Below are 144,179 nucleotides of genomic sequence, written 5' to 3'. Positions count from 1 at the left end.
TATCGCATTGCTTAAAGTCAATTGTGGTGCTCAAGTCACACTCTTATGATCACGAAAGAATATTTCTCCTATAGAAAGACCTTCTGCATTGTCCCTGCGACAGAAACTGAATACATGTACATCTTTTTAGAATGTCCTTTTCATCAAAGCTTAAGGGAATATATTCTCCAATGTTACTTCTATGAGAATCCATAACAAAACAAATTTATAAGACTATGTACAGCATCAAATACAATTGAAATCAACTTTCCGGCTAAAAAAATATTTTATCATTTGAAAAACGACAAAAGTACCTCGACTCTCACGTTTGACCAATCTGCTTAAAAGTATGCTACCATGTACTGTTACGGGGCTACCATGTACTGTTACGGGGCTACCATGTACTGTTACGGGGCTACCATGAACTGTTACGGGGCTACCATGTACTGTTACGGGGCTACCATGTACTGTTGCGGTGCTACCATGTAATGTTACGGGGCTACCATGTACTGTTACGGGGCTACCATGTACTGTTACGGGGCTACCATGTACTGTTACGGGGCTACCATGTACTGTTACGGGGCTACCATGTACTGTTGCGGTGCTACCATGTACTGTTACGGTGTTACCATGTACTGTTACGGGGCTACCATGTACTGTTGCGGGGCTACCATGTAATGTTACGGGGCTACCATGTACTGTTGCGGTGCTACCATGTACTGTTACGGTGTTACCATGTACTGTTACGGGGCTACCATGTACTGTTACGGGGCTACCATGTACTGTTACGGGGCTACCATGTACTGTTGCGGTGCTACCATTTACTGTTACGGTGTTACCATGTACTGTTACGGGGCTACCATGTACTGTTGCGGTGCTACCATGTACTGTTACGGGGCTACCATGTACTGTTGCGGTGCTACCATGTACTGTTACGGTGTTACCATGTACTGTTACGGGGCTACCATGTACTGTTACGCGCCACCATGTAATGTTACGGGGCTACCATGTACTGTTGCGGTGCTACCATGTACTGTTACGGGGCTACCATGTACTGTTACGGGGCTATCATGTACTGTTACGCGCCACCATGTAATGTTACGGGGCTACCATGTACTGTTACGGTGCTCCAATGCATTTCAATGTAGTACGATGGGCTGTACAGTCAAATCACCCACACTAGCTCTCAGACTTAGCCCCCAGTGACTTTTTCCTGTTCCGGCAAATGAAATCTGCCCTACGTGGAAGACGCTTCCAGGATGAAGAGGACATAAAGGCAGCCACAGAGGCGTGGTTAGAGGGCCAATCTGCGGATTTCTATAAAAGTGGTATTAAAAGCTTAAGGGACAAATGGAAGAGTTTATTGAGGTAAATGGAGATTATATTGAAAAATAAAAGTGCAAAAGATATTCTGCGACTTGGTCTTATATTAAAGTTGCAAAACTTACTGAACGCCCTTCGTATGTGCTTTGGAAAAAGGGCCGGTGGCCCCTTGCTGAAGCAACTCATCTCATAAGAAACATTTTGTATATTGATCAGCATTACAAACACCTGCTACATATATGAACCATGTGTTCTTAAAGTTACATGTCGGATGTCAGCAGCACTATTGAGACACCCATGTAGGAATGTGCTTGGTATCACGTTCTGAAGTGAAAACTAGAAACTTTGAACTCAAAATCATAAAATTGATCATTTGTAATCCATTGGTGATAAAACTGTTATTCATAGTTAATGCCTCCACGGACGTCATTCTTTGTCTCAAACATTTCCTAAAACGGGTTTCAGATTTAAAGATTCTTCCTAGCTGAACGAACACAAATTTCCTACGTTTTGAATCATGACGTCGTTTCGACATGCGCTACACTGCATGGCCAATTGTCGTCCATACTGTATTGTAAGCCTGACTGGTTTGTTTGTTTGTTATTTTGTTGTTTAACGCCACACTCATATATTCCTGCTATATGACGGCGGACTGTAAATAATCGAGTCTGAACCAGACAATCCAGTGATTGACATCATGAGCATCGATCTACGCAATTGGGATCGATGACATGCATCAACCAAGTCAGGGCCTGACCACCCGATCCCGTTAGTCGCCTCTTATAACAAGCATGGAAGCATTTTACGACAAGCAAGTGTTGTTGAAGACCTATTCTACCCCGGATCTTCACGAGTCCTGAACTAGTGCCAATGCGACGTTAAGTCAGTCTGAACTTAGTGTATCAGTGTCTGCTGCCTCTATACCTGTTAAACATATGTATCTTAATGGCTTGGTGCAGTCTTGGTTCTCGATCCGAACTGTGTTTCTTCGTCTCCTCACCGACAGACATCGATAGGGCAGTGAAGCGTTCGTAGTATCCTTTCCCACCGGTTTCCCTGCAAGGACAGTAAACAGTTATGAACTGGTTGTGTAGATAGTGAGAGAGTGAGTTTGGTTTTAGCTATATTCAAGCATCATCACGGCGAGGGACATCACACATTGTACCCATGCGGGGAATCAAACCCGGGCCTTCAGCTCGACGAGCAAACGTTTTAACCACTCGGCTACCCAGTCGCCCCTTGTGTAGAGAGATACAAAGTATATATAAAGTTGATTTAATTCTGGTATGAACAACTAACACCGTTAATCATTCGTAACGTGACTCTGAAATTTTTTGTAAAAGAAAAATTTGGACCCTAACATGAAGCATGTTGACTGGAAACGGTTTAGTAATGCTCTGACACAACAAGTTATAACATTTCAATTTTTCATATTTTCTCATTTTCTAAATTCCACTTGAAACAAAGAGCATTTTAACGTTTGACGTTGCATATAAGACCAAAACAAAATATATCATATTTAATCCTTCCCACCTCATTACCCACACCCCCTCACACCATGTCAATGTCCCCAAGCATCTACGAAACAATTCCCAACGCAGGTTTCCTTGTTTATATACATGTACTTGATGAGGTGAGGTGAAAGTGTCTTTAACGTCGCGTCCAATATCATTGCACTTGTATAACGACGTGCATGCACGTGTGTGTGTGAGTAGATGCTTGTACTTGTCCGGACTGATGCCGATTTATAGTGCTAACTCACTGAGATACCTTGCCACAGTTTAACATGAATACCCCACTCAGACACACTATACTGACTCCGAGCCGACCAGTCCTTGTTTTAGCCCCTTATACTTGATGAACTACCCCATACACGTAGACTAACCAACCAGTCATACTTCCTGTGAACCAAATCCGCCGACAGTTACTGGACACAGAAGTCCACAGCTTGCATGAACATCTAATAAATGATTAATTGTTATTAAACATTTGATTAAAAAGATTGTTCAACTATCTTCCACTGCGATCAAACAAAGTTTCACAATTTCACTATTCGAGGTTTTATGCATGTAGAAGGACATGCATTATTGAGGTATTGGTGTTGAAATACTGCAAAGCGCTTCTTTGAGGTGCGCCCCTTTGTCGTGCCAGGATCCGCGGCAATAATGCTGCTGATTTATCAGGATCATACACATACTCATGGGTCTCAACGTCTACTACCTGCGTTACCTTCAGTTTTCATTCAACATTAGACCCATACTGAAATAATGTTCAAGGTGGCGTTAAAGCCAACCCACTTAGTTTGACAATGAAAACGGCTTGAAAGGTTACATAACAATACACAGTACCAGTGATCCATATCCAAGGTTAAATAACGATCAACAGTACCTGTGACCCATATCGAAAGTTACATAACAATACACAGTACCGGTGATCCATATCCAAGGTTACATAACGATCAACAGTACCTGTGACCAATATCCAAAGTTACATAACAATACACAGTACCTGTGATCAATATCCAAGGTTACATAACAATACACAGTACCTGTGACCCATATCCAAGGTTACATAACAATACAAAGTACCTGTGATCCATATCCAAGGTAACATAACAATACACAGTACCTGTGATCCATATCCAAGGTTACATAACGATCCACAGTACCTGTGATCCATATCCAGGGTACAATAACAATACACAGTACCTGTGATCCATATCCAGGGTGACATAGTAATACACAGTACCTGTGATACATATCCAAGGTTACATAACAATACACAGTACCTGTGATCAATATCCAAGGTTACATAACAATACAAAGTACCTGTGATCCATATCCAAGGTTAAATAACAATACACAGTACCTGTGATCCATATCCAAGGTTACATAACGATCAACAGTACCTTTGATCCATATCCAGGGTTACATAACGATCCACAGTACCTGTGATCCATATCCAAGGTTACATAACAATACACAGTCCCTGTGATCCATATCCAGGCTAACATAATAATACACAGTACCTGTGATCCATATCCAAGGTTACATAACAAAACACAGTACCTGTGATCCATATCCAAGGTTACATAACAATACACATTACCTCTGATCAACCTCCAAGGTTACATAACAATACAAAGTACCTGTGATCCATATCCAAGGTTACATAACAATACACAGTACCTGTGATCCATATCCAAGGTTACATAACAATACACAGTACCTGTGATCCATATCCAAGGTAACATAACAATACACAGTACCTGTGATCCATATCCAAGGTTACATAACGATCCACAGTACCTGTGATCCATATCCAGGGTACAATAACAATACACAGTACCTGTGATCCATATCCAGGGTTACATAGCAATACACAGTACCTGTGATCCATATCCAAGGTTACATAACAATACACAGTACCTGTGATCCATATCCAAGGTTAAATAACAATCCACAGTACCTGTGATCCATATCCAAGGTTACATAACAATCCACAGTACCTGTGATCCATATCCAAGGTTACATAACGATCCACAGTACCTTTGATCCATATCCAGGGTTACATAACGATCCACAGTACCTGTGATCCATATCCAAGGATACATAACAATACAAAGTCCCCGTGATCCATATCCAGGGTAACATAATAATACACAGTACCTGTGATACATATCCAAGGTTACATAGCAATACACAGTACCTGTGATCCATATCCAAGGTTACATAACAATACACATTACCTGTGATCAACCTCCAAGGTTACATAACAATACAAAGTACCTGTGATCCATATCCAAGGTTACATAACAATACACAGTACCTGTGATCCATATCCAAGGTTACCTAACAATACACAGTACCTGTGATCAACCTCCAAGGTAACATAACAATACACAGTACCTGTGATCAACCTACATAACAATACACAGGACCTGTGATAAAACCTCCAAGGTAACATAACAATACACAGTACCTGTGATCAACCTACATAACAATACACAGTACCTGTGATCAACCTCCAAGGTTACATAACAATACACAGTACCTGTGATCAACCTCCAAGGTTACATAACAATACACAGTACCTGTGATCAACCTCCAAGGTTACATAACAATACACAGTACCTTTGATCAACCTCCAAGGTTACATAACAATACACAGTACCTGTGATCAACCTCCAAGGTTACATAACAATACACAGTACCTGTGATCAACCTCCAAGGTTACATAACAATACAGAGTACCTGTGATCAACCTCCAAGGTTACATAACAATACACAGTACCTTTGATCAACCTCCAAGGTTACATAACAATACACAGTACCTGTGATCAACCTCCAAGGTTACATAACAATATACAGTACCTGTGATCAACCTACATAACAATACACAGTACCTGTGATAAACCTCCAAGGTTACATAACAATACACAGTACCTGTGATCAACCTACATAACAATACGCAGTACCTGTGATCAACCTACATAACAATACACAGTACCTGTGATCAACCTAGATAACAATACGCAGTACCTGTGATCAACCTACATAACAATACACAGTACCTGTGATCAACCTACATAACAATACCCAGTACCTGTGATCAACCTACATAACAATACACAGTACCTGTGATCAACCTACATAACAATACACAGTACCTGTGATCAACCTCCAAGGTTACATAACAATACACAGTACCTGTGATCAACCTACATAACAATACACAGTACCTGTGATCAACCTACATAACAATACACAGTACCTGTGATCAACCTCCAAGGTTACATAACAATACACAGTACCTGTGATCAACCTCCAAGGTTACATAACAATACACAGTACCTGTGATCAACCTCCAAGGTTACATAACAATACAGAGTACCTGTGATCAACCTCCAAGGTTACATAACAATACACAGTACCTTTGATCAACCTCCAAGGTTACATAACAATACACAGTACCTGTGATCAACCTCCAAGGTTACATAACAATACACAGTACCTGTGATCAACCTACATAACAATACACAGTACCTGTGATAAACCTCCAAGGTTACATAACAATACACAGTACCTGTGAACAACCTACATAACAATACGCAGTACCTGTGATCAACCTACATAACAATACACAGTACCTGTGATCAACCTAGATAACAATACGCAGTACCTGTGATTAACCTACATAACAATACACAGTACCTGTGATCAACCTACATAACAATACACAGTACCTGTGATCAACCTACATAACAATACACAGTACCTGTGATCAACCTACATAACAATACACAGTACCTGTGATCAACCTCCAAGGTTACATAACAATACACAGTACCTGTGATCAACCTACATAACAATACACAGTACCTGTGATCCATACCCAGGAAAAGCTTCGCCGAAGTCCTATCCAATAACGTCCAGTTTGCAGGTTATTAATTGTCCCATTCACTTGAAGAAGTGACCCCTGTCTGTTCTCACACGTTGTTCTGGCTTCCTGACGCGTAGATCGGGTGGTGATGGGATCTATACATGAGAGGTAAATAAACGTGGTTAGCGTCCCTGCATTGCCTAACTATGTACACTGTATGACACCTATACCCTAAACTTGTTAAAGACATTTATGTATTTCGTGGCAATCATGCTTATTCACAAAGCATTAAGGAAGAATGCATCCCACGGTATATCCCACCACATCCTCCGTATCTTTAGGGCTCGCATTTCGGTAAACCTACACTCATTCCCGAGGTTCTCGCGATCTCAAATTACCCGCCCTTGATTTTCATAAACATTTTACCGACCAATCAAACGTTGAGATCAGGAAAAAGGAAATGGGTAAGGGCGGTGGACATGAAGACATCCTTTCCACAAAAGATTTTTTAGGGTTTTCTTTCGCTTCTTTTCATGTCAGTTAGTATTTCTATGTTGAATTTCTCGTAAACACTATCGTAATGAATGGGAATGGCCGCCATGTTGTCGTTATCGCTAAGGCAACATTGACACTGTAACTCGCATTCTGATTGGTCCGTTAGACTGAGTACCGTAGCAAATCAAACTGCAGCAATATAAACTAAGTGTTTTAGTCTACTACTCCTTATATTGATACCATATAACAAAATCCCTGGCAAATCTCTACTAGTCTTTATGATACCTTAACTATTGGGCAGTATGGCAAGGACTGTAGGACTAGTGCCAATTTCTAAAGCTGAATTGGCTAATGAAAATCAAGGGCGGGTAATTTGAAATCGCGGGAAACCACGGGAATGAATCCAGGGGTTAGGTGTACCTATATGCGAGCCCTGAACATATAGGGGATGGTCCCACAATGCAGGACAGGACCTTTCGCTAAACCCTCTTGTTATCGCTTACAATTTGACGTTTAGCTCTGCATCGCTTCCGGCTTCAATCTTAATTTTCCACGGACACGCCCTAGTATATCTAAAACACTATTCAAATCGGCGTTAAATTCTCTTACACAATCACTTACTGATAAGTGGAAGCCATCTCAATATTCTAAACAAATTGTTCATGCCCCCTGTTGCCAATAGCTCTCTTAAATTATAATTATTATATTAACGTCAACAGCCCACAGACGATCATTGAACGTTAACGTCCAACGTGTCTTCGTTATACCCGTAATCCCTTTGAAATATGAGATATGTTCTTTGATTACATAAAAATGATTTCTTAAGGTCAAAAGTTCAGGTAGCTTACCACCAACATCGTGCGATGGGGTGCTACACAAAGCCATCAACATCTCTGTCTGACTGTCTGATGTTGCCACCGTGTTGCTGCCGGTACTGATCTCCAGGACCCCCCAGACGTACCGGAAGTCGTTCATTCTAGCTTTACGGAACTTTGCCAGCCGTTGTAATTCTAAACAAGCATAACTCATATCATGTTTACTTCAGAGTTTAGACTAACAAAATAGGATAAAGTGTCACCAACACAAGGATGGCGTGTCATCGTCACAGAACTTATAATAGTGCCATCTGTTCAAAGATGTATGCATCCAAGTGTTCTTATGTTAAATGGCTGTATTAGTTACAAAAATATACCCTTAAAAAAGTAGGGGATCATGAAATAAAAATATTAGTTCCAAGTATAAGAACAAAAAAAGTCTTGTCGACTAACATCCGTAGCGCCATACACATGCGTAGAGTGTCATTTCTGATTTTGACGCTTTCAAAGAAGGTCGATTAATCTCTGTGGGTCACATTTCTGTCAATCTTATTTATTCTGCTCATCATACAGTTGTGATATATTTGATTTCATTCATTTTTTGTATATGAACTAGCGATGCGGCAACGCACGGAACGTCTGCGAGCTACTAACATGCTGGAAACTGAAAAGTCAGTGGCCAATACGTTCACTGTTAAACAGTCTGTGATTGGCAGACTATGGAACAGGTACCATCAAACCCAAAATGTTGACGGCAGACCCCGTTGAGGGCGTCCTAGCTCAACAAGGGCACAAGATCAATTGACCTGAAACCAGGCTCTACAAAATTGAGGTCGAACGGCGAAATCAAATTGCTGCACACTCAACAGGCACCTGGAGTACGAGTTACGGTTCACGCGATTTGAAATCGTCAACATGCACCTCATCACCATGTTCGACGGCAACGTGTTCTGCCGCCCCTTACAAATCATCATAGTGGCAACAGACGTCAATGGTGTACACAACGTCGAAACTGGGGGATGTATTCGCTAGTCACGCGGCATGTTTTCGGATGAGTCCCGATTCACTTTGTTCTTCCTTGATAGGCGTGGTCGTGTCTGGCGACGTCAAAATGAACGTCAAGCCAAAGTCAACCTGAGACCTCCAGACAAATTTGGCGGTGAATCGGTTATGGTGTTGGACAGCATCACTATGAGTGAGTGAACCCCTCTCTATATTGTGCAAGGAAAGGTCACTGGACAGTACTATCGAGACAAAATACTGACACTATTTCTTGTTCCGTTTGTAAGGCGTGTGGGTCGACGCTTTGTCTTACAGGACGGCGACGCCCTTGCACACCGTGCACAAATCGTCACTTCTCTCCTCTAGCAGCACAACATGCATAGAATGCCAGGGTCAGCAATGAGCTCAGGCCTTTCCCCCATTGAGCACATGATAGGGAGACAGCCTCAACGTCATATGCCGCCGACCACGTTTGCTCTGTGCAACTTAAAACAACACTCTCTCCTTATTTTGGTTTTTGGTGTGAAGTTTGAAACAACATTGACTCCTGTGTACAGCTTGAAAGAACATTCTCCCCTTATTTAAATGTGAAGTTTGAAAAAAACATTGTCTCCGTATTTGCTTGTGCCTTTTGAAACAACATTCCCTTCTTATTGCTGTGTGCAGCTTAAAAAAACACATTCACTCCTCAATGGCGCTGTGACTTGCAACAACATTCACTCTTTATTGTCGCCTGCGGCTATAAAGTACATTCACTCCCTCACTGTACATGCAGGGTACCTACTGTCGCTGTACACAGAGTACCCCCCGGCGTCCCCACAGCTCTCCTCTCTGTTGCCCGGACAGAGTACGCTCGATGTGCTGCTGTTCCCAGGTGTTGGGTCATTTATCAGACAAACACATTCAGTTTCCTGAAAACAAGGAATATAATGGCAATGGAGCTATGAAAGCTACATATTAGAAAACTCTGCAGAAGACATTGAAACAAGGAAAATATTTATGGTCATGTAGATGACTAAGCAGTTGTCGGCATAGGAGATGAACCGTTTGGTATTCGAGTAAGCTGGGGTTTCTGTGAAAATAAAATTTGTTCCAGAAAAGATTGTGGTAAAAAAATATTTTGGCTCAGGGTTTATAACAACAGCAACAACATTTCCGCTGGACATTGCCTGGTGTCCAGACAACAGTTGAACTGTGCCAATCGGCTATCATGTTTATCAGAGAAACATGTAATTAAATTTGAAGCAGAGAAAATATATCATGTCTCTGAAATGAAAAACACAAATGGCTCCAAAAAGTAATAGATATTTGGCCCCTGATATGTGTTTGAGAAGCTCGCATGCACAGTTTACCTTGAGTGCTATGTAGTTGGTGTTACAGAACGTGAAGCAGGTGAAGGCTTGGTTGTCTTCATAGTGCGTGGTCCTGTTCTCCCCAGTGGTGGAGGCGGGGATGTAGCCTCGGTAAGTGTACAGGCGATCTGGCCGGAGTACAGAAAGCGTTGGGTACACACAGGGTTTAAGACGGAGGATTGGATGGGGGCTAGATTCAATTCAATTAAAAAGAGCTCGTATTTATCAGTGTTTACATAATCAGTCTAAATAACTGTTAAAAGAGACTGTGAAACAAACAACAATGTTGTTCACACTTGCTGTTTGGATCCCTCTTTTAAATACACTCCAATACCAGGAAGTGTGACAATCCTGACCTACCCTGTGTTTCCTTTGAATACCAGGAGGTCTGACAAACCTAATCTACCCTGTGTTTCCTCCTCAGTGCCTTGAAGTGTGACAACCCTCACCCAACCTGTGTTCCCTCCCACTACCAGGAAGAGTGACTACCCTGACCTACCATGTGTTCCATCCCACTACCAGGAAGTGTGACAACCCTGACCTACCCTGTGTTTCCTCCCAATAACAGGAAGTGTGACTACCCTGACCTACCATGTGTTCCCTCCCACTACCAGGAAGTGTGACTACCCTGACCTACCCTGTGTTCCCTCCCACTACCAGGAAGTGTGACAACACTGACCTACCCTGTGTTTCCTCCCAATAACAGGAAGTGTGACTACCCTGACCTACCATGTGTTCCATCCCACTACCAGGAAGTGTGACAACCCTGACCTACCCTGTGTTTCCTCCCAATAACAGGAAGTGTGACTACCCTGACCTACCATGTGTTCCCTCCCACTACCAGGAAGTGTGACTACCCTGACCTACCCTGTGTTCCCTCCCACTACCAGGAAGTGTGACAACACTGACCTACCCTGTGTTCCATCCCACTACCAGGACTGTGTGACGACCCTGACCTACTCTGTGTTCCCTCCCACTACCAGGACTGTGCGACAACCCTGACCTACCCTGTGTTCCCTCCCACTACCAGGAAGTGTGACAACCCTGACCTACCCTGTGTTCTCTCCCAATTCCAGGAAGTGTGACAACCCTGACATACCCTGTGTTCCCTCCCACTACCAGGACTGTGCGACAACCCTGACCTACCCTGTGTTCCCTCCCACTACCAGGAAGTGTGACAACCCTGACCTACCCTGTGTTTCCTCCCAATTCCAGGACTGTGTGACAACACTGACCTACCCTGTGTTCCCTCCCAATTCCAGGAAGTGTGACAACCCTGACCTACCCTGTGTTCCCTCCCAATACCAGGACTGTGTGACAACCCTGGCCTACCCTGTGTTCCCTCCCAATTCCAGGAAGTGTGACAACCCTGACCTTCCCTGTGTTCCCTCCCACTACCAGGAAGTGTGACAACCCTGACCTACCCTGTGTTCCCTCCCACTACCAGGAAGTGTGACAACCCTGACCTACCCTGTGTTCCCTCCCACTACCAGGAAGTGTGATAACCCTAACCTACCCTGTGTTCCCTCCCACTACCAGGAAGTGTGACAACCCTGACCTACCCTGTGTTCCCTTCCAATACCAGGAAGTGTGACAACCCTGACCTACCCTGCCTTCCCTCCCAGTACCAGGAAGTGTGACAACCCTGACCTAATCTGTGTTTCCTCCAAATACCAGGACTCTGCGACAACACTGACCTACCCTGTGTTCCCTCCCAATACCAGGACTGTGTGACAACCGTTCCACCGACCCAATAGAGTGTATCTTCCTCCAGTCTGCGCGCTAAACTCTCAACAGTGTTGTCTGACGTCTCCACGTACAAGTGACCACCACGTCTCCGGCACGAGGATGCGGACGACGTCCAGTTAAGCGTCTGGTTCATCTCAGACACCTGCACTTCTGCACCGATGTCTTTCTCAGTCACCCAGAAGCCTTCAACAAAAACCACTATATTTTCAATTTCTTTATCTTAATCACATGCTTCATACTTCCGCCGGGGCGGTGGGGTAGCCTAGTAGTTAAAGCGTTCGCTCGTCACGCCGAAGACCCGGGTTCGATTCCACACATGGGTACAATGTGTGAAGCTCATTTCTGATAATGCTGGGATATCACTCACTCACTCACTCACTCATTCACTCACTCACTCACTCACTCATACTTCCGCCATAAGTACTAGTCATATGCGAAACGTATCAAAGTACTTACTGCACTATTACTCAAAGTTATAAAATGACAGTCATCATGAATCAATCAATCGGGAATGCAGGCCACAATGACAAGTATTTATTTTTTGTATAATATCCGATGCACGGGTACACTGGTAACAATCTTTTGCGCAGATCTGTACTTTGTATCGTCCACATTGAACTCAATCATGTGTGGTATGTACGTAAATGATGGCACTAAGCAAGTTATAGTTTAGAATTTCAGTTAAAGATCAAAATACGTAGCGTGTATTTAGGAAGGGATCACCACACAGTGAAGTGAGTGAGTGAGTGAGTGAGTGAGTGAGTGAGTGAGCGGTCGTAGTCATCAATATTACATCGATATTTCTTGATTCCTCTTTGTCGGGCACTATAGTAACTAACCAATTTAATCCACGCGATACCCATTTTAATCCTCCTGTGACACACGACTGATGGGAATTTGTTGTGTCCTTTGCGAGTTGGTAGACAGAATCTCGATGCGTAGGATACAAAAACGTGTTCTCACAAGCTGAGAAGTGTTTACATTATCAAAATAACAAAACTGATGGCATATCGAGTAACATGATGCACGTACAGTTAGTATTTGAAAAATATAAATCGGTTACTCCGTACCTTTTCCATGAACTGACGAGAGCAGCAGAACAGCTAGCGTCCCTTGTGTGAGGCCAGCCATGGCAGGACGCATCAGAGAAGACAACACACCCTTACAAGCATCCTCGTTGGGGAAGCAGCGTGGGAAGAACTGTTCGGGGGTTAGGAGCCTCCATCATCACGCGAATCAAAACAATGTCCGTGTTGACTGTGTGTGTGCGAAACACTAATTGACGAGTTATTTTTATTGGCTGCACATTGACACATTAAACATGGTGTGATAATAATGAGCGACCTGACACTGCTTCTGGTCGTCATATCCGACTGCTATGTTTATGTATGTGTGAATCATTGGCGGTGATACAGTGAACCTTGTCAATCTGGACACCAGACACCGTTCCAATTGAAATGGGTACGGAGTAATGGCTTTTTGTAGACACGTTTACAAGTGTTCCTGTGGTAATCGAAGGTTGGTTGTCCGGATTAACATTGTCCGGTATATACAGGTTTCGCTGTATTGTAATGGGAGAGATGTTATACTTGAAATAAATGTGTACATGCGTATTTATCACAAGCACATGACGGATCCTCCTGTCTTTAGCGCACTTGGGTCATGGCGACAGTTGTTTGTGGCGGAAATGCAGGCAAGGTGTTGTCTCAAGCCGGATACACGCACGTTGTAGCCTCCCCTCACCGCTCTGCTTCTGGTATATGAAACTGTCCACTTAGAGGACTTGTGAGTGAGTGAGTTAAACGCAGTATTTGAACAGTATTTCAGTTATAGGACGGTTATATATCAGTTTGATATGGGAGGAAAACCCGAAATGATCTTCTTCCATCTTAGATGTTTACTTTAATGAAACTCACGAGCACGGACAGGGTGCTGACAAACCTAGAAACACAGGCGAATCTGGGGTTCGAACCCACGACCAAGGTGTCAGACACGCCCATGGGACGCAGGTCGGCATAAGGCCACCCACGAACTCTCCAGAGCTTGTGACAAGACGTTTTTCTGTTTAACGGCGCACTCAGCAATATTCCAGCTATATGACGGCGGTCTGTAAATAATCGAGTCTGACCAGACAATCCAGTGATTGACATCATGATTGACAATCGGGATACGATGACATGCATCAACTAAGTCGGCGAGCCTGATCACTCAATCCCGTTAGACGCTCCTTGCGACAAGCAAAGTCGCCTTTTACGGCAAACATGGGTTGCTGATGACCTATAATAACCGGATCTTCACTCGTCTGACAACACTAGGAAGCTAAAAGTAAAATGGGGTTTAACGACGTGCATGCACTAATTTTATAAAGCTAGCCCTCTGAGATAGGAATGTGTTTAAATCCAAAAAAGGAATGCACGGAATAAACATGTTTAGGGCCTGAGGAAATGAGTTATCGTCTCACAGCCTAAACACCACCTTGACACTATCCCGATAACCTAAACATGTTTCGATTTTAATCACGTTTACATAAAGTACATATCATTGGGCAATAAGTCAAATATGGATAAGATGTATAATATATATTGAAATCAGACGTGAAAATACATGAACAAGGACGCACAACGAACCTGGAGTGAGTGAGTGAGTGAGTTGGGTTTAACGCCGCTTTTAACAGTATTACAGTTATATCGCGGCGTGTCAGCTTAATGTGGGAGGAAAGCCCGACGTTTACCACTTCGGTAAAACCCACGATCACGGGTATGGTGCTGACAAACCCAGAAACATAATCGGGGCGAACCGGGATTCGAACCCACAATCATAGGTTCCTGGCGTGCCGAAGGGACACAACTCTGCACAGCGAATCGCGGCGCCTTAGACGACTGGACCACCCGTGCCCCTAAACGAACCTGGAACAAAATTCACATAAAACTGTACAAATAAACCACTCTAAGTTCCTAGTGGCAAGGTGTGAAGCCCATTTCTGGTGTCCCCCGTCGTGATATTGCTGGAATATTGCTAAAAGCGGCGTAAAACCAAACTCACTCACTCACTCCTAGTGGCAAGTAGGTAGCCTGAAGGACTACAAATTAAGTAGTAAAAGTGTATAAATATGATGTATTGTTGATGTATAACGAATAGTATTTGTCATACAGGAAACGGAAGCTGACAATGAAAGTATATCTGATTACTACTTTTTAAAGTTGTCCCGCATATTTATATATCCCCATTAAACGCTAAAAATCATATAGAAAGCGACCCTTTTTTTTATTACCTACAATAAATTTTAAGAGTGGGATACGGGTCTTTCCCACATTTAGACCCTATTATCTATAAAACACGATCCTAAACATGTTTAGGTTCTAATCATGTTAAGACCCTAAACGCGTCAAATTAAGACAAGGGGTGTGTTTAGGTGTCTGTTTAGGATCTAAACACGTTTGTAATGTTCTTCAAGGTGTTTCAGTTTGCATTATTAAATACCAACAATGAAGTGTCTCCTCCCTCCCAAGTCTCTTTACACCCTTGAAGCCTAAATTAAACCTTAAGTTCTGAAATAAAGAGGAAGGGTCCGCGGAGTGTGACAGGACCTCATTTTAGTCGTCTTGACAACCGTGGTGCAAGTGATGGAGATGCAGAGTTGGGTTCCTTGGCCATGCCCAGCCATAATGGTGCAGGTTCGAACCCGACAATCGCCACATGACCCATAGTTTGTTATCGCCATACCCTTCCCTGTACATTTCATCTCTTTGTGTTTCCGCCGATACAGATGACACGTGATATTATGATGTCGTCTCTGACGAAAAGTGACCATACGACTTCCGCTACGTCTGCCGCAGTCCCTACGTATCAACGTTCGTGTCCGCAAGTCATAGCCTCCGAATACTGGAAGGATGAGCAGATGTAAAGGAGATTGTCTCAGGGATGTGTCAGATAAAGTGTCTAGTGCATGGTTAATGCGCTCACGTCACTCTGAAACTCCCCACACATTCCCCGCACACCAGGAAGTCCCATGTTTAAGCCCTCCCCTTTCAGCCCTTTAGCTTCAAACATATTGGGTTTGAATTGAATAAAAACATGTTTGATGGCCGTATTATTCAAAAACGGATAATAGTAAGTGAAATCAAGGCACATTTTAGCCAGTATGGCACTTTAATCGTTGATAGAGGCTTCAGGTGGCCGGTTACGTGACTTAGATGTACCGGAGGATCTGTGCGACTATTTTTGTTTGTTTGTTTGTTGTTTAACGCCGTGCTCAGCAATATTCCAGTTACATGACGGCGGTCTGTAAATAATCGAGTCTGGACCAGACAATCCAGTGATTGACATCACGACATGCATCAACCAAGTCAACGAGCCTGACCACCCAATCCTGTTAGTCGCCTCTTACAACAAGCATGGGTTGCTGAATACCTATTCTTACCCGGATCTTAACGGGTCGTGCGACTATTTAAATTCATGAGACAGGCATGTTGTCTTGGTGGTGAATCACACGTCTTTTTGGACCATTCTGAACATGGATCGCAACAAGGAGACAAGCATGGGATGCGACCCGTTCTTTATCAGTGTTTACTTGAATCCAACAAGGAGACAAGCATGGGATGCGACCCGTTCTTTATCAGTGCTTACTTGAATCCAACATGGAGACAAGCATGGGATGCGACCCGTTCTTTATCAGTGCTTACTTGAATCCAACAAGGAGACAAGCATGGGATGCGACCCGTTCTTTATCAGTGTTTACTTGAATCCAACAAGGAGACAAGCATAGGATGCGACCCGTTCTTTATCAGTGTTTACTTGAATCCAACAAGGAGACAAGCATGGGATGTGACCCGTTCTTTATCAGTGTTTACTTGAATCCAACAAGGAGACAAGCATGGGATGTGACCCGTTCTTTATCAGTATTTACTGGAATCTAACAAGGAGACAAGCATGGGATGCGACCCGTTCTTTATCAGTGTTTACTTGAATCCAACAAGGAGAAAAGCTTGGGATGTGACCCGTTCTTTATCAGTGTTTACTTGAATCCAACAAGGAGACAAGCTTGGGATGTGACCCGTTCTTTATCAGTATTTACTGGAATCTAACAAGGAGACAAGCATGGGATGCGACCCGTTCTTTATCAGTGTTTACTTGAATCCAACAAGGAGAAAAGCTTGGGATGTGACCCGTTCTTTATCAGTGTTTACTTGAATCCAACAAGGAGAAAAGCTTGGGATGTGACCCGTTCTTTATCAGTATTTACTGGAATCTAACAAGGAGACAAGCATGGGATGCGACCCGTTCTTTATCAGTGTTTACTTGAATCCAACAAGGAGAAAAGCTTGGGATGTGACCCGTTCTTTATCAGTGTTTACTTGAATCCAACAAGGAGACAAGCATGGGATGCGACCCGTTCTTTATCAGTGTTTACTTGAATCCAACAAGGAGACAAGCATGGGATGTGACCGGTTCTTTATCAGTGTTTACTTGAATCCAACAAGGAGACAAGCATGGGATGTGACCCGTTCTTTATCAGTGCTTACTTGAATCCAACAAGGAGAAAAGCTTGGGATGTGACCCGTTCTTTATCAGTGTTTACTTGAATCCAACAAGGAGACAAGCATGGGATGTGACCGGTTCTTTATCAGTGTTTACTTGAATCCAACAAGGAGACAAGCATGGGATGCGACCCGTTCTTTATCAGTGTTTACTTGAATCCAACAAGGAGACAAGCATGGGATGTGACCCGTTCTTTATCAGTGTTTACTTGAATCCAACAAGGAGACAAGCATAGGATGCGACCCGTTCTTTATCAGTGTTTACTTGAATCCAACAAGGAGACAAGCATGGGATGTGACCCGTTCTTTATCAGTGTTTACTTGAATCCAACAAGGAGACAAGCATGGGATGCGACCCGTTCTTTATCAGTGTTTACTTGAATCCAACAAGGAGACAAGCATGGGATGCGACCCGTTCTTTATCAGTGTTTACTTGAATCCAACAAGGAGACAAGCATGGGATGTGACCCGTTCTTTATCAGTGTTTACTTGAATCCAACAAGGAGACAAGCATAGGATGCGACCCGTTCTTTATCAGTGTTTACTTGAATCCAACAAGGAGACAAGCATGGGATGTGACCCGTTCTTTATCAGTGTTTACTTGAATCCAACAAGGAGACAAGCATGGGATGTGACCCGTTCTTTATCAGTATTTACTGGAATCTAACAAGGAGACAAGCATGGGATGCGACCCGTTCTTTATCAGTGTTTACTTGAATCCAACAAGGAGAAAAGCTTGGGATGTGACCCGTTCTTTATCAGTGTTTACTTGAATCCAACAAGGAGACAAGCTTGGGATGTGACCCGTTCTTTATCAGTATTTACTGGAATCTAACAAGGAGACAAGCATGGGATGCGACCCGTTCTTTATCAGTGTTTACTTGAATCCAACAAGGAGAAAAGCTTGGGATGTGACCCGTTCTTTATCAGTGTTTACTTGAATCCAACAAGGAGAAAAGCTTGGGATGTGACCCGTTCTTTATCAGTATTTACTGGAATCTAACAAGGAGACAAGCATGGGATGCGACCCGTTCTTTATCAGTGTTTACTTGAATCCAACAAGGAGACAAGCATGGGATGCGACCCGTTCTTTATCAGTGTTTACTTGAATCCAACAAGGAGACAAGCATGGGATGCGACCCGTTCTTTATCAGTGTTTACTTGAATCCAACAAGGAGAAAAGCTTGGGATGTGACCCGTTCTTTATCAGTGTTTACTTGAATCCAACAAGGAGAAAAGCATGGGATGCGACCCGTTCTTTATCAGTGTTTACTTGAATCCAACAAGGAGACAAGCATGGGATGTGACCCGTTCTTTATCAGTGTTTACTTGAATCCAACAAGGAGACAAGCATGGGATGTGACCCGTTCTTTATCAGTGTTTACTTGAATCCAACATTGAGACAAGCATGGGATGCGACCCGTTCTTTATCAGTGTTTACTTGAATCCAACATTGAGACAAGCATGGGATGTGACCCGTTCTTTATCAGTGTTTACTTGAATCCAACAAGGAGAAAAGCATGGGATGTGACCCGTTCTTTATCAGTGTTTACTTGAATCCAACATGGAGACAAGCATGGGATGTGACCCGTTCTTTATCAGTGTTTACTTGAATCCAACATGGAGACAAGCATGGGATGTGACCCGTTCTTTATCAGTGTTTACTTGAATCCAACATTGAGACAAGCATGGGATGTGACCCGTTCTTTATCAGTGTTTACTGGAATCCAACATGGAGACAAGCATGGGATGTGACCTGTTCTTTATCAGTGTTTACTGGAATCCAACTTTTGAGACCAAAAAGCGATGTGACCCGTTCTTTATCAGTGTTTACTGGAATCCAACATGGAGACAAGCATCTGATGTGACCTGTTCTTTATAAGTGTTTACTGGAATCTGCTATTATAATGAGGGCTTAGCATAAGTACATTTCCCTTAGTTACAACATAGCGCATACAGTGAGAATAGATCTTTATTCAGAAACAATAACATAAATCTTCACCATGTCCATACATTTGGATGCAAGGCAACAGTGGACTTGTCATCACTCAATTCATTACTGTACATCAGCTACCCCATTAGAAGTCCTCAACACAATGGGCAGCTCACAGTTGGAACAAATCAGTTTTATTTCATATTTATATTCTACTGTCAACTACTATTTCCTGCAATAATGTTACGTATCAAGTTTCTCTTTAGCTAACCATGTGTTTCTGGTTAGAGAATCAGGGGACCCAGGAAACAAAATTAATGCCAGCGGTGATAAAACTATCTTAGTATATCACAGACTTTTTGTTGCAAAGCAGCAATTGGTAATAGTTGGCAGACGTTTGTTCTTCAAAGTCAAACACAATCAAAAACTCTGCAAATACAATATTGTAGATCAAAGACAGTGATGTTCTCCATATTGGGTAGTGAGTGAGTTTGGTTTAAATCTGCCTTTAACAGTATTCGAGTTACATCATAGTGTGTCAGCATAAAGTGGGAAAGACCGAAGTGATGCAGGTCTCAGACATTTGCCACTTTGGTGAAACCCAGGAGCATCGGTATGGTGCTGATGGGACAAACAGGAATTTAAACCTACAATCATAGTTTTCTGGCATACCAAAGGGATGCAACTCTGCACAGCGAATTGCGGCACCTTAGATAACTGGGTCTCCCAAGCCCTCATTTGGGTAAAGACCATTTAATACTCTGAGGGGTTTGAGATTTCTTACCTTCCCGAGGCAAGCGTGTCCACAAGCCTATATCAAGGCCTAGTGGAAACAAGACTGTGATAAAAAGGGCTAAAGGGCGCTCTTGCCTCGGGAAGATGGGGATTTGTGTTAGAAACAGAACATTTTTTGTCAAATAATCAGGATATCCAGTGAACATGTTTTTCATATTAAACCATATACATATTTAGTTTCAATTTTTCCAGTATTATCTGGGATATTTTTTTCTTAAATATCCGGGGTCACCCTCTCTATGCTCAGTCCCTTGTTCCAGGGGAATGATACCATCACCATAACATGAAAATATTCATTTTGTAAAAAAGGCACATACGGGATGAGATAAGATAGGGAAAATTGCAATAATCACTCATGAATGATAGGTTACAAATATTTGCACTTAAGCGTTCATGAATTGAAAAACCTGAAAAAATAACTGCATACTGAGCGATTACTGAATCACTATCAAAGCAAATGGTCAGTCATAACTATCAGACACACCCCTCTAAAACTCAACCAATGAGAAGTGAGTACACAACCCTGTTACCTTACTGTAAGTACATGTTGACAATGACAGTCGATATGATTGAATAAAGTTGGTAATTAAAATGGCATACATCTACTACAGTTTGCCATGTTCCTGAGATCAAGTTGAAGTGACTACAACTGTTTCTATGAGTGTGTCCACATTATAACAGTACTTGCTGCTATTTCGGCAATCACTTCTCAGTATCACATACATGTAGCTGATCATATATGCTGTACACAAACAATCTGAACGTGAGCTGCATATTTGCATAAAATAAACAAAAGAAATCTCCATAACCCAATTATATTTCATTTGCTCATGCACAAATATGCAAGAAAAAATTCTGGAATCTATAATCTATTTACACTGTGCGTAATTACCCAATGTTGCCTTTTTAGCTTGTGTTCTGATTTGTCTATGATGAGCCTAATTTATTGATCGAAAGCTTTTGTTTTTTGTTTGTTGTTTAACACCGCAGTCAGCAATATTTCACTTATAAATGACAGTGGTCTGTAAATAATCAAGTCTGGACCAAACAATCCAGTGATTGACATCATGAGCATCGATCTACGCAATTGGGATATGATGACATGCATCAACTCAGTCAGTGAGCCTGACCACCCGATCCCGTTAGTTGCCTCATCACAAGCAAAGTTGCCTCTTAGGACAAGCATGGGTTGCTGAAGACCTATTCTGCCCCGGAGCCCTGTGTGTTTAAAGGGGTTTAACTCCCCTTTTAACAGTATTCCAGTTATATCATGGCGTGTCAGCTTAATGTCGGAGGAAAGCCCGAAGTGATGTAGGTCTCAGACCTTGACCACCTTGGTGAAACCCACGAGCATGGGTATTGTGCTGACAAACCTAGAAACATAATCGGGGCAAACCAGGATTCGAACCCACAATCATAAATCTGGCGTGTCCAAGGGACGCAACTCTGCACAGTGAATCGCGGCGCCTTAGACGACTGGGCCACCCGTGCCCCCTGTACATACATGACATGTATGTGGTGTACCAGACACACTGCACAGTACATGAGGCTGAGAATAAAACAAACATGGGACTCCTTAAACTATCATCTAGAAAGGTGGCCTAAAGGCTCTTGTTCTCAAGTATGCTACCATGAGGTAAAAATTGTTCATGCTTGGTCTGATATACAGTGATTTTTGCAAATGATGGTATCTGGCTGATGAAAGAAATCCGAAGGACAAGGAATACTTAATTATCACTAGAACACAAGAATCATGGATAAGTTTGTCGTGTCCGTTAGTTCCATAACCAATGTACTCTACTGTATGTAACTACTGATAGTGCAATAAAAATGAAGTGTGAAAGATCAAAATTGATAGGTATCATGATTAAATAAGTTCATTTCCTCACAGTGCATAGATTAACTTTTTAAACAGCATCTGCACACTAGCTAGTCACAGGTCACTGTACACTAGCCATGCTAGCTAGTCACAGGTCATTGCACACTAGCTAGTCACAGGGTACCTGCATACTAGCTAGTCACAGGTCACTGCACACTAGCTAGTCACAGGGCACTGAACACTAACTAGTCACAGGGCACTGAACACTAACTAGTCACAGGTCACTGAACACTAACTAGTCACAGGGCACTGAACACTAACTAGTCACAGGGCACTGAACACTAACTAGTCACGGGGCACTGAACACTAGATAGACACAGGTCACTGCACACTAACTAGTCACAGGTCACTGCACACTAGCTAGTCACAGGCCACTGCACACTAACTAGTCACAGGTCACTGCACACTAGCTAGTCACAGGTCACTGCACACTAGCTAGTCACAGGTCACTGAACACTAGCTAGTCACAGGGCACCTGCACATTAACTAGATGCATTGACAGAGCATAGAGACGCTTCTGGATTATTGTAGTCCACTTCATCCCACAAGGGAAACTTGAAGACAACATCTGATGTAAGCTTGTCTACGATTGGCTGGAGCAGAGTAAAGAGCAAGTGTGAGCCTTTCTGTGATAGGTGGAGACCATCACTCAACATGTCCTCCCATCCCTGCGAATACAGAAATATTCACAGATATAAAAAACAAAGTACCTTATTCGACGTAATAAGCGCCCTGCTCTAATAAGCGCGCATGGCAATATTTGCTAATATATTGGCAAGTGAAGAATCCTAATAAGCGCCCCTTCCAATTGATCAATGCACACAAAACTTGCTTATTCGTGTGTCATACGCACCCTTAATTATGTGCAACTAAATTCTGACTTTTCTTAAGTAATCATTTCTGTCGTATATATATATGACTGTCATGATCCGTCATCAGAAATAGAATATAAACATACCCGTACTGAATTACACAAGTTGCACTATTTCTGTTTAATACTGTTCATTTTGTATCTTGACTTATGTTTGTAATCCATTTTATTAATTTTATTCACAATTATATTCAATAACGTTTACATTATTATTTTGGTGAAATCATGTCCCTACGATACTTACAACTTAAATTCTGTTCACCCCATTCCATAGAGCCCGCTTTACCACATACCGCCACATACCAACTCAAATTTATCAATGCAAAAACGATCTATTTTCTTGTTTCACTTTTTTGGACGAGTCTACACATCAAGACAAACATTTGTCACGGTTAACTTTCAGTGAGAAAATATCTAAAAAAAACATTAAAAACTATTTCCATTTGCATAGTTTGCATTTGTTCACATTTCGAGCTGTCATCGAAGCCATTTGGAGATAGCAATATGATCACTTTGATGCATAAATGAATATTGTCGTGCACGTCACAGTCGCAGTTTTAGTAGCAAATAATTATGCAAAATAATATGTAAAGCATTAGTCTGTTCTGATTTCAGCTTTCTTTTAAAAACAAGAGAAAAGGCTGGTAATGTGATATGCAAATTAGCCTGTGGCAGTGCTGTTATGCGAAGTTATGTTACTTCTTAAAACGATGATTCATTAAAAAATAAATGTACTTTTTTGGATACTTGCATACAGTTTCTTCAGAAAATGTGTATAAATTAATCTCAGGTAGGTAGTTGTAGTATTTACATTCACAAACTCTATACATTTATTGTTGAACTGTGGCCTGTTATCACCAGCACCATAGCCGACATAATAACAAAAAACATGTTTCGAGAAAGAATATTCATGTTAATTTTACAAATAAGTACCTGAAACAAAGATGTGGTAATACACATTAAAAACATCATCATATTAACAGAAAAATAAAGGTAAGTGATATAAGGTAATATTTGAAAATCACAACCACAAAGTGGATGTTTACATAATTTTTTTTAACTTAACCTGCTGATTACCGGTACTTCTGGTTTGGAACAATGGGCGTCAAGGATCATTTTTACTCATTGTTAATTGGGAGTTGCATTATCACAAATACATAGATATTTAAGTTAATAAATGCAAGCATGCACATAGTATTATTTGTAAGAGACATATATATCTAAAGGGGTAAAGTACAGAGAGCGATCGTTTTCTGAGTTCGCCAAACCACGAAATTTACAATCTTTCAATTCTGTATTTTTTCACCAAAATTATATTCTAAAAAGCGCCCCCTATTTCTAATTTTGAGAGGGGCCTGGGCGCTTATAACGTCGAATACAGTATTTAATTTAATGAAAATAATGCAAATATTGAGACATTTATAAATGACCTTCATCAGCCATTTTAGGCTGATAAAGGATCATTTACAAGTGCATCAATATGCCAGCTGTATTGAAAATTAAATTTTAATTATAGTATTCTAAATAATTTAATCATATTAATTGTGACAGTAAATGATTTGGTTTTGTTAACTTTTGACTTTTTTTCTGGTCAGCAGAATGAAAAAACACTGCTCTTAATAATGATAAAAAAGACTCCTCCAGGACGTACTTGTGATTTCATCATGGCCTTGTAGAGATCCACACACTGCGTGCCGCAGTCACTTGCGGCTTCCACACACTCCCTGGCATACAGCTCCGTCACCTTGTTGTCCTTGCTCAGCGGTTTACCTGGCCACGAGACAGATGTCATAGCACACATGAAGAGTGAGTTAGTTGGGTTTAACGCCGCTTTTAACAGTATTCCAGTGGGAGGAGAGTCCGAAGTGATGCAGGTCTCAGACGATTGACTTCGGTGAAACCCACGAGCATGGGTATGGTGCTGACACCTAGAAACATAATCGGGGCGAACCGGGATTCGAAACCACAATCATAGGTTTCTGGCGTGCCCAAGGGACGCAACAGTGCACAGCGAATAGCGGCGCCTTAGACGACTGGGCCACCCGTGCCCCCCAGCACACATAAGGAAGGTCTTTGTTTGTTTGTTTGGTCACAGTCAGCAATATTCAGCTATACCGTCACTCATCACCGTCTGTGAATTATTGAGAATGACACACCTGCTTTTAATATAATGCAACCTACAAGTATACACACTTCACTTCAAAATGCCTCCTGACAATAACTGAGTAGTGGCAGACTTTGGATTAATGTTCCTTTGATCAGTATTTCAGTTGCATCACAGTGTGTCAGCTTAATTTGGGATGAGGGGGGTAAGGGTGGCCCAGTTGTCTAAGGCACTGTGATTCGCTGTGCAGAGTTGCATCCCTCGGGCACGCCAGAAACCTATGATTATGAGTACGAATCCCGGTTTGCCCCGATTATGTTTCTAGGTTTGTCAGCACCATACCCGTGCTCGTGGGTTTCACCGAAGTGGTAAACGTCTGAGACCTGCATCACTTCGGCTTTCCTCCCACATTAAGCTGACACGCCGGGACATTACTGGAATACTGTTAAAAGCGAGGTTAACCCCAACTCACTCACTCACTCACTAATGTGTGATGAAAGACGATGTAATGCAGGTGATGGTTTTAGGTGTATGTCACAATGATGCTGCTCCAATAATAAGCTGATATTTCTTCTTGAAACCAGGAAACCCACATTTTTCTACATTTTCATCACAAGAGACAAAGGGTAATCTGACCCTTTTGAACTAAACCCCTCACAATGTTGGGATTAAATTTAGAATTTCAGGGGACCTTTTCAAGATTTGACGCAAACAATCTGCACTAGATAAACTCAGGATGTCTGAAAATACATGGCAGACAGGGATGGGGGGAGTACCTTTCTTCTTGCATTCTTCTCCCCAGGCCTTCTCGTCACATGCTGGAGGGGTGATGAGGATGATTCGCTCCCTCTCGATGCCTATAGACTGCAGGCACAACAACAGGTTAATCAGCAAACAGGTGGATCAGCAGGATCAGGAAACAGGTGGATTAAGAAACAGGTGATGAAATATTGTCCGGTTTTCAAGATCTGCTCCGAAAAAGAGCACTACAGTCATTTTCAGTCCAGGTCAAAGTTGCTATGTAAACTCAAAAAATAATTTGTTAAAAAATCCCAATCAATCAAAAGGCACCAGTTTACCACTAGACCTATCTATGTGCCAAGTTTGGTTAAGATATCTCTCATGGTTTTTAGGTTCTGTTTCGGAAACGAAATGTGACAGACGGACTGATGGAAAGACGGAAGGACGGACAGAGAGCATCCATTCCTATATCCCCTTCCACTTTGGGGCGGGGGATAATAATACCAAAAGTCCGGAAATCATAAAAAAGGGATACAGTTTCTGCTGAGTTTTCCAAGATCAGGAGCAGCCAAACAAATACCTTCACCTTTGCTTTGTGGACACACTTATACACCATCAAAGCGGGGCGGTCGGGTAGCCTAGTGGTTAAAGCGTTCGCTCGTCACGCCGAAGACCCGGGTTCGATTCCCGACATGGGTACAATGTGTGAAGCCCATTTCTGTTGTCCCCCGCCGTGATATTGCTGGAATATTGCTAAAAGCGGCGTAAAACCATACTCACTCACTCACTCACCATCAAAGCTGCCCTTCAAAGGGAGATAACTACTGACCTGCAAATACTCCACCATCTCCATGAGGTCCTCCATGTAGTCTTCAAGGGGCACGTGCTGTCTGGGGTTCAAGACTTCATCATTGGAGTCATTAGCCCCGAGGAAGATAGTGACAGCAGCCACACCGGCGGCATCATCGCTGCTGAGGATCTGGGGCAGCACAAACTTGCACCACCTCGCATTGTAGCCAGAGAAACCACGATTTATCACGTCACATTTCCTGAAAATAGAAAATCGTTTAGTTGAGAGAAAAATCTCTTTGTACGAGATATTCTTATATCTGTTGTAGGGCTGGGAAGGGCAACTCGGGTACTCGGGTCAGGTGGGTACTGAGTAGAACCCAGGTACCCACAGGACTACCCAGACCCAAGGTTAGTCACGTGATATATTGTTTTATGACAAAAATTCCTGATATAACTACATGGTTACACGACAATTTTAAGTCTCAAATGTTCGCATTTCTTCATGACTATGAACACGTTCCTTCTGACTTATATATATGTTTGAACAAAGCTAAAACTTCAGTCAACTTCAGTATATGCATGACACATCATTTTATACGTGTATCTAGGTGCATTCTGCCAGGGCTACTGTCAAACTATTCCCAATCAGACATTTTGTACCTATCTCTTGACACCAACAGCGGGTACCCGGGTAGGGTGTGGGTACCTGGGTAGTAAATTTGGACTCGTCCCAGCCCTACTCTGCTGTAGATATTGTAAAACAAGTAAATTATTAACCATAATTCGGACAATAACAACAAAAAACTACAAGGAGTTCTGGACTCTCTGAAAAAGTTAATTAAATTTGAAAGTCTTAGAATACGCTTGGTGTGCATGGAATATTAACAAGAAACTGATAAACAGCTGGAAGGGTAAATTAGATATATTATCAAAAATGGTTTACCAGTAGGCTACCTGGCAACATATGGTATTTCTGCTGCTATCATTTACTGTAAATCTGGAAAGTTTTGCCCCATGAATTTACTGTGAGTTGCTAACAATAGCCTCAACTGTATCGAAAAGGTTTTGCGACACCTAGATTATCAAATATCAAAGATACTTTTGCAGGTGTAATATTTGATAAGTAGGAAGCAGCACGATGACACGATAACTCTGTGTTTTTATAAACTATACATGCATGTGTTGTTGTTGACAAGGGAGGTTGGAGTAGCGTGTTTATCTAACAGAATAGACTGGCTGGCACATGTGTGGACTACTCGGTGTTATGTGAACAACTTGACAAGATGTGGCATATTAGTGAACTTAGATTAATTATTGACACTGTGACTTGAAGATGAATATCACTTTTTATGTGTATGTCCAGTGTATGAAGATTTAAGAGCAAAATATCTAAATAACTATTTCTACCGCAACCCAAACGGTAACAAATTTTGTAAATTAATGACTTGTGATTGTACAGAAACTATTAGAAATCTATCAATGTTCATTTATCATGCCATGAAACTAAGAAAATGTATGAATTTGTAACACGCCCCACACATTGTACTATAGGCCTTTGGCCTCATAAGTACCATGAATAAAGATTGATTGATTGACACTGTGACAGTGTGTAATTAGGGAAACACAGGATGAGAGGAATTATTTCTTTTATCATGTACTGGCTGGCTTGACAATGTGTGGAAGTGAATCAAGAAATATGCCTCCTTACGTCTTTTGTTTGTTGTTGGTCTGAAAAAAAACTGTGTCACGAAAAAATTGCGAGTGTGTGTCACTCTCAGTTTTCGCAGCGCTTTCCTGCTTGCAAAACTTTTCAGATTTATAATATTTCAAAAAGGGGCATGGTTGGCCCAGGTGTCTAAGGTGCCACAATTCTCTGTGCAGATTTGCACCCCTTGGGTACACCAGAAACCTATGATCGTGGGTTCGAATCCCTGATTATGCTTCTAGGTTTGTCAGTGCCATACCTGCGCTTGTGATATTTCACCAAAGTAGAAAACATCTGAGACCTGCATCACTTTGGGCTGTGTTAAACCCAACTTACTCACTCACTATTTCATTAAACAAGTCAGTCCATGTTTTTTTCAAAGTTATTTCGTTTCAACTATATACACATAACAATTTCGACAACTATATTATATCAAACCACTGTCAGCATGGTTTTATTTTAGCTACAATGGAACTGATAAGTGGTAGCAGTTTGTCATTCTGGTTAAAGCATTTGGTGGCCAAAAAGCTCAGACACCACTAGCTCTAGGTTACGGGTTAATTTTATGTATTGTGTACAAGAACTGTAATCTGTTTTTCCTGGAGCGGTGTTTATATAAGCCTTGTTTTGCTTGTTTACCAATCCAGATCTCGTTTATGAAATAAATATATGTTTAAACCCAAAATGATGTTTTTATCCTTGACAATATATACAAACAGTTGCTAGGTGAGTTCATTACAGCACTTGGGCCAGAAGTCTGTGTGCCCAGTCAGTGTCGGTGTTACCTCTGGAGATGATCTGCTAGCAAAGCGCCCCACTGGCCTTCCTGGCTCAGACTAAACTGAAAGAAAAAATACAAACAAAAGTTATGTTTCATTAACCTACGCTGATGGCTGTTTCCAGGTTTTTTTTATAGAAAGTAGACTGGATATTCTGTATTACATTTCTGACATGACTTGATGCATGTTGTATTGCTGGGATGAGTCTGAATTTACTACCCACCCCAGGTACCCACCCCCCTATCACCCGACCCTACCCGGGTACCCACTGTAGGTCATCGGTCCCAATTGTGTGGATTGATGCTCATGATGTCAATCACTGGATTGTCTTGTCCACACTCGATTATTTACAGACCCCAATCATATAGCTGGAATATTGCAGAGTGCGGCATTAAACAATAAACAAACAAACAAACTTGTGCCATGATTTTAAAAGTCTCGGCTTAGATTTGCTTATTAGAAATTCACCTGAATCTTCATACAGAGAGGTGTCATGTCAGAATAATAAAGATCAGATGTAATGAGTTTGAACACACCGGGAAATGCTACCGAGAGTCACTGTGTATTTTACTGCTAATACTACTTCAGATAATCCTGCTTAGAATCATACAGGTAGCAGAGGTACTGTAAATCCCCATGGCCCCCAGTGGGGTCATCTAGCTTTTGTTGCTGGCTACCTATTGGTCATATTTAACAAGATGATTGGAATGTTTAGTATTTGGAATTTTTAGTTTTTAATCTGCTATATGACATATTATTGCTGTCAACCTACTGTCCTTCTGACACATCATTATCTATACAACTTTTTTCGGGACAATATGACAGAAATACTGTCAACGTGACACTAAATTATACCTCGGTCCCTACTTCAGATAATGTAGGCTGATATACCAATACAGCCATATCTTGCATCATTGTTTCCACTGCTTGTTCATAAACATGTTAGGAAATGTCATGAGGGGAAGATGTAGAGCATGAATGGAGAGCTAGATCTGCCATCTAGCAGTCATTTCAATAACAGCTTGTGGGTAGGTAGCTTCCGTTACCATATCTCCTCATCCGTTCATTGTTTTCAATGTTTTTCTGTTGCTTGCCGTAAAAGGCAACTATGCTTGTGATAAAAGGCAACTAATGGGATCGGTTGGTCAGGCTCGCAGACTTGGTTGATGCATGTCATCGGTCCAAATTGCGCGTATCGATGCTCATGATAGTAATCACTGGATTGTCTGATCCAGACTCGATTATATACAGACCGCCGTCATATAGTTGGAATATTGCTGAGTGCAGCGTTAAACAACATACAAACAAAATTGGGGTTATAGATCATCCAGTAAGAAAATTCTGCATTGTACATTTTACAGCACATTTCCACCTGTGTGACAAATCATAAAATATTTTCACAATCTACCATATTTCCTCCAATAGACTCAAGGTCTTCAAATATATGCCAGCCTCTAAAGCCGAGTGATATGGTCTGTCACAAAAAATCGAATGCTGAAGGGGTCGTTGTTGGCACGGGTACTACAAAAATGTACCCTAGCCAAAATTAGAATACAGAAACATACGGTACCTGGTACCCTTAACGGCGGACAAGTCCATATTCCCCAACCCGAAACAAAAACCGGTTCATGTTGTAGTTCTGGCTCACCTGGTTACGAGTGCATGTGTGCCGTACAGAATATTGCCGGAATATTAGATTAATGTACGTACGTCACTGTGTATGGTTCTTTCCTATATGAGGCGCTGGAATGCATCTCCTGTTGAAAGTAGGCTACTCAAGTACAGCCATGTTGAATTTAACCGTTGTTTGGTATACAGGAAGTGACAAATACCTAAAGAAATGGTTATGAGCATTGTACCCTGTGGCGGAATGGACTCATCCTAGGATATGTTTCTGTAGTTTGATTTTAGCTAGGGTACATTTCTGTATACATGAACGTACCTGTAGTACATTTCTGTAGTACCTGTGCCGATAACGACCCCTTCTGCATTACTAATAGAGGCCAGGTCCATCATTTGATCAAATTAATGATTTGTTTAACAAAACCAGAAGGAAGTACAAAGTTTCCTCAATTAATTGTCACTTGTGCTGATGATATGTGCCGACAGAGAATTACATTAGGTCATGTGAAACTTGAGCCGTATTTCAGCCTTTGTTTGATTTGATGACTATGTATAATGACTTGGTGTGATGGTAATTCATTGATTTGTGTTTGATGTTAATTTTTTACGACCATATCCCTATATTTTCCTATTCAACAGCTCAATCCTGATGTTCAATACGCCTGCTGAAATTGCATATTTTTGCGTGAAAGAACCTCACAGATTCTGTTAATTTTATTCACGTTATGCAAAGATTTCTTACACCAATAGGCTACAAGGCTCGCTGAAATTTATTCATTTGAGGTCATTCAGTTGCTCATACCAATGGTTAAAAGATTAAAGAAACATCCGGTTGATTTTATCAAACTAGAACAGTAGAACAAAGCTTCAGATTTAGAACAAGAAACTAAATAGACAATTTAGGCTATTTTCACATAGGCCCGAGCAAGCTGAGCCATGCTGAAACCGAAATCTGACAGTCACGTGGTATTTACCTGTGTAATCGAGTCTCCAAAGAGGACTATCTTCGGCCATGTCAACCTGTTGTTCATCTTGCTAATTTAAATCAGAACATTTAGAATACAGCAAAATATTCACTGCACGCACGTATAGTAATTTAGAGTTACCCGCCCTTTGTCGTTGACGTAAACAATAAAGAAAGCTTTTACGGGGTCTTCTGACAACGTGTTTGCAATCGCTGACAAAACTTTTGCCACTGAAAGAAAAAAATGGTTTGCAATTATGACATTCAGCACGAACACATTCTTTGTGATAACTTCATAATATAATACCTCATAATACTTGAGGTAGTATAAACTCTAATTAAAGTGACCCCATGCGTTAAAATCGTACACATGTAGCAATACATGATTGAATCATTCGCTTAAATTTACACCGGAATCATACCTAAACACATTAACGAATTTTATCGCCGGAAACGAGTGCATTAACAGTATTTATCGTCCAAAACTGGCTCCCACAGGAGATATCGCTTGGGTTACATCACATTGCTTTGCAGACCATTGTGACGTCATTGGTTATCATGACGTCACAATCAATTATACCATGAATTTGGAATTTCCTCGATTCTGATTGGTCAATCAGAGGCTTTTAAATCACAATAAACCCCCACTGATTGAAACAGCTGGTTTGACGGCCGCATCACCGCGGAAGCTAATATTCATAGAATAGTACTATTTTCAGTCATTGTCGGTAGGCATATTTAAATAATTATGTCTACAATTACAGGTTACAAAATGAACAGATGCGGTTACTACAATATTCAAAGGGTGTGTGGCAATACATTTCGTGCAGAAAAAACGACAGAAATCAACAAAGGGAATGTATTTACGTTTTGGAGACAACAGCTAGAGAGCTTGGAATTTTGGCGCTTTTCTATATACGGCTGTGACGTCATATTTTTTGCGTCACAATGAGCGATATGACGTCATAATGGTGACGTGCGATGATGAGCGAAAGCCTTGCAAAGCTTGCTTTGTTTTCTTTAGGGATGCCCACCTCATGTTAGCTCAAGTTGCCGTGCTTATATGCATTCAATGCCTGTCATATGTTCGAGTGAAGTATTACGGTGTAAACAAACTGCTTGAGTATATACAGCACCATATTTTGTTCGGTGATTCCGTAATTCAGTTCGATAACCCACTCAGAACACTGAACACAACCCATGCCGCTTCACTCAGTATATTTGCTAACACCAAAGAGTTCGCATTTTATTTAGTCATGGTAGAATGGAGATAAACATACTGTCTTTTCAATGTAGAGCTAGGTTACCTGTAGATTTAACCGCGCTAAATTTAACATTTGAAACCTCACGCTGCGCGTTCGGTTCCAAATTCAATTTAGCGAGGTTAAATCTACACGTAACCTAGCTCTACATTGAAAACACAGTATGTTTATCTCCTAAATGACATCACTAATGGCTCTGCTACTGAAGATGTAAGCAGTACTTTTTACACTTAAGTCACTGCTAATTACTGTCTACAAACTGAAAAATTTGGAAGAATAATGTTGGATTAATAAAATCCCACCCTCGTGACTTTTGATATCAAATATACCAACACTCGTTGATAAAAGTGGGAAAAATCCTCGGCGAGCCTCGGAGTTTTCCCACTTTTATCAACTCGTGTTGATATATTTGATATAAAAAGACACTCGGGTGAGATTCTCTATATATTGAAGAAAACAATTGCATTTACCACGTTTAAAGACGCACACGCATGTTGATGGGTCCGAGCTACCTTTATTTCCTCAGTAAATTCGTGTTAGGACAATAAAGACAATAGTGTCTGTTTTATGTGAGTGAGTTGGGTTTTACGCCGCATGAACAATATTCCAGTTATACAACACGTCGTTGGAGGAAATGTTTAGCCACACATACTTTGACTAATGTAGTGAAACCTATGAGCGCAAGTATAATGCTGACAAACCAAGGATCATTATCTGGGAGAATCCTGGATTAGAGCTCACGACCTACGAATCCTGGTACGACTAAGGGACGCAACTCTGTACAGCGAACTGTAGATGTGCTGCCTTAGACCCTTAGGTACGAGATTCGCTGTGGTTGGACAGATTTGCCCCAATCAGGGCACCCAAGTCTGATCACTAATACCCAATTGTGATATGGTTGGAATAATGCTCAGTCATATGTACAAAAAAACACCATTTTTTATCAAATTCTCTGAGGAGGATATGCTATGTTGAAACATAATCACGGATCTAGAAGTCATTGCTTTCAAACTGAGTGAGTGAGTGAATGTTTTAATGTCACGATCAGCAATGTCATACTACTACACTTTTGATAGGGACAAGTTTATCTTCATTTCCGATCAGGGGCCACGGGTGGCCAAGTCGTCTAAGGCGCCGCGATTCGCTGTGCAGAGTTGCGTCCCTTGGACACGCCAGAAACCTATGATTGTGGGTTCGAATCCCGGTTCGCCTCTATTATGTTTCTAGGTTTGTCGTGCTCGTGGGTTTCACGAAAGTTGTAAACGTCTGAGACCTGTATCACTTCGGGCTTTCCTCCCACATTAAGCTGACGCGCCGCGATGTAACTGAAATACTGTTACTGTAAGCGACGGTAAACCCACCTCACTCACTCATATCCGATTATCCCGGTTCGTAAAGTGTCATGCAGATTTCGGTCGACTGCAGGATTTGCAAAACATGTGCACCGCTAACTCGTTGTCAATAGATATTTTCTATATCTTTTCATGTTTTTAATCAAGGTGCTCACGTGATTTGATGCACTTCGCGATGTAAGACTCGTTTGATCACAATATAGATCTTGATTATCGATCAGATCGTCTTGACTGGGCGCCACCGTTTTGTTTGAAGCAAATGCAAGTGATACGAGAGGTTGAATCTGATTGGTCAATAGGAGAGGCATAGAAAGGACATTACTCGTAATAGCCACTGGTGGCGCTACGATCGAGCCCAGGAATTCCAGTCTAGTTCAGCAAGGGTGGAAACTGGACTTTTAAAGTCAGTTAACTCTTTTGCCTCGGGAAGATGCCGAAGACCCGGGTTCGATTCCCGACATGGGTACCATGTGTGAAGCCCATTTCTGGTATTCCCGCCGTGATATTGCTTGAATATTGCTAAAAGCGGCGTAAAACCATACTCACTCACTCACACCCGATTCAGCAACAGACGGCAATTATGACAAGCATGGATTACAAGGATCCAAATTTACCCGGGGATTCCCACGGGAATATCTTCAGTTGAAGATGATTTTTGATAGTCTAAGGTGTATTCAAAGATTGACAGTTTCTGTTTTTGCGTTTTTACGATGTGTAAATTTTATGATTAGTTGGTTGGTTAGTTGTTTAAGGCCGCACTCAGCAATATTCCAGCTATATGACGGCGGTCTGTAAATAATCGAGTCTGGACCAGACAAGCCTGTGATTGATATCATGAGCATCGATCCACTTTATGAACAGGTGGAGATCTATGAACATGTTTTCCTCGTTACCAAGTAAAGATGCTGGGAATTCTACACAGATGATGTTAAGGGATTGTGATGTACACTGAAAAGGTACGTTGAATGTTATGCAGAATTCCCACACAAAATCAGGTGGGACAACGAGGGTAGTCAAGTCAAATATAGCGTTCACTGGTCACACAGAAGACACAGGTTCCTCACGAGGAACCCCCACCTTCTTCCCCCTCTCCTCCATACATCTTGAATATTGATAAATGTGTTGTCAAGTCCCACGAACTCTGACAGAAATAACATTAGCGATGAAATATTTAAACCAATATTATACTTCAGAACCAGTAACCATTATTACCTATGGAAACCTGCCAATGGTTGAATATCGTAGAGTCTTCAGAGTATATAAACTATGTAATTCCGAATTAATAGGAGACACATTTCATATCATTTCTATTTTTTCCTATTTTTCAGATGTAAGAAAAATACTTTAAATGGTTACTACGTAACTATACATGACCCAAATTTTTAACAATTTAAGGTTTGAACCCTTAGAAATCTATCAAAGTTCCAGCCATACATCAACAATTGGTTGTAATTGTATAATGCCCTCTTGATGTATATGTATTATGAACCGTATATTGGCACTCATGTTCCGGCCATGGTGTTTTGTGGGTTTTTTATTGTGTTTTTGTCAGTAATAAAAAGAGATGAACAAAGCCGGATCATGATGTTCGAACAAATAAAACCCTGTTTCAGAGGATTAATAACAGATATGTGTATATATATTATATTGTCCCGACAAAAATGAAACTCATATCACATCCTGACAGTGAGAAAACAGTCGATTTAGAAAACAGCCTCTAAAAATATTTGTATTTAATAATCAATGTGCCACCTGTGACAGTACTGGAACAAAATATTGAATTATACACATAGTCACAATTAATCATTCTTTGACCCACATGGTTTATATTTTGTCAACACAGCGTTTGTTCTCAAATAGTTTAGTGGGAGCTAGGTATTGTTTATACTGGATATCTATGACTGTCTATGTTGTTCATTGCGTCGTGTCAACACCTAGGAGACAAAGAGGAATATAAATAAATTGAAATAAACTGCCAGTCAAAAGAAAGTACACACTTGCAAAGTCACACTTCATTCTGTTCATTACTGTGTTCTGTGTATTGTGAAATTACAATCCCTATGTTCCTTGTGACGTCATATGCACGTCACATGATGCGAGATACTCATTGATGTGATGCATGTAATATCGCCTATGACATCCTTGTCAAATACGTCACCATCGACTGACCATTTCGTTTTTGTTTCATTTTTAGCTACCGCCAAACATGGGTGTATACTTTCTCTTGCCCGGCAGTTTATTGACTATTTCAAAACATTTTTTGTGCATACAGAATAGCATACCTACAGTTATTACAGGATAAATAGAGGTTATCACGCGATTGTGTTTTGTGACGGTAAATATCCTGTATTAGGAATAGACATTGTATTTAGCAAACCTTATTATATACTATTAATATAAAAGAAACGCAAGAGTAGTAAAATTGTAAATATCTGACAAAGTGTTGCCGAAATCCATACAAAATAAATACCAAAAATGCATTTGTCATCTCTGCATAGATTGGGATTAATTTGTGAGGTACAGCAGAAATTTGGTGAAAAGATGGAGAAATCGCAAAAGCACATGCACGTGAGAGCCTGGCGCTAACATGACATGCACGTGCAACATCAAAAAGGTTGGATTTTCATGTGCATGCCATCACAATCTTACAGCACGTGAACAGTGAAAACATGCCACGACTGACGGAAGCCCAACGCAACAACGAGCTCGGCCGACTGCATACGGGCGAATCATCTTCGGCCGGGGCCAGGTTTTTTCAACGTTGCACCAAGCACCATTATAAGACTGTGGTGCCGTTATCTGGCACACGGGAACAGACGTGAACTTCCCTGCTCTGGTCACTACTTGAGCACAGGACAGATTCATAGGGCTACGTCACTTACGTGAAAGAACCACCACGGCCACCCCTTCAACTACGGTAATACGGTAGACTATACATGTACCAGGATTGCTTAGGATATCAGCCCGGACAGTGAGGAAGCGTTTACGCGCTGAAGGCATTCGTGCTAGACGACCACTTCAAGGTGTCATTTTGACGGACATGAGCGACGTCAATGGTCAATGGTGTCAAGGTCACACAATGTGGCCACAACTGCCATGGAGACACGTTTGGTTTACTTTTGTTTTTTTGTTGTTTAACACCGCACTCAGCAGTATCCAAGCTATATGACGGCGGTCTGTAAATAATCGAGCCTGGACCAGACAATCCAGTGATTGCCATCCTGCGCATCGATCTACGCAATTGGGATACGATGACATGCATCAAAAAGGTCAGCAAGTCTGACCAACCGATCCCGTTAGTCGACCCTTACGGCAAGCATAGACGCCTTTTACGACAATCATAGACGCCTTTTACGACAATCATAGACGCCTTTTACGACAAGCATGGGTTGCTGAAGTCCTATTCTACCCCGGATCATCACGGGTCGTTTGGCTTAGTGACGAGTCACGTTTTATGCTTCGCCGTGCGGTTGGTAGACGTCGTGTTTACAATCGTCGCGGGGAACGTTATGCACGAAAATGCATACAGGAAGTGGTCCGCCAGCTAGATTAACTGTCATTTATCAAAGGGAAGCAACCCTAGCCCTAGTCTATGAGACGTTACGTTTGTTTACAGTCGGCATGGCCTTACAGCTGGTCATAACGTTACGAAGCGTACAGTCAGATATATACACGCAGCTACAAGTACAAAAGGTAACAAATCGGACATATTTCGGCAAAATCCAAATGTTTTACATTGGGGAAAAGGTCTACAAATACGCATATGGATCTGATCCAGCTAGGCTGCGTGATGTCTCAGTTACGTCCCAGTTAGATAAAGATTTTCAGTATCGTCGACTATTGTTTTGTTAATGATAACAATTATCCCTGTACTTTCTCCATATCCCCGAAGGTTAATTCTAACACGATCATCAATTGACAAGGGCGACGCCATATTTGTTTATCAACACTGAAAGTAGTTCCTACCTGACCTTTCATATTTGAATCTTTATCTGTATATGACCCAAAGTGATACCGTTTTTATCCGTTCCTTATCCTGCTGAGGAACCTACCTATTATGTGATAAACAAAGTAGGCATGATATCTATATTGTGACGTGTCTTCATTACACAAAATCCAGAAGGTGGGCGACGCCAGTGCTACAGTGGTGTTTGTACGTCGAGAACTGTATCACCCTTTGTTTTCTATAACATCCCGATATAGCCATATCGGACAGAGGCCGCTTGGCCAAAGTCCAATATGAGTCGAGGGATAATACCGGACATGATGTGGAAACAGAGTGTCGCAATATGTTTATCACTCAAAACTAACCGAACTTTGATAATAAAAAAAAATGACATATAGAGTTCAACAGTTTCAAGGTCGATTTCCAAAATGTCCCGCCCCTCGCCTTCCGTCATCAGTCAACTTGTAAACATTTTCTAAACATGTCTTTCTTTTCATGTTTTCTCAAGAATAATGGAGCTCGTCTCTTTAATAAAAAGGAAGAAGTCGCAACGATTTGAAATATGTGGACGTATATCCAAATCGCTGCGATTTCTTCATTTTTTATTAAAGAGTCGAGCTCCATTATTCTTGAGGACAAGGTGACATGTGTGCGATCACCCGACATCATGGGTCGAACGAGTCGCCGAGAACAAAACGACCTCATCGAATAAAATACCTAGGGTGCTAATCGCTAAGAGCAAGCAAATTAATCGCTCACCTGCAACAGCTCGAAGCGCTTGCGCACTCTACCAAAATGGCGGCGCAACTACCGCTCGGTTGCCTTGCCCTAATGAATAAGGTAACAGAAGAGACTCGATGACTATCCGATGCATTTATGACCACTTTGTAGACGTGGAGCAGACTGAGGATGGTGCTATGTTAGCTGCCTTTTCCCAGTTGATCCAGTCAAGAAGTTTTTCTTCCGCTGTCAAACTCACCCGCCATTTTGGTTTGAGAACGAAGCGACCTCAGCCAGCGATTGTTGCGCTTGCAAGCGGCTGAGAGTTAGCGCACCGTTGTGGGGCGAATCGCTGTACATTGCTTGCAAGCGATTGGCGCTTTGCAACACACCCCTGAGGCTTCGTTATTATCGGGGTATCTAAAAAGTACATATCAAGACTGATGTCACAACCAAATGAAACCTGAAGTTTCGCTATTATCGGGCTGGCTAAACAGTAGATATCAAGACTGATACATTGAGTATCAAGTGATAAAATGTATCATTACTAGCCCGTGAAGAGATCACCCGTTTAATAACAATAAGCTTGTATTACACAGTGTTTAATAGCAAAGCGCGTGCTTATGAACTGCGGGAACAAGTTTCACTTACAAATACTGAAAACTCTCAACATCACATTGCGTGTAGAGATGAAAGATCACTGTGAAGAGCTTATGCACACTCGATGACTCCAGCAACCCCGTTGCTAAGGCTGACGTCACATGAGATGAATGATGGCCGTGAAGAGCTCATGCACACTCGAAGACTCCAGCAACCCTGTTGCTAAGGCTGACGTCACATGAGATGAATGATGGCCGTGAAGAGCTCATGCACACTCGAAGACTCCAGCAACCCTGTTGCTAAGGCTGACGTCACATGAGAGGAAAGATGACCGTGAAGAGCTCATGCACACTCGATGACTCCAGCAACCCCGTTGCTTAGGCTGACGTCACATGGCATTGTTTCACCGGTGTTCCTTGAAACAACATTTCAAAAATTACGTCGTTATAAGTTGTAGCAGGATCACGAGGGGTACATTGGGTTTTTTATGCGTCCTGCGTTAGGTTTTATACCACTCGCCTCGCCAAAAAGACGTTTAAAACCCCAAGTACAAATCTAGATACTGCTACAACGAATTTATCTTGCCGACATGTTTTAATACGATATTGTAAACACATTGAAACATATTAAACAATGATAGAAAACATCAGTCTGTTCGATTGAGCTGAGGTTCACTTTAATGACTCGTAAAACGCGTGCGGCTTTTTGCTTCGAATCGGGTATATGGATTCATTCTCCCTCTGAGAAATCCACGTGCAGCCTGTCTTGTTCGTGGCGGCGTATAAAGGATTCATTCTCCCTCTGAGAAATCCACGTGCAGCCTGTCATGTTCGTGGCGGCGTATAAAGGATTTATTCTCCCTCTGAGAAATCCACGTGCAGCCTGTCTTGTTCGTGGCGGTGTATAAAGGATTTATTCTCCCTCTGAGAAATCCACGTGCAGCCTGTCTTGTTCGTAGCGGTGTATAAAGGATTTATTCTCCCTCTGAGAAATCCACGTGCAGCCTGTCTTGTTCGTGGCGGTGTATAAAGGATTTATTCTCCCGCTCTGAAATGTATTTCCCTCCAATGCCTTTTACCAAGAACATGTAGACCGATCAGATCTCATCATTCTGACATGGGGGTGTGAGTATTGTGTATTGTATTGTATTGAGGGTATTGAGGGTATTGTGACGTGATTGTAAACTTTGTGGTGCAGGGCCCCGCTCCACAAGAGGATGTTAAAGTGTGGGAGCTATGATATGATAGCTTTGTGGAACGAACTCCTGAATTCTGAAGGTGGGCCGTTGTATGGTATTAAAATAGCACGTGACAATGTTTGACGTGTCTCAAGTATTATTCTGGTAAACTCATTTGGATTATGCTGTGGATCGCATAGATGTCTGCCTATTCACACGCGTGGAGATATAAACGACAAATACTAAATATAATACTAAACGAGCTCCCGTGTAATACTATCATACTTTTACTATCATAAAATTGGTATTACACGGGAGCTCATTTAGTATTCTGTTTTTTATTTTATCCAAAACTGGCACCAAAGAGATATCGCTACAACGAAATTGCATTACACTACTTTGCAGACCATTGTGAAGTCATCGTTGCCATGACGCCACAAGCAAATGACAACACTAAATAAATCGCAAAGTACAGAGAAGAACGAGGCATGGTTTATTTTACGATAAAACATTTATCTATCATTATGTCATTTCTGGAGATTCGGACATACGCTCGCAACTTGATGACGACGTACATTGGACGATGCTATTTTTGAGAGGGTAGTGAGTGGGTCCTCTTAGATGTAGGTGGGTAACGAAGATAAATGCAACGGCCGCACGATGGCTGCATGTAAAAGTGATTAAGACATAGCAATCTGTAAAGGAATAAAGGTACCGATAACGGCCGTCAATTATCCACTTCGCGCATTTTCTCTGGGTACAGTTACAAATAACCCACCTGTTAAAAAAATGGACTTGTCCGACATTGCCGACATCGGATTGTTTTCCTGGAGTCATCATTATATAAATAAGGGTAATATTTTTAAAGCTTGTAAATTTTCTTAATATCCATAAAGAGGCTCCTATTTATTATATACTATTTATGTACTTGAAAATTAAATTATTTCATTACAAATGTGAAACCTTGAAACGTAAATTGTCCCTACCTACAGACAGGGACGGTTCACCACCAATTGTATTTACGAGTTAAAAAGTAGGTTCGTGTTTACAAATCTTAAACAAGATAAACAAAAGTATCAAAACGTATTGAGGGTTGGTCTCTACATACATCCTTGGGTCTGTTTACCCCAATGTAGAAGTTCAAATCACTCAAATATGTCTTCAGAGACCAACAGTGTCTTGATATTCTATGTCTAGCCATCAAACTCTAGGTGGCCATCTTGGAATGTTGGGCCACCAGGGGGCTCTGGTGACGGAATTTCTTATCTAAAAGTGTTAACTATACTTCAGTGAGTTAGTGTGCCAAGTGCATATGCATATAAGTCCTAGCACACTGTTTAAGAGATAAACGATTCAACAGTGTAAACACACATTTGGGAAACTTGGCGGCCATCTTGAACTTGGCGGCCATCTTGAATTTTTGCAGATTTGTCAATAATCGAAAACGTTCAGTTGTTGTAAATATCTTTTTAGAAACATAATATGGTTAATTTGCAATACAACATGGTGTTTTTCATTAAAGCATTGACCCTCATCTGACATATGGAAGATATATTGATAATTGGTGGCCATACTGGATTATGCAAATTAGACATATTTCCCAAACTGGGATTGCTTGGGACTTTTAGTATGTTGTTTTTGGGACCGTGTAGAAATGCATTGTGTTAAAATAAATTCTGTTGCAATTTTTTCCAAGTGAAACCTTATTTTGCCTGGACTAATACGTCCTATTGGGATGTTCCGATCGGCAGCGCTGAGTCTCGGCATTTTCGAACTTGAAAAAATGTTGACAATTGAATGACACATTATTGGCTTTTGCTTGCCTTTTTATAGCCACTACCACGAGCTACGAATGTCATAACTTGCACGTGCATTTAGCTTCACTGTTTTCCTCCATGACACTTTTGAACAAGTGTGAAAACAATGCCGTTTAAGACATTGCAAATCGACAATGGCTGCGTTTTGACGCACCGTTTGTCGAAAATCAGGCCACCAACATTTTCCAATAACATATATCCAATTATACACCAGATTTTTTGTGTAGTTAGGTTCAAAGAACTACATACTGATAGCTACCCGTGCGTTTCTTTTTTTGAAGAGTGTATACCCACCAACTTAATGTAGGAAGGCATTCAACCTTCACATATAGTTTGTTTGTTTGTTTGTTTGTTTGTTTGTTGTTTAACGCCGCACTCAGCAATATTCCAGCCAAATGACTGCGATCGGTAAATAATCAAGTCTGGACCAGACAATCCAGTGATTGCTTTCATGGGCATCAATCCACGCAATAGGTGGCATGCATCAACTAAGTCAGCGAGCCTAACCACCCGATCCCGTTTGTCGCCTCTTACAACAAGCCCGTGAAGACGCCGGGGTTGAATAGGTCTTCAGCAACCCATGCTTGCCGTAAAAGGTGACTATGCTTGTCGTAAAAGGCGACTAACGGGATCGGGTGGTCAGGCTCGCTGACTTGGTTGATACATGTCATCGATCCCAATTGCGTGGATCGATGCGAATGATATTAATCACTGGATTGTCTGGTCCAGACTCGAATTATTTACAGACCGCCGTCATATAGCTGGAATATTGCTGAGTGCGGCGTTAAACAACAAACCAACCAACTACAACAAGCATCGGTTGCTGAAGAGCAATTCTAACCCAGATCTTCACGGGTCCTTCACATGTAGGCACGATAGACACCCATTAGAGGAAAGTAGTCATGTATACTTCAAATTTAGCCATCCGTTTAAACTTTCGCCAATATGTTCAGATTTTACACAAAAGTAGGTTTTTTTCGGGACATGCTCGAAGTCCTAAAAACATTATCGTGTCTCTAAGCCACAAAACTCCATTTCCCGGCCAGTCCCAAATTAATATAGGTTTGTCATGCAATGAACATTCCATATGTTACTGTATAAAGATCAGAACAGTGTTATATTAACTATGTAATGAACGTATAGCTCGAGGACACTGTACATTTTTTAATAGGCTGGTTATATATGATATGTTTGTTTAATAGATTAATACGAGCGCGCCGCTATATCTGTCACGGTGATGTCACACTCTTGTCATAATCACATAACCTGCAGAAGCTGGGGGACGTGTGGAGTGTGAGAACTGCGGGCAGCCCAGTAGGGTACTCAGGCCTTCTCCAAGTCTCGGTGAGTTAATGACATAGCAAATGTCGCTTAATGTACCTGTTTATATTAATCCCTCAGGAAATTGGTGATTCTATGCCACAAACACTTATTTCTTGTATGACAACTGTTTTTGAGAATACACGTGTAATACCAATGTGATCACGGAAAGCATAATGCGTGCTGTATGTTGTGGTTTGTGAAAGGAGGGTACTTGCTACAGGTTGTGGTTTGTGAAAGGAGGGTACTTGCTACAGGTTGTGGTTTGTGAAAGGAGGGTACTTGCTAGAGGTTGTGGTTTGTGAAAGTAGGGTACTTGCTACAGGCTGTGGTTTGTGAAAGGAGGGTACTTGCTACAGGTTGTGGTTTGTGAAAGGAAGGTACTTGCTACAGGTTGTGGTTTGTGAAAGGAGGGTACTTGCTACAGGTTGTGGTTTGTGAAAGAAGGGTACTTGCTACAGGTTGTGATTTGTGAAAGGAGGGTACTTGCTACAGGTTGTGGTTTGTGAAAGAAGGGTACTTGCTATATGTTGTGGTTTGTGAAAGGAGGGTACTTGCTACAGGTTGTGGTTTGTGAAAGGAGGGTACTTGCTACAGGTTGTGGTTTGTGAAAGGAGGGTACTTGCTAGTAGGGTACTCAGGCCTTCTTCAAGTCTCGGTGAGTTAATGACATAGCAAATGTCGCTTAATGTACCTGTTTATATTTGATCCCTCAGGAAATTGGTGATTCGATGCCACTTATTTCTTGTATGACATCTGTTTTTGAGAATACACGTGTAATACCAATGTGATCACGGAAAGCATAATGCGTGCTGCAGGTTGTGGTTTGTGAAAGGAGGGTACTTGCTACAGGTTGTGGTTTGTGAAAGGAGGGTACTTGCTACAGGTTGTGGTTTGTGGAAGGAGGGTACTTGCTACAGGTTGTGGTTTGTGAAAGGAGGGTACTTGCTACAGGTTGTGGTTTGTGAAAGGAGGGTACTTGCTACAGGTTGTGGTTTGTGAAAGGAGGGTACTTGCTACAGGTTGTGGTTTGTGAAAGAAGGGTACTTGCTACAGGTTGTGGTTTGTGAAAGGAGGGTACTTGCTACAGGTTGTGGTTTGTGAAAGGAGGGTACTTGCTGCAGGTTGTGGTTTGTGAAAGGAGGGTACTTGCTACAGGTTGTGGTTTGTGAAAGGAGGGTACTTTCTAGAGGTTGTGGTTTGTGAAAGGAGGGTACTTGCTACAGGTTGTGGTTTGTGAAAGGAGGGTACTTACTACAGGTTGTGGTTTGTGAAAGGAGGGTACTTACTACAGGTTGTGGTTTGTGAAAGGGGGGTACTTGCTATATGATAGTAGGTATGTGCTATATGTCGCTGTTTAAGATATTACTAACCCCTTATCACTTCACCTAATACCTGGTGTGGTTACATATTATACTTTACCGAAGAATAATATTATTAATGTTTGAAAACATGACAAATGCGGCGTTAAACAACAAACAAACGTACAAACAAAGTCATGAGCGACATTCACGTTGAAACATTTACGGCAAAAACTAGACATGTTTACTGTCTTTCAATAGAAGTACAATACATTAAGGTATTTACACAAACCCATGTTCTATTTGCCACAAGACTGTATCCCGCTTACTGCGTACTATCCTTCAGACCACGTGTTCGCGACGTGTTCCGCATTTTGACACATGTAAATACGTTCAGAATTTACGAGACCCGTGAAGATCCGGGATAGAATAGGTCTGCAGCAACCCATGCTTGTCGTAAGAGGCGACTAGCGGGATCTGGTGGTCAGGCTCTGAGTTGGTTGATGCATGTCATCGCATCCCAATTGCGGGGATCGATGCTCATGATGTCAATCACTGGATTGTCTGGTCCAGACTCGATTATTTTCAGACCGCCGTCATATAGATGGAATATTACTGAGTGCGGCGTTAAACAACAAACAAACACAACAAGTATGTATCCCGTTCACTGCGGACTGTCCTTCAGATCACGTGTTCGCGACGTGTTCCGCAATTTGACACAGGCACGGTCCATCAGCGGTACATCCTACTTAACTCTACACCAGACTCTCTCCTATAGGTGTCAGGTAAGTAAACTTAGAAATATTCGGAAATCATACCGATTTGTTTGTTGTATAACGCCACACTTTAGCATTCCCGCTATATGGCGGCGGCCTGTAAATAACCGAATTTAGACCAGACAATCAGTGATTGATATTATGAATAGCTATCCACTCTGTCGGCGTACGATGTGCATGGCGATGTGAAAGATCGTTCACAACAAACAGTTGCCATCCAGTGTCCCCAGAGGAAGACGGGTGTCCCGGTTGTCTACGGCACGACAGAAACCTATGATTGTGGGTTCAAATCACAGTTCGTCTGATTTTTGTTTCTAGGTTTGTCGGTATACCCGTGCACGTTGGTTTTAACCAAAGTGGTTAACCTCTGTGACCTGGGTCACTTCGGGCTTTCCTCACACATTAAGCTGACACGCCAAACTACTGTTGAAAGCGGAGTTAACCAAACTCACTCACGCTTACTCCATTTTGGAAGTTTGATATTGACCCCAATGACAGGAACCAAAACAAAACCTTACAGGTGCGCAAATACCTGCGTGGAGTCCACAAACCTGAGTCCACTCCTGCGGCAGTGGATCTGCACACAGCGAATAAATTGAGCTGGGTCAGGTCGTAACGGCACAATGAACACACTTACCCCTGCAGAAGACACCTGCTCTTAGTAACCTGTTTACGACAATAAATCTTAAGGCGTGGAAGCTTCACTGGTTTTTCACGATCAGCAGAAGGTGTATTGCCGATCAGGGCCGTGTCACAGCCTCGTCTATGACATTGAAGACAGCCCAGGGTACGTACGTCGTAACAAACAGTGGAATGTTTACGGGATATGTTTATACTACTTATAAGCACTTTGAACATGAACAAGGCAAGTTAGTCCCTAGTTATCAAAACCAGCGTTCTCTGCGTGTTCGTGTTGTATAAGGATGACCCCGTGACCGATTGGGGTCGACTGGCTATTCTTAGTTCAGGACCCCGGCAATCTACGCTGGTCTTAAATAGCGTCTACCTGTTTCCTCGACTGAACGCCAGGTCTCTAATAAACGCCGGATCTCTAATAAACGCCGGGTCTCGTTTGAACGCCGGGTAGATTTTATGAACTTAATTCTCCATTAACCGCCGGGGTAAAGTGTGTCTGACAGAACTGAACGCCCGCGGGTTCAAACAAGGAAGCTAGGCCCTGCATAGAGGCCTCATGTATTGTGTTACGAATTTCACTACAGATACGGAGCTCAGACCAGACATGGTGACGTATAATATTGACATTGTAATGCTTACTGTCTATTTATTGGTGCTTTCTTTATATGTGAAGCCGTATGGACACCGAGAGGATAAAATATGATTTCTACACCGGTTTTCTTTCTTCTCAAGGGGCGGTCGGGTAGCCTAGTGGTTAAAGCGTTCGCTCGTCACGCCGAAGACCCGGGTTCGATTCCCGACATGGGTACAATGTGTGAAGCCCATTTCTGGTGTCCCCCCGCCGTGATATTGCTGGAATATTTCTAAAAGCGGCGTAAAACCACACTCACTCACTCACTTTCTTCTCAAGATAGTTACCGCTGTTTTACAATAAACCTGTACAGACTCACATGGCGAGAGGTATAGTGAGTGAGTATGGTTTTACGCCGCCTTTAGAAATATTCCAGCAATATCACGGCGGGGGTCACCAGAAATGGGCTTCACACATTGTACCCATGTCGGGAATCGAACCCGGGTCTTCGGCGTGACGAGCGAACGCTTTTATCACTAGGCTACCCGACCGCCCCCGAGAGGTATAGGGAATGGTGTGATAATAACATTACGTAGAATAATAAGTACCAAAATTACAGTTAATTTATCAATTAACTTGTTCTAAGAATAAGTCTATTTTTCATGAGATATTTTACAAAAGTATCAAAAATACACTCCGTTAACTTTTATTAATCTACACCGTAATGCAATCTCGAGCGTCACGTTGTCGGTAACGGGACTTAATCCATCAATTAAGCGACAGAGCAAATATAAACATGTAGTACCGTTACTTGACCCATGCTCATAAGTATTGTCGCCCCTATGCTAACACGCATATATCTGGGGAGTGACAATAATTATGATCATGGTGTATTAAGTCACGTATAACCACAAGCTTGGTGGGATATTTACTGCATGAGGAACAGCCTGCAATCTTCTGTTCGGGTTTCCTGTTACGATGGTGGGATAGCCCAGAGGTTAATCGTTATGTCGTGACCTGAAGCCCGAGTTCCATTGCCGTCATGAATGGCATTACCTGTGTTCTTATATCCAGGCTGTCCTGTTGTGCGGTGGCAGCTGAGGTGTGTTTGCACATCGCGCTGCAACCCGTGGCTATACTATCCAGCGTATTCAATGAGTGTGTGCGATACGCTCACAGTATGTATGTGCATTAATTCTTTACATAATCATGAATAACGAAGCGTCCTTATCTTATTACAGGCCAAGGTAATCTGATAAACTGTTAATCACCTGGACAGGTCACCCTCTGTCATTGGCGATACCGGAGACGCACGAGAGGTCACGACCAGACAACACTGAATCCACCTTACGCATGTCATCGACGTGCCTGTAACGACCTCACGGGGTCAGCGGAGGGTCGTGAGTCTGAATAAAGGAACTGCACTCATTACGTTAAGGTGGATCTGTAAATGTGAATATTGTCCAATACGGAGAACAATCGGCTCACTGAAATATTACCGTTACATGACTAGGTTGAGTGATGGGGCTGAGGAAGCTGTTCTCCGAGAGTAAACTGTTTGTTCATTTCCTTGTGTGTTGTTTTGGCATCGCTTCCTGGGTGGACATCAACGGGGTGTGGGTGGAGTTGCCGCTCCTGGTGACGTCCCTGCCGGAGGGATGGACCCTCCCATCCTACCTCATCATCGTCAGTCAGATTGCCAACATTGGACCAATCACATTTGCTGTTCTTGTTTACTGCTACAAAGATGCCAAATTAGAAAACCCGGTATCGGCGCTCATTATTGGTAAGTGCGAGGTCCGTGGTTCGTTACTATAGATCCGTGGTTCGTTACTATAGATCCGTGTTTCGTTACTACAGTTCCGTGGTTCGTTACTATAGGTCCGTGGTTCGTTACTACAGCTCCGTGGTTCGTTACAACAGCTCCGTGGTTCGTTACTATAGATCCGTGATTCGTTACTCTAGTTCCGTGGTTCGTTACTATAGATCCGTGGTTCGTTACTCTAGTTCCGTGTTTCGTTACTACAGTTCCGTGGTTCGTTACTCTAGTTCCGTGGTTCGTTACTCTAGTTCCGTGGTTCGTTACTATAGATCCGTGGTTCGTTACTATAGATCCGTGATTCGTTACTCTAGTTCCGTGATTCGTTACTCTAGTTCCGTGTTTTGTTACTACAGTTCCGTGGTCCGTTACTCTAGTTCCGTGGTTCGTTACTCTAGTTCCGTGGTTCGTTACTATAGATCCGTGGTTCGTTACTATAGATCCGTGATTCGTTACTCTAGTTCCGTGTTTCGTTACTCTAGTTCCGTGTTTCGTTACTATAGTTCCGTGGTTCGTTACTATAGATCCGTGGTTCGTTACTCTAGTTCCGTGTTTCGTTACTACAGTTCCGTGGTTCGTTACTATAGATCCGTGGTTTGTTACTCTAGTTCCGTGTTTCGTTACTCTAGTTGCGTGGTTCGTTACTATAGATCCGTGGTTCGTTACTCTAGTTCCATGGTTCGTTACTATAGATCCGTGGTTCGTTACTCTAGTTCCGTGGTTCGTAACTATAGATCCGTGGTTCGTTACTCTAGTTCCGTGGTTCGTAACTATAGATCCGTTGTTCGTTACTATAGATCCGTGGTTCGTTACTCTAGTTCCGTGGTTCGTTACTACAGTTCCGTGGTTCGTTACTATAGATCCGTGGTTCGTTACTCTAGTTCCGTGTTTCGTTACTCTAGTTCCGTGTTTCTTTACTATAGATCCGTGGTTCGTTACTCTAGTTCCGTGGTTCGTTACTCTAGTTCCGTGGTTCGTTACTCTAGTTCCGTGGTTCGTTACTCTAGTTCCGTGGTTCGTTACTATAGATCCGTGGTTCGTTACTATAGATCCGTGATTCGTTACTCTAGTTCCGTGTTTCGTTACTACAGTTCCGTGGTTCGTTACTATAGATCCGTGGTTCGTTACTCTAGTTCCGTGTTTCGTTACTACAGTTCCGTGGTTCGTTACTATAGATCCGTGGTTCGTTACTCTAGTTCCGTGTTTCGTTACTACAGTTCCGTGGTTCGTTACTATAGATCCGTGTTTCGTTACTACAGTTCCGTGGTTCGTTACTACAGCTCCGTGGTTCGTTACTATAGATCCGTGGTTCGTTACTACAGTCCGTGGTTCTTTACTACAGTTCCGTGGTTCGTTACTATAGATCCGTGGTTCGTTACTCTAGTTCCGTGGTTCGTTACTACAGTTCCGTGGTTCGTTACCATAGATCCCTGGTTCGTTACTCTAGTTCCGTGGTTCGTTTCTACAGTTCCGTGGTTCTTTACTATAGTTCCACGATTCGTTACTATAGTTCCGTGGTTATTTACTGTAGTTCCGTGGTTCGTTACTACAGCTCCATGGTTCGTTACTATAGATCCGTGGTTCGTTACTATAGTTCCGTGGTTCGTTACTACAGTCCGGGGGGCGGTCGGGTAGCCCAGTGGTTAAAGCGTTCACTCGTCACGCCGAAGACCCGGGTTCGAATCCCGACATGGGTACAATGTGTGAAGCCCAATTCTGGTGTCCCCCGCCGTGATATTGCTGGAATATTGCTAATGGCGGCGTAAAACCAAACTCATTGACTCACTACTACAGTCCGTGGCTCTTTTCTACAGTTCCGTGGTTCTTTACTATAGTTCCGTGGTTATATTTACTGTAGTTCCATGATTCGTTACTATAGTTCCGTGGTTATTTACTATAGTTCCATTGTTCGTTACTATAGTTCCGTGGTTATTTACTGTAGTTCCATGATTCGTTACTGCAGTCCGTGGTTCTTTACTACAGTTCCGTGGTTCGTTACTATACATCCCTGGTTCGTTACTACAGTTCCGTGGTTCGTTACTATAGTTCCGTGGTTCGTTACTATAGTTCCGTGGTTCTTTACTATAGTTCCATGGTTCGTTATTATAGTTCCGTGGTTATTTACTGTAGTTCCATGGTTCGTTACTATAGATCCGTGGTTCGTTACTATAGTTCCGTGGTTCTTTACTATAGTTCCGTGGTTCGTTACTATAGTTCCGTGGTTCGTTACTATAGTTCCGTGGTTCTTTACTATAGTTCCATGGTTCGTTACTATAGTTCCGTGGTTCTTTCGATAGTTACATGGTTCGTTACATCGGATTTCCTCCAACGAACTAGCACGCTCTGATATAACTGCAATACTGTTCAAAATTGCGTTAAAGCCACTCACTAACTCCCTTGGAAAAAACGAGTAAAACCCAACTTATGTTTTTGAAATTATTGCTCCTAATAACGACATATCTGCTTCAGTCGTAGGAATGGCCGCCTGTATGTTGCTGGCGTTCTTCTGGAAGGAGACGACGATTGTTGCAGGAGAGCCTCACTCCACAGCGCTGCTCGCCCTCAACCTGATCCTGGCTCTGGTGGACTGCACCTCGTCCCTCGCCTTCCTGGCCTTCATGGCGAGCCTGAAGCCACACTATCTACCAACGTTCTTTATCGGCGAGGGACTCAGTGGGCTGATTCCAGGACTTACAGCGCTTGGTCAAGGCGCTGGGAGTATCAGCTGCGTCAACGGAAGTCACACCTCATCCAACTTCACTAAGGGGACCTGGTACAACGAAACTGTCCCTTCTATATTTCCAACGTTTGGAACTCCCCGTTTTTCGGTCCAAGTCTTCTTTCTTATTTTATTTGGCCTCATGATCGTGTCGCTGATATCGTTCATTCTTCTGAACTACCTTCCTTACTGCAAGAGGGAACGGGTTGCGAACCACCTGCTTGAGACCGACACGGATAATGGAAACGGCCGTAAGGGCGCATACACTGTATGCAAGCCTAAATATGAATCAACAAACACGACCAACAGCGAGACGTCAAAGGAAACGGTCTTGATAAAAGACCCAGAACAAGGCAAGATCTCAACGCCGACCTTCTGGTTCCTTCTGGCTCAGACAATCGTCATCAACATGCTCATCACAAGCTTCCTGCTGTCCGTGCAGTCTTACACCAGCATCCCATATGGCCTCGACACCTACCATCTCGTGGCCATCATCACCAACATCGCCAACCCTGTAGCTTGCTTTTTCAGCCTCGTGTTGCCTGTCACATCTACCATCCCCATCTCCGCCCTCAGCATCAGCGGGACGGGCTTCGGCATCTATCTGATCGTCCTGGCTGCCATGAGTCCGTATCCTCCCCTCACCGGCATCGAGGCAGGGGGAGCCATTGTGGTAAATAATATAAGCCTTGAGTGAGAGAGAGAGAGAGAGAGAGAGAGAGAGAGAGAGAGAGAGAGAGAGAGAGAGAGAGAGAGAGAGAGAGAGAGAGAGAGAGAGTGAGTGAGTGAGTGAGTGAGTTGCATCTCTTTAAACCGCCAGGATATGCTGGCAATGGGATTGAAGCCTAGATTCACCAGGTTTGTGATCCATACCTGTTCTCATAAATAAAGGACGGTCGGGTAGCCTTGTGGTTAAAGCGTTCACTCGTCACGTCGAAGACCTGGGTTCGATTCCCGACATGGGTACAATGTGTGAAGCCCATTTCTGGTGTCCCCCGCCGTGATATTGCTAGAATATTGCTAAAAGCGGCGTAAAACCATACTCACTCTCATGAATAAATAACATGTCCTACACCAATTTGGTATTTACCCAGACAGAAATCTGACAAACCATGATATATTTTTTTAAAGCCTCGTCAAGGTGGACGAAACGTCTCATGTAGCCGAAACAAAAACAGTATCCACAAAATTCCCATTACAATAAATCTGTTTGAATCTCTACAATTTGTTTTTCAGGTGACATCCTGGGCATTAGCGTCCTTTTTTCTCACCTATGCTAAAGTGTCCATCGCTGGTCGGTTGCGACAGGGCGGTCGCAACCCCATGATATGGTACGGAGTCTTTACGCAGACTGGAGCGTTGATTGGCGCCATCACCGCCTTCCTCATCGTCAACATCTTCAAAGTACTACAGGACGCTCCTTACTGCTGACCGTAATAGGCGACTATGTTTGACGTAAGAGGCGACTAACGGGATCGGGTGGTCAGGCCCTCTGACTTGGTTGATGCATGTCATCGTATCCCAATTGCCCAGATCGATGTTTATGATGTCAATCACTTGATTCAATCATTTACTTCAGCCGTCATATACAGTAAACTACGGTTATAACGAACACGCTTATAACGAACTGACGGATATAACGAACTTACTTTGCTGGTCTCGACTATTTGCTGCAGTTACGCTGTATAAATGCTTATAACGAACTACGGTTATAACGAACTAAAATTAGTAGTCCCTTTGAGTTCGTTATAACCGTACTTTACTGTAGCTGGAATAAAGCTGAGTGCGGCGTTAAAGAACAAATCACAAACAAAACTTTATTGCTGAGATGGTATAGAGCCTTTACCCAGAATGAGGCGTTGGTAGGAGCTCTCATTGCCTTCCTCATCGTCAACATATTCACATCACAACACAACGCTTGTGAGGTGTATGTGTGTGTGCGTGTGTGTGTGTGTGTCTGTCTGTGTGTTTGCGTGTGTCTGTGTGTGTGTCTGTGTCTCTGTCTCTGCGTGTCCCCATCGACTAAGGCGCCACAATTATCTATGCAGAGTTGCGTCCCTTAGGCGTGCTTGAAACCGTCGTGGATTCGAATCCCGGCTTGTGGGTTTCACCAAAGTGGTAGGCACCTGAGACCTGCATTACTTCGGGCTTTCCTCCAACATAACACTCAAACGCCGCGATATAAATGAAATGATTTTAAAAGCGGTTTTCAAATCCAACACACACTCCTTACATCTTACACTGCAACCTATCATATAGAATGTTCCTTGCACTTACTCAGAAATACTCTACGCTGCAGTTGACTGCCTTATTTTCTTGGCGAGTAAGCCAAAATGCATTATTATATTTTCCTTCAAATATTTTTATTTTCACATTGTATTATATTTAAACAAACTGTTCGAAGCATATGTTGATATATTATTATATATATGTTGTGGGACTAGATTCACAGGAACAAAAACAAATATCTATTTCTCTCTGCCCAGGGTTCATCATAGTGTCACTTATATATATAAACATGTGATTTATGCCTTTATATGCCCTGGATATATTTGCTTATACTGTGGTTAGACCTAAATCGTATGCGTATAAGTGACGTTATGAGGACCCTGACAGCATAAATTGTTTATAATACCACTGATATCGCCGTGCTTTCTAACATCTTTTTGAGTCAACTAATAATTGTATTTTTCAATAGGCAGAATTTTTTATTTGATGCAATGTGACATAATATCATAGTTTCGAAACTCTAAATTATGATATTTCAATACCAAAGAAATAAACCGTTTCTGAATTGAGGTATGATTTTGTTTGATGTTTTGTTAGGTAACACTGCAATCAATATTCCAGCAACAAGACGGCGGCCTGTTTGGTTTGTTTGTTTGTGGTTTAGCGCTGCTCCCCGCAATATTCCAGCCATAAGATGGCGGTATGTATAATTCGGTCTGACAAACCCCTGGTTGATATTCGCGACAGGTGCAAAAGTAGTCAACTGATGCCCTGTCATTGCACCTCCATAAAAGCAAAAACAATATTGAAGTCAGTTGTTCAGTACTGGAATATTTGAGCGTAAATGTCCAGTGCACAATCGTATAAACGTGTTCCAACATTTGGAGCTTATCTGAATCCAGTAAAGATAAACAGATATTATGTGCAGAAAAGATGGTTGTGTTTTGTTTGTTTGTTTAATCAGTCTTCCAGCTATATGAAGGAGGTCCGTAAATAATCGAGACTGGACCAGATTATCCAGTGATTGTTATTGAGAGCATCGACCCGTGCACATGTATCAACTAAGTCAAAAAGTCTGACCACCCGATCCCGTTAGTTGAATTTTACAAGAAAAGTCGTCTCTAAGGACAAGCATGGGTTGCTGAAGACCTATTCTAACACGGATCTAACACTGCGCCATGTCAGTTGAACTCTCAATTTAGTTAAATATTCCCTACATGGAGACATCCTATTCTGAAATCTCTACATGGAGACGTCCTGCTCTAGAATACCCACATGGGGACACCCTTCTATGGAATACCTACATGAGGACATTCAGCCCTGGAATATCTATATGGAGACATTCAGCCCTGGAATACCCGCATGGGGACATTCAGCCCTGGAGTACCTACATGGAAACATTCAGCCCTGGAATACCTACATGGAGACATTCAGCCCTTGAATACCCACATGGGGACATTCAGCCCTGGAATACCCACTTGGAGACAGTCTCCCTGGAATACCCACATGGAGACATTCAGCCCTGGAATACCTACATGGGGACATTCTGCCCCCTGAATTCCTACATGGAGAGATTCAGCCCTGAAATACCCACATGGAGACATTCAGCCCTGGGATACCTACATGGGGACATTCTGCCCTGGAATACCTACATGGAGACATTCAGCCCTGGAATACCCACATGGGGACATTCTGCCAACGAGTACCTACATGGAGACATTCAGCCCTGGAATACCCACATGGAGAGATTCAGCCCTGGAATACCCACATGGAGACATTCAGCCTTGGAATACCCACATGGAGGGATTCAGCCCTGGAATGCCTACATGGAGAGATTCAGCCCTGGAATGCCCACATGGAGAGATTCAGCCCTTGAATACCCACATGGAGAGATTCAGCCTTGGAATACCCACATTGAGAGATTCAGCCCTGGAATACCCACATGGAGACATTCAGCCCTGGAATACCCACATGGAGAGATTCAGCCCTGGAATACCCACATGGAGACATTCAGCCTTGGAATACCTACATGGAGACATTCAGCCCTGGAATTCCCACATGGAGACATTCAGCCCACGAGTACCTACATGGAGACATTCAGCCCTGGAATACCCACATGGAGAGATTCAGCCCTGGAATACCCACATGGGGACATTCTGCCCACGAGTACCTACATGGAGACATTCAGCCCTGGAATACCCACATGGAGAGATTCAGCCCTGGAATACCCACATGGAGACATTCAGCCCTGGAATACCCACATGGGGACATTCTGCCTTGGAATACCCACATGGAGGGATTCAGCCCTGGAATGCCTACATGGAGAGATTCAGCCCTGGAATGCCCACATGGAGAGATTCAGCCCTTGAATACCCACATGGAGACATTCAGCCTTGGAATACCCACATGGAGACATTCAGCCCTGGAATACCTACATGGGGACATTCAGCCTTGGAATACCCACATGGAGACATTCAGCCCTGGAATACTTACATGGAGACATTCAGCCCTGGAATTCCCACATGGAGACATTCAGCCCTGGAATACCCACATGGAGAGATTCAGCCCTGGAATACCCACATGGAGACATTCAGCCTTGGAATACCTACATGGAGACATTCAGCCCTGGAATTCCCACATGGAGACATTCAGCCCTGGAATACCCACATGGAGACATTCAGCCCTGGAATACCCACATTGAGACATTCAGCCCTGGAATACCCACATGGAGGGATTCAGCCCTGGAATGCCTACATGGAGAGATTCAGCCCTGGAATGCCTACATGGAGAGATTCAGCCCTGGAATGCCCACATGGAGAGATTCAGCCCTTGAATACCCACATGGAGAGATTCAGCCTTGGAATACCCACATGGAGACATTCAGCCCTGGAATACCTACATGGGGACATTCAGCCTTGGAATACCCACATGGAGACATTCAGCCCTGGAATAACTACATGGAGACATTCAGCCCTGGAATTCCCACATGGAGACATTCAGCCCTGTAATACCCACATGGAGACATTCAGCCCTGGAATACCTACATGGAGACATTCAGCCCTTGAATACCCACATGGAGACATTCAGCCTTGGAATACCCACATGGAGACATTTAGCCCTGGAATACCTACATGGGGACATTCAGCCTTGGAATACCTACATGGAGACATTCAGCCCTTGAAAACCTACATGGAGACATTCTGCCCTTGAAAACCAACATGGGGACATTCAGCCCTGGAATACCCACATGGAGAGATTCAGCCCTGGAATACCCACATGGAGAGATTCAGCCCTGGAATGCCCACATGGAGACATTCAGCCCTGGAATACCCACATGGAGACATTCAGCCCTGAAATACCCACATGGAGACATTCAGCCTTGGAATACCCACATGGAGAGATTCAGCCCTGGAATACCCACATGGAGAGATTCAGCCTTGGAATACCCACATGGAGACATTTAGCCCTGGAATACCCACATGGAGAGATTCAGCCCTGGAATGCCCACATGGAGAGATTCAGCCCTGGAATACCCACATGGAGAGATTCAGCCCTGGAATACCCACATGGAGACATTCAGCCCTGGAATACCCACATGGAGAGATTCAGCCCTGGAATGCCCACATGGAGAGATTCAGCCCTGGAATACCCACATGGAGAGATTCAGCCCTGGAATACCCACATGGAGAGATTCAGCCCTGGAATACCCACATGGAGAGATTCAGCCCTGGAATACCCACATGGGGACATTCTGCCTTGGAATACCCACATGGAGACATTCAGCCCTGGAATACCCACATGGAGAGATTCAGCCCTGGAATACCCACATGGAGACATTAAGCCCTGGAATACCTACATGGAGACATTCAGCCCTTGAATACCCACATGGGGACATTCAGCCCTGGAATACCCACATGGAAAGATTCAGCCCTGGAATACCCACATGGAGACATTCAGCCCTGGAATACCCACATGGGGACATTCTGCCTTGGAATACCCACATGGAGAGATTCAGCCCTGGAATGCCTACATGGAGAGATTCAGCCCTGGAATGCCTACATGGAGACATTCAGCCCTGGAATGCCTACATGGAGACATTAAGCCCTGGAATACTCGCATGGAATAGGAGACATGCATTGGGTACTGTCGCCAGTACAAAATTCCCATGATCAGTAACACTTCATCGTCCAAAGTAAAATAAAAGATGTTGAATGCAAGCTGTGAGTGGTATTCACGGTCACATGCACGATAAACAAAACTGTGAAGACAATAACTTCAATGTTACCAAATACGAGAACAGCAAACATAACAGAAGTAACAAAATGAGATACCATACACTGCTTAAGTTTGTTTATTTGAAGCTGGCTAACTTCAATGGCCTCTTTGACCAGCTGCTCAGGTCAAGTCTATCAATCTATCAATCAAGTCCTGGAAAACTATTCCCAACTTGCTCCAAATTAAATATATAAATATATGAAACAATCACTCTCTTGCAACGCTTGTACGCATTGTACTCTCAGAGCTGGTTGTACTATGCATACAACTGCTAACGGCCTTATTTGATTCTCTGGCAAACACATCTGTTCACCTCGCTGAGGGCCATCATTTGTTCGTCTCGTACAAATATCTCTCGTCCTGGGAACACAAGGCAATTGTAGAGGACTGTCGTAAGTCCATGTTAAAGTATGGGAGTTACCATCATCTATGCGCTACTGTGGAACAGGGCCCTGGTTAAGGACCTTACTTGCTTGTCTGGTTAAAAAAGGTAACCACAGGCAAATATACAAGGGGCACGGGTGGCCCAGTCGTCTCAGGCGCTGCGATTCGCTTTGCAGAGTTGCGTCCCTTGGACACGCCAGAAACCTATGATTGTGGGTTCGAATCCCAGTTCACCACGATTATGTTTCTAGGTTTGTCGGCACCATACCCGTGCTCGTAGGTTTCACCGAAGTGGTAAACGTCGGTGACCTGCATCACTTTTCCACGTTTCCTCCCACATTAAGCTGACACACCGTTATATAACTGGAATACTGTTAAAAGCGGCATTAAACCCAACTCACTCACTCACTCAAGCAAATATACAGGCAATGTTTGTTTTTTGATTACTTGATCTACAGAGCCATTATCTCCACCAAAAGGTTCATGAGCGGAAATTATATTTTTCTTAAAAACTCATGACAATATTGTAATCAACATAAACACTCAAGCAATTTTCCTTTTCCATATTTCAACCTCTTGACAATACTCTGAAGAGATAACTTCATATTTGCTTCCCAAATGAAGTGAAAGAACATTTTCATTTACTAGAGTTCATCTGTCATGTTAAGGACCATCCAATTCTTTCATATAACTAGTATGTGAGTGAGTATGGTTTAACACCGCTTTTAGCAATATTCCAACAATATCACGGTGGGGGACACCAGAAATGGGCTTCAAACATTGTACCCATGTTGGGAATCGAACCCGTGTCTTTGCCGTGACGAGCGAACACTTTAACCACTAGGCTACCCGACCGCCCCTTTCATATAAATACAGACAACCTGTCACATGACAGACATGACACATTAACTATAGTAATATGAAAGAATCAGGTGGTCCTTAACTTCTTGTGTGTAGTACATTAACTCCATTATATCTTCAGTACACTCAAGTCCAACATCAGGTACACTCAAGTCCAACATCAGGTACACTCAAGTCCAACATCAGGTACACTCAAGTCCAACATCAAGTACACTCAAGTCCAACATCAGGTACACTCAAGTCCAACATCAGGTACACTCAAGTCCAACATCAGGTACACTCAAGTCCTACATCAAGTACACTCAAGTCCTACATCAAGGTACACTCAAGTCCAACATCAGGTACACTCAAGTCCAACATCAGGTACACTCAAGTCCTACATCAAGTACACTCAAGTCCTACATCAAGTAAACTCAAGTCCAACATCAAGTACACTCAAGTCCAACATCAGGTACACTCAAGTCCAACATCAGGTACACTCAAGTCCAACATCAGGTACACTCAAGTCCTACATCAAGTACACTCAAGTCCTACATCAAGTACACTCAAGTCCAACATCAGGTACACTCAAGTCCAACATCAGGTACACTCAAGTCCAACACCAAGATTGGATGAAATGTATAGCCTGACAACATCCACAGCAATCTGGTCTGGAACCCGAGATAAAGTCAAGATTCTGCTTTTAAAAACAACCAAAACAGGACATACACATTTACAGTTTATTTTTTCATTGGGTTTTATATGCATAAAATTATCCCACAAATATACAGTTATCCATAGTCAACATGTACATGACAAGTCATCAACACCTAGCAACAATCATTCAAAACAAACAATTTGTAATTAGCAACATGCTAAAATAACAGACATTAAAGTGCTAGCCCTGGCATGATCTGAGAACGTCTTTCATTCAATCTACATCTTAAAGTTTGCCTAGGAAAGGGATTCTAATCAAAGGACTGTAACGATTCACTTCGTTGCTATGTGATACATACCCCGATAGTGAGGACGATATGAAACATACCTTGATGGTAAGGTTGCGATATGATCTTGATAGTAAGGTTGCCATGCGGTAAATATCTCAATAGTACGGTTGCCAACTGGCCATGCGATACATATTTCAATAGTAAGGGCGGCACGATACGTATCTTGATAGTAAGGTTGCAATATCATCTTGATGGTAAGTTTGCAATGGGACACATCTTGGTGATAAGGTTGTGATGCGACACAAATCTCGATGGTAAGGTTGAGATGTCCTATCCCTACCTGATACAATGGATTTTGACACCTTTGTTACAGAGACGAATTCCATCATCACACACAATGAACATAAGCCTACGTAGATGTGAGACGTAACAGCAGCTTTGGACCTTTTGTATATGCCAGCAGAAGTATTTTACAAAAAATATCCATGCTCATTTACAAGTTAACCTTAGACACACCTGTATTGTTTCTTACTGAATACATTGATGAGTATCGGAATGCAAGAACGTTGAATCAGTGAATCGTTACATCCCTATCAGCCTCAGTTTGAGAGAGAAAGGACAGGACAGGACAGATACATGCCTAGTGACTAGAAAATGGAGCAAAGGAACTAAATCAATGTACAACTTCATCAGGAATTTAGTTATGAAAGGTTCTAAGTTTCATGAGTGAAACCAATACAGCACCCTGTCAGCACTGTAGGAACAACAATGGTGATGCTTTTGATTTTATTCGGTTGAAATGTGTCCGACCCATAGCTCTCAGCTTGAAATGGAGATCCACTCCACTCACCAAGTGGCACAGTGTGAGAAAGCAATCTTTAACAGTACTTCATTATGTAGGTACGGGCGAACTGGCTCAACGTTGGTGAAGTCAAAGCAGCATATGTCACAGGTGATCATATCCCAATTGTGTAGATTGATGATCATGATGTCAACCACTGGATTGTCTGGTGCAGACAATTATTTACAGACCACTGTCATATAGCTGGAATATTTCCCAGTGCAGAGCTAATCAGCAAACAAAGTTCCAACTTTGGTCCCACCCAGGATCATAAGCTGCTGGGCACATGAACATGACATGACATGACAAGGGACATGATGTCCATCGATTAGAGGATAATATTCCTGCAAAGACATACAATCCCAGTGATTGTCACTCAGACAACTTGGCCACTCATGTCCCTCCACTGAGAGGACACATTATCAAGAGGCCACAGCAACCCCTCAGGGGACAGTGGTTCCCTGTTTTATGGCAAGAGCTATAAGACCATGAGTGAGTGAGTGAGTGAGTTTGGTTTAACGCCGCTTTTAACAGTATTCCAGTTATATAGCGGCGTGTCGGCTTAATGTTGGAAGAAAGCCCGAAGTGATGCAGGTCTCAGACATTTACCACTTCGGTGAAACCCACGAGCACGGGTATGGTGCTGACAAACCTAGAAACATAATCGAGGCGAACCGAGATTCGAACCAACAATCATAGGTTTCTGGCGTGCCCAAGGGACAACTCTGCACAGCGAAATTGCAGCGCCTTAGACTACTGGGCCACCTGCGCCCACTTATGACACCATGAGGACTCAACACTTTTCAGGTTGTCAGGGTGTGAGCAACAACAGTATTAAAACTAGATTCCTGTATCCATGTTGATCAGGGTTTGTGCTCACCATGCGGACATAACTTGACTTTAGGAGTGCAAGTTTCAACTGAATCTACCCTGGTGAAGGATGAAGGTTCAATGAGGTTCTAAGTATGGATTTTATGGAATGATTTTTACAGAAATGAAAAAATTAAGAAACCAAATGCTTGACCATAGTTAGAAGTTGATTTCAACACACATCCCATAACTTAGTAAGTCTGATTTTAGCGGTAATAAGTCTGTTACCGATATGGTCTTGTGCTACATACACTACACAACATTTGCTAAAGATCCAAATAGTGACCCTTAGCAAATTTGAGTAGTATATAAACACAAAGAAACCACAAGGTGACTACTTCCTGTGAAACATACAGATCGAGCTTGTCCATCTATTCTGCCTATAGGACACCAACATATTGAAAAAAAGTTTTTAACACAATAAAAAAAACATTCACAAGAAAAAATCAAACTGCCTGCAGAAGAACCTATTTGCCAACCTGAGATTTGTGGCTACCATGACAAGGAGTCATAACTGACTGGATTTGGAAGAACTTTTCAATGGAGCTGGCAGACTTTAGACTGCCCAATAGGCATGTGTCTAGTAATGGTGTGATTAGTCTTCGAATGGCATTTAGAAGTGATATCCATATGGAAGAGAATTTATGGATGTCACAATAACGAAGTTGACATCCATGAATTAGGTGTAATTAGTGTCTTGGGTGAAATCAGTGCTTCAGCCAGGTACCGTAAGAAAGCCAATAAATAACACCTTGTGAGAGTAAACAGAATCCATGAACACAAACATTATTTGCTCTTCCATATTCACAATAGCTGCATTACTGTATATTGGTGTAGGTATTTCAGTTATATCATGGGGAGGCTCAACTTCCTCCTGCATGGAACACATTTCAAATTTATTTAACATGTCATAAGCATGTACGGAATGTCGCCAGTATCTAAGTTCTTACTTCCATCCAAATGCAATTTGAGATGAAATATCAGTTCAATATTTCAATGTAATTATTGCACACCAATAATGACAACAAAAACATCACCTCCTTGACAAGTACAGAGTGGAAAATGCAGGTGTAAGGCTAAAAAAAATAATAGTCTTGGTTCTCAGGTACAGCCCACATCATCAAAAAGTCCACTGCACGTTTCGTTTACATTTCCATCTTCTAAAAAAATCAAAAAATCATATCTTAAAAACAAAGAGATCCCATATAGCACACAGTTACTTCCCTTTACATGTGCAGTGCTTTACTGAGCATCTCTGTTATGGTCATGGCGGCAATGGGAGTTTGTATGCTTGTTTATGTAGTTAGGCCCTTTCCCAGTTGGAACCCCAAAAAAACACCGCACGCACCAATATATTAAGTCATTGCCTGAGAACCATTTCTTCTATATTTTTAAGCCTAAAGTTGGTAAGTTGAATGTCAACACTGTGTTCATTAGGGCTGTAACAATTCACCGATACTAAGTTACTCGCGATACTTGAATCGTCAGTTTGTGAGATCGCGATACACCATAAAGAGAACGCAGGAACTAATAGAGTTATCTCCCATAATAGCAGAAGTAGCACAGCGCCACCTGTAAACATGGTAGAACATGAGGTCATGGTAGCTGAGGAAACGCCAACTAACTGTTACATTTAATAACCATCCCTTCATTTTAAACTGTTTTCTTCTTGTGGTTTTCTTTGTGAAAGTTTTTGAGATAACAATAAATAAATGTATGAAGAAAGATGTTTTAGAGCTGTATTTTTTAATGACTTCATTTCTTACTATTTGATGTGGTGTATCGTGATACCAGTAGTATCGTCAATTGTGATACGAATCATACCGCAAGATACAAGGCGGCGATACCCAGCCCTAGTGTGAATGGGGGTGGGACAAGTCAACAGATAGTGCATTGTTTTAGCTCAAATGTTGCATCAATGGCACAACCAGGTATTTTTGACTTGGTGGAAATTAATTCAAGTTACAAGGGTTATTGTTAGGTTCAAGCTTCATACAATTGCCATCACAAAAGGTCTGTACTGACCTCAAAAAATAAATTTAAGTAAAATGTTTTTTCCCACGTCACCAGATACGGCTCCACCAGATTGATCATTGAGTTTCAAACACGGCTTACAGTGTTGCAGAGATAGAAATACCTTGAATTATGAAATAGAATGTAAATATCAGATTTGAAAATGTCACGTCAAAGGAAACATGAAAGTTTCACAGATACATCAAACCATGCTGACAGTCTTGAATAAGCCCCAATACCATGTATAGTGTTATTGCTCTGTGGGTGAAGTCATTGGATTACAACTCAAGGCATAGGATATAGGGCTGGGACGGTAAACTCAGGAACTCAGGAACCCGGGTTTCCACAGGACTACCCTGACCCCTGGTTAGTCACGTGATATATTGTTTTAATGTCAAAAATTATCTAGAACTATATGGTTACACTACAAGTGACTAATGTTTGCATTTCTCTCTGACTATGCACCCATTATTTCTGACTTTTATGTTGGAATATAAACAAAACTTCAGTCAACTTCAGTGTATGCATGACCAGATCATTTTATACGTTTATCTAAATACATTTGGTCCTGGGCTCATTCAACTATACCCAATAAGACATTTTGTACCTGTCTCTTGAGACCTACAGTGGGTACCCGCATAGGGTCAGGTAATAGTGGGGTGGGTACCCGGGTAATAAATTTAGCTTCGTCCCAGCCCTAGGAGACATGAATATGACACCATGCCGAAGCACTGATGAGGGACAGACTGCACTGGACATGATCGGGATGATTTTCTAGACAACAGCAGGCAGCATGAGGCTTTGAGATACATGGTCAGGTTAGGATGTGTGTGTGCTGGTTACATTTTGTTATTAAACTAGAATGAAAGATGAATAGATATCAGCACCATTGGCAGAGAATTCACAAAAAAATATCATCTATCTTACCAGGAAACTACTGTAAAATTCATAAAATTGGGTCCTAAAATTTGTTTTAACTGTTTTCAATGCCACAAATTTTAACACAGAGGACTACATGACAATGTACATAGGAGTTGGTCTCCTTTACAATCAAACTGCTATTGGACATAAGCTTAGCACTTTCACATCTCAACAACCACAACTAAATCTCAGGTCCAGAATATCTCTCTCGATATCTGGCCACTGTAACAATGATCCATGTAAAGGGAGGTTACTCTGGAGCAATATTCTCCAAAGGGAGACCACTCACCCATCATATACACACACATTCATATAATACACCCATACTGACAATCATAACATTATCTTCACCACTGATAATGACAAACTGATCCGTTAGTGGTGTTTGACCCTCATAATAGGGGGAGATAACCCACATGGACTCCCTGCAGACAACAGAAGAGTTATGTTTTCTTGGATTTCTTCACGCCTTTTTTCACAATGGGCTTGTACTTGATTGATCCAGGTCTTTTCTTATTTGTCTGCAAGGGAAGTGGAAAATATTAATGAAGATGCAACTGGCCACATGTCAAATGACATTTTCTCAATGCAGCAAATGCAATTCTTATAATTTTGAGACAAATGTTAACGTGTACAAAAGAATCTTAAAATTCGTCAGCAGTTTCCTGAGAAGAGTAAGTTGCACTTTTTAAAAAGGCTAATGTGTCAATGTTTTAACAACCTTGACGTTTCATGAACGACAATAACAATGGATACTTTTGCTTTTATATTTGGCATATTCTGTCATGAGCTCGATGCCTTCCCAATACCAGTCAGTCAGTCACATTTCCATTCATATAGAAGTCAGTTAGTTTGGTTTTACGCCGCTTTTAGCAATATTCCAGCAATATCACGGCAGGGGACACCAGAATTCGACTTCACACAGTGTATCCTCATGGGGAATTGAACCCAGGTCTTTGGTGTGACGAGCGAACACTTTAACCACTCAGCTACCCTACCGCCCCTAATTCATTTTGAAAGTAGACGTCCCATGTGCATATTACTAGAACAAAACTCACGCAACTGTGATAAGCATACTGCCTGATGATAATTGTTCCATGAAAGAAAACTGTGTTTTTAGTGATCCACAGACTTTCTTATTCTGTAAATCATGCTTAAATTACGTGAGTGAGTGAGTGAGTGAGTGAGTGAGCGAGTGAGTGAGTGAGTGAGTTTGGTTTTACGCCGATTTTAGCATTATTCCAGCAATATCACGGCGGGGGACACCAGAAATGGGCTTCACACATTGTACCCATGACGGGAATCGAACCCGGGTCTTTGGCGTGACGAGCGAACGCTTTAACCACTAGGCTACCCGACCGCCCCACTTAAATTACGCAAAAACGTGTTCTAGATGCAACACTGGAAACTTGTCTCAAATTCAGTTTGTTTCAAAAGCAAGGCACGGACATCATCCATAGATTGACTCCATACCCTGCTTCATCTGCGTGGTTTGCTGCCACTATTCCAGCCATATTACAATGCTCTGTAACTAATCAAGTTGGACCTGAGAATTCAGTGACTGATAGCAAAGCCAAGATCCATGTCGTCAGGTTACAAGCCTGACCAATTTTAACCTGCAATGTCCCATACTGTCAGGTACAAGCCTGACCAATTTTAACCTACAATGTCACATACTGTCAGGTGCAAGCCTGACCAATTATAACCTACAATGTCCCATACTGTCAGGTACAAGTCTGACCAATTTTAACCTGCAATGTCCCATACTGTCAGGTACAAGCCTGACCAATATTAACCTACAGTGTCCCATACTGTCAGGTACAAGCCTGACCAATTATAACCTACAATGTCCCATACTGTCAGGTACAAGCCTGACCAATATTAACCTACAATGTCCCATACTGTCAGGTACAAGTCTGACCAATTTTAATCTGCAATGTCCCATACTGTCAGGTACAAGCCTGACCAATATTAACCTGCAATGTCCCATACTGTCAGGTGCAAGCCTGACCAATTTTAACCTACAATGTCCCATACTGTCAGGTACAAGCCTGACCAATTTTAACCTACAATGTCCCATACTGTCAGGTACAAGCCTGACTAATTTCAACCTGCAATGTCCCATACTGTCAGGTACAAGCCTGACTAATCATAACCTACAATGTCCCATACTGTCAGGTGCAAGCCTGACTAATTTCAACCTGCAGTGTCCACAGTGGCACTGCTACACTTGGCAGGGAAATGTTGCTTACTTCAGAACACATGATATACTGGAAATCAAACTCTGTGTACTGACTGCTCAAGACAGTAGAACTCACCATACCCCAAACACCTGTGGTGTTAGAATAGGTCCCAGCAACCAATGCTGGTTGTAGGGAGTGAGAGATTTTTATGTTTTACGCCGCTTTTAGCAATATTCCAGCAATATCACGGCAGGGGACACCAGAAATGGGCTCCACATATTGTACCCTGGGTCTTCCGCGTGACGTGCAAACGCTTTAACCACTAGGCTACCCGACCGCCCCGCTGGTTGTCAGGGGTGACTATATGGATCAGGTGGTCAGAATCGCTGACTCGGTTGACTGCATGTCATCGACCTCAACAGCATGGAATGATGCTCACAATATCACTCACTGGATTATCTGTCCAGATTTGACTATTACAAACTGATTTCGTATAGCTGGATTATTGCTGGGTGCGGCTTTAAACAACTACACAATCATTGGACACAACCAAGGGAGCTTTAATCAAGACTTCTAATTCAATAAACTCACTTTCCTATTCTTCTTGCGTGCAGTCTTCTTCACAGGTATGTGTGGTTTCTTGACAATTTCCCTGTTGTTCAAGTCCTTGACCTTGTAGATGCGCACCAGCCAGTGCTCCGTAGTGTACGCCTCCTCCAGGTGGGTCAGGTCAAACTCCTTGTTCCCGATCTCAACGCCACGGGTCCGGTCAAATCCTGCAGGGGTCCGGAAGTCCAGCTGTGAACAGACAACCCACAGATAACACAATATCGGCTACAAAAATCATTTTTTTATTAATGCTTGATGGAGATACCAATACTTTATAGCGATATCTATTATTCATCAAGTGTTATCAATTCAATGTATAAACAAGCATGAAATACTCATATCCCCCACCAATATGACATGTCCGCTTGTGTGCAAGGTAAGAAATTGTGTACATTTGTGTAAAAATCTGCTCTGGAAATGAGCACTGCCACCATTTTCAGTCAAAGTCTTTGCTATGGAAACTCGAAAAATAATTTTTTCAAAAGTCCCAAATTATCAAAAGGCAGCAGTTCACCACTAGACCTATCTGTGTGCCAAGTTTGGTTAAGATATCTCTCATGAATTTTGTGTTCTGCTCCGGACGAATGGACGGCACCCATTCCCATATCCCACTTCCCCTTCGTGGTGGGGGATAGTAATGCCAGAAATACCAACTCTAACTGAATCTTTTCACAGGCCGCCATCATAGAGCTGGAACATTGCTGGGTGCGGCGGTAATCAACAAACAAAGAAGAAAGTGTAGCAATGCATGAAACCATTGGTGCCCTCCCCACAGAGACCCTTTAGAGAGCTCACCTGCAGCTGTCCGAATCTGTAGTAGGACAACTTGTACATGAGACAGTTGAGCAGTGTCGCAGAGCCGGCCGAGTCCACGCGGAACTCTCCTTGCGGCGTGAAGTAGTCCGACTCCTGAAACACAATCACTTGTTTGTCACATGTCTGTTACTGCAGTTCCGAAGATAACAACTTGCACACCATGGTATCTAAAATCTTGTAGAAAGCATACAATCTTTTCTTATCAATCGGACCAACATACTGTCATGATTGGTTTCCCATCCATTAGACATCTAATCATCTAATCATATAATCAACCACTCAAGCTTTATTCTGGAATTTCTTTTAAAAGAATAGTTTCCATGTCAAAACAATTATTTATTTCCAGTGTAAGGCTGATCCTAATCAGCATTATCATCATGCTTCTCTACACACCAGAATCTAACTTTGAGTACACTTTGAGGCAACTGAAACTAGGCAGCTGTGTGATCACTGATAACTTGCTTGTCATTACAAGAATATGGGGACCAGGCATCATCAGGGGTGCAGCAGGAACATCAGGGGTGCAGCTAGCGAGGGGCAACAGGGGGCAACAGCTAGGGGCAGCATGGGGCAATCAGGGGGAAGCAGGGACAGCATGGGGGGTGCAAGGGAGCAACATGGGGCAGCAATTGGGGGGGGGGGGGGGGGGGGAAGAAGAGGGAGAGCAGGGTGGCAGCAGGGGGGGAGAGAGAGAGCTTGGGCAACAGGGATGGAGCGGGGGGGGGGGGGGGGGGAAGAGAGCTTGGGCAACAGGGATGGAGCGGGGGAGGGAAGAGAGCTTGGGCAACAGGGGGTAGCAGGGGGTACAGAGGGCAGCAGGGGGGGAGAGAGCTTGGGCAACAGGGGGGAGCAGGGGCAGCTGGAGAGGAGGAGGAGGAGGAGGAGAGCAGGGGAGCAGGGGAGCAGTGCAGCTGTGGAGCTCTTACCCTTATGTCTTTGGGATGCTCTCCTTCTGCGATCCTGACCATCCACAAGAACTTGTTGATATCGTCCCCAGAGTAACCGATGACTCCACCAAAAATGACAAGCACATAATCCACATCCAGACTACGCATGATGTCATAGGCAGCGGTTTCATTTGACGACATAGCTTTGCCCACCTGGAACCAACATAATTATTATGCACAGAGAGTGGATCATCCATGGCGGTGGTCATACATTTAACTGTAAATAAACATATGTTTGACACCAATAAGTACTGCAGACCAAAAAGTTAATTAAAATCTATGTTGTAATGAAACTTTTTTACTTCGCAAAGTGCATCAAATCCTGTGAGCAGCTTGATTAAAAGCATGAATAGCTTTGGAAAATATCTGTTGACGCCAAGTTGACATTACACATGCTTTGCAAATCCTGCAATCGACCGAAATCATGGAAATCTGAACGGCAGTTTACGAACCTGGTGTCAATTTTGTTATGCGATTTTGATTGGACTATACATAGACATGTTCGTCCAGCCAAAATGCAACTCCATAATTCCAGCCTAGTTCAGAGAGGGTGGAAACTGGACTTTTTTACTCAGTAAACTCCCTTGCCTCGGGAAGATATATCGACCACAGTCATCTGAAGGGCTTACCAAGGCTATGTGACTATTATTCCATGTGTTGTTATCCACTAACGTGGTTCTGTTCCCCATGCCTGCTATCTGGTAGCCGTAGTCCCACCAGGACATCACCCGAGCCTTATCGTGTGTGTTCTGACGTAGCCAGTAGTACGCTTCACGGAAATCATCCAGAATTGTGCGGCTCCTGACAAACATACAAGTGGCAGTAATAAAGAGAAATGTTTCAGTTGTTTACATGGTTTAGTCAGTGAATCTTTCAGTATTGAAAGCGACAGCATTGTTTGTTTGTCTGTTGTTTAACACCGCACTAGCAATATTCCAGCTATATGATGGCGGTCTGTAAATAATCAAGTCTGGACCAGACAATCCTGTGATTGACATTATGGGTATCCATCCATGCAATTGGGATACGATGACATGCATCAACCAAGTCAGGGAACCTTACAATTCGATTCATGTATTCGCCTCTTACGACAAGCATAGTTGCCTTTTAAGGCAAGCATGGGTTGCTGAAGACCTATTCTAGCCCGGATCTTCATGTGTCATTGAAACACCCTTCACTATCAATCATTTGCAAGAAACTTTTATATTAATGATATAAATTCACCTTTATCATTATCACATAGCTGTAATGACATGAGTGATGCTGAGTAAAACACTCCCTCATCTATCTGAACGATGACAACCAATGGCAAATGTACTAATGATAAAAAGGTTAAGGATCACCTAATTCTTTCATATATCATAGGTATATGGCATGACATATTTACTACAGTAATATGAAAGAATTGGATGGTCTGTAGTGAGAGTATGGTATTACACAATTTTAGCAATATCCCAGCAATATCACTGTGGGGACACATGAAATCATCTTCCTGATGCAAGGGAGTTAACTGACAGTAAAAGTCCAGTTTCCCTCCTTGCAGGGACATAACTTGTAATAGCCAATAGATCGGCAAGGGTGGAAACTGGACTGTCATAGTTAGTTAACTCCCTTGCCTCAGGAAGATGACATGAAATGGGCTTCACACATTGTACTCATGTCGGGAACTGAACCACAGCATTTGGCGGATGAGCGAACGCTTTAACCACAAGTCGGCCCCACTGCCCTTTGTGTGGTCCCTAACTTATTTTTTTGAGTAGTTGTTGGTTGGTTTGTTGTTTTATGCCGCACTCAGCTATATGACGTAGGTCTGTAAATAATCGAGTCTGGACAAGACACTCCAGTGATTGACGTCATGAGCATCGATCCACGCAATTTGAATACGATGACATGCATCAACCAAGTCAGCGAGCCTGACCACGCAGTCCCGTAAGTCGCCTCTTACGACAAGCATAGTCGCCTTTTTTGGAGTAGTGGTTCAGTTCTGGTGTCCAATATGGATATAACGAGATGACATACCCTCCTTGTCCATATGATGCTAACACAATGCTGGGGCTGGAGTAGGCACTGCTGGTCACCCACGTACAGTGGACAGCAAATAACATCAGCATCATCAACATCGCGATGACGATGACACTCTTGATGTTCATGCCGACAGACTCTTCATCCTTGGGCTTGTCCTCCTTCACCTTCTTAGTCTTACCGACCTGAACAAAAGGGAGATAATCCTCAAGTCTAATAGCACATCCTTATCAGGAGAAAATAAAGGTAAACCACAGTCCTATGAAGAATCGTACTGGTACATAATGACACCCAGAGATTTGGGAAACCCTGCCTAACAGAGGATTAAAGTGATGCAGGCTGAGGACATTTACTTCTGTTGTGGGAGAATCACGTTTAACATGTTTAATGCAATCATCAATATCACAACTATATCCCCGTGGCCTGTTAAGAATGGAATTACAATTTTTTGCATTTATGGAGGCATAAACATAAAAGAGATGGTGATTATTCTGTGTAAATCTGTATAGTGGATTTACACAAAGTGAGCACACTGCTTTTATGCATTTATAATTCCAAACATATATTGGAGTCAATTCTTATAAATATAAACATCAAAAATACGATCTTCATCGGATGCTTAGAACACACAAATAAAAGTCCAGCCCATTTCATTATCAGCCATCAGGAAATCGAAGTCTGTTAGTAGCATGGCCAATTTTTTTAATATTGTTTTTTAAGAACCATCAACATTGTTTACCCAGCTGTATCAACCCCAATGGACGCTCCCTTAGTCGTCTCGTATGACAAGTACAGGTTTCTGATGACCAACGTTAACCTAGAATCTTCAAGGGGAATTGAACACGTGAAAGAACATGTCTGAATGTAAAGTTCCTCTGGAAACAGAAATTACATTCACCTTGTCGTACAGCCGGTCATTCTTGTTCTCCTGGTTCTCCTCGGACGTGGATCTGTGGGACTTGGGAGTGTCGTCTTTCAAGTAGATCTCAAATGTTTTAGAGAATGCAATAGCTGCAAGGACGCACACGATAGGGGTGAGCGTGAGCATCAACCGCACCATCACGCCAGCGAAGTAGCTGGCAAATATTGCGTATAACACCACTGGAAGAGAAATCAGAACGATATGAAGCACATGTGAATTATGAAAGCCTATTAAAACTTGGAAAACGACAAGAAGCTGAATGGGATTTTTTATGCATGGGGAACTGGGGACCTATCCAAACCCAAAAATCTCCAGGGGAGACAAGAATGGGATACTGGGGACCTACTGTACCCCTGAATAATACTGAGAGAAAAACAAGGGGTACCGGGGACCTTTTCTGAATCTAAAAGGGAGACACGCATGGGGTGCTAGGGACCTATTATAATCTGGAATCCCCAGGACAGACAAGCATGGCATAGAGGGGGACCTCTTCTACCAAGGAATCCCCAGGTGCGACAAGGATTGGATACTGGGGACTATTCTATCCTGGAATCCCTGAGAGAGACAAGCATGTGACACTGGGAATATATTCTAGCCAGGAATCCCCAGGAGACACAAGGATGGGATCCTAGGAATCTATTCTACCCTGAAATCCCAACAGGGGAGACAGGGATGGGACACTGGGGATCTATTCTACCCTTGAATCCCAAGAGGAGAGACAAGCATGGGATACCGGAGATCTATTCTACCCTTGAATCCCAATAGGAGAGACAAGCATGGGATACCGGGGATCTATTCTACCCTTGAATCCCAACAGGAGAGACAAGCATGGGATACCGGGGATCTATTCTACTATGGAAACCCACGGGCAGCGACTATCCCATCCAGTAAGACTCACCAAACACTCTCTCATCATTGATGTTTTTGATGCAGTACCACACCCCTGCCGGGAAGGCGCACACCAGGATGTGGAGATCAAAGAAGAAAGACACCCACGTCGTAGGCTGATGCTCCGACACAGATGCAATTATAGGAATGTGAATTTTGGCATAACCAGTGTCCCATAGTGAGTAGAACCGTCCACTCCAAGGAGCTATATAACCTGAAACACATACATACTATACATGATTCAAGCGAAGACTCTCAAAAGAACAAATGAACACTAAAACAAGCTACATTTTTCTGTTCCTAAATTGATACTATTTATTTATTGTTTAATGCCATACTATAGCTATATGTCTGTAAATAATTGTGTGTGGACCAGACAATCCAGTGACTGATAACATAATTATTATATTCCCCTTTGGGTAACCAGGGATTGTTCAGCAGTAAGCATGATGTAAAGTTCATCAACAGTGGAGACAGACTCACCTGCCCAGGTAAGTCCTACGACCCCCACGAACACCAGGCCTGCGGCAGTTGTCGCCGCAAACAAAAAGAAGTACTTGAACTCAGACTTGGTCATCATAGTCTGCAGGTACCGGATGCAGGAGTAGGCATTGAGCAACACAAACACACCTGCAAGTAGGAACACAAACACCTGCAAGTAGGAACACAAACACCTGCAAGTAGGAACACACACCTGTAACTAGGAACACAAACACCTGCAACTAGGAACACAAACACCTGCAACTAGGAACACAAACACCTGCAACTAGGAACACAAACACCTGCAAGTAGGAACACAAACACCTGCAAGTAGGAACACAGACACCTGCAACTAGGAACACAAACACCTGCAACTAGGAACACAAACACCTGCAACTAGGAACACAAACACCTGCAAGTAGGAACACAAACACCTGCAAGTAGGAACACAAACACCTGCAAGTAGGAACACAAACACCTGCAAGAAGGAACACAAACACCTGCAACTAGGAACACAAACACTTGCAACTAGGAACACAAACACCTGCAACTAGGAACACAAACACCTGCAACTAGGAACACAAACACCTGCAAGTAGGAAAACAAACACCTGCAACTAGGAACACAAACACCTGCAACTAGGAACACAAACACCTGCAAGTAGGAAAACAAACACCTGCAAGTAGGAAAACAAACACCTGCAAGTAGGAAAACAAACACCTGCAACTAGGAACACAAACACCTGCAAGTAAGCAGATGGGGCTTTGCTCATCAGAGGGAGCTTAGCACTGATATAGATGATTTATGCATGCTCCAACACAGGTTTATAAGTGGTAAAAATGACAATGTGAAGAAGACGATTTATTCTCATAAATCACAACAATGATACAGAGAAGGGTGTGCACTAGCAACATGCTTCCAATGGAGAACATGCATACTTTTCTTAACACAGTTTGAAAGTTGAACAAGTATGGACTTGACATCACCTGACATTAAATATGAAAACGGTTGTTGGATATTTACAAGATTAATCTGGCAGCAACTGATTTCTAACATCTGACAAATTGCGGCAATCCAAAAACAAATACATTTCATTACCGATTGCATTTCAACACTATGTACTTAACCTGCACCCTGATTAGCATGACTATCCAGCTCTCTCAAAACAAAGTTCAAAACATGAAAAAAATCATATTTTTTCAGAAAATACACACATCAAAATCAAACTTTGCACTGCACCTCTCCTATTAGTATAGAAAGCGTTCCACAAATTTGAAAAGAATCCATGAAGTAGTTCTCAAGTTACAGGTCACACAAATGTTGAAGTAAAAAGATTCTAAGTCAAGAAAAATAAAATAGCTGTATTTTTTCTCAAAATCCAAATATTGAAATCAAATTTCACACTGCACCCCTCCTATTGGTATAGAAAGTGTTCACCAAGTTTGAAAAGAAGCTATGGAGTAACTTTCAAGTTATAGGCACACAAAAAAATGTCCTCAGAAGAAAGGATGGACGGAAAGAGGCACACACGATGTTGGATGGTTAGTTGTTTTACGCCGCACTCAGCAATATTCCAGCTATATGACGGCGGTCTGTAAATAATCGAGTCTGGACCAGACAATCCAGTGATTGACATCATGTGCATCGATTTACGTAATTGGGATACAATGACATGCATCAACCATGTCAGCGAGCCTGACCACCTGATCTCGTTAATCGTCTCTTATGACCAGCATAGTCACCTTTTATGGCAAGCATGGGTTGCTGAAGACCTATTCTATCCCGGATCTTCACGGGTCTCACAATCAGAAGGACAAACAGAATTCCTTGGTATTACTTTATACCCCTGCCCTTTCAGGTCTTGTAATGTGTCATCTATCGTCAGTTCACTGCAATACGTCAAATGACACCAAGTCCTTCAGTCACAGATGCTAAGATACAGCCAATATGAGGATGTCCACCCCTACCTGCTGCTGCCATGTGCTCGCTGGTTCTGATTGGCTGGAAGCCAACAAACGGGACTTGCATGGACAGGATGAGACCCACAATAAAAAAACTGGAATATGCTGAAACAGAAAAAAACATCCACAATCACGCTGAAGTCAGACAAATACAGTAAGCAGTATTTCCCCTCGTTTTCAACTAAAACTGTTTCAGTCAAAGGAACTGTTAAAATTCTCAAGTAACCCACGTCCAGGATTTTTCCAGTTTTAGTTACAAAACTGATTCTTCAAATATAAAACTCATGGGTTTTCTGCATCCCCAAGCATGTCAAAACTAATTTACTTCATTTATGAAAGCAAGCTCTCAACTGGGGACCTTGTCTGCACTAGTTTCCACATGGGGAGACAATCATGGGATACGGGGACCTAGTCTGCCCTAATTTCCACATGGGGAGACAAGCATGGGATACGGGGACCTAGTCTGCCCTAGTTTCCACATGGGGAGACAAGCATGGGATACGGGGACCTAGTCTGCCCTAATTTCACCATGGGGAGACAAGCATGGGATACGGGGACCTAGTCTGCACTAGTTTCACCATGGGGAGACAAGCATGGGATACGGGGACCTAGTCTGCCCTAATTTCACCATGGGGAGACAAGCATTGGATATGGGGAGCTAGTCTGCCCTAGTTTCCACATGTGGGGACAAGCATGGGATACAGGGACCTAGTCTGCCCAAGTTTCACCATGGGGAGACAAGCATGGGATACGGGGACCTAGTCTGCCCAAGTTTCACCATGGAGAGACAAGCATGGGATACGGGGACCTAGACTGCCCAAGTTTCACCATAGGGAGACAAGCATTGGATATGGGGACCTAGTCTGCCCTAGTTTCACCATGGAGAGACAAGCATGGGATACGGGGACCTAGTCTGCCCTAGTTTCCACATGTGGGGACAAGCATGGGATACAGGGACCTAGTCTGCCCTAGTTTCACCATGGAGAGACAAGCATGGGATACGGGGACCTAGACTGCCCAAGTTTCACCATAGGGAGACAAGCATGGGATACGGGGACCTAGTCTGCCCTAGTTTCACCATGGAGAGACAAGCATGGGATACGGGGACCTAGTCTGCCCTAGTTTCACCATGGGGAGACAAGCATGGGATACGGGGACCTAGTCTGCCCTAGTTTCACCATGGGGAGACAAGTATGGGATATGGGGACCTAGTCTGCCCTAGTTTCCGCATGTGGGGACAAGCATGGGATACGGGAACCTGCCACCAACCTGTGTATATTCTTGTAGAGTACCGCCCCATCAGGAGCAGCACGAAGACATGGAGCGGGATGAGGTTGATTATAAAAACATAACCGCCCCATGCTGACACCTGCAACATCCAACACCAAGTTTCAAGAAACACACACCAAATACAGCATGGAGAAAACACTATAACATGACTGATCAATAGTGAGCGAGTTGGGTTTAACGCCGCTTTTAACCATATTCCAGTTATATCATGGCGTGTCAGCTAAATGTGGGAGGAAAGCCAGAAGTGATGCAGGTCTCAGACGTTTACCACTTCGGTGAAACCCACAAACCTAGAAACATAATCAGGGCAAACCGGGATTCATAGGTTTCTGGCGTGCCCAAGGGACGCAACTCTGCACAGCAAATCACCCCAGCCCGACTGATAGAAAGAAACATGAGAAACACTTCTGGTTATAGATGACTTGTAAGAAGTTAAAGAAAACCTGATTTTTTTTCATATTACTACAGTTAATCTGATGCAGCATGAGGGATCATAATAGTAATTAGGGATGTCACGATACAACTATCTACCGATACGAAATGTATCTATTTACAATACGATACGCATCATGATACTTACTTCGCAGCTATTTTGTGCTAATTTTTATATTTCATGGGGCATAAACACTATTAAATAGGCTTAAAACTTTCTGAGTATCTGGGGAAAAAGGAAATGTACTACGTAGGTTGGACCCATTTTGCCATTAAAGTCATTCCATTACTGTTTTAAGTGTTCCCGGTGTGTAACGGTATGGTATTAAAATCTGAATTGACTCAGGCTTAAAATTCGAATTGAATTGAAGTGTGTATTGCGTATCATATCGTTTGAGAATATCGATGCACAGGTGTATTGCTGAATCACAACATTTCTAATAGTATTTTTGCAAGAATTTGGTGTTTTATAACTTCTTTTGAGTAGTACAAAATACAGATTCTTCAATAGATACATACCATGACACTATACATCCTTGTATAGATACTGTCACCATGATCATGTTGCTATTACATACTTTCCGTCACATGAAACATTTCTCCTGAATTGCTCATATTATCAATGCTTGTAAACATTCATAATTTCAAACATTCTCCATTTCTTAGCATTTAGCAAAAATCGGATAATAGAAGGCATGGTTAATATTAGCAAGTTCTTGACTGTTGAACATGCAAAAGACGGTTTACTTACCATATAAAAATAAGACACTGCTGTGCAAATGGCCCAGAATAACGTTCCTGTTTTAACGGCTTTAATCTGCAAACAGATGGAATTCGTCAGAGTGAGTGAGATTGGGTTAACCCCTTTAGGAACAGAAACTCAATATTTTCAAGCATAAAAGTAGTTCGAGTAGATTAGAGTGAGTGAGTGAGTTTGGTTTAACGCCGCTTTTAACAGTATTCCAGTTATATCCCCGCGTGTCAGCTTAATGTGGGAGGAAAGCCTGAAGTGATGCAGGTCTTAGATGTTTACCACTTCGATGAAACCCAGGAGCACGGGTATGGTGCTCACAAAGCTAGAAACATAATTGGGGCGAACCGGGATTCGAACCAACGATCATAGGTTTCTCACGTGCCCAAGGGACGCAACTCTGCACAGCGAATCAAGGCGCCTTAGACGACTGGGCCACCCGTGCCCCCTCGAGTAGATTAGAAAACGTGGACTTACCCATAAGAAATACGTAAACATGAGGGCAAAAATGGCAATGCCCTCGTTATCGTAACTCCCCGCCACTGACCGGCTTATGTAACCAGGGACTGAAACACAAATACACAAGTATGTCACCACCTCAATGAGAGTCAAGTAGACCTGATTCTAGGCAGAAATTAAAATAGTGCTGCTATACATAACTGGATATTACATTTAAAGACAATCCGTGCATGAATAAAAAATCTGTCTATTTAGCTATCACTATATTTCATCAACAACCAGACCTGTTCGTCACGGGTGGAACGAGCATTCATTGTAACAGCCATCTGCATAATGCTACCCCTGTGTCACAGGGCCATATGACACAGTTGAACCAATCAACTCAACTCGAAAGGTTGCACGGGAATCACGCACGCTGAGAAGCCCAACGCTAACACCGTACTCGTGCATGCGTGATTCCCGTGCAACCTTCAGGTTGAGTGACAAACAGGTCTGGTTGTTGATGAAATATAGCGATAGCTAGACAGATATTTTATTCATGCACCGATTGTCTTTAAATGTAATATCCAGTTATGTACATCTTCCCGAGGCAAGTGAGTTAACTGACTATAAAAGTCCAGTTTCCACCCTTGCCGAACTAGGCTGGAATTCCTGGGCTCGATCGTAGGGCCACCAGTGGCTATTAGGAGTTATGTCCTTTCTATGCCTCTCCTATTGACCAATCAGATTCAACCTCTCGTATCACTTGCATTTGTTTCAAACAAAACGGTGGCGCCCAGTAAAGACGATCTGATTGATAATAAAGATCTATATTGTGACAAAACGAGTCTTACATCGTGAAGTGCATCAAATCACGTGAGCACCTTGATTAAAAGCATGAAAAGATTTAGAAAATATCTGTTGACAACGAGTTAGCGATGCACATGCTTTGCAAATCCTGCAGTCGACCGAAATCTGCATGACACATTACGAACCGGATTTCGATTTCGGTGCGCGATTTTGATTGGACTATGCATAGACTTGTTAGTCCACCCAAAATGTAACTCCATAATACCAGCCTAGTTCGGCAAGGGTGGAAACTGGACTTTTATAGTCAGTTAACTCACTTGCCTCGGGAAGATGGTTATGTATGACTGTTTAATAATCTCACTTTGACTGGAGTAGGTCTGATAGTTTTTCAGATATTGTAGTAAACGTCGGTACCTTAAATTACCTTCCAGACTATGGACACAGAAAGTTATCCTGATATTCCCTCCCACTTACCAATGGCAATGAAGCAGGCAGCAAACAGCCCAGCCCCAGCATTCCAGACTTCCTTGGTGAAGAAATACACAGCAAGTGCAGTAAGGCCACTGTAACAAGCAGGCATCTTTATTACACCAGGGTCCCAATTTCCGACCAATATTCATTAAGTAATAGCCAAGTAAGGATAATGAACAACTTCTTTATTACAATTAAGAGCGACGTTTCGGTGTAACACCGTTATCAAGCAAGTGGAGAACCTACAGCAAAACATCGCTCTTAATTGTAATAAAGAAGTTCATCCATGAATTATTATCCTTACTTAGTACTCCAACTTCTAAATGCCTATCAAAGAAGTAATGGACACTTGGCTGCTTGGATGAAAATATCAAAAGAAAAAAGAAAATCAAGACAGCAACCTGGCATTAGTAAATGCATAGAATTAGAGATAGGAATAGGATGCGGCGTCAAATACTGATGGATGAAATTAAAATTCAATTTCCAAAACTCTGACATAGGCTTCATGTAAGTTCTAAGAACAGTATTATGCATTACTGATATTACTCTTGAAGCTTGGCTCCTTTTATTTCCCCTGGCTCCCTGAAGAAAATATTGGAGCCATTGGCTCGTTAGGTAACAACTAAACCTGCCTGCCTATTCTAATCTAAGTCCCCACGGGGAAGAGATCCTAGTTATATGACATTGAACTGAGAATTGTACACTGTCTACAAGAGGATAATAGCACGACAATCAGCTGCCTTAGCATGCATAGAGCTTTTGAACTGCGGACATGTCAGTAGATCTTGAAGATTACAGGATATTCAGGACAAATGCCTGCTGATGGATGCTGCAAATTGGGTGATTCATCAGTCAGGATACCGAGGTGCGCCTGTGTGGACTTACCTAAATATCGGAGCTAGGAACACACATATATCCCGGATGTGGACTGGGATGTTGAGAGCATTGAGGACCCAGTATATGGAGCCTGACGTCACCATCAGCCCGGGATACACCTGCAACAGATCAGTCGTCCTTACATCTTAACACAACAGATCAGTCGTACTTACATCTTAACACAACAGATCAGTCGTACTTACATCTTAACACAACCCTTCAGTCGTACTTACATCTTAACATAACAGATCAGTCGTACTTACATCTTAACACAACAGATCAGTCGTACTTACATCTTAACATAACCGATCAGTCGTACTTACATCTTAACACAACAGATCAGTCGTACTTACATCTTAACATAACCGATCAGTCGTACTTACATCTTAACATAACAGATCAGTCGTACTTACATCTTAACATAACAGATCAGTCGTACTTACATCTTAACATAACAGATCAGTCGTACTTACATCTTAACACAACTGATCAGTCGTACTTACATCTTAACACAACCAATCAGTCGTACTCACATAAGACAACAGATCAGTCATACTTACATCTTAACACAACAGATCAATAGTACTTACATCTTAACACAACCGATCAGTCGTTCTTACATCTTAACACAACCGATCAGTCGTACTTACATCATAACACAACAGATCAGTCGTACTTACATAACACAACAGATCAGTCGTACTTACATCTTAACACAACCAATCAGTCGAACTTACATCTTAACATAACAGATCAGTCGTACTTACATCTTAACACAACAGATCAGTCGTACTTACATCTTAACACAACAGATCAGTCGTACTTACATCTTAACATAACAGATCAGTCGTACTTACATAACACAACAGATCAGTCGTACTTACATCTTAACACAACCAATCAGTCGAACTTACATCTTAACACAACTAATCAGTCGTACTTACATAACACAACAGATCAGTCGTACTTACATCTTAACACAACAGATCAGTCGTACTTACATCTTAACACAACCGATCAGTCGTTCTTACATCTTAATACAACCCTTCAGTCGTACTTACATCTTAACACAATACATCAGTTGTATTTACATCATAACATAAACCAACATCAATTGTAAAAGCACATTGGCAGTACTTCGTAACACAATATCATACTTACATTGTAAAATAACACAATAAGATACTGATTTAGAAACATTACACTTCAATCGTAGTTTGCAGGGTCTGATTTAATACACTTGATCTAACTAGCGCCAGGTGCAAGTTGACATGAAAACCTTATGGAAACCAGACAATAACAGGTTGCACCTTGGGCCCATATTTTAATCAACGGATGCATAAACTAGTCTAAATAAATATACTCCCATAGGGTACAAGGTCGAAGCATGTACTTACTGCTCCTTAGACAATACGGCCCAGTGGGTACCATGTCGTAGCATGTACTCACTGTTCCTTGACAATACAGCCCAGAGAGTACAAGGTTGTAGCATGTACTCACTGTTCCTTGACAATACAGCCCAGAGGGTACAAGGTCGTAGCAAGTACTTACCGTTCCTTAGACAATACAGCCCAGAGGGTACCATGTCGTAGCATGTACTCACCGTCTTCGGACAATACGGCCAAGAGCGTACAAGGTCGTAGCATGGACTCACCGTCCTCGGACAATACGGCCCGGAGGGTACAAGGTCGTAGCAAGTACTAACCGTTCCCCAGACAATACGGCCTAGTGGGTACCATGTCGTAGCATGTACTCACCATTCCTCGGACAATACGGCCCAGAGGGTACCATGTCGTAGCCAGTACTTACTGTTCCTCCGACAATACGGCCCAGAGGGTACCATGTCGTAGCATGTACTCACTGTTCCTCCGACAATACGGCCCAGAGGGTACCATGTCGTAGCCAGTACTTACTGTTCCTCGGACAATACGGCCCAGAGGGTACCATGTCATAGCCAGTACTTACTGTTCCTCCGACAATACGGCCCAGAGGGTACCATGTCGTAGCATGTACTCACCATCCTCGGACAATACGGCCCAGAGGGTACAATGTCATAGCATGTACTCACCGTTCCTCCGACAATACGGCCCAGAGGGTACCATGTCATAGCCAGTACTTACTGTTCCTCCGACAATACGGCCAAGAGGGTACCATGTCATAGCATGTACTCACCATTTCTCCGACAATACGGCCCAGAGGGTACCATGTCGTAGCAAGTACTTACTGTTCCTCCGACAATACGGCCCAGAGGGTACCATGTCGTAGCATGTACTCACCGTTCCTCCGACAATACGGCCCAGTGGGTACCACGCTCTGTCATCAAACCAGTTGAGGAAGTTATAGAATCCATTTGTCACCATGTAGTGGGTTGAACGATAGTTGAACCTAGAACGCAGAAAAGATCATACAGTTTTGCTTTTACTTAGGTCTACAATGTTCATTGACATTCTTGATTTACAACATAAGCTTGTTTGTTGTTTAATGCTGCAATAAGCAATATCATGTGGGCATGGTGGTGTGTAAATAATCGAGTCTGGACCAGGCAATCCAGTGATTGACATGAGCATCAATCTGGGCAATTGGGACCTCCCAGTCTCACCACCCGTCCCGTTGGTCGACAGATACGTCCGGCATAGATTGCTGAAGACCCATTCAGCACTTGTGCTTGTGGTAAGAGGTGATTAAATGATTTACAACAAAGCATTTATCCAACGTCACTTACATTAGCACACATAGTATTCTTCACAATTGTGGCATAAGAAGAAAAAAGACGGATTAGAAGTGTGGCAATTGACTGAAACAAATTGAGATTGGTCAGAACCACCTAACTGGAGTGAGTGAGTGAGTGAGTGAGTGAGTGAGTGAGTGAGTGAGTGAGTGAGTGAGTGAGTGAGTGAGTGAGTGAGTGAGTGAGTGAGTGAGTGAGTGAGTGAGTGAGTGAGCGAGTGAGCGAGCGTTGTTTTAGGTCTTTTTTGGCAATATTCCAGCAATATCACAGCGGGGGGACACCAGAAATGGGCTTCACACATTGAACCCATGTGGGGAAGCGAACCTTGGTCTTCGGTGTGATGAACTAATGCTTTATCCACTAGGCTACCCCACTGCACCAGAACATATAAAAGGGGGTAGTTGGCAGGTGAGAATTGAGAGGGCAGGGGATTGTCTGGGTGTTCTGATCATGCTGATTCCCAATATATTTTTCAATGTCGACATGGTCCAAAACTAATTGCCAAAACAATTGCAGCATTGAAATGTCACATTTCTGGTCATCATAATCATAAGGACCAAACCGAAGAAGGATTTCATACACAGTTTTATATTATCATCATTATTGCATCATGAACTTTAGGAAATAAGGATTTAATACTCAGTTTTATGTATCATGAATATTTCATAATAAAATGCCTTTGAAAGTGTTGAATTAAATAAAATAAGGACTTTGCAAAATTACCAATTTTGTACAAATAACGAAAGCTTTTTTTTCGGATGTTCCTGCCACAGGCACATATCCTATATAAATCCCTGGGTCTGTTGAAAGCACTCAAAGTACAACTAAACCTAAGCTCCACCTGCACCTAAACCCACATCAGGCACACAGACTGTAGACAACAATACACAATCAGTTTGTTTGTTTGTTTGTGGTGTGCGCCACTAATATTCCAGCTATATGACAGCGGTATGTAAATAATCGAGTCTGGACCACACAATCCAGTGATTGATATCATGAGTACCGATATACGCAATTGGGATACGATGACATGACAAGTCAGCAAGCGAGACCACCCGATCCCCTTAGGCGCCTCTTACGGCCAGCATGGTCGCTTCTTAGGACAAGCATGGGTTGCTGAAGACCTACTCTAATCTGGACCTTCACGGGTCTACACAATCAGTGACATCATTCAGCACCATAATGCAACACAAGCCCCCCACTCTATTACCATTCAATCAAGAAACAGTAAGTCTATTAGTGTTAGTCTACTTAGTGAGCATGGCCTAAGAAACAAGTGCAAAAGTGAGCATGGCTCACTAATACCCCTGACCCGCCTAGTGTGTCAGTAGTTACAAATTAAATAGCTAGGATAGGGTTAGGGTTTGAAAAATACATAAAAAAATGGAAAATTAATAAAAACAATTTTTTTCTTTTGACTGCACCCCTCCATATGACACAGGATGAATCCACTCAATAGTTTAAGAGAAATCGCGCAGACAAAGTTTTCAGAGGGACGGACGGAACCTTGGTATAACTATATACGTCCGACATTTTGTCGGGGTATAAAAAATGTTTACACAAACAAACACAAGAAATTGCTTGGTGAGCCAATCAAATACCACAGAATCACTTGCAATTCATATTCCAGGGGCAAGCTGCTAATTCTGATATTCCACATCCTTGAATCAGACTGAATCAAATTGAATCATGTTAACAGGGTGATCATTGTCTCCTCTTATCTTTCATGTTGACAGAGCTGTTAAACTGTTGCACCAAGAAATGATTTTTGACAAGTATGAATCAGTGTGTCCACTTGATGTGTGATATTGTGATGCTGCAAGCCAGTCAGACAGCAGACAATCACGTTAAACGTTGAGATGATTCCTGCCCCAGACATGATAAATGTCAGATACCATCCACTGAACAATGTGGAATATTACAAAGCACGATCTCTATGGGTCCAACAGCGATGATGGCTCAGGGACCGCAATAGGACAACTACTGGTGTTTCATGTAACATGCCAATAACAGATATAACGTATTCGACGTAATAAGCGCCCAGGGTGCTCTCAAAACTATAAATAGGGGTCTCTTATTAGAATATTATTTTGGTGAAAAAAAACAGAGTTGAAAGATTAATTTTGTGGTTTATGCTGACAGCCTGAAATGTTTATCTACGGCAGATATATTTTTCCAGAATTTAATTGCCCATGAATAAGGGTGCATATAACATATGAGTAGCGTATTATACCCGAAAAAATAAGTCTTGTGTACATTGATCCATCGGAAGGGGTGCCAACTGGGATTGTTCACTAGCCAATATATAAGCAAATATCGCCGTGGGCACTTATTAGAGCGGGGCGCTTATCATGCTTATTACGTCGAATACGGAACTACAAAAAAAAGAAATAAAGGACTACCTAACAGATTAACTATGGTTTGTTTGTTGTTTAATGCCGCACTCAGCAATAAATAAATGTATATAATCGAGTCTGGACCAGACAATCACATGATTAACATCATGAGACATCGATCCACGCAATTGGAATCAATGACATGCATCAACCAAGTCAGCAAGCCTGTCCACACGATCCTGTTAGTCGCCTCTTACAACAAGCATAGTCGCCTGTTACAGCAAGCATGGGTTGCTGAAGACCTAGCTATCCTACCCCGGATCTTCATGGGTCGATTAACTATAGTAATATTAAAGAATTAGGTGGTTCTAAACTTCAATTTAGTAGTATTTTCGTAAAATTGGTAGAGAGAGAATAAAATATTTAATTTTCATTTTGTTTGAAAAGAAGGGGTGAGGGACAAATATTAATTTCAGGCTTGACTTTAGGTTAAGTTCCACCCAAAAAAATTTTTGCAATTAATTTAAATCAAAATTGCAAACAACTTTTTAAATATTAGAATATTCATACTTTTCAAACAAAGCATCTTTAATTCTTTTTAGGAAGAGAATATATGGATGTCAACTTCTTTATTATGAGGAACACAACGTTTCGGAATATATGTACTCCTTCATCAGGTGAATGAATGCCATGAGGCAGAAAGCATATATTCGTACATGTAAGGACAACAAAATTATTAGATAACAAAGGGTAGAAACTGACAAGGGACGCCTACAGATGATTGGCGCTGATAGGAGATTAGCAATAGACAAGGGAAGCTAACTCTTTACAGTAATTTGTGCTGATAGTATGGAAGCCAGCACTTAAGTTATCATAGATAAGTAATAGGTAATGGACACTGGGCAAACAGGAGGCCGGGGGTAATTAGCACTGATAGGTGAAAGAATGGACATAGCAAAGCACAAACTGAAGCCCGCTGGGTGATCCTAGTCAGTGCTAATCACCTCGCTGGCTTCAATTTGCCCTTTACCCATATATTCTCTTCCTTATGTGTATCACTTCTAAATGCCTTTCAAAGATTTAATTTTTTTTGTTTTACAAAAGCCAATAAATCATATATAGGTAAATAAAATACACTGGTCAAAAATATATATTGGTGTCAAAATAGTTTTGTTAAAAAACATAATTAAATAGCTAACCAAAATAACAACTTGAAATATCCCGCTCCCCAGATGTTTCTGACCTCCTTAGCGTGCTTAGTATTCAACAATTCATGGCATTATTTTGTTATAACTCACCAACGTAACTCGCAATTCATGCTACTGAACCTGCTCAGGGTGTCTAGATAGACAAGACAGATATGAGACTGTATCACTCAGCTACCAACATCATGATTTAGATGGAGTAGTATATTGGGCCATAACTCTCTCCTGACTTGTGTGTGCTTTCTGTATGAAAATTAAACAGCACAAAACTAACATGACTTCAGCATGTTCAGTATCCAAACCAAAATACCACATCAAAATTACATCAACCACTGTTAAACGTCGTCAAAATGCCTTCAACCGTCACCAACACCATCAGCTTTTGGCCAAATTTAAATCGTCATGTGGACATTGACAATCATATAGAATTACCAATTACACTTGGAGCATACCATTGATTCACCTTCTAGGACAGAACAATAACACATGACTGCACTGTGTTTCCTCTACAGCTCATGCTGCTATTACCGCAATTATGTACCCTCCCAGGGGGATTCCCTGTGGAAACACTGTGGCGCTCAGGACCAATTCATCACCTCACACCTACATGCTGTCACACACCGGTTACAGTTCTAGCAAATCACCCAATCTCACAATGAATTATTAATCACAGAATCGCGTTCCAGTCAACGCAACTTTGAGCAGAGAAAAGTGCTCTTTACTGTCAAGGTGCTTATAAAATCAAGGATGTGAAATATTCATGAGTATTTTTCTAATACCTGCAATAAAACGGTAAATCGATACAATTCCTTGATTCTCTCTGCATGACACTTGTGGTTTGTGTGGGGCAGTTATAATGAACGTCTGGGTTGTAGAGTACAAATCTGTTGTGTTCGATCCAGCCTTTTTTTCACGTCAAAAATGTTTTTAAAATTGAAATTCCTGGTCCTTGAGATCAAAATGGTCAATGGATATCTTAACATGAATAAATGACACTTTGTTTTATGGATAACGACTTCTTGTACTCTTCTTAAGGCGTTTCGGAGCTACTTCTTTCCCCTTCATCACGTTAAGGATGTTTTAACGCCAACACTTCTAATAAACATGTTACATTACACAAATATGAGGAGTGCATGAGTGAGTTGGGTTTAGCGCCGCTTTTAACAGTATTCCAGTTATATCGTGCCGTGTCAGCTTAATGTGGGAGGAAAGCCCATAGTGATGCAGGTCTCAGATGTTTACCACTTTGGTGAAACCAACGTGCAGGGGTATGGTGTTGACAAACCTAGAAAAATAATCGGGGCGAACCGGGATTCGAACCCACAATCATAGGTTTCTGGCGTGCCCAAGGGACACAACTCTGCACAGCGAATAGCGGTGCCTTAGACGACTGGGCCACCCGTGCACCCACAAATATGAGGAGTACACACTGAAGGTAAAAGGCTACAATATTAACACATTATCAGGAATCATCCCTATTAGCTTGTATGGCCTATTTGCCATATTTATGACCCACTGAAGAACATTAATTATCCAAGAGGCTCAGTTTTCAAATTATCACCAGACGTGTCTGGCAACACCTATAACCATGTTAAAGTGTTGAATCGTTAATGAGTGCTGATTGTGTCTCTTGTGATTCCTGTGACTTTTATGGCAACTGTCCAGGGACAATAGACGGAAACCTTTAGAAATGTCGGATTCATGGATGCTGCTGCCTCAAACTGTTTTCTCTATCATCATGATCATGAAGGAAAAATCAGTGGCATCCACACCATTATCATAACAAAAGCTGACACCAACATGATCAACACAATACCATTTAGAGGTGGGGAAATGGGACTTAACGTTGCATTCAAGATGACTGCACTTATATAGCGAGGTACATGCACGTATGTGGCTACTTGTACTAGTCCAGACTGATGCCGATTTATAGTGCTAGCTCACTGAGACGGGCTGCCGCAGTTTAACATGAATACCCCACTCAGACACAGTATACTGACTCCAAGCCGACAAGTCCTTGTTTTAGCCCCTTAATGCCATGCACCAGACAGGGAACAACAAGTTACATCTTTCAACGTTTTTGGTATGATGAGGCCAGGGATTGAACCCTGGACCTTCCGCTCTCCGAGCGGACGCTCTTCCACTTGACTACAGAGTCGGTCATACCATTTGGAACTTTAAAAGAATCTTATCTTTCTTTGACTTAACCACAAAGCCACCCCCTAAATATATTCTCATCAAAATTACATGATTCACAAGTTGCATCCAATTTTAAAAAAAATAAATATACACGGAGAAGTGAAATTTTGACCAGCCAGACGGGCCACCTACTCAGCAAGACCTTCGCAAAATTAACTGGCCACAGGCCAAAAAGGTCAGCAGTTAATTCAACCCCTGCTGTAATACTGATTTATGTACAACTATTGTAATGAATATAAACACCCAATGAACTGAAATAATTAAAAAATACTTAAAATTTAAAAAAAAAGAAAATAAATTAACTGTGGAGTTACATTCCCAAAATGCTTAGATCGGGGTTTCTGATTTGTATGTTTCTGAAGACAAATATGGCTACAAATCATTTGGTGCCATATGGCATAAAATGGCGCAGTTCACCATGTTCATTTTAACTTTGTATGCGAACGCAGGTTCTATTGCTACATCATTGGCTGAAATTCCATCCCAAACATGTTAAACATTTATTACTTCAAGAATGACATTTATGATAATGAAACTTTTACTCTCATGTGTTTCTGTATATTATTACACGGAATAATGGTATTATGCTCGCAAATAGTTCATATTATACAACTTTTATTCTATATATATATATATATATATATATTTATTATACAGAAACAAAATGAGTTAATAATCTTAACGTGTTACTAGGTCTTTCTATCCATACAGATCTTAGATTTGGATAATCGTTAACGAAATATCGATCAAGTATCGGAAAAAAATATTATTATTGGAAAAGTAACTTTGAGCAAATATGCAAAAATCTCAGTGACAATACAACATACTTCACATCACGGGTGGTTGGTGACACATATATGCATGAATTAACTTGTGGACATTTAACATGTTTAACATGTGTAAGATATATTATATATATTTAGATATTATTAGATATTAGATATGACACAATTTTCACATCGATAATCATTAATATTTCGATAATTCCGATTATTGATCTATTTAGCAAGTACTGTAACATGTATTGCATTATAGTTTGTTGTTAAACACCACACTCCGCAATATCCCAGTATTTCATGTTTTTAATGAAGGTGCTCACATGATTTCACGCACTTCGCGAAGTAAGACCAGTTTTAACACACTATATATCTTCATCATCGATCAGATCATCTTGACTGGGCGCCACCATTTTCTTTGAAGCAAATGCAAGTGATATGAGAAGTGGAATCTGATTGGTCAATAGGAGGGACAGAGAAGGGACATAACTCGTAATAGCCACTGGTGGAGCTACGTTCGAGACCTTTACAGTTAACTGCCTTGCCTCGGGAAGATGAATCAAGATAGGCCTGGACCATGACTGTGGAATATATGTACGTTAAAACACAACCAATCTATATATATATATCTAAAAGTAAGTCCAGCCAGCTTTATTCCACATATCAAATCAGCATCAGGGAAATTAATGGTTTAATTTTTGGAGGAAAGAAAAGTATTTTGTAACAAAAGATTTCATGGACTATAAGTTAATCTACAGCCATGAATATGATGGAAGCATGACCCATCTATTCATTTTAAATACAGAAGCCATCAGTTAGAGAGGACTGCAATTCTTTTTTAATAACACCATCAATTTTGGCCGATAACCAATGGACGCATTACATGTTTAGACTTGACATGACATTGTTCAGTTATTCAAAGCCTGCTTTTCCAGCAATTAACTGTGTTAACTATGATACTTTCAACAGAATACACCGCCACACCGCCTCATTCTGAACAGCTCACAGTTTGCCAGCATGCAAATATGAACCAAGCTGGAATAATGTTGGATGCTAATTGATTGGCGTCAGTCAGATGATATTTAAGGCTCAAGGCCTCCTGCAAACCCGTACCATAAGGGAAACAAGCCTTTCGTACCACCCATGGTCAATAAATGTTGATTATACATGTTGAAACAAAGCTTCTCTCCTTTTTTTATCTCAGGATGGAATATGTAAGTGTCCAAACTATTTGGTTGACTGGTTGAGTGAGCATAGGATTGACTGGTTTATTGAATGAATGAGGGCATGGTTGAGTGAGTGAATGAGTGGTTGAGTGAGTGCATGTTTGAGTGAGTCATAAATGCTGATTAATACAAAGTTGGAAACAAGCAAAGCTTCTCCCCATTTTTGTCTCAGGATGGAATATGTAAGTGTCCAAACTATTTGGTTGACTGGTTGAGTGAGCATAGGATTGACTGGTTGATTGAATGAATGAGTGCATGGTTGAGTGAGTGAATGAGGGGTTGAGTGAGTGCATGTGAGTGTCATAAATGCTGATTAATACAAAGTTGGAAACAAGTTTCTCTCCCTGTCTCTCAGGGTGGAATATTTAAGTCTCCAAACTGCGCTGGTATGTCCGACCTCTCACAGGTGTCAGATCGCGCTGACATATGGAGTCGTCACTGCCGATGTTGCTCTCAGGGTCGTCAGAAGCAGCATGGTGAGAGAGGATATCTTCTTTATTAGAATGCACATACCTAGAAATCTGTGTCTGTGTGTTTCCATGTGCATGTGCGCTGTTCGTGGACTCGGGCATGAGTCTATGGTGAGGTGAGGTGAAATTGGGTTTAACGTCGCGTCCAAGATTATTGCACTTATATAGCGACGTGTATGTGTGTGTGTGGCTGCTTGTACTAATCCGGACTGATGCCGATTTATAGTGCTAGCACACTGAGATACCATGTCGCAGTTTAACATGAATACCCCACTCAGACACAGTATACTGACTCCGAGCCGACCAGTCCTTGTTTTAGCCCCTTAATGCCGAGAGCCAGACAGGGTAACAATAAGTACAATCTTTTAACGTCTTTTTGTATGACGCGGCCCGGGATCGAACCCTGGGCCTTCCGCTCTCCGGGCGGACGCTCTACCACAAGACCACGGAGGCGGTCCCATGAGTCTATGGAGAGTGGGTGGTTGACTGGATGGTTGAGTTAGTGAGTTGTTGATTGGTTGGTGAGTGAGTGTTTGGTAATGTAAGTGTTTGGCTGGTGGGTTGAGTCAACAAAAACAGCCACTTCAAGTTCAAGTATTATGAAAAAAAGTAATAATAGTAATAGAATTTTCCTACATCATCATGTCGCCAGTATGATGTTCAATACAATGGCCAAGGAACAAAAGCATTAAAACGTAAAGTTAGCGCTGTTGCACTTCATTAAAAGTGAGTATTTTGAGGTCTGTATTTGTCACAACCCAAGCAAATCTTACAAGCGTTCACCTGCAGTCACTCATGCTACAACATGTAACTGCAGTAGATTGTTGCATAATGTATGCCAGCAGTCAGTCCAGGTATCATAAAAGACTGAGCCACGTGTACAGTGTAATGTGACACGTTAGCAAGTGACACGGATTCACAGAGTCTATGTCATGTCGTTCGTCTTTGTAGTGCTATTTCAAGACTATAATGGGATATTGTGATTTGCAGCATTAGAAATGGGTAAATGTGGGAGGAAAGCCCGAAGTGATGCAGTTCTCAGAAGTTTACCACTTCTGTGAAACCCACGAGCACGGGTATGGTGCTGACAAACCTAGAAACATAATCGGGACGAACCGGGATTTGAACCCACAATCATAGGTTTCTGGCGTGTCCAAGGAACGCAACTCTGCGCGACGAATTGCGATGCCTTAGACGACTGGGCCACCTGTGCCCCCGTTCTTGACACAGGACTGCACTGGGTGACAAAATGGCTATGAGACTTATTTGAGTGTCAAATGGATCCAAGGGAGGCTACTCTCGTTTCCAGCATATCACTCAAGATCATTTGTAAATGCTTTGAAAACATCTTCCGCTTATTTCTGTATGGTCTACCCAACAACAACGACTTCACAATAAACATGAAAAGTAACTCATACCTCATTACTTAGCGAAGGAAATGGTCATAATAATGACATAGAACTTTGAGCAGTGGTGTAAGGAATCTTAAGCATAATAAATACTCATTAATATATTTATTATAAATATCATATCAGACCAAAGGATGAGTTACATTCATTTGGTGAGGTGAAATGGGGTTTTACGTTGCGTCCAAGATTATTGCACTTATATAGAGATGTGCATGCACATGTGTGTATGTATGTGGCTACTTGTACTAGTCCGGACTGATGCCGATTTATAGTGCTAGCTCACTGAGATACCTTGCCTCAGTTTAACATGAATACCCCACTCAGACACAGTGTACTGACTCCGAGCCGACCAGTCCTTGTTTTAGCCCCTTAAAGAAGATACCGTATTGCCTCCATTAAGCGCCCATACATATACAGTAAACTGCGTTTAAAACGAACAGGCTTATAACGAAAATGACGGATATAACAAACTGTTCTTTGGTTCCGGCCATTTGCTGTATATTCTATCATACAAAATTGATGGATATCACGAACACACTTATAACAAAATAACAGATATAGCAAACTCACCCTGTTGTACCGTTTGTACTCTGTCAACGATAATGTTTAAATGTATAACGAACTGTTAACCCCTGAGCTGAGCTCCTCACGTAACCAATCTGCCTATCAAGCACCCACAGCCAAGAGCTGCTGTTCAAAGCGGCAGTAAACAACTGAAGGCAGTTGAGTTACTCTTAAGCACTGACACCTTGTTCTCAAATTACACCCTAAATTAACAATAGTAACACAGTGATTAGGCTATGGAATTAGACAAGTCCATGAAGTGACAGAAGAGAAAAATCCTGCTACTGGTCGGCAACTTCCCCGCCCACCCAAAATGCTCCAAGATGTCTGACCGTCAAAATGCGTATAACAACGACAGATATAATGAACTAAAATTAGTGGTCCTTTTGAGTTCATTATAACCATAGTTTACTGTATATATTTATTAACTGAGAACCAGTGTTTATTGTTTTCAGATAACCGATACCCTAGTGTTTTATAGAGGCCAGGCATTTATTCCAGAAATATGGTACAATTGTTGAAGATTCAAGATACTCAGATCCTTGGCCTGAGAAGTGGCCCATGTGACTGCAGTCTATTGTCTACAGCCAATGAAATCTACGCTTGATTAGAGCCTGCATCAAGATAGCGACAGTCTAAACTTACCACTACCAGAATGTTAGTACCACCAGAGCTCCAGATAAGCTGCGTATCTGCGTAAGATACGCATCAGAAATGCAGAAATATGCAGTAAAATAAAATCAAAGCGTATCAAATACGCAACAAACATTACAGATACGCTACAAAAATAACTTGTGCGTATCATCAAAATATTGTGAAGTAACCCTGCGTATTCGATTAGCAAATCAGCAACTTATTTGGAAATTATAAATGGGCATTCCGTCAACCTTGCCAAACTCCATGATGACAGTTACATCATGATCATTTGCCATAACACGGGGAATAGTGATGTAATACACTGTAATAATAATAATAAAGTCCATTTCTTCAGCGAAAAGTAAGGGTCCGACACAAATCTGAAATTTTTTGCACTGGTGTTTGGGTTGCACTGGTGCATGTTTTATATAGTTAAATTTAGAGTAGGCTCTAAAGATTTTGGCACAGCCTGTGATATTGATACAAAACAAATGCATTTCTCGCATATGCTGGTGTCAAACAAAGGCAATTCCCATAGATCCTAGATTATTTCATTGTTGTTATATTACACAACTTAATCCATACATAGTGTTTGGAATCTACCTCTAAATCCTTGATATAACGATATCTACAGGGTAGTTGAGTCTGACCATGTGATAAGGCTCATTCATTATCTGAAGCACATTGAATTCTGTATCGTATTGTTGATCAGAGAACATGAACATGGATGAGTATTTTATCTTCCTATATCTCTGCAGTACTATGACATCTTATTCTTAGTTACCATGGTTACCGCATCCCTTCATTTGTTTCTAGTTCTTATCAGTTCACATGTTTTAGCTGATAATGTTATCATTTTTCTATTGTCTATCAAATCCACATGAATTAAGCATACATTTTTCCAACAAAGTGGTTAGAAAGTGGATAAACATGATAAAGTAGAGATAGGTTAAAATATGTTAACACATTATAATACAGGATTTGCATTAAACTGGAAATCAGGAAGTGTGGTGTAAATCCTATCAGCAGGCTTTTCTAACAGGTCGATTTGTAGACCCAAGCGTGTGAGCGAGTGAGTGAGTTAATATTTAAAGTCACATTGGCACTATTTCAGCCATATCGTGACTTGAACAAGTTAAGCATTTATATTATATATAAAAACGTGTTGTCAAAGGACAGTACAACAACTAGCAATATATCACAGATCATGATTGTAAAACTATTTTTAGAACAATAAAATGATCAGATTATAACATACGACACATTATAAAAACAGGCTGTAGATCGTCAGCAACAAAAGTTAGGCCACCATACTAGGGACCATGGGGACTTACAGTACTTCTGCTACCAAAATGGTACCCCAGCAGGATTTACACCATTCCCCTGGCTACGGGCGATGATCAGAAAGATTAGCCAAACAGTTAAAATCAACAAAAATACTACGATTAAAATCACAGAGAAATGAAAAGATACTTTGAATGATACCGGACTTACATACCCTCCCAGGAGGACAAGTGTTGAAGACCCAAGTAATGAATACAGAAAAGCTTATATTAAACGATGCACAAGTGTGTGTGTGTGTGTGTGTGTGTGTGTGTGTGTGTGTTATATATTAATAATTGCTTACACTATCTCAATGATAATGGACTTCCCATTATCAACATTGTACATGCCAAATGTTAGGGGGAAGGGGATGTTTTGTGGCATAGCGTCATACTTTATGCTACATTCGTCATCTTTACTTGGACTTCAACTAATTCTGTCAGTGGTTCTGTAATGTGAGCATTGCACTTATAGGACCAAATTTCCATTATCCACTTCCTCGCATTTTTGGCAAGAGGTACAGACATTCTCTAGGATTAACTTTTTTTTAACCCAGTCAGATCTGAACACATGAACTAATGCAACTGCTTATTGCCTGAAATCATTCTCCATTTAAAAATACAACTGCTGCATTCGCGAGCACGCAAAAACATGAAACACAAAGACGGAAGTGTTTACAAATTGTGCATCACAAACAGAACTGTGAATAGAAGAGATCGCACGCTTCCTCGCGAAACTCACCAGGGGTCGAATTCGTGGATAATGCTCTCAAATCGAATGACAGCGAACAGTCTAGAGCTAAAACCACCAAGCCAGGCAAGTGCAAGGATGAAGAAAGTGAGGAGACTTTTCCAGCCACCGGGGTTCCACATGGCAGAACGAATGTCTGTTTTCACAGCCATGCCGGTGTCCGCCATCTTGCAGGTTCTCTACACGTCATATATCAAGCAACCAATCAAAACACGGCACGCAGCTGCCCTCCGTCGTCGCTGCTATGCGTCCACTGACTGCTTTGTATGATATATCGACTCAATGTCTGGCGAGCGGTGAATTTATTCTCGCTGCGACCCTTCTGCAATAGCTTTGGATGATAATATGCCGCGTAAAACATAAATTGAAAAGGAAAAAAATGTCAGATGGACATTTTGTTATCGCTCTGTAAAATAGCATCGCCAGCATTTTCTCTGTCATCCCCATCTAATCTGTGTCGTGACGTATTTGAAGAAACGTAATTCCAGCCATTTAACGCCCCCCCCCCCCCCCCCCCCCCCCAAAAAAAAAGAGAAAAGAAGAAAAAGAAATAAAAAAGGAAAAATAGATGATGTTTTTAAAAAAAACAAATAACATATTTGTTAATGCAACACTCTAATTCAGTTTACTTCCTCTAATTTTCAGAATTATATTTTGTTCAAGTATCGAGCTCTACATAGAATCTAATATATCAAGCGATCACTTTAAGAGTTAGAAGTATACGCGACATCTGAAACATATCTGCGTATGAATTAAAGGCTTGCATGGTTTTCACTACCATTTGCTGTGTTTTTCGGAACATAATCTCTAAATCCTATTTTTATTCCCACGTGTTTTTTGCAGACACAACTATATGGAGCTCGTGGGGACAGCGCGGTGCCAATCGAATTCACGGACAATGAATAAATGAATCGCAAGTAAAGTGAGATTCGTTGATCAGAATACGATATTGTAATTTGTTGTCTGGGCTAAATGGAAACTGATACTAGTATCAAATATTTACATGCTATTATAGTGTGTAAACAGTCGACATCATGCATTGTTATCCGTAGTTATATTTTAAGTTAATCTGATCCACATGCGTATAAGACAAACACTCTTCATCAATTTAGGGGTTATAATATTTATCAATATACAAGACATCTCGCACAACATAATGAAGTCGATACCTAGGGCGTTTCCTCACCACAAAGACACATAATACAATCTACCGCAGCCTGTGGGTTTTCCCCAAAGTTGTATACTCCCCATGGAGCTGAGAATGAAATTCGATTGCACACTGATCCATTGACCGGGGTGATAACAATGTAGCGTCACGATCATTCTTTTTTTAATTTGACGAATTATATACATCTATTATTAGTATTAGTAAATTTAGTAATTAATGTCTATGAAGTGCGTCAATTGTATAAAGGTATGTTGTAATTATTAAAATATTGCTAAAATCGTGGTTAAACAGTGAGTGAGTTGGGTTTAACGCCACTTTTAACAGTATTCCAGTTATATCAGGGCGTGTCAGTTTAATGTGGGAGGAAAGCCCAAAATGATGCACTTCTCAGACGTTTACCACTTTAGTGAAACCCACGAGCACGGGTATGGTGCTGACGAACCTAGAAACATAATCGGGGCGAACCAGGATTTGAACCCACAATCATAGGTCCCTGGCGTGCTCAAGGGACGCAACTCTGCAAAGCGAATCGCGGCGCCTTAGACGACTGGGCCACCCATGCCCCGGTTGAACAGAATAACCCACTCACTCTCAAGTAAATAATCCACGATATGTCCTTTATATGCAACATATTTCTTTCTCTACCTCTATGCCAAACTTATAATGAGTGAGTGAGTATGGTTTCACGCCGCTTTTAGCAATATTCCAGCAATATCACGGCGGGGGACACCAGAAATGGGCTTCACACATTGTACCCATGTCGGGAATCGAACCCGGTTCTTCGGCGTGACGAGGGAACGCGGCAAACTTATAAAGCCGATATAGTGAGTGAATGTTATTTTACGTCAATCAACACTATTACAGCTTTATCTATCGCGGACATGTAGCCAAGGGGTTTAGCTATACCATAAGAGGTTGTCTATAGTAATATATGTGAATAATATTACATGCCCTGATAATAAGAGGAGGACACACGTTTGACTACAGACTATAGGTTATTATAATATGGGGGGCAATAGGTAGCCTAGTGGTAAGAGCGTTCGCTCGTCACGCCGAAGACCCGGGTTCGATTCTCCACATGGGTACAATGTGTGAAGCCCATTTCTGGTGTCCCCCGCCGTGATATTGCTGAAATATTGCCAAAAGTGAGGTAAAACCATACTCACTCACTCTTATGATATAGCACTTCTGAAACCAACTTCCGTTTTCCATTGTCTTTACCACCTACCCTATATTATTTATCTTTAAAACCACATCTTCTATATCAGTGGTATATGAAAATGATCATATGATTATAATAGGCCCTATGATGGTGGTTAAAAGAAATAGGCTCGCTTTAAGGGCGTTCGCTTGTTACAGACCCGAGATCGATTATCCATGAATCGATTACATGTTAATTTGTGAGGACCATTCTCCGTGCCCGAGCCGCCGTTCTATTGGTGAAATACCAAGATTTAACTCGTGAAGATCCGGGGTAGAATAGGTCTTCAGCAAACCATGCTTGCCGTAAAAGGCGACTATGCTTGTCGTAAGAAGCGTCAACTGGATCGGGTGATCAGGCTCGCTAACTTCGTTGATGATTGTCATCGTATCCCAACTGCATGGATCGATGCCCACAATGTCAATCACTGAATTGTCTGGTCGAGACTCGATTATTTACAAACTGCCGCCATGTAGCTGGAATATTGCTGAGTGCGGCGTTAAACAGCAATCAATCAAACAATCAATCAATCAATCAATCCATAATCTATGCGGAGCTAGTCGTTCAAATGAGTGAGTGAGTTGGATTTAACGCCGCTTTTAACAGTATTCCAGTTACATCACGGCGTGTCAGCTTAATGTGGGAGGGAAGCCCAAAATGATGCAGGTCTCAGACGTTTACCACTTCGGTGGAACCCACGAGCACGGGTATGGTGCCGACAAACCTAGAAACATAATGAGGGCGAACCGGGATTCGAACCCACAATCATAGGTGTCTGGCGTGCCCAAGGGACGTTACTCTGCACAGCGAATCGCGGCGCCTAAGACGACTGGGCCACCCGTGCCCCTTAGTCGTTCATGTATTTTGCAGAATCGATGTAGGTCATGGCGTCTTGATATTTTCTCTGACCATTTCCGGGCTTTATAACCTCCTATTGTATTGTTCTCAGTTATTTTCCATATCGCCTTTGTGGGGAAATGTCGATCATTGCCTCGATAAATGCCTCAATTACACGAAACAGTCTACACTGTTTAACTACGTTAAGTAGATCATGTATCACCGATGTATACATGGATGTTATTGCTCATGTATTGTGCCAATCTGAAGTGTAAAACAAAATCTTGATGAAATGTTGTGATTTAGATCTACATAATCTACCAATGTCAGCCAGCTTGTATTTGTCAATCACAGATTCCACTGTCCATACACCAAGAGTTTGCGTGGTGACGTCATTTGGCGCCCTTCTGTGAATGCACTGAACTGGCGAAATAGCGTTGTGATACTTCCAGCTCATGTTGCTCAGTTGGTTCATGGCATATTGCCCACAATGGGTATAACACGACGCCATATTTGAACGCAGGGCACAGGAGTTGGTCTCCCAGCTCGTAGTCCCATGTCTCTTAGAGAGCCAATGGTACGTCTGAAATTGGCACATGCTCTTCTAGTTCTCTCTGTTTCATGTTGTGTAGTCATTACACACCCGGCATAGTGTTGGTTTCAACGGGAAGGTTTTTGTCGAGTTTGAAAACAGTTTCCCTTTCTCCTCTATGGCTGCCAGTGTACACAAGAACTCAACTTCCTCTCTGTGAAGAACAAAGCAGTGTCGTCTGCTAGCAGCACAGCGGGAATATGTTCCCCTCCAACGACAAGTCCATGAATATAAACTAAAAACAACTATGCTGTTAGAACTCGCCCTTGACCAACACCCTGACGAACCTTTAAGAAGTCACTTGTACATGTGTCATATTTGATACATGCTGTAGTGCCTTTATACGAATGTTGTATCAGGTGCCAGACTCGATCATATATTCCATATTCGAACAATTTCAGGAGTATACCATCGTGCCAGATACGGTCGAATGCGTTTTCGTTGTCTAAGAAAATTGCATACACGTTCGATTGCCTCTCTAGATAATAGGATATAACGTCCTTCAGTATATGGATAGCTGTTGTGGCCATTCTGTTTGTAACGCGTTGGCCATTTGTGAGAGTCTCTGCGGCGTGTTCTGACGTTGACGTCATTTCGATCGAGTTCATCCCAGAGGTGTTCAATTGGGTTGAGATCTGGAGATATCGACGGCCAGGGCAAGGCGTTGATGTTGGCATTATGAAGGTAGTCTACCGTGACACATAAACACGGTGTCTTCCATCTGGCCGGTGAAGAAGAAATCGTGATTCATCGCTAAACCACACTCGTCTCCAGTTTCAAGGCTGTAAGGTATGGCACCAACGCAAGCGTCGCTGTCGGTGGAAGTGTTGCAAAACAGGGACGATAACTGGTCTTCTGGGTCGGATTCCAGCCTCGCGAAGATGGCTCCTGACAGTCTGGTCCGATATCCTCCTCAAACCAGGGATGCGTCCTGCAGTCTCCGTAGCTGTGGCATTGCGATGACGTAGGAGGATCAGTCAAATGTAGCGATCCTGTGCATGGGTGGTAACTCTTGGTCGGCCGGTTCTCGGACGGTCTGCAGCAGAATTGAACTGTGTGTATCGGTCCCAAAGGCGGCAGTTGGTGCTGTGGTGGCGTGCAACAGAAGACTGCGATTCCCCTCTTTGGATACGCCCTATGGCGATGTTCCGATCGGCAGCGCCGAGTCTCGGCATTTTCGAACTCGAAAAATGTTGACAATTGCATGACAAATTATTGGCTTATGCTTGCCTTTTTATATGTTTGATTCAATAGTGTCCTTGGCATCCTGGACCAGGCAAAATGGATCCTAGAAGTAAGTCTACTTCTGTTCCGTAAAGATCCAGTTGTGCTGAATCAGCTTTAGACCACTTTAGCTTATCCTCAGTGTTTGTTTGTTTGTTTGTTTGTTTGTCTGTTTAACGCCACACTCAGCAATATTCCAGCTATATGACGGCGGTCTGTAAATAATCGAGTCTGGACCAGACAATCCAGTGATTGACATCATGAGCACCGATCCACGCAATTGGGATACCATGACATGTCGCATGACATGACATGCATCGTTCCCGTTAGTCGCCTCTTACGACAAGCATAGTCACTTTTTGCGGCAAGCATGGGTTGCTGAAGACCTATCTTCACGGGTCTTATCCTCAGTGAGAAATATGTCGCCATGAAATGTTGAGGTCACAGGATAATGATCTGATGCACGAAAAGGAATGGTACTGTCAATTGTAGTCTTAACAACTGCACCCTGGAGACTGGGTGGTACAAAGGTATAATCCAAGACTGATTATTGAGTATGAGTCAAGCTTCAAATAACCCTTCAGCAATACCACAAGAGTTCGAATCCACCATGCCGCGATCTGATAGATACTGTACGAGTAGTTGCTATAGAACAGTAACAAGAGGGGAGTATTTGTCTTTAAATAATATTGTCACACTTAACTTTTACTGTTTGTTGGAGGGACGGTCGGGTAGCCTAGTGGTTAAAGCGTTCGCTCGTCACGCCTAAGACCCGGGTTCGATTCCCGACATGGGTACAATGTGTGAAGCCCATTTCTGGTGTCCCCTGCCGTGATATTGCTGGAATATTGCTAAAAGCGGCGTAAAATCAAACTCGCTCACTGTTTGTTGGAAACATATGATCTGATCAAATCAGCCCACCATTAGAAAGACCGGAAGCGCTAAAATGGAAAGCTACCCCAAATAGTGAAAATATGGGAACAAAGGGAGGGCTCACTCAAAGTATTTTCATGTGCGATACCTACTTATAAACAGAAAACAAACAACAGCTATAAATGTTGGTCTTAAATATAATTCATTATCACTAAATTAACATTCAATTCCAAAGTTCTGCAATACTTTATTTCAGGGGGTGAAATAACAAGAATGATTTTTTTCCTCACAAATTGAAGAGGTTTTAGGGTACTACTTCTAAAATATTTTTTAAAACACTTGGCTGACATACTAGTATTCATGTTGACATTTATAGAAAAAAATGTGATTCTATCATAACCACTTAATCCAAAAAATATTTTTCAAATTTGTTACTTGGAAGCAAAAATACAACAAGAATTCTGACATTATCTGATATTGACCTATTTTACGAAAAGTTAGTATCATAAATAACTTTGTCCGGGGCACGGATGGCCCAGTCGTCGTTATAAGGCGCCGCAATTCGTTGTGTCTCTTGGTGTACCAGAAACCCTATTGCAGCAGACCTGTCAACACCTTAACCCATCCTTGGGGGCACGGGTGGCCCAGTCTCATAGCCATTTTGTCACCCAGTGCTGTCCTGTGTCAAGAACGGGTGTACAGGTGGCCCAGTTGTCTAAGGCGTCGGAATTCGTTGCGCAGAGTTGCGTCCCTTGGACACGCCAGAAACCTATGATTGTGGGTTCGAATCCCGGATCGCTCCGATTATGTTCCTAGGTTTGTCAGCACCATACCCGTGCTCGTTGGTTTCACCGAAGTGGTATACGTCTAAGACCTGCATCACTTCGGGCTTTCCTCCCACATTAAGCTGACACGCCGTGATATAACTGGAATACTGTTAAAAGCGGCGTTAAACCCACCTCACTCACTCACTCACTGGACCTGAATCACTTTGCTAAGCTCAAGCTGTTAATCACTTGTTTTGCTGGTCTAAATTCGTTCTTTAAAGGCTGTCGATATATAGGTTGAATTATTGCGGAGTAAAACAATATGCATACATTTACTCTCTCTCACTTACATTCTCTAATTTCTTTCGAAGTAGATCTTGTGTATGATTTGGCAACCTTTTGAAACTGTCAAACTGCAGTTAGAAAACGTGAAGTCAACAAGCGGGCATCAACGTGTCATCATCTGTTTGAGAAACTGCAATGAAAAAGGTTCCTATTTTTATATCTAGACCATGCTGTGCCACGTAATCAGACCTAACTGGGTTGAGTTAATGTCAAGTGCAGGGAATGTGCGGCTAACAAGACGTGGGCAATTAGAGCCGGCTTATGCACCTCACTGTAGACCGTGGCTACACAACTATTTACAAGTGGCACGTGGTTCTGTTGGAGGTGGTGAGGGGAAATAGGGTTTAACGTCGCGTCCAAGAGTATTGCACTTACGTATAGCGACGTGCATGCACGTGTGTGTGTGTGGCTGCTAGTACTAGTCCGGACTAGCTCACTGAGATACCATGCCGCAGTTTAACATGAATACCCCACTCAGACACAGTATACTGACTCCGAGCCGACCAGTCCTTGTTTTAGCCCCTTAATGCCGAGCGCCAGATAGGGTTACAAGAAGTACCATCTTTTAACGTCTTTTGGTATGACGCGGCCGGGGATCGAACCCCGGACCTTCCGCTCCCCGGGCGGACGCTTTACCATTAGACCACGGAGGCGGTCCGGTTCTGTTGGAACAGAGCACAGGTCACATTATAGTTGTTGCATGGGTGACAGCGTTCGTCAGCTTGACCCCTGTGCGTTTCTTGAGCTTCGGCTGTTCCACGCTAATGCACATGTTTGTTTGCTTACTTGTTGTTTAACGCCGCACTCAGAAGTATTCTAGCTATATGACGGAGGTCTGTAAATAACTGATTCTGGACCAGACAATCCAGTGATTGACATCATAAGCATCGATCCAAGCAATTGAGATATGATGACATGCATCGACCAAGTCAGGGAGCCTGACCAACCGATCCCTCTTACAATAAGCGTATTCGCCTTTTACGGCAAGCATGGGTTGCTGAAGACCTGTTCTACCCCGGATCTTCACTGTTAAGCACGTGTAGCACATGTGACGTCTCCTGGGGTAAGTGACTTTGTTCGACATTTGCCTCCGTTGACCCTGTAGTGAATGGGTACCTGGTAGGACGAAATGGTAATGTTGACCTTATATAGCCTGACTCCCCAGGGAGCTGAGAATGAAAATCGGATGCACACTAATCCATTCACCGGAGTAATAATGTAGATCTATCATAGGCTAGGCGAATTTGAGAAGTTATACATTGGAAAGAGCCTGTACAAATTCATACATTATCATTTAGGCGAGGCACGTATATATACTGAATTGACGGCACCATGTTTTTGAACGCATGCTTGTCACACAAACGGCGCTCTGCTGGTTATTTAGATTAAAAAGACTCGAAACTGATTCACATTTATTTACAAAATCCATGAAATGTCATTGTTGTCCTCGAATTATTTAACATGGCGCGTTGCAATTGTCCTTCATCCGCTCATCTATCGTAATCCTAGACAATTTCGACAGTTCCATTGACACCACTAGACCTATCAAGCTGAACTTTGCAAGGATGGTCAATTTTAGGGTCTCAAACAGAATTTGGGCCGATTGAAACATCTATTCTTTGGAAATGATTATTTTGATAACTTTTAACCCTTCTGCAACTATCATTGTACATTTGTTTTACAATAAGGTTATGTAAAGAGGAATAATACAACGTTTTTAAAAATGTTGTTTTCACCATACTATGACTTTTGAACATAGTGAAGCAGTAATATTTGTATATCATCAAAGCAATTGTATTGCATAAATTACTCCTATTCTAAACATGACTGCCATGGCGTCAACATTGGTAGTTCTTGTCGACTACCCAGTGAGTAAACTGTGTTATCTCAAACGCATGTGTGGTATGTGACATGTACGTTGCGTTCTCTTGTGTGTGTAGGCAGTTGGCGCAGTATGTGACCTACTGTAATGCATGACAATCCTATTGAACGTGTGTGGTACTTTAGCCAGTCATAAATTACCATGTTATCTAATGTGTTACAGTTAGAATGTGTGAGTGAGTTGGGTTTAACGCCGCTTATAACAGTATTCCAGTTATGTCACGGCGTGTCAGCTTAATGTGGGAGGTAAGCCCGAAGTGATGCAGGTCTCAGACGTTTACCACTTCGGTGAAATCCACGAGCACGGGTATGGTGCTGACAAACCTAGAAATCGGGGCGAACCGGGATTCGAACCCACAATCATAGGTTTCTGGCGTGCCCAAGGGACGCAACTCTTCACAGCGAATCGCGGCACCTTATACGACTGGGCCACCCGTTCCCCCTCGGGGTCCTAAGGTATGATGTAGAAAGGTGAGGTAAAAATAGCGTCGCGTTTAAGATTACTGCACTTACATAGCGACGTGCGTGCATGTGTGTGTGTGTGTGTGTGTGTGTGAGAGAGAGAGAGAGAGAGAGAGAGAGAGAGAGAGAGAGAGAGAGAGAGAGAGTGTGTGTGTGTGTGTGGCTGCTTTTTCTAGTCAGGTCTTATGTCGGTTTTTTAGTACAAGCATACTAGCACCATGCCGCAGTTTAACATGAAGAACCAGTCCTTAATGCCAAGCACCTGGCGGGGTAACGTACATCATCATTTTTAGCAATATTCTAGCAATGTCACGGCGGGGAACACCAGACATGGGCTTCACACATTGTACCCATGTCGAGAATCGATCCGGGGTCTTCGGCGGACGAGCGAACGCTTAAACCACAAGGCTACCCGACCGCCCCAATGAGGTTTTGAACATATTTCAGTTACATAACGGAATGTCAGTCTTTATATGGTGGAAGATCTAACAGCTCCGTGGGCCGTAGATGTTTATCCCTCTGTCGGTGTGGTGCTGATAGATAAAGGATAAAAAATGGAACCGACTAGAAGCGGATCCTGGCATGACCAAGGGAGGTGATAGTAAAAATGCTTTAATCATGTATCAAAATCAATAACATCAAATAGAAAAAAACGCATACTGTGTATATATATACAGTATAACAGTAGAAAGACAAAATAAAGTACATCTGTATTGAGACTATAATATAAATGCCTAAACTCCACCAAGGAAGAGGTATTGTGAACTATGGGTATGTCAATCCCTTAACAGAAACATAAAATTTCAAACTTCAGCTGTGATGTCTATGCACGTTTTTTGTGCATAATGTTAAGAAAACGGAGTCGCCTGATTCATCCAAGGATCGGTGTTCTCTCGGTGAGTGTGGGTTGTATGGACTGCCGGTTTTGCGGTGTACGACCCAGCAATGTTGCAAATTTCAGACAGAGGCACACTGCGGCCACCCCCAGCAAAACCGCGGAGAAGATAGAGCTTGACTTCAGGGGGTCCCAGTTCTTTGCAATGATGCCGACAAGAGCGACGACAACGACGAGGTAGGGCGTAAAGATGTAGCGAGAATATTGGTACAGGACTGAAAGGTCAAGGGCGACGAAGACAACGACTTCCACGGACAGGAGGCTGAGAATTATGAGGGCTGTGGTGGACGAGTCAAGGGGGTTCTCCAGCTTGTACTCTAGCACTGCCCCCAGGTTGAGAAGCGTTGCTATGGTAACCCACGCCGCATATATTCCAAGGCCATTCTGAACCACGTATCTCACCAGATAGACGTCGTAGGTTCTTCCGTGTTCACTCAGATACAAAATATTCCATTGCAGGAACCTGTACGAGATTCCAATGCAAACGTAGAGAGTGACCGATGTTGCCAGAAGGACGAATACCGAAGCGATGACATATTCCCTATCCCACAAGAACAGCCAGACGCCATTTGTGATCATGTTTAGGATGTAGGTGATAAAGAAACCGACCGGAAGTAGCATTGGGGTCGTGTATACTGGTCCATCCGGGGTACTGCGACATATGGCAACGAGGCTGTAGATGATCCACAAAAACTGCCAGAGATAGATGACTCCCCAGATTGCAAACGTCGCACCAGCCGGAGTGACCTCCAGGTTGTAGATGGCGGAGACGTTGCCGATGCCATGGATGAACAAACCTGCAAACAAAAAATTCACTTGATGACATATTGTAAATTTACTGTTCATTCAGCAGTGTTATCTTTAATGGAGACTGACATTCATTTCGTAAAACTATCATTCAGTGAATCATGTTCTCCTCAAGGGGATTCATTCGTGACCAACTCGTGTTATTCCGGGACAAGCCGAATAGCGACTCGTGCCCCTCTCGTGGTCATTTTTGCGACCGGGTTCCATCTTAGCGCAAACGGGCATACCTAAAACAATTGTTGCGTAATGGTTCACATATATTTCCCCATATATCATATATATTTCAGATGCAATTTAAAGCACATCGGGACGTGTGGAAGTATACAGTATGATTGCACACATTTAACTGTGTCTTGGGTATATTTTTATATGCAAGACATATGTAAAATCAAAAATTATTTCTGAGGGATTCCTCGACGAAGAACTTGAACTCATACGCGCATTCTGATTGGTTTGTCGTATTTTCGCACAAAACATTCATCGATAAGGGGACGAGTCTTCTTGCAGGTTACGGAAAGGGGCGAGTGGTGACGAATGAAGGGGATTCAGGATTAGAATTGGTTCCCTAGAAACTGGTCGTAACAGGCGACCAAATGGATCGGGTGGTCAGACTTGGTGACTTGAATGATTGTGTGTCATCGTATCGCGACGGCTTGGATCTTGATCACAACATCAATCACGGCATGGATTGTCTGGTCCAGATACCATAACCTCAACTGATGCAGATTCTTATATTTATCCTATACGAGTATATAATTATCTAATATTTTGTCATACCTCGGCAAGGTGAAAATCGCGAAGGTTCCCTTTCCGCGCGCGCGCGCGCGCGCGTGCGTGCGTGTGTGTGTGTGTGTGTGTGTGTGTGTGTGTGTGTGTAAAGATTTGGGTTAGAATTGGTCTTCAGCTTCGTCGTAAGAGGCGACTAACGGGATTGGGTGCTCAGGCTCGCTGACTTTGTTGATGTATATCATCGTGTCCCAATTGCGTGGATCGATGATCATGATGTCAATCATTGGATTGTCCGGCCCAGACTCGATTATTTATAGACCGCCGTCATATAGCTGGAATATTGCTGAGGACAGCTTCAAACAACAGACATCAGACTTCTCATATTTGATGTGGACCTTATATGGAATGCTTCACTACAGATAAGAGTGGGTGAGTGAGTGAGTGGGATTAAAGGCCAAAATTGATGCAGGAAGGGACGTTGACAATCGCAGGTTCGGTCATAACTATTGCCAGAGTATCCTGGCATCCAAGGGACATAACTCTTCACAGCAAACGAGGATCAGCAGGTCATGGACCAGTATACTTCCCGAGGCTAGAGAGTGAACTGACTGTAAAAGTCCAGTTTGCACCCTTGTCGAGCTAGGCTGGAATTATGGAGTTTTGGCTTGACTAACAAGACTATGCATAGTCCAATCAAAATCGCATAACGATCTAGACATCCGGCTTGTAAACAACATATATTTCAAGGTGCAGATTTCCTGCAGGATTTGCAACGCATGCGTACTGTAAACTCGGCGTCAGATATTTTCCAAATCATTTCATGTTTTTAATCAAAGGCGATCACGTGATTTGATGCACTTCGCGAGGTAAGGCCCGTTTTACTACAATGTAGATCTTGATCATCGATCAGATCGTCTTGACTCGGCGCGGCCATTTGTTTTGAGCAAATACAAGTGATATGAGAGGTGGAATCTGATTGGTCAATAGGAGGGGCATAGAAGGGACATAACTTGTAGTAACCAGTGGTGGCGCACTGATCGAGCCCAGATATTCCAGCCTTCAATTCGGCAAGGGTGGAAACTGGACTTTTACAGTCAGTTACCTCCCTTGCCTCGGGAAGATGGGACCAGTACTGCATGTGTTGGTGTGTTTACCTCCACTGTTGCTGGGGTCGCCGGCGAGGTAGTTGAGAACGAGGAGTCCGACGAAGACGACGGCATTGATGAGGATGAGGAGCAAAAGGCAAACATTCCCTTGACCTTTCATGATGACTGCTGACTTGAATACTGCAATGTCAATACTCTTTACTAGAATGCCAATACTTGTAATTATAATGTGAACACTTCAACTACAGTGTAAAGACTTGCAACTCTCGCTTGAATACTGGAACCATGAAGATCCGGGGTAGAATAGGTCTTAACCCTCTGGATGCCGATTACAATGTACCTAATTTTCAGAGGTCATTTACAGTACTTGTGCTTGGCCTAAGATGCCAGTGGATGATATCACAGAACAGGGAATGTCCCACCTTATTCAAACCTGTGAAGTGTATTTGTGTGGGTGGTGTATTTTGAATTTTATTCGACTTCAAAGTGAGGGTTGTAAAGGAGGGGCATATATGTCCCTGTGGCATCCAGGAGGTTAACCAACCCATGCTTGCCGCAAAAGGCGACTATGCCTGTCGTAAGAGCTAGGCGACTAACGGGATCGGGTGGTAAGCCTCGGTGGCTTGGTTAATGCATGTCATCGTATCCCAGTTGCGTGGATCGATGATCATGATGTCAATCACTGGATTGTCTGGTCCAGACTCGATTATTTACAGACCGCCGTCATATAGCTGGAATATTGCTGAGTGTGGCGTTAAACAACAAACAAACAAACACTTGAATACTGCAACTGCATATAAATAGTCGGAACTGTAACATGAATGGATAGGAAAACAGTACTTGCTCAATACAATCAATCCACTTGAAAGGCATATATACATTTTGTTTTACCTTTAACACTTTGTTGTGTACCAAAACAGAAAATACAATTGATTGACCCAAATATAAAATATGCATGTCGTGACAAATGGTTGCAGGACCAATAGGTGGATTATCTGGACACGGGGATCAAACTGTATGTACACCGGTCATTATATAATATGCGTTAGAGACTGCGCAAAACCTAAATCTTGATTCACATCAAAACAGAATAGAGTTTCCAGAAATATTAGCCCCGTCACTGTCTTTCTAAAAGGATAAGGTATCTTCTATCACGATTCTGACGTCGAAATCCGAAACTGCGCAATCAAAACAATAACACCAATATACTACCGGTGTTGGGTCCCGTCTCGCGATCATATTAATACTGATTCCTAGATTTCTAGTTGTCATTCATTTGAAAGATGTGTAGCATTTGTGTTTAATACCCACATGGGTACTACCATCAACAATAACAAGTATATGAGGTATTGCCATGCTACCCACCTTGTATCTGCTCACCTGTCGACTGACAAACTGCGAGAGCGGATGACCGCGCTGTGAACGAGTCACGTGACCTGTAGAGCCGAGCTCGTTTCACAGCCGGCCTATATTTTCAACTTTCTTATATAACAGCCGCGCTTGAAAGTCTGTACAATAACCCGTACAAATGTTTACTGTATAAACTGTCTCGTATATATTTATTGTATTTATAATATATCTCGTGCATTTGAGTTTCAAGTGAACAGCCCATATGCATGTACCGTATTCGACGTAATAAGCGCCCATGGCGATAATTGCTAACATATTAGCTAGTGAACAATCCCAATTAGCACCCCTTCCGATTGATCAATGTACACAAGACTTTTATATTCGCGTATAATACGCAATCGTGTGTTATATGCACCCTTAATTATGGGCAATTAAATTCTGGAAAAATATATCTGTAATACATAAATATTTCAGGCTGTCAGCATAAACCACGAAATTTATCTTTCAACTCTGTTTTTTCCACCAAAATAATATTCTAAGAAGAGCTCACTTTTTGTAATTTTGAGAGCGCCCTTGGCGCTTATTACGTCGAATACGGTATATACCTACCGTGGATATACCGATAGAGAGAAATATGGGAACAGCCGTGAGGTATAGAGGATTATATATATACGGTGAAGCAAGGTGAGGTGAAAGTGTCTTTAACGTCGCGTCCAAGATTATTGTGTGTGTGTGGCTGCATGAACTAGTCCAGACTGATACCGATTTATAGAGCTAGCTCACTCAGATACCATGCCGCAGTTTAACATGAATACCCCACTCTCACAGTATACTGACTCCAAGCCGACCAGTCCTTGTTTTAACCCCTTAATGCCGAGCGCCAGACAGGGTAACAACATGTACCATCTTTTAACGTCTTTTGGTATGACGCGGCCGGGGATCGAACCCCGGACCTTCCGCTCCCCGGGTGGACGCTCTATCACAAGACCACGTAATCAAGAGATTTATGGTATGTGTAACGATAGGACCAAATCAGTGAGATCATACATTTTATATAACCACCCATTTATAATCTATGTTGGCTCTTAAACATGCATATGGAATCATTGGAATTTAATTATTCTGTTCACCACGGGGATTCCTGGTTACAACTTGTCCCTAGCAACCAAGAATGCTGGGCGTAAAAGGCGATAAAATGGATCGGGGGGTCAGGATCGCTGACACTGGATTGTCTGGTCCAGGCTCGATTATTCACAGGCCGCCGTCATATAGCTGGAATATTTCTGAATGCGGTTTAAAACTACAAACTAACAAAAAAAACTCTGCCAAGGAACCCCAACGGTGTTATAATGGGTGTAAGATTGTATCACTCATACGCTATACGTTATAGTGGTTAAAGCGTTCGCTCGTCACGCTGAAGACCCGGGTTCGAGTCCCGACATGGGTAGAATGTGTGAAGCCCATTTCTGGTGTCCCCCGCAGTGATATTGCTGGAATATTGCTAAAAGCGGCGTAAAACCAAACTCACTCACTCACTATAGCAGTATCACGAAGGGAACATGTGGTTTTATGCGTTCTGCGTTATGTTTTATACCACGAAACCGGAGGCAAGTTGTATAAAACCCAACGGGGGATGCATAGAACCCTATGTACCCCGAGTGATACTGCTTCAACGAATATATCCCACTAACAAATTTTAATCTGCCATTGTAAAAGAATTAATTCAAACTCAAAATTGATAGAAAACAGCTGTTCGATTTTGCTGATGTTGACGGGTGCTATGTGCATCCTTTGCTTCGAAACTGGGTACAAGGGATTTATTCTCCCGCTCAGATATGTATTTCCTCCCAGTTGGGATACAAAGATCACGTGGACCAGTCAGATCTCATCATTCTGACACGGGACCCGTGAAGATCCGGGGTGGAATAGGTCTTCAGCAACCCATGCTTGCCGTAGAGGGCGACTATGCTTGTCGTAAGAGGCGACTAGCCGGATCGGGTGGTCAGTCTCGCTGATTTGGTTGATGCATGTCATCGCATCCCAATTGCGTGGATCGATGCCCATGATGTCAATCCCTTGATTGTCTGTTCCAGGTTCGTTTCTTTACAGACCGCGGCATATGACTGGAATATTGCTGAGTGCGGCGTTAAACAACAAACAGGCAAGCAAGCATTCTGACATAGAGGTATGTTGAAGTAGTTTATGAAGATCACGTGAACCAATCAGATCTCATCATTCTGACACCGGACCCCTGAAGAACCGGGGTAGAATAGGTCTTCAGCAATCCATGGTTGCCGTAAAGGGCGACTATGCTTGTCGTAAGAGGCGACTAACGGGATCGGGTTGTCGGGCTCGCTGACTTGGTTGATGCATGTCATCGTATCCCAATTGTGTAGATCGATGCTCATGATGTCAATCACTGGATTGTCTGGTCCAGACCGACGTCATATAGCTGGAGACATATTCTACCCCGGATCTTCACGGGTCCCACGGATGTCTGTGTCATAGGATCAGTTATTGTTTCAAACGAAATTTCTAGAAAGTGATAAAAAAAAGCATTCATTCCCTCACATGAAGGGCTTGTATCGAACCTAGATAATCAAGCCAACAGCCTGTATAACGTATACAATATACAGACCCATTCTTGTGTCCCGCCGTGATATTCCTCTAATATTGCTAAAGGCGGCATAAACTTATATTTACTCACTCACTCTTTAAGTTTAAGGAATATTGTTAATTATTGTAAGCAAATTAAACACACAGTTTGTTTTCAAACGCACATATACAATAACTCATTTATTTCAATATTTAACAATATCCGAATATGGTCCTGGACGTTTAAAATAGTCGAGGGCTCTGACTCTGTAGTAGCCGCGAACAACGTCATCCGGGTCATCGCCTGCAATGCAATTTTGTTATTAAATTGTTACACGTTTGACTAAATTCTATCAACCCATGATGCTTGTAAATGCGACATTACATAATAGTGAACGATAAATTATCTTATATACGTAAAATGTCAGTACTGATATACAAATAGTACATGTACAAAAAACAACAACATATACTCAGGTTCTAGACATCATTGAGGTGACAGGGTAGTCTGGTAGTTGAAGCGTTCGCTCGTCACATCAAAGACCCGGGTTCGATTCCCGACATGGATACAATGTGTGAAGCCCATTTCTGGTGTCGCGATATTGCTGGAATATTGCTAAAAGCTAAAACTCCTTACATAATAACGTGTTTCCGCTTACTGATATTGGTGTTTCCAGTTAAATATCATTTCATTGTCGTTATTACTGACACCTGTTTCAGATTATTAAAAAAAATATGTGTTCGATAAGAATATTGCAGACATAATGCCTACCTGGTTTGGGATCAGGGGAGACAACCAGTGTCGTCACAATGGTTGCATCGTGATTGACAAGCTGAAATGGACCTTCTTCCTGTTTGGAGTACTCCACTTCATATGTACTGATACACCTGTATGTGGGACAATGTGAAAATACACGATGTAAGTCAAATATTAATATCAACAATGAAGTTTCTACACACATTTCACACTTAGCAGGTGCTGTTTATCATATTAATGATAAATTATTTTCAGAATAATTTAAAAAAAACATACATGACCGTTGTCAGTTGCTTCCGGGGTTTGAATAAACACTATTTTAAATGACACTCGTATGTAATGTTTACTCGTCAAAATCAACATATGGATATGAGTTACGTCAATTTGTAGTGATAGGAAACTTTCCCAAGTAAACCCCGCTTACAGAGTCTTATTGGTATAAGGCACAACTCGCATCCCTCAAATCTTAGAAAATTCTAACAAATTCAACATTTAAAATAGCGGCTACTTCCCTGACAGATTCGAGGTTGTTATTGTTTTTTGACAGGATACATTTATTATAATAGACAGAATATATATATATATATATATATATATATATATATATATATATATATATATATAAGTCGAATATCTCGCGTGAGTGAACAGGACATATCATCATAATGCGTCCCAAGCGCTGTAGGTAACACCTGTCGCAGGTGACATCTGTCGGCTTTGTCAGTGACAACGTGGACCTGCTACAAACACGTGTTGCACGTGGCCGTGTATCTCGGTGTGAACGTAAATTTAAGCAAGTTGGTTTTAGGCAGGGTATGAAATACTTGCCAGCCCTGACCAAAACCTGCCTGCCCACTATAATCATATGTTTCTCGGGATAAGCTAACGGGGTTTCTTTTTGGTTACATTTTATCATTCATCTTTACATGTGAATTAATGCTTATCATCGGGAAATATTTAGAATATTGTCACATATGAAATATAACCCGACCGTCGGGCAGGGGGGATTTGAAAATCTGGCAGCCCGAGTTGAAATCAACCCGTCTCGGACGGTCGGGCAGGCAGGTATTTCGAACACTGTTTTAGGACGACAAATACATGTCAGCCTGATTCGTGGAACCACAAAATGACTCAGATCCTAGACGTTTACCACTTTTGTGAAACGAGGTATTGTGCTGACAGACCAGGGGCGATAATCAGGTCTAATGTGGGATTCGAATCTATGCCCTGTGGTTTGAGGAAAGCTTAAGACTAAGGTTAAATCCTGCCGTATCACTGCACTCCCCAGCTCTCTACCCCACCCCCACCCCCAGCACACACACAAATTCACCCCATCCCCTCTTATCAACAGCCCCTCTCCCCCTCCACCACCCCAACCCCCCACCCCCGACTCACTTTGTCTTTATGGCTTCATCTGACCACACCACCTGCACTTGTCCAGCCGTGACCTCAATAAAGCGGACACCAGTCACCTGACACAGCAAGTGGACGTTATGGTTTTAAGGGACCGACCATTTCATATTCTGCCGCATTAGAATTTTCGGGGCCAATTTTGTTAAATATATATTATATATATATTTTATATATATATATATTTTTTTTTTTTTGGGGGGGGGGGGGGGGGAGAAATTACACAGTTACAAAGACAGTGTTCACAGAATTGTAAAGACAGAGTTCACACAGAGTTATAAAGACAGTGTTATAAAGACTAACGGGGTCGGGTGGCCAAGCTCGCTGACTTGGTTAACGCATGTCATCGTATCCCAGTCGATGCTCATGATGCGAATCTCGGGATTGTCTGGTCCAGATAGATTATTTACAAACCACCGTCATATAGCTGGAATACTGCTGAGTGTGGCGTTAAACAACAAACAAACAACATACATGGATACATATAATAATTGTCAATAGATTACAAATTCAACACTGTTTAAAAAAGGATACCATACAAAAATAAACGTTGGGTAAAGAATGTTTTAAAACTGAGACTGCATCCAGTGTATGCATTCACCCTTCCCTTAAAGCAACCTTGTACTGTGTTTTTATCAGAATTCTGATCGGTTGTAATCATCTGATTATCATGCAATCAAGGTTCTGTCATTGCATAGCGATTCTACCCGTTACGATCCGGGGTAGAATAGGTCTTCAGCAACCCATGCTTGCCGTAAAAGGCGACTATGCTTGTCGTAAGAGGCGACTAACAGGGTCGGTGGTCAGGCTCGCTGACTTGGTTGATGCATTTCATCGATGTCAATTGCGTGGATCGATGCTCATGATAATAATCACTGGACTTTCTGGTCCAAACTCGATTATTTACAAACCGCCGTCATATAGCGGGAATATTGCTGAGTGTGGCGTTAAACAACAAACAAACAAACACTTGAATACTGCAACTGCATATCAATAGTCGGAATTGTTACATGAATGGATAGGAAGACAGTGCGGCTTTAAACAACAAACCCAACCAAACCAAAATCTACCCTTTACCAAGGCGAGTGATCTATAGCTACCGCAGTCTGCGACTAAGCAGACAATTGCTGATAGCACGTGATTCCAGACCTGTTCAGGGGGGTGCCTCGACTTGCCACACAGGTGCAGCACAACTACTGTGTCGGTGAGGATCTGGAAGCCCGGGGGTAGCAGCACGGTGGTGGCATTGTGGGGGACATACGCACTCGTCGGTATCACGTTCTGCAATGGAAGACCCCTGCTCAATCACCATGTACCGACACTATATGACAAGTCGTTCTGTAACACACCTTTAGAATGTTAAACAGGCCAGACGTTATTAATCTAGGTTTACAAATCCACCGACTCCAAATCATTGAAATGTGAAAAAAAGGTATACAAAATCAAAAGCAATTGTATTTTTATTCCGCCGACCGGGGACCGTATTCATAAGAAAGATTCCGAGTGCTTAAGAAGTCTAAGAGTCTGAGAAAATTCTAAGAAAAAGTAACAGTTAATCATAACAAAAACTAGGACTAAGTGTACACCAAAAGCTAAGAGTACTCGAGAGAAATATTAGTGGTTTATGAATTTCCTTAACAATTCAAAATGGCCGCCATTCACTAAATACGCCAGCTGGGAACTTTCAGGGGGTATATGGTGGTATTTTGAAGTGAATAAGGTGACTGCAGGATAATTATTCATTTCAACTCAATCTGTGACCACCATTTCATAGCCAGCCATGGACTCAAAGACCTGGAATGTCATCACTGATGCTTATTAAATGGAAATAACAAGACTATTGTTTTACTAGATTCTGGATGCCCCTCAAAACACTCACATTACGCATGAAACAATTTAAGGCGTGGCTTCATCGAAGCAGGACACATAAAGGAATGCTGCTTCTCGAGGCAAGATGCCACACTGGACCCTGTTATATCATGCTTTAATGAAACATTAATGTCCAAATTCATTGACTTTGATTCTAAAATGACCATTTTATTACTGGCTATAAGTAAGTATAGGTAGGTATTACTTGTGTTGGTCGCTCGTCGCTCCGAGTTTAAAATTCAGATTCAACGAAATAGTAGCCATTGCTTTGTTTATTTCATTTTGAACTAACAAAGATAAATCATATCATAATAAACACATGCAGCCAGATTCATAATAAGCACAATTATAAACTGCATATATGATTGATCGGTAAAGGTTTTCCCGTGAGGTTGCATGTGAAAAAGGGAAGCAACTCTTGCTATCTTCGAAGTCAAGTCATCCCACGATCGTGGTCGAAGCGTGTCAGACACATGCTCTATCGTTGTATAGTGAATTTTTACGAGATAGCGACACAGGCTGGTTGAGTCTGAGGGCCCTTCGTTCAAGTACCCACTATCAATACCAGATCACATTGTTCTGGCACGACATTATCCAGCCAATACCTTCAAACTAGCAAAAGGCACAAGTACTCATTGTGGTGAATATGTGTAGCAAGTTTGGTGAAGCTAGGGTGCATGGTAAAAAAGTTTTGGGCCGTACAAAAGTTCGGACAGAAGGACGGACGGACGGAACGCTATATACCCCCGATTTACTTCGTAAACGGGGGTATAATAATATACTAAAAATACTACAAGATCGGCCCCTTATTAATCTGTCATACAAACCCTGGTACAAATTTATCCAATACAGGCCATGCAAGTCTATAATGTTTGGCAAGTCTAGATTACAGCAGTATCAGGAAAATCTGAAAATGAAGAGTCTCTTGGCTCCTTTTTATTACATTTTTATTAAGGTAATTTAACAACTGATTTTTCTATAAGATATGTTCAGTTCAGAGACAAGATGTTAATGAGTCCCTCTTGGACTGCGTGACTGTTAATACGTCATGGCGCCCTGGTGCGGAGCGTTGACCATACTATCAACCACTGATTTGCCTTTCTGACTACTGGTTATAGCGACGTTAATCGACATTCCGACTATATGATCAAGCGATAGTTAGGTGTGGTGTGTTCTTATCCCCTATGGCCCGAGAAGATCCGGGATAAGATTCGTGTATCAGATCATTATCCTTTGACCTCAACATGTCATGGCGACATATTTCTCACTGAGGATAAGACCCGTGAATATCCGGGGTAGCACAGGTCTTCAGCAACCCATGCTTGCCGTAAAAGGTGACTATGCTTGCCGTGAGATAAGAGGCGACTAACGGGACGGGTGGTAAGGCTTGCTGACTTGGTTGATGCATGTCATCGTATCCCAATTGCGTGGATCGATGCTCATGATGTGTTTCACTGGATTGTCTGGTCCAGACTCGATTATTTACAGACCGCCGTCATATAGCTGGAATATTGCTGATTGCGGCGTTAAACAACAACAAACAAACAAATCTTACCCCCTCTTGGCGAAGCCACCGGAACTGGTCGAGGGTGGGGAAATCCGTTGAGTTGAACAGCCCTGTCCAGACGCCGTAGGGGTCTCCCCCTAGGGGACTCACCGAGTACATCATCAGCCGCAGGTCTCCATGGGAACAGAACAACAATGTCATACAGGTCGTTTACCAAGGGTCGAGGTCACGACGGGGCTCGTAGGGCCCACTAGTCTAAGGCGCCACAATTCTCTGCGCAGAGTTGCGTCCCTTTGGCGTGCCAGTAACCTAAGATCGTGGGTCAGACTCTCGGTTCGCCCCGATTATGTTTATAGATTTGTCAACACCATATCCGTCGTTGTAGGTTTCACCATGTGGTAAACCTTGATCACTTCGGGCTTTCCCAGGTCATTAAGCTGACACGCCGTGCTATAACTGGAATATTGTTTAAAGTCCCTTACTCACTCTTGATGATGTCCCACTAAATATTAGTCATTACATTGTCTCATTCTTCGTTATTTTAAGACAAATTAATCAAGCAATTGCTCTCTAGCCAAACTAAACATAGAACCAATGTAAAGGAATCATTGATTTACAGATTGGTCGATATTCTAACGCATACAAATCCGTTTGTCGACACAGATTATAAGGGAGCTTAATGCCGCTTCGATGAGTATCGTGGTAGCAAGGAGAGTCACACATTAAAGGTTTTCTCCCCTCTTGTACAATTCTAATGGGTGAGGAAAACTAAACAACAATTACCAGGTAGATATTAAAAATGTGAATTTAAAAATAAATCATTTTCTATTTATAGAAAGTGATGGGTCTCATGCATGGTCTTTCTAAGCATCAATCCATTTGAAATCTTTAAAGAAAGGCAGCACATTTTTAGTGATTAGCCTTCAAACTACAATGTGATGAATAAGAAGATGATCATAGGTACTGATGCCTTTGGGTATATGTATCAACTTATCAGAGAGAATATAGGGTAATTATTATGCAATCGTCAAAAACGACAAGTTCCGAATGTAGATAAATAGGAACGCATCATGATATTGTTGTGTATATTTTCACACTCTGTCGTTTCTGAGCGCCATTACATCCACACCCTCTGAAGAATATTTGTGTTCTGTGTGGATATTCATATGTACAAATCTGTAAATAGTAATGACATAAAGCCGTATCGTTTAAAAAAGCTGCCATCTGTTTGGCTCAAGAAACACGGTCGTTCATCCTATTTTGAGAGGTATCGTATCGGAGTAAAATATGCGATTTGAATGAAATTGGTTTATATGTATAGTATGCGCTAGCATCGATTAACTGACAGCCTACAGGTCTCATACATGCTCTGCGCATGTCACTGGTACCTTCATTGTCAGAGGGTGGTCGGATGTTCCAGGTGAGGTCGAGGAGGCCCCAGTCTTTGCCATGTCCGATATCACAGCTGTTGTAGACGAAGAACGCCGACTGCCAGCTAAAACATCACGTCGAAAACAAAGACGCCCGCTAACGTCACGCAATACTTCAATAGTGCATCATGTCAAACAATAACCCAATAGTGCATCACGTCACACAAAATAAGCAAACACAAGTTTTAACCTGATGACGCTCACACAAAAAATAATCAAGTTTCTATTATTCTCGACATTAATTGATTAATTTGTATAATGGACGTTGTGGACAACGACGAGAACTTTGCAAATCGTGTAGTAGTCATATAGCAAACTACAGCAGAGTACAACAGTTTCATTAAGTAAATGGACTGAGGTGATTTATCAAGTCGGCCACAGATAACGAGGGTATTGTGAAGGATTGCACTGGTAAATCCGAGAGACATATCTACAGAACGGGAGCTGCCGATGTCTGGAGACTCACCAATCAGAGGACGTATCATCTTCTGGCTCGTGCAGCGTGGCCACGCCGCCATAGTGAGACAAGTTGGAGACGGGGCCGCCGGCCATTGCTGGGGTGGAATAATATGGTTATACATGTACAGGGTTAATTAAAGAGTATCGCGGTCGTTATGCCACCTGTATTCAAGCGTCCAAGCAACATTTTACTATATCCGTACCTTTTCGTTCATATGGGACCCACTATTTAATAGCATGGGAAGGGAAAGATGTGTGTGGGATTTTTGCAGAGACAGGATAATATTTTGGTCTTTGTTTCAAAACACGCAATGTACTTTCATGAAGAGAGCCGAACATTTTAATTTTATTTCACCAACAGTTTTTTAGGACATCCATCATATCCGAAAACAAATAACACAGTAAAATACTGTGAAAAATAAAGTACAAATGATGTGTTTTTCTTCTGATTTTTAACTCGACCAGATTATTTTGTTTTTAAATCCTAAGCACCAAGGCACGCAGACAAGTCTTGTCTAATAATCCCGTCTGAAGTAACACAACAAAGGGACACAACGAACATAAAATAAAATTTAAAAAATGATATAAAATAATGGTACAGAAACAAAATAGCATTTAACAAGAAGTTTGGTTATCGATGTCCGTATTGACAGATCCTTCCCAAAAGGAAATTCTCTGTTCTGTTATAGTCAGCGGTAGACCCAGCGGTGGGACCGCAATGCTTGCACAACTTTAACTTTTTAGAACTTATTCAAAAATTCGGCATCCAAAGTGTGAATATAATATAAACAATGAAAGCGTTAGCCTAGTGCTGAGATTACTTACTCCTTGCTTCAAGATGAACCTGCTTGTCTCCCAGGAAGGACAAGGCTACCATTGTCGCATAAATGGGTTTAGGTATAAACGTCACGTATGGTGATTTTGTGTTGTTCATTTGAAATCTCGCCAACAGGGTGCGCTGCGTGAACTGGTGTGGATAGTAACTAAGGAAGCCGTTGTCGTTGCTAAGGAGTGAATACTTCAATCCAGCGCTGGCATTTGCTCTGAAGATATTTTGGTGCTGCCCAATTATCTGTAAGACGGACGACGGACATGGTAGCACAGTATTAAGCATCTTCATTGCTGCCAATGGACGGGGGTAGCATAGTGGTTGAAGCATTTGATCGTCACGCCAAAGGCCCTGGTTCGATTCCAGATTATTGCTTACAGTGGCATAAATCATTACTTATTCCCTCATTTACTGACTGAGTGAGTGAGTGAGTATTGTATTACGCGGCTTTTAGCAATGTTCCAGCGGGGGACACCAGCAATGGGCTTCACACATTGTACCCATGTCGGGAATAGAACCCGGGTCTTTGAGGTGGCGGGATAGCCTGGTAGCGTTCGCTCGCTGATGTCTAGAACCTGAATATATGTTGTTGTAGTTATCGTACATCTCGGAATCGAACCCGGGTCTTCGCTCGGCGTGACGAGCAAACACTTTAACCACTAGGCTATTCCATCCCCCTCCACCAGCACCCCCACCCCCACCCCTACCACCCCCAACCCTACACCACATGCAATGGTCTCAGTGTAATTTCTAATTGCAGAACGGCATTTCGCCCATATCCAACATTGAAATTGACACTAAACATAAGTACCTGACCCACGTACCTGCGAGTGATGGATACAAATAGGCCAACGTTTGCAAAGGGTAGCGTGTCTTTGACATAATGTCTCGCATATACCAGTACATGTTCAGATTATTCGGATATATACTGGACACACGATCGAATACCATTTGACGCCATGTCTAAATGTACTTTGGCTATGCATTCCCTTCCATTTTTTCTTTAGTATTTTTCCTTGGGCACGCCAGAAACCTATGATTGTGGGTTCGAATCCCGGTTCGCCCCGATTATGTTTCTAGGTTTGTCAGCACCATACCCGTGCTCGTGGGTTTCACCGAAATGGTAAACGTCTGAGACCTGCATCACTTCGGGCTTTCCTCCCACATTAAGCTGACACGCCGCGATATAACTGGTTACTGTTAAAAGCGACGTTAAACCCAACTCACTCACTCACTCACTCTTTAGTATTTTATGCGAGTTTTTCAACATTTGAAATTTCAGATTCTAAAAGAACCCTGGCCTACCTTTGCAGCAATGGCGGCATACCCCGCGGTCGCCCTCCACGTTTCATCCTTGTTCCAGCCCCCGAGTGGGTCGGCCTCACTGGAAACAGAAACGTCATCACCAGATAGCATCACTGCTCTATTGGGGCGTTTAAAGACGTATTCAAGTGTTGCGTGTCACCTTTTTCGAGCTTCGACAGATATTAAATGTTTAAACACCGACATCGATGTTGTCCTGTTTAAGAAAATCAGTGGTAACATGTCCTATCGCAGGAGACCTTCCACTGATAAATTATGGAACAATTTCTTTAATTATAAAATGTTAGCCTTCTTAATTATTTACATGCATTTCTTTGTATCCATTATTATTATTATTATTATTGTTGTTTGAATGTCCACTGTATAGGCTTATGACCATGCATGGCAACTTTATAAATAATCATTCTTAGGTGAAATTGGCATTTGTACATGAATGACATCTGCATATATACTCGTTCTCGTGTTAAATTGGCATATGTCCATGCATGACAGCTGCGTCTAGGTGTTGTATCATTGTAGAGGCGTATTTACTCGTTATAGAAGGGCTTGTTCACCAGACTCGGATATTTCTGGCGAAGGTGGGAATATATGTCCCACTCACCATCCACGATGTTCTTCGCCATTTCGAGACCCTGTAGGGAAAGACGATACCATGACAGGAGTGAGTGAGTGAGTGAGTGAGGTTAAACCCGCTTTTAGCCATATTTTAAGCAATATCACGGCGGGGGATACCAGAAATGGGTTCACACATTGTACCCATGTCGGGAATCGAACCTGGGTCTTCGGCGTGACGAGCGAACGCTTTAACCACTAGGCTACCCGACCGCCCGTGACAGGAGGAAAATAACAAACAAGACAAGGTCGTGTAGGGGAAGACGGAAATACAGATTATTTGGATCTAGTTGACATGATGAGATGTTCTCACTATTTCCAAGTTTCACCAGAGGTGAAGTGAGGTGAAATGGGGTTTAACGTCGCGTCCAAGATTATTGCACTTATATAGCGACGTCCATGTACGTGTGTGTGTTTGTGTGGCTGCTTGTACTAGTCCGGACTGATGCCGATTTATAGTGCTAGCTCACTGAGATACCATGCCGCAGTTTAACATGAATACCCCACTCAGACACAGTATACTGACTCCGAGCCGACCAGTCCTTGTTTTAGCCCCTTAATGCCGAGCGCCAGACAGGGTAACAACAAGTACCATCTTATAACGTCTTTTGTTATGACGCGGCCGGGGATCGAACCCCGGACCTTCCGCTCTCCGGGCGGACGCTCTACCACTTGACCACGGAGGCGGTCCCAAGTTTCACCAGAATCAGGGTCGTTTGCTCTGAAGCTGTTCTTCCCTGCCTAACTTTGCCACCGTTTGTCTTTTTCACATTCGTGATGATATTGGTTGGCGGATTCGTAAACCAAGTAATAATAATAAGAAGAATAAGAATAAGAATAATAATAATAATGATGATGATGAAGATGATAATAATAATAACAATGAAGCAGCGACCCAACACTTTCATATCCAATAGAAATATCAGCATAAGGTAGAGTCGATTGTACAATTCCGACTTTGTCATGAGCATGTGTTTATGAATCACTGTTTATGAATCACTGTCAAATAGCAAGGATACCAGGTGTATCCTGCCCCACCGGTGGCACTCGTCAGAAACACATGCAAAGGCAAATGAAACGCTCATCGCTGACAACGTACCTTTCTGTGCATCGAGATGAAGTCAAGTCTTATACCCGTCTCTCCAGTGAAGTAGTTAGTACCGGAAGTGACGTGTTCGAACAATGCGTCTCTGTAAGTGTCGGTCTTGTTGGTGTCACATAAGTCTCCAGGCCCGCCGAAGATCAGCGATTGGCTGGCAGCTTTCAATCCTTCCGAGCATGCGTCATAGTAGTTCAAGTAACCTTTTCAGAAAATCAGAGCATATCAAAGACATCCCATAATTTCACCTCAAAGACAATTATAGTGCAATTATTAACACACGAATACCGTTATGACCGCCAGAAACTAGCTAGCTTGAATAGGTCTTCAGCAACCGATGCTTGCCGTAAAAGGCGACTATGGTTATCATAAGAGGCGACTAACGGGATCGGGTGGTCCGGCTAGCTGACTTGGTTGATACATGTCATCGTATCCCAACTGCGTGGACCGATGCTCATGATGTCAATCACTGGATTGTTTGGTCCAGATTCAATTACTTAGAGACCGCCGTCCTATAGCTGGATTATTGCTGAGTGCGGCGTTAAACAACAAACAAACAACAAAACAGTATATGTCCACATTGCCTTGTCACGCACCTTGTTTTGTCATCAGCTCATTGAAGTGTCCACAGTCTGGTTCGTTCCATGACTCAAAGTTCCACGTCTTCACATATTCCAGTCCATATATACCTGCAAAAATATTGGCACCACAAGAAGGAATTTATCAGTATCCCATGTACTAAAGTACTCACGGAAATGAAAAAACCCTGTTTCTCAGATTTTTAATACAGCGTATCAAAGGTTTTTATGTCTTTTTACACGTAAAAGTGTGTAAAAATATGAACAAAACAGACTTTTGTGAAACTGAGCATAACTAGGTGTTAGTAGATCAAGGTGAATGTCCATGACCTATGACACCTTGACGACAGGTGAAAACAGGTGCTTGAAACCCACGAGCATGTGATTTGTCAGTGGTTAGTGATTTGTGAGTGGCATTGTGGGATAGTGAATCATCGTCAAAATATCAGAACGTAAAAGTAACATATTCCCTTCTTAAACAACAACTTACATGTCATTATTATTATGTACATAAACATAGCTGTTATTTTTATTGTTGTTTTGATAACTTTTTTCCAGGCTAATTTGCATAATGCCTATAGCCTGTTTCTGCCATGTCAATTTGGACTTAGTTTTATTTTTGAATGTTGAAAGTGCCTACAAATTACCTCCTGTAAAGTACATTTTGTATTGAACACTGAGATAAAACTAGCAAATCCAGACTAGTACTTTTCCAGTTGTTTTGTTATTTCGTATTTACATCTACGTAATGCTTTGTGTCGATTATTAAATCCAGCAAAACAGGTTTTTTTCATTTCCATGAGTACTTTAGAGATTACAGCACGAGTGTCTGTCAGATACCATTTATCCGCCAACGAGTTGTGTTAAAAAGCATCGCGAAAGCGAGTCAGGTTTGAGTTGTACGATAAAACTTTCTGAAAAGGAAAAATTACAATTATTAAAACATATCACTTTCTCGTCTTGTGGTTTCGCAATCTTATTAAAATCAGATTTATGTTTTCGCTGCCGCTAAACAAAGATCTTAGAACATCCCATTACGGGTCACGTCAGGACGACCTTTCGCGAACTTTGACCGACGACTGAAATGATACCAGCCAATTAGAAAGCAGCTTTCTCGAGCTTTACGGCACTCGTTTCAACCTCATTTCAGCGAATTCCATTTCTGTCTACGCTTGACAAAAATATTGACACAGTTCTCGATTAATATTTGGAAAACTGAACAAACGAACATTCCGGAGTGTCCAATATATGGCTGAGAGTGTATGGCAGTGCTTCCTATGTACTGTACAACGCGTCCTCCGTTCAAATGTTTATCCCTCGGAACCGAGAGATAGACGATACTTTTGACGGAATCAGTCGTACGGGTCGTAACTGTCGTTCGGAATACCCCGTGTTAACGTTTTCGAGGTTGCATGATTAGGAAATACATTCCGACTGTCACTTTCATGATCTGGTAAGCGACGGTTTGATTGGTCGGATGAAAGGTCGTTCTGACTTGACCCGTAATGGGACGTCCTCAGATCTTTGTTAAGCGATAGCGAGAACTAGGATCTGATTTTAATGAGATTGGTGGTTTCGCTTTATCGCTTTCTCGCGGCCGTAATTGAAGATGAGAAAGCGATGTCCCCTCTCGGCCACCCGACAAACCAGATAGGATTCAAGAACCTTTATCAACACTTCAAACGTTTCGGCTCAGACGGAGGAGAATTCGACTGAAGCATGATTAACCCATCAATGAATCACAATCAGAAAGGTCACCATCTGACCTCACGTCATCATCGTGGAGGAGCCAATCACTGGAATCCGATCTCACACCAATCTCATTAAAATCAGATCTTAGTTCTCGCTACCACTAAACAAAGCTTTGTTTAGCGGTAGCGAGAACTAAGATCTGATTTTAATGAGATTGATCTCACACACATTTGATACCAATTATCTCTAATGGGTTTTCCGCCCACAGATGTGAAAGAATATGAATTCTTTGGATTGGACTGACTGCATTTCCAACTACAGCATAAAAAGCTATACCAAGCATCAACTGATAGCTTCATCGCCAGACTTGAGACCGAAACAGCTACTATAACTATGTGATTTACTGAACTGAAAACTGTTATCTGACATGTTTTGTTGTGTCGTTACAACTAGTTATATTCTTCTTTTACGACATTTTAGCATATTAAAATATTGACACCCAATGTCATTTAGAAAGTGGTCAAATGTACAGATTCTCGTACTTTTGGGGGTTGATACCCATCCCGGATTCGAACCCTCACTGCCATAGTGAGGCACCTAATCTCCAGCGATCTAACCCACTCAGCCACCTAGGCTTCGACAACTGGTAGTCTAGATCACGTACTTTGTGTACCCCTCCCGGACGGTGTACTGAGTCTTGTACTTTACTGAGAAAGTGTTATCCCAAATGTAACATCTGTTAAATATTAAAATACACAGTAACGTTCTTATTGATATTTTACAATAACGTGATATTTTCCCGTTTACGATAGTTTTTAAAAATATTTTCACGCTAAATAAAATACTCGTCAGACCACACAGACCTATGTATCTGGTTGCTATATGCCGGACGAGGTCTCGCCACTGGTACACCTGCGTCTTGTTCTCCATGTCGGTGAAGAAGGCGGAGGGGTTGCCCATGATCTCAAACCCAGGCCTCAGACCGTTCACGTGGAGCAGCTCCATCACGGCGTCCAAGTGGCTGAAGTTGTAGGCCGGGCTCCCAGCTGAAACACTGTATGTATAGGAGGAAGTAAGATTTCAACGCACGGCGATACGTCAACCATTTAGTCTCGAAACACTGAGAGTGAAGCCTGTGTCCTAAGTTCACACACAGTTCTACCAAAATCAGTGTTTCACAATCTGAAATAGTGATAACAGTGGCAACATGTGTCCATATTAAAACTCTATCATACGCCTAATAATGTCAGTGTCTTCATGGGCTGTAGGGGCGGTCGGGTAGCCTAGTGGTTAATGCGTTCGCTCGTCACGCCGAAGACCCGGGTTCGATTCCCGACATGGGTACAATGTGTGAAGCCCATTTCTGGTGTCCCCCGCCGTGATATTGCTGGAATATTGCTAAAAGCGGCGTAAAACCATACTCACTCAGTCACTCATGGGCTGTATCATGGGAAACAGACGAGGGAGACTGAAGAGTCGCGTCCTTTTGGAGAGGTGGAAACTATATGTCTGTACTATACAGTATATATTCGCCCTGTTTCTAGGTTTGTCAGAACAAAACCGTTGGTCATGCGTTTTACCAGCGTGGATTGTTTGTTGTTTGTCTGTTGTTTAACGCCGTACTCAGCAATATTCCAGCTATATGACGGCGGTCTGTAAATAATCGAGTCTGGACCAGATAATCCAGTGATTGACATCATGAGTATCGATCCACACATTTAGGACACGATGACATGCATCAACCAAGTCAGCGAGCCTGACCACTCGATCCAGTTAGTCGCCTTTTACGACAAGCATGGGTTGCTGAAGAGCTATTCAAACCTGGATCTTCAAGGGTCGGTAACGACTGCCACCGCTTCGTTGGTGAGATTTGCGTCTCCAATGTGTGCCAGATCGTGAGTTCGAATCTCGCAATGATTGTGTTTCTAGGTTTGTCAGCATTTATACCCCACATCCGTCTTCGTTCGCTATGGGTGGGGGTTCCAATCCCGGTTTTCCCCGATTGTGTTTTTAGGTTTGTAAGCACCATACCCATACTCGTGGGTTTCACCAAAGTGGTAAACGTCTGAGACCTGCGTCACTTCGGGCTTTCCTCCCAGCTCAAGCTCACACGCCGTGACACTGGAATCTGGAATACTGGAATACTGTTCACAGCGGCGTGTAATCAAACTCGCTCACATTAACCCCAGGAGGAACTTGAGTGGTGTCGCAGTCGGATCCAGGTTTTTAAAATGGGGGGGGGGGGGGGGGGGGGGTACAATGCGAACTTACATACAGAGTGTCTGGAAAATGGGGTTGCGTCTACGAAACTGGGATAAAATCGTTTGCGCAAGTGTATTGTCATAGCGACTGATTTACGACTACCATTGTCTGAAGTACATTTGACTCCAAAGGCAAATTACCCTGTAGCCATGTCTCCATAACTTAATTGTCATTACGTTTTAGGCGCTAATCCCCGTTGTTAATCCTCACCAACATTTCATTGTATATTGACTGACAGCCAACCTGGGCTACTTTATCACTTCCCGTTAATTACTGTTATTTATAGTATGACATTTTTTGCCTTAATTGTTCATCCCCTGAGTTGTGTCGGTACGTCACCCCCGGAAGTCCAATGTCCAGAGCAACGTTATTGTATTTCCATTGTTCAGTACTATATATGTGCTACCATTACACAGTTACTACGGTGTTAGTCAGGCTTGGTATTCCGAGTGCTGGCATAGGGACGACCTCGAGCAGGATGTGCCGCTCGTAGGAAACGCCCTGAGGTGAGCTGGAGCTCCGCTCACCTCTTGTACGCCTGAGCTGGAAGGTCCGCTCATTGCTGTGTTTGTGTTGTCAGAGCAGGTATTCCGCTCATTGTGCAATTGTTGTTTATTGTTAACATGTTGTGCATAAAGCGTTCCTGGACAGTGATGTCGATTTTATCCTTCTTTCCCCCAAGGGCTAATTCCCCGTCAACACAGGCGCGTTGACAGTATTAATGTAGAAGGGGAGTATGCAGAAAAATGAATATTGTTAATGTCTTAAGACCACGTTCGGTATGTAAGACTCATATCGATCACAATAAGGTTGTTCCACCCACCTCTGTACCGTGATAAGCTCCAGAAGCCAGTGTACCCTGACCTGCTCTATGGCCCTGTGGGGCAGCGCTCCGATGAAGGCCAGATTCTGCCGCATGTCTGAGCTCAGCATGTAGTCAGCTGCCTTCTCGTGTGGATCTGGGGGACTGATTTCAGTATACATGCTACATGTAGTTAAATGGTGGGGTAGTCTAGTGGTTAAAGCGTTCGCTCGTCACGCCGAAGACCCGGGTTCGATTCCCAAAATGGGTACAATGTACGAAGCCGGAAGTAACCTTTAGTAACCACAAACCATAGGTCGATGGGATGAGCACCGACGACACATTGACACACGGTCACCGACGTCACTGTCGTCCCCTCCCAATCGGTTCTTTCATCATTCACACCAAAGAAAATATTTGCGTCACTGTTGACATAAGTACAATATGACAAATTATTGAATATTACATTGACAGGTGAGTATCTCACCAGAAGCCAGTGCTTCCCCAGAAATGGTCCAGAGGTCCGACAGCATCCCAGGAGTTGAAGTTGAAGTTAAAATCCCCCGCCTCCTCCACACAGTCGGATTGAGTCGCCTTCAGCAGAGACAGCAACACCAGAAAAAAGACAGCCGCCATGTTGAAATTGACGGACCAGTCTGTAAACTGTGTCAAATGTCTTATCTTACAGGCAAGTAAGTGGATGTGTTGGGTGTTCGCTGAGTGATTACACAGTCAACATACTAAATAACACCAGTTGGATATAATTTATGCTGTTTAGATATGTTGCACGTGAGAGAAAGGTGTAGCGTGCACGGGCATTGTGGAGGGTTATTTGATCAGGTATAGTAATTTGCGGTATACAGCTTCATGTTTGTTTGTTGTTAAACGACTCCCTCAACAACATCCCCGCTACATGACGACGGTGTCATATGTGAAAATGCGTAACGGGATATAGACCAGTGTATGTGTCGAATTAAAGTTTAGTGATCAGGTTCATTGAAGGAAAGCTTAAGCATTGTCTGACATTTAATCCCAGAAATAGAGTTATCATATTTTAAAATATTTATCTACTACGAAATAAAAATATAAAATCCAAATGGAGCCAAGGACAATACCTAGTGTCCTCGAAATCTAGACTTGCCAAATCATTCTAGACTTGAGTTGGACTCCTTTCATAATACCTTCTCTTGGGTCTGGGAGACAGAAGGTACACAGTTCATAACTAGGTCGGCCGTGTAGAGAAAACAACTTAGACAACACTGGCTACCACGGGACTCAGAAACGCCGACACTTATCTACCATATGTTCAAGGAATCTAAAAGAACGCTGATATAACAACCGATAAACGCTGGGAGGCTTCGATGTAAAACTGGCGCATAGCACAGTTATCTGTGTTTATTGTTTAATGCCGCACACGGCAATATTCCAGCTATATGACGGCAGTATGTAAATAATCGAGTCTGGACCAGACAATCCAGTGTTTGACATCATGAGCATCGATCCACGCAAATGAGATACGATGACATGCATCAACCAAGTCAGCGAGCCTGACCACCCGATCCCGTTAGTCGCCTCTTACGACACGCATATAGTCGCCTTTTACGGCAATAACGGGTTGCTGAAGACCTAAGCACGGTTATCTGCACTGGTCCGTTGTCTGTGAATATCTTGCGAAAATTGCGACAAATATTTCGTCTTGTATAATTAGTATTCCAATGCTGTTTCAAATGTTTGTTCCGCTACACTATAAGTCTATGATCCATCTAATTTTAACAAGATGCTTCTCTTCAGTGCATATCATACTACTTAAAAGAAGTTAAAGAAAACCCTATTCTTTCATATTGCTGTTGTTAATATGTCATGAAAGAATCGGAAGTTCTTTATATTCTTTGAGTAGTATATTAACGATCACCCTTTGTAGTGATAGTTCCGGCTTGTCTCAGTATTTCGCGACTTTCTGTTTCCACGTTCAGAAACAAACACACCATCAAAGTTTTCGAGGAGGTGGCCGCCATTTTGGATCGCCATTTTGTATGTTCCTGTACCTTAGTACATTTACATAAACAGTCCAAGCTTTTATTTAACTATTTTTTTAGTTTGCTTTTTGTGCATTTAATATTTGTTTGGCGTTGAAAAGGAAACAGCCCGGTGGGCCTAAATGAAGACACAACTATTTTTGGAGATTCAGTTGTACTCTTAGAAAGCCGTTTTAATAGTTAAAATCGATATTGTTATTTCTTTTACACGTTGAAGTCGATAACGTACAATGACAAACACCATGCTGCTGTGCAGTGCAGTTAGTGCTTATTGACATATTTCAATGTAGCATTACAACAGAGAGACAATATTTCGAGTCATTGTGGTATTCACATTCAGTGAGACAGAACAATAGCGTAATAGGCTATCTATACTGACTGATTTACACAATGGAATACAAAGCAACATTTAGGCAGAACACTACTGGATATTGATAACACCACAACATCAATAATAATAATAATAATAATAATAACAACAACGATAATAATAATAATAATAATAATAATAATAATAATGGATATATAAAGCGCTTCACTTCCAACCTGGGCCTAGGTTTTCGAAACGATCGTAGCCCTAAAATTATCGTAAATTTATCGTAAGGAAATCGTAGGCCATCGTAGCATATTTTCGGAACTATCGTAGCTCTAAGATATCTTAAGATTGTCGTAAATCTAAGATAGCCCCATACCTGTCGTAAGTTTATTTTATCTTCATCCAAGATGGCGGCATTCTTTTCCATAGATATTTTGCCAAACAATAAGTCTGCTTTATGTTTAAACATTGACATTTCATTTTGTAAAACTGAGTGATTCAAATTGACACTTCGAAAACACGAAGAAAGCATCAAGGATTTCACGTCAAAAATGTTCTTAATCGCGACAGCGATCCACATAACTGTGGAGTCGATAGCTTACAATATTTTACTATCCGAGTCCATGCTGAAGAAGTGTAAAACAACATACCTTTTCGATAAATTGGGAAGGATAAAAACGGAAGGTGTCGGCAGGCAACAGCAATGACCGTGACCTTATTGATAACTCAGGGGGAGCTAATCTTAGTTCAAACTCTAGTTGAGAGTGGTTTCCCTTTGTATTCGCCCGGGACACCTTGCTCTATGTTACAGTTTTCATAAAGCGCAGAGTTCCGCTGTTATATTTTCTGGATCGCATTTGTGTCAATGCTTTAGTCTTTATTTCGCATTTTATAAAATTATATGACTCTACATATGTAAAAAAAACCCATAAAGGTTTCGCATAAGTTTTTTACATCTAAAATCGTTTGGGACGGGTGGTTTTAATAATTGAATTTTAACTATACAGTGTAGTATTTATTTACTTAACAAGGAAATACATGTGGTCAAATATTTCTATACAATATTCAATATTTTTCTTGCAAAAGTAATTGTAATTTGTTTCGTTTTAAATTCAATACCCATGTTATCTATATCCTCTTGAGTCTGTTGAACAATTGCGTTCTTTAAAAACAGGTCCAAAATTCACTTTCCAATATATGTTCGCAGAAAATAAGTTTATTGAATGAAATTTACTGATCAATATAAAATACACATTTTCAACACAATAATCTTTGCATTCAATAAACCGGTTTTAAAATATTTTGGTCTTTTTAATATTTAAGACTACATCTTCCCGTTTTATGTTTAAATTATATCTATATATATACTTGAGATCATTCAGACAATAAAATCGTTGTATAGGGTCTTCGGAAAAATACTAGTAAATGATCCTCAGCAATTCCTTCAGACAAGCCAAACATCATTGAACTACATTCTGGAATAGATTTGACACATTACAAAGTATTTCCCTCCTCAGCCAGATTTAAATGAAATCAGACAAATCAGTTTATTAGCTCTACTTAATTTAAAAGGATAGAAAATGACTACATATGTATGTTCACGTTAACTTGTGGCGTTCCATGAGACAACATAACTTGACAATTCCTAAATTATCTCACTTTGCGAACGAAAATTAGAGTCACTTTTAAATTTTGAAAATAATTATGGATCTAGATAGATAAAAAAATAATTTCATCATCTAAATACTAATAGCTTGATATTGAATTTAAGTCCTTGGTTAATTCGTGAAATATATTGAATACATAAGTAACAAAACAAACTTAACAAGCTTAGATTGTTATAAAAACCTGCTTGTGGGTGCGCTGCTTCCTGAACAATTTTTGTTTTGAGTGTTTCCACGTATAATGTTGGTGTTTACGCTAATATAAACTTGACTTTTGACATATGTTTTCGCACATTATTTCAATTCTAATAGATAGAGTGTGGTAACACTACACTTATTGATTATAACATTTATTGGGTTTGAAAAATGCTATTGCATGGCACACGAATGCTATTTGTGTTCGGGTAGTCATGGTATCTTTAATCATAAGAACAAAACGTCTACATGTAGGATTGTACAGAATTTCACTCAAATATGTGCATGTTTAACAATGTGACCTGACAATGTGATCATGAATTCCCTGTTACTTATCTATGTTGTTGTTATTGTCAGCAGCTTGGAAATCCCCGTGACGTCATTGGGAAACACCCCGCTTTTTCAATCTCTAACACAAATGAGTTCCTTGTCAGACTTACGATAAGTATCGTAACTCTGAACGATCTGCGACAGGTTTACGATAGTTTCGAAAATCTATCTTATCTTAACCTTAAGATATCTTATCTTTAAACGTAAGTTGTTAAGATTTATCTTAGCTAAGATCGTTTCGAAAATCTAGGCCCTGGAGAGCAAGTCAGCGGCCATACACAATACACATTAGCCCGCACATAGGCTCAGTGTACACCCCAATCTCATTTTCAGCTCCCTGGGGAGAATACAGCACAAGCTGCCTGAGGAGACTGTGCTTCAGAGTGGGGCACAACCAAAGCCATGGAAACTCACAGGAGTCAATCTTTCTGATCACGGTCCCCCATTAAGCTATTGCTCCCCACCCCGCGGAACTTCGCCTTATTTATGATCTGTGTGCTGTACAGAGGACCATTTGGTATCAATATATACACCCATAAGAGTACCACGTCGGACTTCAAAACACTGAATTTAAAAAAAATAATTCTGAAAATGCTTGATATGCCATATGTTCTAAAAAATGTGTCTGTCCAACCAAAATGGCAGGATCAAGTTTCCCGAAGTGTTGCCAGAAAATAGATGTAAAATTAAATATAGCGTCTTCGGCCTTATTTAGCGGCGGTGGGGTAGCCTTGTGGTTAAAGTGTTGGCTCGACAAGCCAACGACCTGGCTTCGAATCCTCACATGGGTACAATGTGTGAAGCCATTTCTGGTGTCCCCTGCTGTGACATTGCTGGAATATTTCTAAAAGCGGCGTAAAAACATACTCACTCACACTCCTTAACGAGTGACCGAGAAAGTGTCGTTGATAGGCATTACACGTTTGTTAATGTTTCACGTGGCTGCTGTGTCGATGACGAAAACATAGCTGAGCTACTTCATTGTTCCCGCGTGATGTCATAGCAGAAACGACCGCCTCCGTGGTCTAGTGGTAGAGCGTCCGCCCGCCTGGAGAGCGGAAGGTCCAGGGTTCAATCCCCGGCCGCGTCATACCAAAAGACGTTAAAAGATGGTACTTGTTGTTACCCTATCTGGCGCTCGGCATTAAGGGGTTAAAGCAAGGATTGGTCGGCTCGGAGTCAGTATACTGTGTCTGAGTGGGGTATTCATGTTAAACTGCGACATGGTATCTCAGTGAGCTAGCCCTATCAATCGGCATCAGTCCGGTCTAGTACAAGCAGCCACACACACACACACACGTGAATGTACGTCGCTATATAAGTGCAATAATCTTCGACGCGACGTTAAACCCAATTTCACCTCACCTCACCTTATCGCAGACACATACAACGGATATATTATTTAGGTGTTTTGAACAGTTTCAACCAGGGGACAATGAGACTTATGTCAAAAACAGATCACTAAACTATTGACTCAAGACATAATCGTTCATACAAATATTAGGACATTCGATTACGAGTTCTGTGAAGGAGAACTACACATAATTAACTGTTGGCCCGAAGTCAAGGTCCATCACTCAACGGCATACATGTTTCAGATGGGGCGGTGACGGTGTAAATATCCAGATACAGACATTGTAATGTGTGTATTGTGTAATGAGACAGAACCAAAGTCGGGTTTATTAAGGAAGTCATCGACCGATACCTAAAGGCTGGAAGGTCTAAAGAACACGTGACATAAATACTTGACATCATTCCTTTCTGCACACATCGTCATCGTTAGAACTACCAATTAGAACGTATGGGTAGACACATAACCGTAACGCTAAAAATTGCCCGATAATGAAAATAAAAGCAACAAAACGACACTTTCTATAGCCACACCGCTAAAAGCAGAGACGATTGTACGATTCCTTATGTATCGTGAGCATGTGTGTATGAATCACTATCAAATAGCGATGATAGGTGTTCGCGTAATGGCGAGCGTAACGGTGGCACCTGTCACAAACACATGCAAAGGCAAGTCAATTGACAACCTGAAAACAACACAGGAACATAAGGTAGTCAAAATAGGGTATTGCCTCGAAAATAGTTTTGTCACTCATGAGTCAAATTTGGAAATTTACTCCACATGTCTACCATTAAACCTTTTGAAGGCTTTACTGTGAGGCCTTGAAATGTTGTATCCTTGATCAGATTCGTATGACGCTCTTTGAAATCTTCGTTAAAAGAGCATGCTCGATTGTACCTCATGTTGTGAAATGTAGACATCAAAGTCAGGAGCATCGTTTTGTGCCTGAGTAGCGCCTGGAATGAGCGTTGATTACCATTTACTACCAAGTCTTACTGAGACTGTCAATTTCCCCGAGCCTAGCCGACCTTCTGTTAAGTCATTGTCATTAGTAAGCATATTAATATCGTTTAATGGTCGCCTGATTCAATAATGATAATCAACAACCTACAAACCCATTGCATTTGTACCTCTTCCGTTACTTTGACGGGGCGGTCGGGTAGCCTAGTGGTTAAAGCGTTCGCTCGTCACGCCGAAGACCCGGTTTTGATTCCCGACATGGGTACAAAGTGTGAAGCCCATTTCTCGTGTCCCCCGCCGTGATATTGCTGGAATATTGCTAAAAGCGGCGTAAAACCATACTCACTGACTCACTCGTTACATTTTGATGTTTTGTACTTGTGCTAATGTATTACTACGCCCACGTAACTTACCGGTGAGGTGACAATACTAATCTTATGCTGTCACTTAAACATATTAGTTGTACCCTAACTATTTCAAACTATCGTACTTTGTACATGCATTGTATCTCTCGTTGCTGTGGCCTATTTCTTTTCGCGGAGGTTTAATGTCCGACTAAAGGGATGTTCGGGTTATGAAGCAGGACCTGGTTGCTTATCATCATATGCAGACGGCTTGCTTGTGGATTAAATGGCCAAGTCTGCACTATTTAAAGGTCGACCTGCAGCTTAAAACAACATTTACTCACGTATGCACTAGTGAGTGAGTGAGTATGGTTTTACGCCGCTTTTAGCAATATTCCAGCAATATCACGGTGGGGGACACCACAAAAGGGCTTCACACATTGTACCCATGTCGGGAATCGAACCCGGGTCTTTAACCACTAGGCTACCCGACCGCCCCACGTATGCACTACGGGGGCATAATGTTAATGTAATTTAAACAAGCTGGTGCACATATTAAGTCACATGATACACAGGTAGCAAGTAACATTGTATTCCATTGTACTCCACTGTATGCCAGTGTATCCAATTGTATTCCTGTTTATTCCATTGTATGCCTGTGTATTCCATTGTTTGCCTGTGTATTCCAATGTATTCCTGTTTATTCCATTGTATTCCCGATTATTCCATTGTATTCCTACTTATTCCACTGCATTCCGACGTATTTTATTGTATTCCTGTTTATTCCATGGTATTCCCGTGTATTCCATTGTATTCCTGTTGATTCAATTGTATTCCTGTTTATTCCATTGTATTCCCGTGTATTCCACTGTATTCGATTGTATTCCTGTTTATTCCATTGCACATGGAACCAAGACTATTATATTTCGCAGATGTAATGCATGATTTGAGTGCAGGCAACATCCTTCCATTCACCGGACGGTATGATCATGGAGATACACTTGGCGTCTTGGTGAGGTTCAGACGGCGCCCAGGGTGGGTTCACGACCGGAGTTCCGTCAGACCACGTCGCTGTTAAGGCATCCACCATGTAGGCACCGATGTAGAACTCAGATATACCTGCAGGTAGAATTTGACGGAACTTTTATTCTTATGATATGAACGCCAATGGAGAGCACTGAGAATAGTAATCACATATTATACCCATTGGGGAATCGAAGCTAATGTTTAACCACTTTGCCTAATAGTCCAGTGTAATAAACAACAATTTAAACATCCTTATGTTATAGTTACAAGAACATACAAACATAAAAACACGTGTAAATTGAAAGTAAATATCATAATATAATCAGTATATTATTAATTTTATAACTAATAAGAAGTGTTTTATTTGTACAAAGGCCACTGGCCCATATACAATACATATATTTGAGGTGAGGTGAGGTGAAATGGGGTTTAACGTCGCGTCCAAGATTTTTGCACTTATATAGCGACGTGCATGCACGTGTATGTGTGTGTGGCTGCTTGTACTAGTCCGGACTGATGCCGATTTATAGTGCTACCATGCCGCAGTTAAACATGAATACCCCACTCAGACACAGTTTACTGACTCCGAGCCGACCAGTCCTTGTTTTAGCCCCTTAATGCCGAGCGCCAGACAGGGTAACAACAAGTACCATCTTTTAACGTCTTTTGGTATGACGCGGCTGGGGATCGATCCCCGGACCTTCTGCTCTCCGGGCGGACACTCTACCATTAGACCACGGAGGCGGTATATATATTTGAAGTAGCCTGGTACCCGTAAAAGGTACAGTTTTACAGTTTTACAGGCTCTACATAAGTACGTCTTCTTTCATAGCTGTAATATAGTACTCCTGGTAATTCGTTATAAATGGATGACAGCAGCATTAATATTTATACGTATTTGGGTTATGACAAAAAGTTGCTGGTAAGTAGAGTTGTTTAATACCATAATTAGGGCAAGCCGTAAATGTATATCAATATCAGCCTTATATCGTTTACCTTAAGGCTTAGTAACCAGCCTCTAAGCCTTATCATAACATTTCGGTGTTATATTTCAGCAGTAGGAGAAAGGTGTTTTTCAGGTTCAAGGAGACTTTAAAAATTTGTAGACAGGATACACCTAGAACAAGCCAGGAATGTGCTATTCCGCGTTTGAAAGAACATAATTTACCAAAACATGTCATGACTTCAAGACAAATAAGACACACACTACTGGTCTTATGGCTTTAAGACAAACAAGACACATACTACTGGTCTAATGACTTCAAGACAAACAGGACACACATACTACTGGTCTAATGACTTCAAGACACACACGACAAGTCTAATGACTTCAAGACAAATAAGACACACATGACAAGTCTAATGACTTCAAGACAAACAAGACACATATGACTAGTCTAATGACTTCAAGACAAACAAGACACATGTTACTTGTCTATTGACTTCAAGACAAACAAGACACATTATTGGCGTACTGGCTTCAAGACAAACAAGACACATTATTGGCGTACTGGCTTCACGACAAACAAGACACATTATTGGCGTACTGGCTTCAAGACAATCAAGACACATGTTACTTGTCTATTGACTTCAAGACAAACAAGACACATTATTGGCGTACTGGCTTCAAGACAAACAAGACACATTATTGGCGTACTGGCTTCAAGACAAACAAGACACATTATTGGCGTACTGGCTTCAAGGCAGGTCTGTAAGTGTGTTTACCCGTATTACTCAGGTACTCCGTGATGAAGGTCCGCCTGGCCGCAGTTTTCAGGTAAATCAGATGACCATTTTGGCCCGCACACAACCGTTGAGCATCCTTCCCATTTGTCACCGGGCTGCTAGCTTTGAAAGTCAAATGGAGACTTGGGACGTAGGTAAACCCGGTAGATAACACTGCAACGCACAGATGTATTTGTAGTCATACTGAAACTGTACTCAATAGGCCACGAAACATATACAAACACATTTCGCTTTATGTTTTTTAGCAAGCAGTCATGGCATCAAAATCAATCGAGCTTAAAATAGTTTCTGCTTGGGAACTCATATGCATATTTATCGGAGATTGACACCAAGTTTATCGATAACACTATCCACTATGAGAAAAACATATCTCACGTCTTACCCACGGCCGTAGCCTCGGCTGTAGTAGTAGATGCAGTTGTCGCAGACATTGTTGTTGTTTCCGTTGTAATAGTAGTCGTAGGAGTGGATGTTGTTGCTGTAGTTTCCGTTGTGACCACCTCCTGCGTGGAGGTCTCTTCTTCTGTAGTAGTTATAGTTGTTTCCGCTGCAGTTTCTGTTGTAATTTCAGATGCTGCTGTCGCAGATGACATCATTGTCTTCTTCTTGGCTACCCACGCAGACACGTAATGCACGTGCCCGGGTGCGGCTTGGGAGTCGGACGACGTGTACACCCGCATCTTGTTCAGACAGCAGACCATGCTGGGCTTGTACACGAACACGCTGTTACACAGCTTCTCGCTGGAGCATTCCTTTAGACACTCCGTCAGGGTAGTGACGTCATGGCATGACATCACATGTGACGTCACAGTGCGGTCATCTAATTCGTAATCGCGTTTCCATTCAAATTCTTCTATGCAAACAACGGTGATCCTGCAAGATATTGGATGAATCAGTGAGTGAAGGAAAATTCTACCATGAATTTGGAATTTACTCGATTCTGATTGGTCAATCAGAGGCTATTAAATCACAATAAACCCCCTCTGATTGAAACAGCTGGTTTGACGGCCGCATCACCGCGGAAGCTAATATTCATAGAATAGTACTATTTTCAGTCATTGTCGGTAGGCATATTTAAATCATTATGTCTACAATTACAGGTTACAAAATGAACAGATGCGGTTACTACAATATTCAAAGGATGTGTGGCAATACATTTCGTGCAGAAAAACACGACAGAAATCAACAAAGGGAATGTATTTACGTTTTGGAGACAACATAGAGCTTGGAATTTTGGCGCTTTTCTATATACCACTGTGACGTCATATTTTGTGTGTCACAATGAGAAATATGACGTCATAATTGTGACGTGCGATGTAGAGCGAAAGCCTTGCAAAGCTTGCTTTGTTTTCTTTAGGGATTCCCACCTCATGTTAGCTTACCAAGTTGCCGTGCTTATATGCTGTGTGGAGTGAAGTATTACGGTGTAAACAAACTGCTTGAGTATATACAGCACCATATTTTGTTCGGTGATTCCGTAATTCAGATCGATAACCCACTCAAAACTCTAAACTCAACCCATGCCGCTTCACTCAGTATATTTGCTAACACCAAAGAGTTCGCGTTTTATTTACTCATGGTAGAAATTTAACCGCGCTAAATTTAACATTTGAAACCTCACGCTGTGCGTTCGGTTCCAAATTCAATTTAGCGAGGTTAAATCTACAGGTAATCTAGCTCTACATTGAAAACACAGTAAGTTTTATCTCCTAAGTAAATGATGAATCAGCAGATTGTCTAAATAAGGTACAGCTCTGTTCCGCTCCATGACAATTTGAAGGAATATATGAATTATGTGTGGTCTCGTTGTTTCCAAAAAAGGACAACGTAAGACATATTTTGACCCACAGGATCTGCATAATTTCGAAAATACTCGATTTTGATTGGTCAATCCTAGGTATCAAATTACAATAAACCCCCTCTGGCTGAAACAGCCGATGTGACGGCCGCATTACCGTGGAAGCTAATACTTTCAGAATAGTATTTTTTTACAGTCTTTGTCTATCGGCATTTTAAATAATAATGTACAAGTATAGGCTACAAAATGCAAAGTTGCGGTTACTAAAATATTCAAAATTCGACTTTGGAACTGTATTTACACCATGGTACAGACATGTACATTTATAGGGGTAAATACGCGAGTGTGTTTGGGGATGATAAATATCCTGTATCAGGAGTAAACATTGTATTTAGCGTGCCTCTTCCTATCTCTCATAAACATCACCTAAACATTGCAAGTTTTCCTGGAATGTTTGCATTAAGATAAATTACTTCAGAAGGTAAGTGATGTGTCAGTCGGACAGTGGCAACAGTCATTATAGTCCCAAATAAACCTGTTTCGTAGACAGGGTGTGACTTCATATAGGTAAAACAACAATTGCCTACACAAATTGTTTCTACTTGCCTTTCGCGGTACCCCATCGGTCTGCCCGCTAGAGTTACTGCCCTTTATGAAAGGGAAGCTACTCTAACTAGTCTGTGAGACGTTACGTTTGTTTAGAGTCTGCCCAGGCTGTGCTGGCATAACATTACTAAGTGCAATCAGATGTACACACAGCGACAAAGGGGAACAAGGTAAAAATTAGGACATATTGCGACCAAATCCAACTGTTTTCATTTCAGAAAAGGTTCCATGCCACAGGGGTCTACAAGCACAGATATGTAAACTGATCCTGCTTGGCTAATGTCCTCGTTAGACTAAATTATTTCGCGATTTATCTATCCAAACTTGCCAAAACTTATTATATAAAATTCTTCTTGACTATTCTTTTGATAATGATAGCAATTATCCAAGTACAGTTTCTCCAGAATCCCGATAGCTTACCCGATAGTTTACTTCATGTAAAGTTTCCCAAGTGAGTGAGTTAAAGTGAGTATTACATTTTACGCCGCGCTTAGCAATATTCCAGCAATGTCACGGCGGTGAACACCAGAAATGAGCTTCACACATTGTACCCATGTTGGGAATCGAACCCGGGTCTTCGGCGTGACGAGCGAACGCTTTAATCGTTAGGCTACCCGACCGCCCTCTAAACTACTGGGATTATTTGTTATGAAAGGAAATGCAGAATATATAATAGGTTTTTAGTATTGAACTATGGAATTAAAACGAACGAAATCGTTAATAAGAATGTTTTCAGTAATTATATATTTCCTGGTTTTCTTTTGGCCCAGCTATATGCTACTACAAGGCGGGAATATATATATATATAATTTAAGATTGGGAAAAAAACCCACCAAGAATGCATTCATCATGCTCTCAGACAAAATATTTCTTTTTTTTATAGATAAATTCTATTTTTTATTAAGGATACAAATTGATATAATTAAATTTTCCTTGGGTTCATTGAAATTCCTGCATTCTGATTAGCTGAATTGGTCATGTGTTATTGCATTTATTTCCCAATGGGACACCTCACTGTGTCCTCACCTATTGTTATAGGGTACAGGTGTAGTCAGCCGTGGTTAAGTGGGTAACAATAGGGGGATTACCTATAGTCTGTTGCATGTCTATATAGAGAAAATTACTATCTGTCAGATCCATTAAATTTCATATACATTTCAACAGTACCATTCACTTTACAGAAGCATGGATTTCATAAAATTTCATATATTTCATATTGAAAGATTACGTATTGCATAAATAAATATACATTTCAAATTCACTTTAGAGCAGAAATATTCAGTTCACAATCAAACACATTCAGAGTTCACCCTCAGAAGAGGGTTCACTTTAATGACACAGACTATACCAAGCGATTAAGGGATCTTTGTCTCTTAATCCCCTATAATCCACTATAACAACATTAGAGGTGAGGGCACAGTGAGGTTAAACCTTCCCAATGAATGTAAACAATTAAGCCACGCCCACCGAAGTGGACTACTTTTATTGCTGCAGAATGTCGGGGAATCCAATATTACAGTCGAGGGAATTCACTCTCTGCTCACATGTAAACGTCATGCACAGGACATGTAGCGAAATTCATGCATATTTATGGTCCATACAACCCCTTTGGGACCGAAGGCCGAGAAGGAATGAAACAGCAAACGTGCAGGCTCGCTGAAAAGTATTTTTC

The 144,179-nt window shown here is 42.1% G+C and overlaps 7 protein-coding genes across 10 annotated transcripts in view; 1 reads left to right on the top strand and 6 right to left on the bottom strand.

The window, feature by feature from the left end:
* Positions 1-13,431, bottom strand: part of LOC124115533 — a 15,478-nt gene extending 2,047 nt beyond the window's left edge. For both annotated transcript variants that reach the window (XM_048382661.1, XM_048382662.1), the window contains exons 1-7: positions 13,168-13,431; positions 12,050-12,280; positions 10,349-10,476; positions 9,781-9,907; positions 8,028-8,189; positions 6,684-6,839; positions 2,227-2,358 (exon numbers count right to left, since the gene is read on the bottom strand). In XM_048382661.1, the coding sequence (XP_048238618.1) occupies positions 2,227-2,358; positions 6,684-6,839; positions 8,028-8,189; positions 9,781-9,907; positions 10,349-10,476; positions 12,050-12,280; positions 13,168-13,240 (1,009 nt within the window). In that variant the 5' untranslated portion in view covers positions 13,241-13,431. The remainder of the gene's footprint in view (positions 1-2,226; positions 2,359-6,683; positions 6,840-8,027; positions 8,190-9,780; positions 9,908-10,348; positions 10,477-12,049; positions 12,281-13,167) is intronic.
* Positions 13,432-21,815: 8,384 nt separating this feature from the next.
* Positions 21,816-31,964, bottom strand: LOC124114608 (isoamyl acetate-hydrolyzing esterase 1 homolog). The gene is made up of 6 exons (XM_046475278.2): positions 31,831-31,964; positions 29,240-29,295; positions 26,787-27,006; positions 25,993-26,080; positions 24,764-24,882; positions 21,816-22,909 (listed from the first exon to the last, which is right to left on the bottom strand). The coding sequence occupies exons 1-6, from the start codon at positions 31,885-31,887 to the stop codon at positions 22,724-22,726; spliced, it is 726 nt and encodes a 241-aa protein (XP_046331234.2). The 5' UTR covers positions 31,888-31,964; the 3' UTR covers positions 21,816-22,723.
* Positions 31,965-48,561: 16,597 nt separating this feature from the next.
* Positions 48,562-53,799, top strand: LOC124114621 (solute carrier family 52, riboflavin transporter, member 3-B-like). Its single transcript, XM_046475312.2, has 3 exons — positions 48,562-49,084; positions 51,587-52,509; positions 53,073-53,799. The coding sequence occupies exons 1-3, from the start codon at positions 48,820-48,822 to the stop codon at positions 53,265-53,267; spliced, it is 1,383 nt and encodes a 460-aa protein (XP_046331268.2). The 5' UTR covers positions 48,562-48,819; the 3' UTR covers positions 53,268-53,799.
* Positions 53,800-60,290: 6,491 nt separating this feature from the next.
* LOC124114645 (dolichyl-diphosphooligosaccharide--protein glycosyltransferase subunit STT3B-like) lies at positions 60,291-96,874 on the bottom strand. Of its 3 annotated transcripts, XM_046475322.2 has the most exons (17): positions 96,666-96,874; positions 83,329-83,437; positions 81,062-81,171; positions 80,180-80,268; positions 78,935-79,023; positions 78,458-78,523; positions 77,254-77,353; positions 75,991-76,089; positions 74,027-74,173; positions 73,554-73,757; positions 72,632-72,834; positions 71,731-71,918; positions 70,341-70,512; positions 69,691-69,864; positions 68,744-68,857; positions 67,931-68,137; positions 60,291-65,677 (listed from the first exon to the last, which is right to left on the bottom strand). In XM_046475322.2, the coding sequence occupies exons 1-17, from the start codon at positions 96,839-96,841 to the stop codon at positions 65,600-65,602; spliced, it is 2,325 nt and encodes a 774-aa protein (XP_046331278.1). In that variant the 5' UTR covers positions 96,842-96,874; the 3' UTR covers positions 60,291-65,599. The 3 variants fall into 3 exon arrangements, with proteins under 3 accessions (XP_046331278.1, XP_048237606.1, XP_048237608.1); XM_048381649.1 differs by lacking the exons at positions 83,329-83,437; positions 96,666-96,874 and adding an exon at positions 83,121-83,147; XM_048381651.1 differs by lacking the exons at positions 83,329-83,437; positions 96,666-96,874 and adding an exon at positions 82,862-82,880.
* A 9,746-nt stretch (positions 96,875-106,620) lies between these two features.
* Positions 106,621-111,032, bottom strand: LOC124114661. Its single transcript, XM_046475342.2, has 3 exons — positions 110,927-111,032; positions 109,610-109,741; positions 106,621-107,716 (listed from the first exon to the last, which is right to left on the bottom strand). The coding sequence occupies exons 2-3, from the start codon at positions 109,719-109,721 to the stop codon at positions 106,896-106,898; spliced, it is 933 nt and encodes a 310-aa protein (XP_046331298.2). The 5' UTR covers positions 109,722-109,741; positions 110,927-111,032; the 3' UTR covers positions 106,621-106,895.
* Positions 111,033-113,694: 2,662 nt separating this feature from the next.
* Positions 113,695-130,798, bottom strand: LOC124114669 (alpha-L-iduronidase-like). The gene is made up of 15 exons (XM_046475351.2): positions 130,623-130,798; positions 130,157-130,300; positions 127,935-128,125; positions 125,398-125,490; positions 124,802-125,004; positions 123,622-123,722; positions 123,073-123,151; positions 121,764-122,010; positions 120,946-121,033; positions 120,438-120,544; positions 119,098-119,222; positions 116,823-116,954; positions 115,659-115,735; positions 114,279-114,394; positions 113,695-113,810 (listed from the first exon to the last, which is right to left on the bottom strand). Exons 1-15 carry the CDS (start codon positions 130,769-130,771, stop codon positions 113,713-113,715), a joined length of 1,950 nt encoding a protein of 649 aa, XP_046331307.2. The 5' UTR covers positions 130,772-130,798; the 3' UTR covers positions 113,695-113,712.
* Positions 130,799-137,752: 6,954 nt separating this feature from the next.
* Positions 137,753-140,968, bottom strand: LOC124115539 (protein let-653-like). Its single transcript, XM_046476569.2, has 3 exons — positions 140,486-140,968; positions 140,083-140,256; positions 137,753-138,450 (listed from the first exon to the last, which is right to left on the bottom strand). Exons 1-3 carry the CDS (start codon positions 140,895-140,897, stop codon positions 138,251-138,253), a joined length of 786 nt encoding a protein of 261 aa, XP_046332525.2. The 5' UTR covers positions 140,898-140,968; the 3' UTR covers positions 137,753-138,250.
* Positions 140,969-144,179: the final 3,211 nt, after the last annotated feature.

The sequence above is a fragment of the Haliotis rufescens genome, unplaced genomic scaffold (assembly GCF_023055435.1).
Source record: "Haliotis rufescens isolate VD_foot unplaced genomic scaffold, xgHalRufe1.0.p SCAF_4, whole genome shotgun sequence".
NCBI lineage: Eukaryota > Metazoa > Mollusca > Gastropoda > Lepetellida > Haliotidae > Haliotis > Haliotis rufescens.
The sequence above is the reverse complement of the archived record's forward strand: the minus strand, read 5'-3'. Positions and strand labels throughout refer to the sequence as shown.

Excerpts from the sequence above, each read along its gene's own strand:
- LOC124114669 (XM_046475351.2), bottom strand. The coding sequence starts at position 130,771 with ATGGCGGCTGTCTTTTTTCTGGTGTTGCTGTCTCTGCTGAAGGCGACT. Across the intron at positions 125,005-125,397 it reads TGAGCTGATGACAAAACAAG|GTTACTTGAACTACTATGAC; the intron begins GTGCGTGACAAG and ends TTTTCTGAAAAG. Across the intron at positions 122,011-123,072 it reads ATGCCGCCATTGCTGCAAAG|ATAATTGGGCAGCACCAAAA; the intron begins GTAGGCCAGGGT and ends TCCGTCTTACAG.
- LOC124114661 (XM_046475342.2), bottom strand. The coding sequence starts at position 109,721 with ATGAAAGGTCAAGGGAATGTTTGCCTTTTGCTCCTCATCCTCATCAAT. Across the intron at positions 107,717-109,609 it reads CGACCCCAGCAACAGTGGAG|GTTTGTTCATCCATGGCATC; the intron begins GTAAACACACCA and ends TTTTGTTTGCAG.
- LOC124115539 (XM_046476569.2), bottom strand. The coding sequence starts at position 140,897 with ATGTCATGCCATGACGTCACTACCCTGACGGAGTGTCTAAAGGAATGC. Across the intron at positions 140,257-140,485 it reads AGCCGAGGCTACGGCCGTGG|TGTTATCTACCGGGTTTACC; the intron begins GTAAGACGTGAG and ends TGTGCGTTGCAG. Across the intron at positions 138,451-140,082 it reads GGAGTACCTGAGTAATACGG|GTATATCTGAGTTCTACATC; the intron begins GTAAACACACTT and ends TTCTACCTGCAG.
- LOC124114621 (XM_046475312.2), top strand. The coding sequence starts at position 48,820 with ATGGGGCTGAGGAAGCTGTTCTCCGAGAGTAAACTGTTTGTTCATTTC. Across the intron at positions 49,085-51,586 it reads GGTATCGGCGCTCATTATTG|TCGTAGGAATGGCCGCCTGT; the intron begins GTAAGTGCGAGG and ends TATCTGCTTCAG. Across the intron at positions 52,510-53,072 it reads AGGCAGGGGGAGCCATTGTG|GTGACATCCTGGGCATTAGC; the intron begins GTAAATAATATA and ends TTTGTTTTTCAG.
- LOC124114608 (XM_046475278.2), bottom strand. The coding sequence starts at position 31,887 with ATGAACAACAGGTTGACATGGCCGAAGATAGTCCTCTTTGGAGACTCG. Across the intron at positions 26,081-26,786 it reads AGATGGTGGAGTATTTGCAG|TCTATAGGCATCGAGAGGGA; the intron begins GTCAGTAGTTAT and ends TTGTGCCTGCAG. Across the intron at positions 22,910-24,763 it reads AGGCCATGATGAAATCACAA|GGATGGGAGGACATGTTGAG; the intron begins GTACGTCCTGGA and ends CTGTATTCGCAG.
- LOC124114645 (XM_046475322.2), bottom strand. The coding sequence starts at position 96,841 with ATGGCGGACACCGGCATGGCTGTGAAAACAGACATTCGTTCTGCCATG. Across the intron at positions 77,354-78,457 it reads CAGTGTCTTATTTTTATATG|GTGTCAGCATGGGGCGGTTA; the intron begins GTAAGTAAACCG and ends TGGATGTTGCAG. Across the intron at positions 72,835-73,553 it reads CAATGATGAGAGAGTGTTTG|TGGTGTTATACGCAATATTT; the intron begins GTGAGTCTTACT and ends TTTCTCTTCCAG.